The 144,179-nt window shown below is 41.9% G+C and overlaps 5 protein-coding genes across 8 annotated transcripts in view; 1 reads left to right on the top strand and 4 right to left on the bottom strand.

Annotated features, from left to right (window-relative positions):
• Window positions 1-11,240, bottom strand: part of LOC308283737 (cytoplasmic phosphatidylinositol transfer protein 1-like) — a 230,222-nt gene extending 218,982 nt beyond the window's left edge. For 2 of the 4 annotated variants that reach the window (XM_080724209.1, XM_080724208.1), the window contains exons 1-3: window positions 11,173-11,240; window positions 9,468-9,763; window positions 8,505-8,810 (exon numbers count right to left, since the gene is read on the bottom strand). In XM_080724209.1, the coding sequence (XP_080580335.1) occupies window positions 8,505-8,622 (118 nt within the window). In that variant the 5' untranslated portion in view covers window positions 8,623-8,810; window positions 9,468-9,763; window positions 11,173-11,240. Of the gene's footprint in view, window positions 1-2,544; window positions 3,127-7,455; window positions 7,839-8,111; window positions 8,418-8,504; window positions 8,811-9,467; window positions 9,764-11,172 lie in introns of those variants that run through there. The other 2 variants (XR_013961960.1, XM_080724210.1) reach the window with 2 other exon arrangements.
• A 22,892-nt stretch (window positions 11,241-34,132) lies between these two features.
• On the top strand, window positions 34,133-39,253 carry LOC308282650 (N-acetylmuramoyl-L-alanine amidase-like; the record flags this gene model as incomplete). The annotated part of the gene is given in 6 exon segments (XM_080723039.1): window positions 34,133-34,137; window positions 34,385-34,480; window positions 35,243-35,396; window positions 37,651-37,677; window positions 37,679-37,753; window positions 39,224-39,253. Coding segments are annotated over 6 exon segments (387 nt in total).
• Window positions 39,254-44,664: 5,411 nt separating this feature from the next.
• On the bottom strand, window positions 44,665-50,273 carry LOC308282649 (GTPase IMAP family member 2-like; the record flags this gene model as incomplete). Its single annotated transcript, XM_080723038.1, has 3 exons — window positions 44,665-44,736; window positions 49,192-49,703; window positions 50,258-50,273. 3 exons carry the CDS (start codon window positions 50,271-50,273, stop codon window positions 44,665-44,667), a joined length of 600 nt encoding a protein of 199 aa, XP_080579164.1.
• A 9-nt stretch (window positions 50,274-50,282) lies between these two features.
• LOC308283736 (uncharacterized protein) lies at window positions 50,283-63,145 on the bottom strand. The gene is made up of 4 exons (XM_080724207.1): window positions 63,017-63,145; window positions 61,257-61,556; window positions 60,209-60,514; window positions 50,283-52,357 (listed from the first exon to the last, which is right to left on the bottom strand). The coding sequence occupies exons 1-4, from the start codon at window positions 63,081-63,083 to the stop codon at window positions 51,174-51,176; spliced, it is 1,857 nt and encodes a 618-aa protein (XP_080580333.1). The 5' UTR covers window positions 63,084-63,145; the 3' UTR covers window positions 50,283-51,173.
• A 3,925-nt stretch (window positions 63,146-67,070) lies between these two features.
• Window positions 67,071-116,731, bottom strand: LOC308282648 (uncharacterized protein; the record flags this gene model as incomplete). The annotated part of the gene is made up of 8 exons (XM_080723037.1): window positions 116,682-116,731; window positions 109,927-111,078; window positions 107,793-108,567; window positions 96,825-96,895; window positions 80,773-81,597; window positions 79,251-79,430; window positions 70,253-70,764; window positions 67,071-67,124 (listed from the first exon to the last, which is right to left on the bottom strand). Exons 1-8 carry the CDS (start codon window positions 116,704-116,706, stop codon window positions 67,071-67,073), a joined length of 3,594 nt encoding a protein of 1,197 aa, XP_080579163.1. The 5' UTR covers window positions 116,707-116,731.
• Between the last annotated feature and the right edge of the window lie 27,448 nt (window positions 116,732-144,179).

Below are 144,179 nucleotides of genomic sequence, written 5' to 3'. Positions count from 1 at the left end.
GAAACTGTACACACTATAGGATGCCAGGTCTACAAATGAACCTGGCATCTGTCTACTTCAGTGGTTCCTAAACTTTTTTTTTAGCAGATGTACAAGCTCACAACATGTGAGCCTGTAGATCAGCTATTTTCATTAACTGTTTGGATCAGTGGTCTACAGTACATATGCTTTCTGAGTTACATTTTAACCTAGTTGCATAAGCCTGCAGGTCATCGAGGCTGGGTCGAGTGCTACTGTATGTACCGTACAAAGGTGGAGTCTGAAGAGTCTTCAGACTGCGTTCAGTGACGCATGGAACCTTTATGGCACCTTGAATAGAGCAGCATCTGTTGTTCAGCCTTGGGGACAATGGAATACAGCAGCGTCTGCAAACCGCCTGCCATGTTCGCAGCAGAAAGAGCAGTACAAACACAGACACAGTTCTTCTAACTTCATAACAACTCAAGAACATCATTATAAGACAGACAGAGTTTCCATTGTCGAACATGTTGCACAGAAGAATCAGAATCGCTGTGCTTTTCATCCACTCTGTCTGCTCGTTTGTTCTCAGTGTGACGGCGAGAGCCTGAAACATCACAGCAGCACTCAGGTGCAATAACATAAATCCTGGGTCCCACAGTGCGCAAGCGTTCTCTTTTAGTTTAGCAGTCCAGAGTGACACACTCTATTATCCTGTAAGTTAAACATAGCTATATAGCTCCCACAGGTGAATGTGGAATGCCCTTGCTTCCAACAGACATCTAAAAGTGTAACTCCTTAGGGCCGATGTATTGTCCACTTTTAGAGACAAATGTATTTCGGTTTCGGCTCTGTCTAACAATATGGCGTCATTCAGAGGTTTGGTGGGGCGGGTACCGCCATTAATTTGTCTGTTTGGTGCTGCTGAGATTTTGTGACTCCCCCAACCAAAATAAATGTGTCTCTAAAAGGGGAGTACGCATCGGCGCATAACCTCCTTCAAAACAGACATAAAAGAGCACCTGTCTGCAATGTGTAAAATGGTCCTAGAAAAGCACTCTAAGCTAAACGCCAGAAGGTACCCCACACTCCACAAATGTTTACTCAGTGTACATATATGTTCATTACTCTACTACTGTTGCTTATGTCTTGTTTATTATTGCATATTAGTGTATGTATTGTAATGGCTTACTGATTTGAACACACAGGACCACAATGGAAACCAGCCCCTAGTGCTTTTCGTGATATCCTTTAAACAACCATATTTAAACGTAAACCGCACCTCTGTACAAATTGCAAACTTTCAATCAATCAATCAATCAATCAATCAATCAATCAATCAATCAATCAACACAGTGTGAAGCACAGTAATGATTGTTAAAAGAAATTCAGGAAGTTTCAGAAATAGACACTCTACAAGCTCACAGCTTGTATCAGTTGTTTGTGCTATTAATCATAGTAGAATTACAATATTAGATAGACAAACAGACAGACGTCAGGCGTCAGTTCAGAAAAAGCTAAGGTATGGCAACATGAGGTATGGCGCGCGCGTGCAAGACACCAGTCATGTTGCCATACCTTAGCAACAGGCACGCGAGCACATTGTATTATTTTCCTCCTGTAGCCAAGGTATGGCAGCTGCCATGGCTTGCCATACCCAATTGACGCCTCTGAGACAGAGACTGCCACATTGTTGTAAATGTTTCACAGATGCAAACGTGATCTTAATGGCAAGAATGGATCGCATGACCCCGTGTTGTTGCACGATTAATATATATGATTATGAATGTAAAACAGGTTCGTTGGAATAAAACATGAGCATAGCGTGAGTAAGAGAGAGAGAGAGAGAGAGAGAGAGAGAGAGAGAGAGAGAGAGAGAGAGAGAGAGAGAGAGAGGGTCAATTGGCAGTGACCCAAAATGTTCCTCTATTCTCAAGCCATACGTTCACTAAACAACAACAACAACAACAACCAAATTGCTTCAAATATGCAGGCAAACGATGAAACAAAACCAGACCATAATTAGGTAATTCAATCTCAATCTATTAGTGGACACTTGATGATTATGCATGGCCAACTACTGCATTTCTGACAATAAATGCGCCGCTTCAACTGCAGCAGAGAGAAGTCAATGTCGCCACCATGTGGCGACTGTCGGGATTACACTTCGAGTAGCCTACAATAAGAGTTGACAATCAAACATGTTTGTTTGGCGCAGAAGGGACAGACAGCGCTTCCCAGTTCCACCCACACCCACACCCACATCCACACGACACGCACACGCACACCCACACGCACACACCAGGGAATTAACCAGACTGTTTATCCTAAAGGGTGCTGAATCCGAAACCCCTGATTTGTTATCGGGAAGTTTTTGAGTCTTTGCCATTCCAATTTGCATAACAACAATGGCTGCCAAATTGACAATTTCGAAACCCTTCTTCAACTATTTCTGTAAACCAGCCAGGCAAGCAAACAAAAATGCCTCAGTCAGTCTCATCATTCACACCCAGAAACTCACAACTCTCAACTAGACTATAAAAACCAGCAGCAGAAAAGCGGAATAAATTAACTGCATGGTCCTACCTCTTCCACGGTGAGCGGCATGCAGATGCGGTACTCCTTCATCAACATTGTGGCTCCAGTAGTAGTAGCAGTCTATCAGTCAGAGTCTGAAGAAGAGCAGATGTTCTGGAGATGGAGATAGTTCACTGTCTGGCAGTGCAGCTGGCAGTCCGGATAGAGGCTCACTCATGTGCTGTGCTCCTATGTTAGCTCCTTTAGTAATTGATGATTATGATGGTGGTGATCGTCTGGGAATATGATGGATTCTTCACTTATTATGTTCCTCCAGTAGGCTTATACTCTCCTCTTCTCTCCTCAGCATCAGTCGGCAGGTCTACTCAGCATCAAGCCGATAGAGGCTCACTCTAGACGGCGTCGGCGATGATGAGAGAAGATGATGGATTTGTCACTTAATGTCCCTCCAGTATAGGCTACTCTCCTCTTCTCTCATCTACTCTCCTCTTCTCTCCTCAGCACCAGTCAGTTCTCGCTGGCTGCAGGCAGGCTGCTGGCTGCCGTTGTACTACGTGAGAGCCAGCACGCTGCATGCACGCCACCACCAAGCACCACCACTACACTACACCGCTGCTGCTGCTGCTGCTGCTGCAAGAAGACAAACAGACGGAGAGGAGAGCAGCAGTTATCATTAACCGATCCACATGCAACTGTTCATGTTTGCACAGTGGCTAATCAAACAACCGCTCGCTATAATAACTGTTTGCAATACTAAAGCCAGCGCAAATAAGTCACCATACTGTAGGGAAAGAACAAAACATAACACTATGGCTATACGCTCCGAAATGCAACATCCCCAGTTCCAGTTGTTGTTATTATATCTCGTGTCTTCGGTGTTTCGCTCGTCGCTATTATTTTACTACAAGCCTGCGTCCCGTGCACGGATATGCTGAGTCCGTTTCAGTCCAATATTAATTATATGCAGGGCAGTTCAACCCGAAACAGTTCCTTAATGTGCGTTATGATGTTACAGTTATAGGCCAACTGTCATTCCGTAGCCTACGTTTGTAAACAGAAGAGCTCGTATAGAAACGCTGCCTGGCTGGCTTGGCTTGGCAGGCATGTGTGCGTTCCGTGCGTGAGGCTCTCTAGAGATGCGCAGAACGGAGGGGATGAGCGTTGCTCAGCGCGCAGTGGAAGAAAGCGCTCGGCTAAAAGGGGGGTTTCTATTCATAGTCATCATCATAGTGGCACAATAGAGTTCACATGGAACCCGAGAATAGCTGCACGGATATAATGCTTCTAAACAGGGAGACGTATAGCTACTGCAGGCCGTACTGTAGGCTACATTATGCAGGGCATAATGCTTGTCCTGTTGTCAGGGACTAATACTAACTAATAACAACTAATATGTTACACAATATGTAGTGAGGGGTCCCTCCCTGCTTCATCTCTCTATCAGCTAAGGGGTCATTGGCCTGAGAAACGTTTCTGACATATAAATGCAGTGGAGTCCTAATGTTTTATTATCTTGTCTCAGACGACAGAGTTTGTGTTAGATCTGCGATGTTGCTGTCCATGGTGCTGAAGTTGACCTGATAGTAGTGATTTTGTGATTGTGAATTACTATGCATTTAGCAGAAGACCTCGGCTCCATCTGAACATATTTGCTTGTGTTTGTTAAATGGTTCTCAAGATGTTTTTTTTTAAACAGCCAATGAAAGTCTGACATGTGACATCAACTATTGTTGTTGGTTGTTTGTGTGCGTGCGTGCGTGCGCGCTTGTTTATTTGTTTAGCTGCTAGAAAGAAATACTAAAAACAGCACGAAAAATACATTTTTACAAAAGGGGTAGGCCTACAACAGATTTAAAAAGTAGTCTATAGCACTATCAACCTAGAATGTAAGACAATATGTTATTGTATGTTTTGAGTGTAGGCTATATGAAGTCGAAGTTTCCTTTTAAAACAGCTTTTTCAACAACTTTTTCTCTGGTGTTACGAATCTCAATGGAAGATTCGAAGTGTGTGTGTGTGTGTGTGTGTGTGTGTGTGTGTGTGTGTGTGTGTGTGTGTGTGTGTGTGTGTGTGTGTGTGTGTGTGTGTGTGTGTGTGTGTCTCAGCTCTCTGTCAACGATAGAATGTGACTGCAGTGCTGCTTTACAACACTAGACGTCAGCAGAGGTCTTCCATTGAGTGGTGGAAAGGAGAGGGTCTGGTCTTATCATTGTGTGATACTACACCAGGGACAGCGAGAAAGGTGACAGAAATGCACTTCTTCAGAATGTTCCCCATCTTGACGACCACCTGTGTGTACTGTAGGTCTATATCCTCATTATCCTGTCATTAACATGACAAGATGGGCTGGTTCAGTATCTGAACCAGACTGTGTATCCTACTGAAAATACTAGGCAACATGTACAGTATGTTTTGTACAAAGTAACTTAGTTTAATGCTGTAAATGTATTATGTTCTTATGAGACACACATGTACTGTAAGAAAATAACAGCAGACCTACCTCAGAATTCTACTTAAGGACAGTATTATCTGTTTCTACTCGGGGTGCTCCTCAATGCTGTATACTGACAGACAGACTGACAGATATATGCTGTTAAGTTCATTTTATTGGCTTCCCCCCAGACACACTATTCAACAACATAATACTGTCAGTGCTGCCTTAGTTCTCAGCCCACAGCCAATGCTGGGTCTGTTGTTGCCTGCCTGTGCCTCATGTTTTTGGCTCCCTATCTCTTGCACTGTATTCTGTGTGTGGGAATTCTGGGAAAGCCTCAAACCTGCTGGTCCAGCACTCTCCTAAATAGAGAGACTCTTCATCAGGGACGTGCTGGCCATTGGGAAAAGCGGGACAACTCCCGAACGGCCGGTTCATTCCCGGCCGGTCCAGGCCGGCCATTAGGAAAAAATTAAACTGTTTGCACAAAAGTTAAAATTAAACTGTTTGCACAAAAGTAGTGAACACAGCCTACAAGCACACAACGCCGAGGCGTTGTGTGCTTGTAGATCTGCTGTTTTCACTAGTTTAAATCATTTTTTAAATGATAAATACAAAACAAACGGTTTTGGACATACAAGGTTTCCACCCGACAACAACGAAATATAACTAATGTAATTGGCCCACTGGCTTGTCACTTGTCATGATCTGAAATGGCAAATCTTTGCGTAGCAGCAGCTACTATATCTCTCTATAGCGCGCAATGAGGGCCTCTCTAATTCTTTTTCCCGGGCTGAATCAGGGGCCCAGCACGTCCCTGCTCTTCATTATCTGTGAACAAAAACACCTGGCACTCAATTAACCCCGGCTGGCACTGCTCCCATGAGCCACTCCCTCCCTCCATCCCCACCCACAGCAGAGCCCCAATACCACCCCACTATACCACAAGTATTGCACATTACTTTAGTAAATTAACTTAGTTACTTTGCACCACTGACTGTCCCACTCTTGCACCGCCACAGCTTACAAGTACATGACTTGGGTAAATGTACTTTAGTTACTTTACATCACTGTCCCACCCAGCACTACCCCAAAAGTGCATTACTTGAGTAAATGCACTTAGTTACTTTACACCACTGACTGTCCCACCTCCACTATATCCACAAGTACATTACTTGAGTAAATATACTTAGTTGCTTTCCACCTCTGGTTCCCACATAAGGATAAAGGATCAAAGTGTGCACATCCACACACGAGAGAGCAGGTTGTGAGTAGATGAAAGGCCTATAGGAAATATAGAGTCCACACACACACACACACACACACACACACACACACACACACACACACACACACACACACACACACACACACACACACACACACACACACACACACACACACACACACACTGCTGTCTGACGCTCCCAGAGGTGTCTATTATCGCAGAGAGAAATCAAGAGAAAATCCTCAAAAATCCGTCTTCAACAAAGACCCTGTAGAGTTCAATAAGATGATAACAAACTGGGGAGTAACATAACAGTCTGTCAACTTTTTGGTTTGTCCTTGATTTACCCAAGGAACGCCCTGTGATATGCGGCAAAGGTTGCTGGGCTCGGGAATTGAACCCGCAACCTGCTGTCAGGCTGTACTAGAGCCTACTGTATGTGTAGTACTATGCGCCCAAACCTCGTATATGAAGACAGTCTGAACAGGGGTGAAGTGCTGCTATAAGTCGAACACAAAACAGTGAACATGAAACATACCTATTTCTTTTTTCTTTAAATTTAGAGTATAGGTCCATTTGTACACTCTCAGGGCAGATTCACGGTGCGTTCTCGAGACTGCTTGGCAGATGTTTTGACTGTGTGAAGCCTGCGGTTGTCCTCAGAAACGGAAGCCTCGAGACCACCTCCGGAGGTAGTCTCGAGTCCGCTTGATGCGTCCTCAAGAACGGTGCGCTGCAATGTGAAGCTACCGTTTGAGTAACACACCTTTAAGGGGTCATTTGGAACCCCCAAGGGACCTACTTTGAGACCCACTGGTGTAGCAGTGTTTCCAGTGAGCCATCATGCACAATATCAGCAGCCTGACTCTGTTTGACCATGAATGGAACAGAATTGAAACACACCTGCATGGAGGCTTTTTTGCAGTGTTTATCCTTTTAGTTGACCTTGTGCCAGAGAACTCTACTGTACATTTTCCTATGCAAACTTCCTTCCCAACATTCCCTGCTTGCAGATTCCGCCACAGGTGACAAATATCACCCTCCCCCGAACACGGGTCAATTGTGTTCACACAGATGCCCGGCAAAATGGTGAATTTAAACCCTCAACCTCCATGGTGGTGGGCAGGGACTTTAGCCCTGCCTCACGCGAGCACCTGAGACAATTTTACTACGATCACGTCAGTTTAATGCTCTACTTATGAAACATGTCTACTATGATCACTTGTAAGTTGAATCCTCTATCATGAAACATGAGTCTACAGGAGTCAGTGAAAAGAAAATACCAAATACAGTATGAGACTTTTTACATTTGTTTTTAATGTTGACTTATCAAATGTCTCCAACACAACAACTACGTAGCTAGCAGAAGAAGTAGATTCATTTCAGTTGTTCTCAAACCTTTTCATCTCAAGGACCGCAAAACTGAAAATACCGTACTTTGTGCCAGCGCTCGCTAGAGAGAGGGCTTAGTATAGCTCCCATGGTGGATGTGGTCTGCTACAGGAAACAGGAAGTGGCCAGAGTGATGGACAGCTGTCTGGGTGTGGTTGTGTGTTGTGTTGGATCAGGTGGGAGGAGCCTCCTGCGGCTGGATGGAGCAGCTGATGTTGGGACCCTCCAACACCTCAGCCCCTGCTACTGGCCCTCAGAAACCCTGTTAATGGGGGTGGTGTTCGGCTTCTGCAACAAGACAGAGGTGATTGGTGGAAGAAGTAACACAGTAGTAACAAACCACATTTTGACTGCTCTGTCAAGACCGACTTGGCTTGGGGAGATAATCCACCTACGAGCTTGAGGTGTTAGTACCCCGTGCTTTTCTAAAATGGTTATCAAATATGGCAACAAAACAATAATTACACAGACAGACAGCCAGACAGACAGCCAGCCAGACAGGCAGACAGACAGACAGACAGACAGAAAAGATACAAGACTGTCTAAGTCATCGTTTGTTACCTGAACATGTCACCGCCAATCTGAATGTGGACTCAGCAGACTCCTTTGGTCCACACTCCCTCAGTGAAGAATCGGATCCAGCACATGGAGATGTAATCTTCCATACAGGTTGCATTGGAGAATCAATACTTTGTTTAGATGAAACAGCAGAGCCACAGCCCAGCTGTCTACACACTACAGACAATTCCTCTGAATCACTAAAAAACCACCAATCAGACCACACTGGTCTCCACTCTCCCTGGTGTTTCATCTCCACGGAACCATTACAGTTACTGGTTCCTCCCACCAACCTGACAGGCTCAGGCTCTGTACAGAGACAATAGAATCTGCCGTAAGTATTACTTTGAATGTAAAATAATAATCAAAACCTATGAAGTGTAGACTGTCTTTTACCTGAACAGGTGAGTCCAACAGTCTTGTCGGGTGAGCAGGTGTTTCTAGTTGAGTCTGAGGTTCTACAGTCCAGGAGAACAGACTCATTGCCTTCACACTGGAACTCTTTGGACCACATTGTAGCCTTCACTTCTCCATAGAGCGCCCCCTGGAGGACTGAAGGAGCCCCACAGCCAAGCTGCCTACAGACCACCTCTGCATCCTGCTGGTCAAAGTCACTTTCACACACTGAGACCCACGACTGATCAGACTTCACCTCCACTCTGCCTGAACACAAACTAGTCCCATTCACCAACCTCACAGACTCTGGAGAGAGAGAGAGAGAGAGAGAGAGAGAGAGAGAGAGAGAGAGAGAGAGAGAGAGAGAGAGAGAGAGAGAGAGAGAGAGAGAGAGAGAGAGAGAGAGAGAGAGAGACAGACACACACACAGAGAGAGTCAGTCAAACTACCTAGATTTAATTTTTTTAAATACAATGATGCTATATATTTTACCTATTTTTCAAAGCACAAATCAAGACAGACAGACAGACAGACAGACAGACAGACAGACAGACAGACAGATAGATAGATGGATGAATTAAAGGTGATACACCATGCATTTAAAAAGTATTTATATCATATTGTTTATGTCCCAAAAACGTTTTTCAAAAGGTTTGAGGCTAAAGTACCACTCTTGAATAGAGAGCCCCTCTCATTTTTGAATGGCTCTCAGAGGATTTTCAGCTGCAGTATAAAATTGGCCTGAGGGGGGTGGCGCAGTTCTGCCCGTTGTGTGTGCAGAAGCACCCCAGCCTCCGAGATTCTGGACAGGGCTGAAATTCTTGCCGGAACTGTAATGGGACTTTGTGAGGATAGAAGGTTTTGGGACCCCAAAAAAAGGTTTTAAAATAGGAAAAGTGAAAATTCATGGTGTATCACGTTTAAGGGACTATAGATTACTGTCATTGTTGAAGTAATTATTACCTGAACAGGTAACCTCCACTCTGACAGTGTCATCTTTAGATTGAGTTGTTTTTACACACTCCCCTAACGAAGACTCAGATCCAACGCAGGAAGATTCAATCTTCCACAAAGGTGCAACCAAAGAAACATTGGTCTTTTCTGTAGAAACAGCAGAGCCGCAGTCCAGCTGTCTACACACTATGGATGATGACCTCAGGCGCCATTCAGGATCATAAGTTTCCACTCTTCCTGGTGTTTCATCTCCAGTACGCCAGCGCAATGGCTGGTTCCTCCCACCAACCTGACAACATCAGGCACTGTACAGAGAGGCAGTGTCAATAAACAACAACACGCACGCACGCACACACGCACGCAGGCACGCACGCACGCAGGCACGCAGGCACGCACGCACGCACGCACATTACTTTGATTAGAACAAAATCATTTAATCACAACCATTTGGCCACAGAGATAATATGATACCAATTTGTGTGAGTTTTGAACAATGTGAGTTTTGAACAATTTCTGTCAGAGTGTTTTGAAGAAAGACACAAAATGGAGGATACTTGTCAGGCAGAAGCAGAACTGAGTGAGTGAGTGAGTGAGTGAGTGAGTGAGCGAGCGAGCGAGCCAGTCAGTCAGTCAGTCAGTCAGTCAGTCAGTCAGTCAGTCAGTCAGTCAGTAAGACAGACAGACAGACAGACAGACAGACAGACAGACAGACAGACAGATAGGAGACACCTAGTATAAAGGTCCAGTCATCAGGTACACGATTAACCAATGATTAATCCAGGATCTGAACTAGATCAATAAAATGTCCTCGTCGCTTTCTGCCTTGCTTGCAATGTCTAGCATCTGCATCTGTAAACTCAGCCCAAAACAAACACTACTGAACAAACAGGCTATGGGGCAACACCACATCATGCAGTTAAAAGTTCAATACGCTGGCCCGGATCTGTGGCCTAGCGGTCCGGGCAGCTGGGCCCAATGTAGCCTGTACAGTGTGTTGCGGGTCTCTCTCTCTCTCTCTCTCTCTCTCTCTCTCTCTCTCTCTCTCTCTCTCTCTCTCTCTATCCTGTACATCCTCACTGAAAAACTACCAATAAACGCAGTAAAAGCCAAAAACAAATATGAATGTATATAAAAAAATCTCAATAATAGGGAGGTTAACAGTTCGCTATGTGACCCATAACCTGTTATGAGCTAATAGTCTCTGTAAAACAAGATAAAAGATTATGAGCAGAATGCAGACCCTGTTCCAAGCTGAGTATGTGCAGGTAATCCCTAGTTACACGCAGGTCTTGTGTCACTCTGGGTCTGGCATCCACAGAAAGAAAGCTATTTTTTTCTGTCCGCAAGCTCGAAACGAGTCGCTTGATCGCGCCACGCTGCAAGCTTGCAGACCTGCAAGCGAGGCGTTGTGAGCGTGTAGATCGGCTATTTTCACAAATCCTGCCTCTAATATTTGACAATATTGCCAATGTTTAATTTGTCATTTTAGATGTGTTTAAGAGTCCTTAAATTTTCACTTTAGAAATGTGCATAAACCCTCTACTCAGTCTACTGTATAAACGTAAACTTTATGTTGGTTTGTTTACTGTTGAGAGAGAAAACAATGTTTGTTGCACATTAAGTTATTCATCTGGGGAATCTGGGAAAATAATTTGGGGATCCCCCTGGGGGTCCCGACCCACAGGTTGAGAACCACAGGTTTATATCGACTTACAGTGCAGCTCCAAGGCTATGGAGGAAAGGAGCTGAGAGGCCACACTCAGCCACAGTACCGTCTTCATCATCCTGCTGCTGCTGCTGCTGCTGCTGCTGCTGCTGCTGCTGCTGCTGCTGCTGCTCCTGTGTCTGCTGAAGCTCCACAGATATAGCCTGGCATTGCCAGACTGATCACGTGGGTCAGGCCCGTGCACACATAGACATCGAAGGGGGCTTGAGCCCCTGCCCTTTTACCTGTCTTCTCCAGACCATGAATGCAGTTTTTACTGTGGTGACAGAAATGCAAATGCCCCCTTTACATGCCATACCTGAAGGCGGCATTCAAGAGAATTGCCTTGTCCAAACTCTCCTGAACTCGAATGCAGCTTCTTATGCTGAGAGAATTGCCCTCTCTGTGTAGAAATCCATGCCGTACACCCACATCTCCAGTATTCACTTGATTATGCTTAGTTTAGTGTGGTACCACCAAGTACCGAAAATAGCCGACCTCCAAGCTCAAAACCTGTCACAGCGCGACACGTGGTGAGCTTGGAGGTCGGCTATTTTCAATATTTTCACCAAAAGGCCCCTTTAGTAATTTCAGCCCCTACCTCTCTAACATTCTCTGCACGTCCTTGCGTGGGATCAAATAACAACCTGTAAGTGAATCCCACCACGTGATCATCAGTCTGGCAGCGCCAGGCTACCACAGATATACCTTCACCCACTGCACGCACGCTGGCACTGGCTCCACACATGACCTTCACCATCACCTGGTCCAAAACACACACACACACACACACACACACGCACGCGTATGCACACACACACGCACGCGCGCACGCGCGCGCGCACGCGCGCGCGCACACACACACACACACACACACACACACACACACACACACACACACACACACACACACACACACACACACACACACACACACATGCATGCATGCACTGTTTCATTGCAACAGATCAGAAACCGTTGCGTATAAGAACAATCATCAACGTATCAACATAATGGAGGATAAAACAATAGTTGTACATAATTATTATTGTCCTCAATATGTAACACTGGATCATTGTTATTCATAATATTTACGGTGTAGTATATATTTGAGTTATGAATCAGATTTACAGTGGTAGTACAGTATGGATGCGATAAGCAGTGGTGGACAGATTCCTTAACCCCCAGTGCTTGGTGCAAATATTACTCAACTACAAGCTAAAGATAGATAGAATTTGTACTTTAGTTAAAGTGCTATAATAGATATGTCTATTTGCTTTTGGAGGACCTTTGGGTTCACTTGTTGTTTGTGTTAGTTGTATTGTGTTTGTTTAGTTCTATTGACTGACTGACCCTCCCTCTCTCCCTGTCTTGCTCACAGATTGAGTGGTTTTTGAATGTTGACTTCCTACAGTATGTAGTTGTTTGTTTCCTCGCTGACTCTGCATGGGGGTGCAGATCAGATGCATCTTGTTCACATTACTCCAGGTGTGCCAATTAGGGGAGGTTTGGACAAAAAGGTCTGTTTAAAAAAACATTATAATCCTTGTCGGGTCTTGTGTAATTAATGATTCACGGAAACAGCTGTGGCCACGGACAGTGCTTCAGTCCATAGACCAGTGGTTCCCAAACTCGGGTTCGGGATGCCAAAATATGATTATTTTGGGGGGTATGGCCTGAAAGGTTTGGGAACCATTGCCATAGACACATGTCATGTAAACATTAAACAACATTACATTCCATCTATTAGGCCTGCTATTATTCTCTGGTCCATGGGTTTTCAACTATATAAAGAAAGTACCTTTTTTCAAATGTACTTTTATTTGCTGCCCTTTTTTCTTAATTGCATGTGAATAATAATTGCCCTTCGTCAGGATGGTGGTCCCTGGGTCAAAATGTGTTGAAAACCCCTGCTCTAGTCCAATGGTTCTCAACCTTTTTCAGGCAGCGACCCCCAAAATAATCATATTTGAACAGGGGACCCCTCACCCTGACGAGCACTTGGAGTTGGCATTACATTTATCTTGACTCCAGTTGTTCCACAGATACGAATTGTGAAGATAGCAGATCTACAAGATCACAACATGTGAGCTTGTAGATCGTCCATTTTCAAAATGTTTGCCTCTTTCTTATATTATTTGACAATTTGGTCAATGTTTGACCCGTTTTTATAATATATTTTGTGGATTACTTTTGATGCAATAATGGTCTTTTTCTTTCTCTCTCTTTTTAAGTTTTTAAGTTTTTAACTGTCATCTGGCACTCCCCAAAACCATGTGGGGTCCTGACCCCTAGTTTGGGAACAACAGTCAATATCACAGGAGCACTCCATATGAATACAATAATACAGCATTATTCTATTCCACATGTGGGCTAACAAGTAATCATCAAAGATATATATATATATATTTTTCAGTCACACAACAGTGTTCTACTAAACACAACAACAGCGCCCTAGATAGGGCAGGATGGCCGTGGTGAACAGTTAGGGAGCCTGCCTGGCTTCCCAGGCAGGCTCCCTCTGGCCCAGAGGTCCCAGGTTCCATTCCAGACCTCAGCAAAGTGTCCCTGAGCCAGATACTTTGAACCTGCCCCCATGTAGAACACATTTCACTGTATGTGTAAATAATATACAGTACAGTTACAAATACATGTGTAACAGGGGTCATCAATATATGTCCATATCTTAAGGACAAATGTGTCCGTGGCAAGATTTGGCCTTGTCCGTGAGCCGTGGCAAATGTATTTTTCTTTTTTTCTTTTCTTTCTCTCTCAGAGCTACAGACTTGTAAAGGTCATTTAAGGCTAGCTCTTTATGTGTTTCCGGTAATATTATAGTCCATTTATTTGTATGTTCATGGCAAAATAATAATTTTGGCAAAAATGTCCAACACAAGGTTGCAACAAGCCAGCATGGCGATGACCTTTGGTCGTCATCAGTCCAGTGCTTTTCTCTTCCCTACATGCCGTCTCATCAAACCTTCTCTGAAAACATGGCCTCTCAATACTACAGTCACAGTGTATAGGAGGACTCCTAGAATAATTATATGCCAATGGTATTATGATAAACTAAAGGAACATTATTGTATTATTTTAACAGCACATTTTTTTTAGCTTATCAATAGGCTGTGAAATGTGCCAATATCAACCCCAGTCTTCCTGGGGTCCACACAAAATTTATATAATATGTTAAAGCAATATGTATAAGAAAATACACTCATAAGAATATGATTTCTGCTGAAATTGTGTTTCAGCTTTGTTTAGAAGCTACAGAAAGGCATTTCTAAATTGCCTACCTTGATATTGCACTGTTAATAAACTTGTTGTAATGTGATGATGGGTGACTTGTGTTATGATTTGATTGTCCAAAGATTAGAGTATGACGGAGATGCAATCGGCCTTACAGTATTTTCATATTTTCTAACATGGCCCCCTTTGAAAAAACAATAATAGTTTGGGCATGAGAATGCAGCTACAAGCTTTTCATCCATCAGTTCAAGTGGTTTGTGTGACAGCAGTTCCCTCAAGCGTCCAGCAGAGGGTGATCACATTACACTGAGTTCCATCACAATACAAGTCTTCCCAAGTTGTAACAACACCCAGTAGTAGTCATATACTGTATAGTGCACACTGCACAGTCACACACATCAAGTATGTCAAATAAAACAACATTTATATAAAGTGAGGCAAGTTGGCACTGCAGCACTACACAATTTATTAGTTGATATATTATTTTCCAGATGTCCACTGTTGAAGGCCGGCTGACACTACTCACATCAATGTCAAATGTATTGTTCATAGGTACCTATATACATCATTACCAAGTAGCTACCGGCCCATCTCCAAGCTAACTTTTATGTCAAAAACTTTAGAAAAGATTGTTGCCAACCAGCTTGAATCTGTGTTAACTGAACACAAAATGTATGATAAATTCCAGTCTGGGTTCTGCAAAAACACTCCACAGAGACTGCTCTTCTAAGAGTCTCAAAAGGTAAATGCTCTATTTTGGTGTTACTGGACCTCAGTGTGGCTTTCGACACTGTGGATTACACCATTATGATAAACAGGCTAAGGGAATGGGTAGGTATCACAGGGAGTGCCCTTGACTGGATCAGATCATATCTTACAGGTAGATGTTTTTCTGTAGCAGAAGGCCCTCATGTGTCTAAGTCCGACCCCTACATGTGGGGTCCCGCAGGACTCGGTACGATTTTATTCGTGTTATATTTGCTCCCATTAGGATGCATTATAAATTCTTATAAAGGCATCTCCTACCACTTTTCAGCTATATTGCTCTTTTAACCCTGAATGCCCTTATGATTTTAACTCTAATTTACTCTTTTAAACGAGTGCCTGACTGCCATTAAGGCATGGCTATCAAGCAATTTCCTCCAACTGAACGAGGCAAAAACTGACTTATTGTGGCCTTTGAAGGCGTAGCAGCCAGGGTGGCTGGCTCTGTTGGGTCCCTCAAAAATAATTTAAGCAGCAACATCAGGAACCTTGGGGTCAATTTCGATCAGGCCATGAACCTCGACTCACACATAAAATCAGTAACACGCACCTGTTTTTTCCACCTCAGGAATATTGCGAAACTTAGGTCGATTGTCTCCCATTCGGACCTAGAAATGATTATCCATGCCTTTGTGTCCTCCCGCCTCGACTATTGCAATTCGGTTCTCACCTACCTCAATAAATCTCAATAAGATCAGCGGTGCAACGGGTAAGCGGCTCGGACCTCCCGTACACTGTTTCACAAACAGTGGGTCGGGACACTGTGTTTGGGTCGTGCACCAATTTTTATGCTTTGTGAGTAGATATCCATTTTATTTTTTGTGTCCTACATAATACATAAATACAAGATTGGTAAAAGTTTCAGCAAAATAAATCACGACTTTTTTTCAAAAGTATTTTATTCAAAAAATGTAATAACTTCCATAAATGCAATAAAATGTAAAGAATTTAAAGCGTATAGTGAAAATAACAGATCTGCAAGCTCACAATGTATAGTATACTATATTATAATAATATACTAGTAGCCTATACTACCATTATCAGATTTGTATATTTCCTTAAAAGGAAATAAGCTTAGTAAAGGCATGAAATAAGAGAACAAATTAATCATGAGTCAAATTGAGACTCCACCCCCCAACACACATACCGTACTTATACTGGACACATTTCCCACTGGCAATCAAACTTGCGATGGCTGTCTGTCAACTACTCTGTGTAGCAACTCTGATAACTCTACTGATGAGAGGTAAGTTGAATTTCCTCACACACAGCATCAGGGAGACACAATCTGTTTATTATACTAGGTTAATTATATTAATTATAATGTTTAGACTGATGCTATAGTTCTCGCGGTTTACCTGTGATCCTATATAGTTTACTGAGGCACAGCACTATGAATTGTATATCTAGCTTACTGTAAGTGGGATAAAGCGTCTGCTATTCTTGTTTGAATAGTTCCATCGCCCACAGCCCTTGATCACTGTTGCACTGTTGCTATGTCATGGGATGCATTTTATATAGTTTTAATGCATTGTATTGCATTGTATTTTATGTATGTTTTATTGTTGTATACTGACTGACTGCCTGTGTGCCTAAGACAAATTTCCATTTCATGCAAAATTTTATGGACTGTAATTGTAATTGTAATCAGTGTTAGACTCCTCCAACGCATACACATACAACTGGTGGCCCCCACCTTCACTAAATGCGGCCTTCGGGTCAATATATTACATCGGGTGTCGCACCAAATTCTGGGCCCTGGGTACAAGGATTCACTCACATTTTGTGCTTTATATTGAATATAGAAAATGATGATTGCTAATATCACTTTATTATTACATTATTATTACGGGCTATTTGAGTGATGGTGTGTGTATAACTTTAGTGGCCCTCCCTCATCAGTGTTAAATTTGTTAACTCGGACTAAAAGACTAAGATTTTGATATTCAGTCGACTAAGACTAGACTAAGACTAAAGAATTTCAGATGACTAAAATAGGACTAAAACTAAATGGTGTGTTATTCTTTGCTGTCAAAATTAACACTGCAATAAGACTAATACTAAGACTAACAAACGTAATATTTTGATATTAAGTCGACTAAGTCTAAAGAATTTCAGATGACTAAAATAGGACTAAAATGATTATTTTCAGAAGACTAAGACTAAATCTGAATTTGCTGTAAAAACTAACCAAGCCACACACACACACACACACTGTAATCTTCGCCATTGGAGAAATAATATATAATATACAACTCTACAACTAAGATGCATTGTGAATGATCTCAGACTTCATTAACAGTTTATTTCTATTCCTTTGTTCAGGTGCTCAGTCACAGTTAGATGGTAAGTAACCATTTTATTTTATGGTTATTTTTTTTTACCTTCCTAAATAATAATTCAAGGTACGGCGGAGCATAAAAAACTGCCAATCTACAAAACATGGCTGATCTACAAAATATAGCCATTCCACAAAATAGGAGACCTATACTGCAACATGTTATGAGCTTGTAGATGGCCTATTTTCAGTGCACAACGCTGTTGTAGGACGAAGCAAAAAGACAAGTAAGAATTACTTTGTTGGCTTTTCCACCTATCAATGACGGTTGTATTTCTTTCAGTGTGTGGCCGGGCTCCTATGAACACCAGGATAGTTGGAGGTGACGATGCTCCTACAGGGAGCTGGCCCTGGATGGCCAGTATACATGGTGATTACCTCTGTGGTGGATCTCTTATTAACAAGGAATGGGTGCTGACTGCTGCTCACTGTTTTGACAGGTCAGTGCATGGTGGACAAAGTAATCAACACCAGTTCTTGAATCAAAATATAAGCTAGTAGACAATTTTCTTACTAAAAATATCAGTACTGCAGTGTGGAAAAACTCTTCTACATTTTACTCAAGTAAATATACTAAAAGTGCCCAAAGTATTGGTATCTATTTTTAATTTTGCTCCCATTTCACAGGTTTTCTAATCAATAAAATGTGTTTTGAAAATAGCAGATCTAAGCTCAAAATGCAACGCATCATCAACTATTCATCAACTATTTTCAAATAGCCAAATTTAAATGTAATAATAATATAAATATACAAAGTAACTAGTAACTACGTACAGTATTTGAGTACATGTATGTAGTTAATTTCCATGACTGACAACAATAGATGCTCATGGTCAAACCACTTTGACTTTTAATATCAGTGAGTTGCTCTATTGTTTTCACAATGCATTTATAGAACCATAACTCTCTGAAAGCACAGGTAAGGAATGCACTTACATGTGTAGTTATAGTTTGTTGCAAGTTACTATGGAAAGCTCCTCCGGCTGTCCCTCTGTGTCTGTCCGTCACATCATGTCACACGTTTGGCCCTACTCTTATCTTTGCCACCTTTGGCCCTGCCTATCTGATGCCAAACTTTGCACACACACTCCTTGGAAAAAACGTACTTCACTACTGTCCATCACTACAATCAGCTACTTTCACAAGTCCATATTAATATCGTGCTCATTACGGATTGTTCTTTTTTCTTTAATTCCTAGTAACGAACCCTCTGATGTCATTGTTTATCTGGGTCGCCAGTATAAACATTTAGTCAACACTTACGAAGACGATCGGACGGTTATCCAGATCATCCGTCACCCCGACTTCAACAAAACCATACCACTTGATAATGATATCGCTCTTCTGAAACTTTCCTCACCGGTGAAATTTTCCAACTATATCCGACCAGTCTGCCTGGCAGCATGGGGGAGCTCCTTCCACGGTGGCACCGACAGCTGGCTCACTGGCTGGGGCAGAATTGAATATAACGGTGAGTGTAATAAGTGACCAAGTCCTTTTAATTTGTAGCATTTCAAGGTGTAAACTCAATGTAGTTCATATAAACAAAATAACAAACCATATAGCCTACTGTATAGAACGCACAGTGCACACACACACACACACACACACACACACACACACACACACACACACACACACACACACACACACACGCACACACACACACACACACGCACACACACACACACACAAGCGCGCATACACGCACGCACGCACGCACGCACGCACGCACGCACGCACGCACACACGCACGCACGCACACACACACACACACACACACACACACACACACACACACACACTACTAAACTACTACTACTAAACTATCAATTGAGTTGAAGTACAGATTGTAAAAAGAGGATGGGAGATGTGTTCAAATGAGGAAGGAAGTCAACCTTTATGCAGTTGTTTTTATATATTTATACTTGTGGTAAGTCTTTCTCATTAAACTAAATTTGTGTCTTCCTAGGGAGCTCTCCGCCATACCTCCAGGAGGTGATGGTTCCAGTGGTGGGGAAGAGAGAGTGTTACTGCTACTGGGTGGGCCACACCATCACTGACAATATGATCTGTGCTGGATTCAGGGATGGAGGGAAGGACTCGTGTCAGGTGATCATTTGAACGGTTATGTTCTCTTAGTTCAAGTATTTCTTCATGCAAAGCTTTCGTTGTTTTAAAATGCTGTACCTTTTCCCTGTAGGGAGATTCGGGAGGCCCAATGGTGATCAAACATGGTTCTCGCTGGATTCAGTCTGGAATAGTGAGCTTTGGTATGGGTTGTGGCCAGCCTCATTTCCCTGGAGTCAACACCAGAGTGTCTCAGTACCAGTCTTGGATCAACAGCCATATCACCAGCGACCAGCCGGGATTCATCAACTTCACCTCCTCTGGGACTGACAGTGACCTCAGCGTCAACTGTGATGGCCTGCCACCACTGCCAAATAAGAGTGGCAGTAAGGACCGGAATCTCCACACGAAAATAGCAATTACTGTAGTAGCAATTATTTTTCTTTCTTTTTAAGTTATATATTTGTTGTGCTTTTTCTGCCTTTATTGATAGAGTGATAGTGAAAAGTAGACTGGCAGAAAATGGGTTGGGAGAATATGGGGAGTGACACGCAGCAAAGGTCTTTGGGATTTGGGTGTCAAACCCACTGGCACCTATAGGTGCCTGGACCTGAGAATAAGTATACTGTAGCCTTGCATTATAGAGAGCTGTCAGAAGGAGTTGTTTCATGCTCGAGCATAACACATATGTATGAAACACATTATGCTTGTAAATCGTCTATTTTCACCATGGATCGCTGTTGTATGACAGGAAGTCAATGAATGACAAGCCTGTGCCAAAGAGCCTTGGAAAACACAAAAGTTTAAATAAAATAAATATGTGAAATAGTAGTGTCACTCACCTCTGTTTTCTAAATACTGTATGACTCACATTCAACATGACATTACTCTCACTGAAATGATTACATAGGACCCCTACTATACCTGTATAGTGCTTTCTCAGGTTTAGCAGGCTAGACCTTGTATCTGAACTATACTGTAATTGTATTGTTTTTAGCATTGTACGTAGGGCTACCTTGTTTTTAAAGGCGTCTCCAAATAAAATGCATTAGGCCTATTATTATTATTATTATTATTATTATTACCCTTATTATTATTGCGACTGTAGGTCGCAGTTTAGTGGTCACAGCGTGACCGTATCTCTGTCTGTCTGTCTGTCTCTAACGCCTGACACTGTGGTTCCCCTGACACATCACTGTGACATCACATGTGACATCAGTTTACTATCAGAACCATCACAGCTTGTCCGTTGACGTCCGTCCGTCCATCTGGACCAAGCCCCCAGAACCCAGGGGGCGCCCTGAAACCAAATGGACATGTTGGCCGTTTTGAGGTACTGTAGTTGGGTCTAGATGACATGAAACGCGCATTTTGGCTCCACCCCCTCCACAGCTGAATCCTCTGTTCCTCTCAGGAGCGGAGAGCAGCGCACCGCGGACCGCATTAAACCTTCTTCTTATTACTTCTTATTCTGTGTTTATTAAATATAGGTACCTTTCCGAATCTCTCAGTTACAATAACATTGTTCTTATAAAACGGTTGGTTTACTCATTAGTATTAGTTATTACGATTTTAACGTTTTGTCATGTTGACAGAGGCTGTCTGCCATTGACTTTGCATTGGGTTCTGAAAAGTCCGAATCAATTTTCTATCTTTTTTTTAAATGGAAGCTTTACGTGAAATGTGAATGAAGATTTGCTATCAAAATGGCATTTAAATGAGATACATACATGGTTTGATAACCTACAAGTAGGCGAAAGCCATTTCTGAGTAGGCCTATGTCTGTCTCATAGTTATAATAAGTGGGTCTGTCTCATGGTCATCATCCCAGTGCCACCCCATCCCTTGTTATGAAGAAAGGGGCCAAGTTTTACATCGTTCTCACATCATTTACAAGCTTTTTGAATGACCTAATGAAATATGCACTCATGTTTGTATAGAGCAGAGTGCAGGCCATATTTGATGGTTAAATAGTTCCATAACACTGTTAAAGCTACTGAAAATGATCAAACTCTGTCTGTGACACTTACAAATGTGTAATGAAATGTATTCAGTTTGGACAAAGTGCATCTAATGTGGATTTCAAAGAATATCTCTATATGTCAACAGTACTGGCATCTAATAAAAATACTCTATTTCAGACAGTATCTAGTATATGAATTGTATTTAAACGTGTTTCTGGAACAGAATACAACTCTAGGCTTGTCTAGAACAGACCAGTAACTTTAACTATGACACATTTCACCCAAGTAATCCTTGCAAAATGCTAAGATGACCACACTGAATGACAACACAGGATGATATTGTAAACAATGGGAGAGATTCCAAAATACCACTTTTATCCAAAGCAAGAACGTATACATGATAGTTAATAAACAAGTGAGCACGCAAAATTGGAACTGGAGCAAGATATCGATAACTTTAGATAAAGATTGTAGAACTATATATGTTATAGTTAAAGTTATAGTGCTCAGTGTATGGCCCTTAAGATGAACAAAAGTGGACATACTGGAGAACACATTTATTTCCCTTTGGGGTGAGCCTATAGGCCTACTAAAGATTAGAGAATGAGCTGTATTTACATTCATTTACCTGTTACAAATAAAGACATTTGTTTTGTCAATAACCTTATTCTGCCAGACTGAAACTCAAAAGAGATAGAGTTTTAGGCCTACTTTAGACATTTTCCATATTTTAAGAAGGGGTTCATAGTTTTACGTTGTTCATACCATGTTGAAAATACATTTCTGAAACAACACACATTGCCAGAACCCTTTTGAGAATACAGTCTAACTATATATCACCAGTACAAATAAACACTTACTTTATCGAAATGATTTGATCGGGTAAAACTGCATTAAGGAAAATACATCAGATCAGTATACATTTCATTAACCACTAGATACTGAACTTGGCTGTACTTTTGCTGTTGTTAAATGGCAAAAATGGAAAGCTTGTCACTCAGCAAGGGCTCCAAATATGCAATACCCCTGTGACACCACAATCAGCAGGCCAGTTGTTTATAGAAAATGTTTAAAAAACATTATTACAGTCTAAATGACAGACATAATTATCCAACCTCTGCAAACAGCATCTCATTCCCAGCCAATTCTTATTTGCTAGGTACTCCCAGCCAGCCACATCATATTTTTGATCATATTCCATCGCATTCTTTTAACACCTGTGCAGTCAAATATCTGTACCTATTGAATTAATCCTCTGCACAGGTGTTGCACAGGTGCAGAATGTGATAAAAGATGATGAAACTACAACTATACCTGTCACACTCACAATACTAAAACGGCAAGTATACTACAATACAATTACAATAGCATCTAAATAAACAGGAATAATAATAAAAATATAGCTGCAAGCAGCGATAAAGTGTCCAAGGCATAAAAAGCAGGAAAGCAAAAAGGCATCAAGGGAAAGCAAAGAAGAATATCAAAGAAAAACTAGAAGCAGTGTTCTTCCGAACAGGACTCTGGCAGGTCAGGTAGGTTTTTTTTTGGCCTACTATAATAAGCCAAAGTGAAAAGGGTGCCACGTGTTCTTGGGCCTTTCACAGCAATCGGACGCTGCATGCGGGATTTGAAGCATTTTGCTAGTATGTCGCAGGGAGTTACTCCCAATCCAACCCTTGATGCTGAGTTTCAAGCAGGGAGGCACTGGGTCCCATTTTTTAGAATCTTTGGTATGACGCGACCCAGGTTTGAACCCGGATCTCCCAGTCTTAGGGCTGACACTCAAACCACTAGGCCACTGAGCTGGTACATGATATCATTGCAATCCTTGGAAATCACAACATAGGTGTAGACATGACAGTTTGTATTATAATGCTTGTTTCAGGATTTATGATGCATAATACATTATTTAGTAATGGCGGATATTCAAATACGCATCAAGGGGGGTTGGGGGACATTTTTAGGAAGGCTCCATATCAGACATTGTTCAAGGAACCAAACTGTAAAGTCTACCAAATGTCATGGTTTTATGCTTTTATAAACCCCAGGCGAGATTCGATCCAACGACCTTCTGCATGAAAGGCATATGCCCTGACCACTACACTAGGCAGCCACAGTATCTATTAACCATGTTTGTTTAAAGAAAAAAGTCTATGTAGGCTGAGTGCCTTGATTTTATTGATTTCTTATTTATATTTTGGAGGCTTGGGGTGAAATCAATCTGAGTAAATGTAATCGGAGTATTTCTGACATTTTCGAGTGATCATATTTTCTTTTACTCAGAACAGAAAAAAACGGACGGTAGAGAAGGGCTCATTTTAAACATGAACGTGATCTGGAGTTAGATCAGACGTGTCAACATTAAAGAGTTTGACATATGCGGATACACACCAGTGTCTTGTTTTGTCTGTTTTCTTGTTTTTTTTTTTGTATTTGTTTGTTTGTCTTTTGCTTAATTGTATTGTAACTGTGTGGGAGGGGGGTGGAGGGAGGGGGGAGATGTGTCAGAGTGTAATGTATATGTTTTGTTCTTTAAATATCAAAAATGTACCAATAAAAATATTGTTAAAAAAAATAAAAGAGTTTGACATATGCACATGCCATGGGCATCCAGGATGTTAACATCAACTCAACCCGATGTGGGGTTTGAACTGACAACCATCCGTGTACCAGGCACAGGCACTGACCACTACACTACTGCAGTCACACTTAATGGACCTGTCATTTTTGAAAAAAAAGAAAAGAAAAAAGAAAAAGTTTCATGTAATGTACTTGACGCCTTCTTTCAAAATGATATAGCGCCCCCCTTTGGCCAATTGGGGTAAGATTGGTTTCAGTGATATTTGGACTAACCCTCTACAGTAGTTCATCATGAAAATTTTACTTTGCATGTATGTTTTAGAGGCAGAAGAATAATTTGCATAAAACTTGCAATATTCATTGAATTATTAAAAAAGCATGTTTAAATTTTTAAAAAATCCGATCTGACAGATCTTTAGATATTGGTCCAAAGTTCATGTAAAAAAAGTTCCGTGCACGTGACGCGAAAGTTCCGGAATAAAAGCGGGTTTAAGTGTTTTACAAACTGCTCAAAATGGCGGAAAATCTAAGGGCGGAGCTTACTTAACAAAGACACAGATGTCTTCAGCTTGAGTCAAGGCACGCGTGTAAGCAAGTTGCATGTCTTCAAACGAAACGAGGCATGACTTATGCCCCTTTAAAGTTTGAGTTTTCAAACGCTTCGTATAGCGCCCCCCTTTGGCCAATTCGAGTAAGATTGCTTTCAGTGATATTTGGACTAACCCTCGACATATTTGCCAAATGCCATGAACGTGTCACTTTGCATGTATGATTTAGAGGCAGACGAATAATTTGCATAAAACTGCAACATTGAGTGAATTATTAAAAAATAATGTTTCGCTTTAAAAGAAATCCGGCCGCTGTGCGATGACCGCATTGGTCCAAAGTTCATGTAAAAAAAGTTTCGCGCACGTTACGCGAAAATCCCAGGAGGAGATAGATTTTGACTGTTTTTCATATAATAAAAAATTGTGGGAGAAGTAAAGGTCAGAGGTCAAAAGTCAGAGCGTAAAGGTTGTTCGGCATGAGGAGACGCATAAGTGTATACAGGTTTCATTGCTGTACCTGAAACAGGGCATGAGCTACACCTGTTCAAAGTTGGCATTTTCAAAGGCTTCCTACAGCGCCACCCTTTGGCCGATTGTTGCGAGCTTCGCGTTTTAGCCGTTTGGCATAGTCCTCTGCCATACTGCCGAGTTTCGTAAAAAGCGACTGCACGGTCTAGCCGCTAGAGCAAAAGTGGCGGAAGAATAATAATAAAGATAGATTTTGACTTTTTTTTATATAATTCAAAATTGTGGGAGAAGTAAAGGTCAGAGGTCAAAAGTCAGAGCATAAAAGTTGTTCGGCATGAGGAGACGCATAAGTGTATACAGGTTTCATTGCTGTACCTGAAACAGGGCATGAGCTACACCTGTTCAAAGTTGGCATTTTCAAAGGCTTCCTACAGCGCCACCCTTTGGCCGATTGTTGCGAGCTTCGCATTTTAGCCGTTTGGCATAGTCCTCTGCCATACTGCCGAGTTTCGTAAAAAGCGACTGCACGGTCTAGCCGCTAGAGCAAAAGTGGCGGAAGAATAATAATAATAATAGTGATGAAGTCCAATAACAATGAGTGGCCATTTGCCACTTCGTGGCCTTGGCCACTAATAACAAAACCCATTCTAAATCCCCCAATCTTCTCAAGCTGGGAGAGGAGCCGTGTACTGGGCGGCGTTTCCCTTTTTTCCCCACTAGAGAGCGTCCTCAACCTTCTAAGCCAACAGAGCTCGTACTCGCGGCGCTCGTTCATGACTTGAGCTCCAGCGCGTTCACAGTGGCAGTGCTCGTTCATGACATTGAGCCTAAGCGCGTCCATGAACAAAATCGATGACGCAAAATGCGTCACAGTTGACCCACTACGTCACATTTTACTACCCGGATGGAGGGGTGAAAACGCCTCATGCGCTGGGTGAGCAACTCAATGCAAGTGGACGGGCGGGGATATCTGGTGTCCTCTCTATTAATATTATAACTCTATGATCTGGACGTGTGCAATCTTTTACGGTCTATGGGTTTGTCACTCTGACATCATGCTCTGACATCACTGTGATGTCAGGGGAACCACTCTTAACAGAATGGATTTACCGCTCTGACATCACGCTCTGGCTTCACTGTGATGTCACACTAACATAATCTCTTCTATGCCCATATATGGAGTACCCTGATGTCATCAATATTTAGCCCATATCTAACAGGACGTCATATGGGAATGCCCATATGGGGGCCACATAGGCCACATACCACACTAACAGAATCCATATATGGCCAAGACAGATGGACAAGACAGCCCGTATCTGTGTGGCTGGTTCTACAGACAGGGATCTTCCTATGGGCATAAAAGGGTATGATGTTTCACATAACGAATAACTGAGTAATGTTTGGGCTCCCACAGCATACCTCCATTATACAGTACATGGATCTCCATATTTGCGTACCAGGGGTCTCCATATAATGGTTAACTGGTCTGACCGGTACATCACTGGCCAGATGGCCAAGAATTGGTGCGACATCGCCTGTCGCCCTGAGGTGTCTTACTAGTTGTAGTACTGTCTTGTTCTTTTCCTATGCAAACAGCAAATAAAGTACCTATCATGTTGTGAAAGGTGTATCATTGGGAAGCACCAAGAGTAGAAACAATTTAATCTATCAGCCACTAGAGTGTGCCATGGGCATTCAATTGAGCAGTAGCCTAATCATGATGGATTTCCTATGTTGAGAAAATTGTGAATTGATTAAAAACAAATTAACTATTTCCACACCAAACACTAATCAGGGGTTTATTAGTGTAAAAAAGCTCAATGGATTGTTCACAACTATAATCATAACTCCTCCCCATGCCGGTCAGAGCATCAGGACCAGACTGGTAGTGGTGGTAAAATGGGTTTTATTGGCTCCATGCATTTTATTGGGGAACATGACATGATGGCAATGATGGTGGTGATGATGATGGTTTAACTGAACAGAACAATTATTATTATTATATAAATTTATACTTGTAAAATGTGTTTTCCTACCATCCCAGCACTGTCCACCTCGCTTCGCACAAGACACTACATCCCTCGGTTCTGTAATGCCAATAACCTCATCTACCCACTGCGCTTACCTAGTCATCAGATTAAGATCAACGGTGGCGTCTGGAACTGCCGCTCCGCAACAAAGGAATGCATGCCTGAATTTATTTCAGCCCAGGCCACACTAAAATGCCTTCAGTTTCTTGCTCTGACTGAAACCTGGATAGCCCCAGAAAACACGGCGACTCCTGCTGCCCTTTCGGTGGCTCATAAATTTACACACAGTCCCCGCCTAACGGGCTGTACGGGGGGTGGCACCGGTATCCTAATGGCTCCCAAATGGGATGCCCGTGTGTTAAACCTCACTCACCTTGCTCTGTCCACATTTGAATGTCATGCTATTTCAATAACACAACCTGTACCTCTCACCATCATTGTACTTTATCGCCCCCCAGGGACCCTTGGGGACTTTCTGGAAGAACTGGACTCTCTGATCAGCTCATTTCCTGAGGACGGAACACCGCTGATCCTACTGGGTGATTTCAACCTACCAACTGCAGAGAAGCGTCTTCCCGTTACATCCCTATTGTCGTCATTCGACCTGTCCCTCACCCTTTCCCCTCCCACCCATAAGGCAGGGAATGTATTGGACCTTGTGTTCTCCCGAGCCTGCTCACCATCTAACCTTACTGTTACCCCGATGAAATACTCAGACCACTGCTTCATAACCTTCTCCCTCTCCCTCTCTATCCACAGATCTAAACAGACCCACCCTCGGACTGTCACCACACGACGCAACCTGAAGACCCTGCATCCCTCAACTCTCTCCTCCTCCATTCTCTCCTCCCTCCCAACCCCAGATACCCTTCCCTCTCTCCCTCCTGACACTCTAACATCTTCCTTTCTCTCCTCTGTCTCCTCAGCGTTCGATCGGCACTGCCCTCTCTCGACCAGGCCAGCACGCTCAAATCCACCGGCTCCGTGGCTATCTGAAACCCTCAGAACTGAGCGAACACCTCTCAGGGCGGCAGAGAGGAAGTGGCACAAGTCGAAGCAACCAGAGGACCTAGCTCACTTTCATGGACTCCTGTCAGGTTTCTCACTCGCACTCTCCACTGCAAAATCATCATTCTACCACACAAAGATTCAATCATGTACCTCAAACCCTAGGAAACTGTTTAGCACCTTCTCAACCCTCCTCAAACCCCCTCCTCCCCCCCCTCCGTCATCCCTCTCAGCGGATTATTTTGTCACCTACTTTGAAAAGAAGGTTGATGATATCAGTAGTTCATTCTCCCATCTCCCCCAGAATACAGTGTCTAACACACGGAATTGTATCCCTAACATAACATGTCTGTCCTCCTTCTCCCCTCTCTCTGCAGATGACGTCATAAAACTAGTGACTTCCTCTAGACCTACCACCTGTGCCCTGGATCCAATCCCTTCTCCACTCTTCCAGACGATCGCACCTGACCTACTCCCCTTCATAACCGCCATCATCAACAGTTCTGTAACCTCAGGCTGTGTCCCAGCTGCCTTCAAGGCAGCCAGAGTATCACCACTCCTCAAAAAAACAACTCTTGACCCCTCGGACGTCAAGAACTACAGACCGGTATCCCTCCTCTCATTTCTTTCAAAAACCCTTGAACGTGTGGTCTCTAACCAGCTTTCTCTCCATCTCTCACAGAACAACCTGCTGGATCCCAACCAGTCAGGTTTTAAACCGGCCCATTCTACAGAAACGGCACTCCTAGCAGTCACAGAAGCACTCCATGTTGCCCAGGCTGCCTCCCACTCTGCAGTCCTGATTCTTCTGGATCTATCAGCAGCATTCGACACAGTGAATCACCAGCTGCTCCTGGACACCCTTGCTGACCTAGGCATCACCGGGACGGCACTAAAGTGGTTCGCCTCCTACCTGTCGGACCGGACCTACCAGGTCTCATGGAAAGGTTTGCTTTCATCCCCCCGAACCCTCCACACGGGAGTCCCCCAGGGATCCGTACTTGGCCCTCTGCTTTTCTCCCTGTACACCAAATCCCTTGGTGCTGTAATCTCTGCTCACAATCTATCCTATCACTGCTACGCTGATGACACTCAACTGTTTTTGTCCTTCCCCCCTTCTGCCACCCAGGTGGAAGAACGCATTGCTGCATGTCTGGCCGACATCTCACAGTGGATGTCAGCCCACCACCTTAAGCTGAACCCGGACAAGACGGAGCTACTCTTCTTCCCAGCTAAGTCTTGCCCCATCTCACTATTTCCATAGATAATGCATTGGTGACTTCAGTTCCTACTGCTAGAAACCTTGGTGTGGTCCTGGACAGCCAGCTATCATTCAAGGCACACATTGCATCAGTCACCCGGTCCTGTAGGTTCACACTCTATAACATCCGTAAAGTCAGACCCTTCCTCACCCAGGAGGCAGCCCAGCTCCTCATTCAGACATCTGTCATATCAAAGCTTGACTATTGTAACTCTCTCCTCACTGGTCTCCCGGCATGTGCACATAAACCTCTCCAACTGATCCAAAATGCCGCGGCACGACTGGTCTTCAACCAGCCTAAGTTCTCACATGTCTCTCCCCTTCTCCGCAGCCTCCACTGGCTCCCGGTTGCGGCCCGCACTGAATACAAAACACTGATGCTGACCTTCAAAGCAGCCAAGGGTATGGCTCCTCCATACCTCCAAAACCTGATCAACCCCTACACCCCCACCCGTTCACTTAGATCAGCCAACACAGGGATGCTGACAGAACCCTTGCTAAAAACTCCAGGGCAAAAATCCACTCGTCCGAGACAGTTTGCCCTCCTGGCCCCCAAGTTGTGGAATAAACTCCCTGTCGCACTTAGAACAACAGACTCACTCGCTAGCTTTCGCCGTGGACTGAAGACTCACCTTTTCAGACTCCACCTAAACCCTTAGCACTACAGAAAAATCAGTGACCATACATGAAGCTAGTTAGCATTAGTTTGTTTTGTCTTTAGGTTTTTAGAACTTTGATTATACTGTGTTTTTTCTAGATAGATATCCATTTGCATTTGTTATATTGTTGATGATGTTCTGACATATTATCTTGTTTATTATTGTGATGTTATCTGCTTATTGTAAGTCGCTTTGGATTAAAAGCGTCTGCTAAATGCCTAAACTGTAAACTGTAAACTGTAATGGACATACAAAATCAGCAACAAACACACTTAAGCATACAGTAAGTAACTAGGGCATACATTAACAACAAACTAGGGGATAACTAAGTGGCATAAACATTACAGGCACAAAATCACCCAAACCGCACTATAGGAACAAATCACCCAAACATATACAAATATAAACATTACAGGCTCTTCAACCCCCACCCATCAATTAAGTAACTCCACCCACTCCTGGCCAGAGTAGGGGATTTTGTACAATTAGCCTATCATGAATTAGGCTATATTATCAGAATGTATTTAATTGGATAATTAATTACACATTGATCTCTTAGTTATTAATATAGCCTATTCAGCTATATTACAGTGCAACTCTACAATGTATTCACAAAATAGGCTATCCCATTTCAGTGCAAATATCTAGGCAAAAGCAATGAGTATTACGAAATAAGAAATAAATCCTTCCATTAAACGCAGGCTACACTAGTACACTAAGAACTTTGCCGTTGACTTGTGTAGTCACCTTGCCCCGATGTTAATGACGTAACTAACAATATTGGCGAGATGTCTTTTCACAACTTGACAACTTAAACCAATAGGACGCGTGCTAAAAGAATGACTTTGAGAGCTGTTTCCGGTTGCAATTTCAGTCAATCAGCTTAAGAATGATCCATTTCTAAAAAATGGAGGAACAACTTTTGATATCTATACCACGGCTAGGTAATTACACAATAACCCAAACATACCAAAGTGTCCTTTGTTACTGTTTAAGCTTAGTCCATATTATGTTATACTTTGTTAACAGTATCGCACAAAATAGCTCATCATCAATGAACATCTCTTCCTGTGTGTGTGTGTGTGTCCCTCATCACAGACTGCCCAGCCATCATTCCACGGTAGCCATAAATCATAACTCTTGTAGAGTGCTTTTATTTTGAATACATTGTCTGTCTCTCTACAAGAGTTATAAAGGGGAGCGGGGACGCTCTTTCTGGGTGAGCCCTTCCGTCCATTTTCTGCTCCAAACATGTACAAATGCAATATATAAGGTGCTCACCGCATTGTCAAAACAGTTTTCTACTGAACCGTCCACTCGTCGGCATGTGTTAGTCCATGTGATTCCAATAAATGAATGTTTACTCAAACTTCTCACGTTTCCTCGTTGGAAAGGCTAAGTTCTGCCTACAAAACGTCTGAATACTTCCGCCTACAAAACGCCATGTCCTAGTATGAGCGAATAGCGAAGGGGACCAACGTCACGTGATATGTTCGGTCATTTTCACCCAACATTGTGGTAAACTTGGTTCTGCGCTGTGAGCTTGTTTATCTGCTGTTTTTCAATAGTTAAAGCACAAAATAATGCGTTCTAAATGGTTTAAACACCCTCCCCCTATGAAGAGCATTCATGGGGGGCCTGCAGTGAATCCTTGTACCCAGTAGTTCGCCAGTAGTTGCCGAGTCCCATTGACAAATAACTCAAACTCACTTCCGCTGTTAAAATGCACCAATAGTGTCAGGGGGCTTCCTCAGAGTACCATCTGTCTGTGTCTCTTTTATGCCCATACATGGAGATCACGGGCACCAAACATTCCATAGAATCCTTGCCGATGCGAATATGAAGTTGGTCGGTCCCATATGGGGGTCATCAATATGTCCGTATTTGGACAAATGTTTCTGGTGTGATCTGGTTTGTTTTATGTCTAAGTCATAGTAATGTGGCCGTAGGCCGCCAGCCGGTTCTCTCATTAGCCAATTTTAACATACCAGTTTAAAACCTTTGTTTTTTAATAGTAGCTGTTGTACTGTATTTGTGTTACATGAGTACAGTGGAATTACAGAATACAACAGAAGAGGACCAGCTCATTGACACGTCCACAGACTCTGACGAGACACATGTCCGGCACAATTCACTCAGCTTTACAGTGAAAGCAAAATGTGTCACTTAGGCCTATACTGGGAAGGGAAATCAGAATTCTTCAAAAAAGGTATCCACAAGTTTCCTGTGTGCAATGAGCCCTTGTGTGAACTGTGAAAGTTGGACATCACTTCCTGTTCCTGTTTCATTCTGACTGGTTGCTGTGAGCCTGGGACAGGTGAATCAACTGTGAGTATCCCCACCCAGCACATTGATGACTTTTTTCCACAGCAATCAGCAATTCTGAACAACCACATATCCGAACGACTCGGTCGCGGGCACCACAGTCAATCGAATCCTTGCCAATGCGAGTAAGAAGTGGATCGCTATATACATAAATAATAAATATTCTAATTGTGATTAATTGCATGATTTAGCTAGTTAATTGTGCGATTAATCGCAAATAAGCCATCCGTTTTTATCTGTTCCCAATGTATCTTAGAAGTCTTTCATACCCCTATTAAAATGGAGTGGAAGAATATGATGGTTTTATGCGAAAGTATGTTCATCTTTTATTGGAAATCAATTAAAAACCTCACAAATCATGGTACTGCATTCAACAGACTGCAGCAGATGGATATAAGGATCTGTTCATGTATTTAGCAACATGAGTATAATTTAGTGTCCACCTTTATGCTTTAATTATAGAGGTTCCTTAAAATATTGTTTTATTTTATTTTGTTACATTAACAGGTATGGACCTCATACAGGATTCTACAAAATAAAACTAAACTAAATTGAGCAGAGAATATTGTTGCCAATGTTTGACCATTTTAAAAGTATAGTTTGTTGATTACTTTTTGACATAATGAAAAAAAGGTATAGAGGTATTAATAGAGGTATTAATAAAATAATTTAAAGTAATTCAATTGTCACTTTAGAAATGTGCAGATACCCTGTATACACTTATACTGTAGGCCTATGTTGGTGAGTGTTGAGTGAGAAAACACTCAACGGCTGGGGGCCTCCCAAAATAATAATAATGATGATGTCCTGGCTAAAATAAAGAAATGTGCGATTAATTGCGAATCAAATAATCGATTAAACAAGTTAACTTAGACAGGCCTATACACACGCACGCGCGCGCACACACACACACACACACACACACACACACACACACACACACACACACACACACACACACACACACACACACACACACACACACACTGCTCTGCCTATACGGCAGAGCATTGTTACATACAGTATAGTTGACATACTTGTCAGACACAGGCGGACATAAATCATGGGTAAAGGTAACAGCTCCTCCTCCAAATTGTGTGGCTGTAACTGCCCTCCTTTTAGAGAGGCCTGCCATTTGTAAGCCCCTCACAACCAACTTGTTCACATGCCTAGGCTGCCAAAGATAAAAACTAAAAGTTTACTTCTGTAGCCTACTAGCCTTGTTCACTATATATGTGTGTGTGTGTGTGTGTGTGTGTGTGTGTGTGTGTGTGTGTGTGTGTGTGTGTGTGTGTGTGTGTGTGTGTGTGTGTGTGTGTTTCCACGGTAGCCATAAATCATAACTCTTGTAGAGTGCTTTTATTTTGAATACATTGTCTGTCTCTCTACAAGAGTTATAAAGGGGAGCGGGGACGCTCTTTCTGGGTGAGCCCTTCCGTCCATTTTCTGCTCCAAACATGTACAAATGCAATCTATAAGGTGCTCACCGCATTGTCAAAACATTTTTCTACTGAACCGTCTACTCGTCGGCATGTGTTAGTCCATATGATTCCAATAAATGAGTATGAGCGAATAGCGAAGGGGACCAACGTCACGTGATATGTTCGGTCATTTTCACTTTAATTTAATTTATTGGAAACATATGGACTAACACATGCCGACGAGTGGGTGGTTCTGGTTCAGTAGAAAACTCTTTCGACAATGCGGTGAGCACCTTATATATTGCATTTGTACATGTTTGGAGCAGAAAATGGACGGAAGGGCTCACCCAGCAAGAGCGTCCCTGCTCCCCTTCATAACTCTTGTAGAGATAAATGTTTTCAAAATAAAATCACTCTACAAGAGTTATGATTTATGGCTAATTCCACGGTGCATATGGTGTGCAAAGCCCTACAGAGGGACTCCGACACACCTGGCACTCCCTCTGGCCTTCCTTCACACCTCTACTCCCAGCCAGCCCTGTCTGACCTTGGAACAGTGTTCTGCTGACATGAGGGCCATGCAGCGATTCCATCAGGACGACAGAGGCTGGGACGACATTGGATACAGATAGGAACAGTGATTCTCAATGTCCAGGAGCTCCAAGGGGTCCTTGAGGAGGTTTCAAATGGGTCCCTTATGGGCCTGCAACTCTGAGTTCAATGAACAGTGAGTATTTTACGGTGTCGATTTTTGGTCCCAGAGATACACATTTAAAATGGGAGTCCATGGCCTATTGCTCACGGTCCTTGACTTGAAAAAGGTTGAGAATCACTGAGATCAACCTATTTCATTCTAATCTGATCCGTCCGTCGGATGCGTGAAGCCATTGAAAGCAGCACTGCTCTGCGTGCGCGTGCGTTGCCTGTGCCGTAGGTGTGGCTGTGGGAAATGACAGGGAAGTTATCCAAACAGCGTGACTGTCAAACAACGGCACTGCCCAAGACATACCTACTGTACGTACATACGTCTAGTGTCCGATTGTACGGAGCCAGTCTGCTCGCGCCTTTAGGGGAAATAGGATCAGGGCAAACAGCCGGGCACATACTGTAACAGCAGCACACTGTACACCAGGGGCGCTGATACTGCATATGCTGCGTCTCTCGAGTACTCAGTGGGAATGAGGAGCACCCAGCCACAAGCACCATCATGCTGGGCTAGATTTACGTTACTATACAGTACATTGGCTGCTCCATTCACACCTTTACCAAGATAGATTCACATTTTGCACCCAGTAGCACGAACATAATTCGGTGTCACTGCTGTACGTGGACTGAGGCCGTGATCCTGGAAAATTGTAATCCATATTAATCTTTGTCTCCTTTATATAAGTTTTGTTGCTGGTGTTGATGGGTATATATACGAGGGGAGAGGATGGGTTCGGCAAGGCGCCCACACCTATGGACACAACAGCAAAGGCTACAGGGTTTCGTTCATTGGCAACTACTCCTCCAGCCTCCTCCTACTTCTTCTCCACCTTGCTCCTGTAGGCGTCCTTGGCCCTCCTCATGACCAGCTTAAGTTTCTGCTGCGCACGTTTCATCTCCTCCTGGTCTTTGTTGATGAAAGCCCACTTCTTCCTGTTCAGGGCAGCCTTCACCTCACTGGTTACCCAGGGTTTATTATTGGCGAAGCAGCGCACTGTCCTGACCGGAACAACCACATCCAGACAAAAGTTCATATAGTCCGTTGTGCAGTCTGTCAGACCTTCGATGTCCTCACCGTGTTGGTCCTGCAAAACACTCCACTCAGTGGACTCAAAGCAGTCTCTGAGGGACTCCTCTGCTTCAGGGGTCCACTTCCTAAAAGACTGTGTTTTAACAGGCTGCCTTTGGACTAATGGAACATACTGGGGCTGTAGATGGACCATATTGTGGTCAGACTTTCCCAGTTGGGCCAGGGGGGTGGCCATGTATGCCTCCTTGAGGTTCGCATACAGCAGATCAATAGTCTTATTTTTTCTAGTTGGGCAGTCCACAAACTGATGAAAAGCCTTGAGTGTCCCATCAAGGGTTTTGATTGATTGATTGAAGAATTTATTAGAAGTTTGCAATAGAAAAAAGTACAGTTTCATGACAGTACAAATCACTGGTACAAGGTGAACTAAAAGGAGATCCTAGAAAGCCGAGGCTTATTTCCACAGGAACCACACTTTAAGTATCTCATATAACATTGAAAGACAGACGGATAGAACATAGTACTTTATCTAGGATAATATCAGTTTCAAAAGCATAACATCAAAAACAAAAAAGAGAAAGGGGGGGGGGGGGGGGGGGGGGGGGAGCATGGGGGCTTAGTCTATTTACAAGTCACGGGTAGCAGCTGTCTGAAGGTGACTTTTCATACCAATTTTGAAGGAGGCTAGGGATTTGCTCTCCTTTAGGGCTTGTGGAAGGGCGTTCCACATGTTGATGGTGTAGCAGGAGAACGAGTTAGAGCCTTGTTTAGTGTTAAATCTACGTTGATGATGATTAGTGGAGCTGCCTCTGGTGTTGTGATTGTGAACATCCTTGACCTTTAAGAAGTAGTTTGTCAGGTACATGGGAATCTTGGAGGTGTAGTGTATCTTGTACACCAGGCCCATTGCAAGATGCTGTACTCTGTCAGCTACTTTGAGCCATCCCACGCTTTCGTGGTGATGATCGGTAAGGTGGGTCTGAGGAGGGAGACCAAGCACAACCCTAATTAGTTTGTTTTGGGCTGTTTGGAGCTTTAACTTTAAGGCAGCTGGGGCGTCGCGATACCAGACAAGGACTCCGTAATCAATGAGGGGCCCAATAAGAGCACCTCCCAGTGTCTTTCGGGATTTAATATTGATCAGCGGGGCAACCCTTTGCAAGAAGCGAATTCGTTGGTTAAAATCTCCCGATATGGCTATAAAGGAGTCTGGATGCTGTGCTTGTAGCCTAGCTATGGTTGAGTATAGCGTCTCACACGCTGCCCCTGCGTCAGCCCTCGGCTGTATGTAAACACAGACGGCAATAACGTGTGATATTTCCCTAGGTATAATAGGGTCTTAGGCTGACAGCTAACAGTTCTATATCACGGGAGCAGATGATCTCTTTCACAGTCACATGGCCCGGGTTACACCATCTGCTATTAACGTACAGTAAAAGACCCCCACCTTTAGACTTGCGAGTCACTTTGAGGTCTCTGTCCGCCCTCACAAGACTGAATCCCGGTACCTCCGCACTGGAGTCAGGTTGGAGGCTAGTTAGCCATGTTTCCGTCAATATGATCAGGCTGCTTTCTCTGTATATTCTCTGCGTCTTGATTAATCCTCGTAGTTCATCCGCCTTCTTACTAGAGAGATTGTTCACATTTCCCATCAACACAGAGGGAATGGATGGTTTATACCGCCGCCGTTTGCTGTTTGTTATCCCAGTCTTTACTTTAGCGCCAGCTCTACAGCCCCGGTACCTCCGCTTCAGTTCCCCGGGGATTTGGTGACGCGACCCGGCGTGTCCCATTCTCCGTAGCGCGAGCAGATCCCCTCTCGAGTAAACGAAGGTATTGCCGCGACGATATACATTGTCCGTATCCATAGGATATATAACAGAGCAAAGGAAACAAAAGTCCCCTTATAGGAAGAAAACAAGCTCACAGAGAGACACTCACACAGAAAACACACAGAACAGTTGGAACGGCAGCCTGCACACAGGCGCTCACGCAGTGTACACTACTGGATAATGGGGCTGGTGAGAGACCGTCTGACGTCCTGCGCCGTCGGTGGCTGTCAGCTGGTGGCCAACTTCACCATCCAGGGTACACAGACAGGTTGTGGACACAGCATGTCCAGGGGACGCTCTCTACAGCGAGATCAAAGGCTGGGAGCACTTTGGGGTGAGTGAGTTTTTGGAGGTCATGCAACTATAGGCCTATCACAATTATAGGCCTATTATAGGCTATTCATATTCTATTCTGATTGGCTAAGATTGCCTTCCAAAGTTTGCGCACACATTCACACTAGGCAGAGGAAGACATGTCACTTAAAAAATGTAAAATCAGACTCATGGTGGCTATACAAGACTGTTTTATGTTTTTATCTATAACTTCACCGTTCGGTGTAAAACTTTTTATGCACACTCCCGAGAGGCTAAAGAAAAGCTTTTGCCCTTAATTTCTCAAATTTGCGTTATATAGCTCTACCAGGAGGCCGACTTATGTAAAACCCTTTTTTAATATGACTCCTTAAGATTGTATCCACACATCTTCCTACACATGATCTCTATAGTCATGTGATCAACACAGATATCTTTGCTTTTTCATATTTTTTGAATATCCAAGCAAAGTGCTATGTATACATAGCACATTGCTTGGCCTATAGCTATATACATGTCATCAAAGTGCACTTTGCAAGCCAAACCCCACAATCAATCCTCCAGGCTTTTTTCTTATTTCCACATAACTCATATATTAACGACATAGTTCAATGTTGAAAACTTGCAACACAAACACCACAACCACAAACAATAAGATACAGCACCAACTGTAATACAAACACAACACACCGCCATAAGAGTTTTAGTTCTGCCATTTTTGATAGAGATTTTAAACCATGGGAGCATTCAAATAGTAAAAAACAAAACAAATATATATTAATAGGGGCCAAGCCTGAAAGTCTTGAACCCTATTGAAACTCTGTTTTTGTTTTTGAATGGTGGCACATGCAGGCTCATACGACAACTCTCACTAAAAGGTTTTCTGAAAAATGTGGCAGCCCATACTGTACGTAACATTGTGACTCAGCCTTATTCACGGCCCGCCCACTCAGCATCCCCCGGTGCTGAAGTCACATTTTGAAGGGGAAAATCCTACTATAGCCTATAGAGTTAACACAGAAATCGCATATTTAATGCAATTTCCAAATAGTACAGTATAAAATATGGCTAGCATGATCAAGAACGCAAGATAGTAAAAGGCACAAAGCATTATAATTTATTTTACCGTTCGAAATAATGATTTGTTGGCTTTAAAGGCCCAGTTCAGGGAATTAAGCTATTTCTTTATAGACACATTTTACATGTAGAATTAGTCATTTCTGAACCCCTATAAAAAAATTGGAACTTTATATTAAAGCATTGTGGAATAAGACTGCTTTACGTTTTTTAATCATAACTGGGGTGTCATATTTTAATGCTTGTCACCGTGGTGCGCAAAACTGCGCATCACGGTGATAGTTATTAATTAATTACTTTTGATAGGCTACTGAATAGCCTATGAGATCAGTTACTAGGCAACTTCCCTTCTTCCTGCTAGCCTGGACACTAAACGCTAACGTCCACAGTCTCCACACTGTTGTTGTTGCTGCAGTGCTTCCCCCCCATGCCTTCTTCAGGGTGACAGTCACCCTGAAGAAGGCATTGTGCCGCAACGCGTAGGTGCTTTTTTATATTTCTTGCTATGCATTAGCCCTAAAATAAAGGCTTTTTAACTGTCCCTCAAGAGTGCCTTGGTCTAACTTTTTTTGCATCAATTTTGTCACCTGACTACCAAAGAGCACCTTGTGTGGGAGATTTTTACTCTACAGCCAAACAGATGCACTCCTTACCCTCTGTTTTCTAACCATTTATTTAGATTGTACTTGAAGGATGGAAATGACAAACAATCTCTTATTGTTAGAGGTAGGTCATTCCAGATTGAACAGCCCTGAACTGAAAGGTTTTTTTTCCAAAAGCGGTTAACCGGTACGGTACTTCGCAGGCCCCTCTAGTGATTGCCCTAGTATTGAGTCCTCTATCAGGCTTCCTTTTGATGAGTTCCTTTAGGGGAGGTGGCCATAGACCATTTAGGGTCTTACATATGATACTGACTTGTTTAAATACCTTAAAATTAGCAAAACTCAAGAAACCTCTTTTCTTATTTACTGTGTATGGAGTGTCATTCTGTCCGGAGGCTCAGTAAGGTGATTTAAGTTCATGCTAACATGAAAGGTCACAATACACTTATCATGGAATACTGTAATAAAGTCATTCATTTTATTGATTGTCTTACTTCTTCTTTCGGTTTTGCTTATCATCCTCCTTGATGATTGTTTGGCGACATTCTGTTACTATCAGTGGTCAAAGGACAGCAGTGAAGCATGACTTTTATTGAAGTCAATGACCTGAAGCTGGCAAGGAGATCATCTTTTAGCCACTATATTGCTGTCTGGCAGATGATTAAAGTACTGTGTTTCTCCATCTTGTGCTTGCATGCTTTTATAGTGGTTGTGCAGTATATGATTAATTCTGTATCTTCTCATGGTCTTCTTTATTGTGGTTTTGTCATAATTCACCAAACACTTTAAGGATACAGTTAAATCATTCAAACTCAAGTGGATGGCAAAGTCTGCGCTACAACTACAGTGTAAAGAAACGGTAGGCCGTTTTTCCACAACGCTGGGCCCCATCGGGCAGAATGTTCCTGGAAAACACTCTGTTCCTGAGTTGTGCGCACACGCTCACGTTAGAGCAGGGGTGGGCAGCATTTATTTCCAGAGGGCCATACTGACTTCGACAGAGTGAGTGAAGGGCCACATATTGTACAATTGAATTGAAACTTGAAACACACAGTGCTGAATTATGTTACAACTGCATGAATTTGGTTGACATACTTTACAATAAGTTAGGCTTTCACAACTTAAAATTGAAACTGAAATGTTTTCAGCTGTACTGTACTCTGGTGTAGGCCATATACAATTAAAGGGTGGGTTGCATAAAACAATCCACTTCAATGCCGTATCAACTATTATGAGCCTATAAATTTGAACTGTATCTTATCTGATATGCACCACTCCCTAGGTCACTGATAAAACACATTATCTTATAAGCATGGACTGTTTCACTTTCATTATGATACAAACGTAACACTTTGAGTACATACGAATGGAGGAATGCGGTATAGTACTCAAATGGTAAATAGGAATTACGGTACTATTAATTGGAGTCAAGTTAATTTAACATTTATCAACACCATTAACATACGGCAGCATGTACATTTTTGAGGGGGTCATTTTGTTTTTCTTTGAGGACTTGGCGGGCCGCATTGAGATGGCCAAAGGGGCGGGTCCGGCCCCCGGGCCTTGTGTTGCCCATGTGTGTGTTAGAGGGAACATTAGTTTTCAGTCAACCTCACATCGGCCTGGTTATATCCATACGTGGTGTGATTATGCCGTATAGGTTTGCAGGCCAACCGTTCTTGAGTTGCCATGCAATGTGACTGAGTGAAATGTAGTCTATGCTACTTGTTCTGTATTTTCATTAACGCCAACCTGCTCTGCACATGTCTGGCATGCACGCACGCACGCACGCACGCACGCACGCACGCATAAACAAAAAAGTAGAAATGTGAGTTCTTTGTCCATGTCCTTTTGAAGTTTTGGATGTGCTGCTTTTAGGGATTTGTTTCAATTCCTATTAATGTACAGCATGGTGGATTGTGGGTCTAGCATTCCACTGAGAAACCCATTGCTGATACAAAACCTCTTTTCTTATTTACTGTGTATGGAGTGTCATTCTGTCCAGATTTAAGTTCATGCTAACATGAAAGGTCACAATACACTTATCATGGAATACTGTAATGAAGTCATTCGTTTTATTGACTGTCTTACTTCTTCTTTCGGTTTTGCTTATCATCGTCCTTGATGATTGTTTGGCGACATTCTGTTACTATCAGTGGTCAAAGGACAGCAGTGAAGCATGCCTTTTATTGAAGTCAATGACCTGAAGTTGGCAAGGACATCATCTTTTGCCCACTTGGTGAGAACAGCAAGGTGGAACACTGATCGATTACAGGCTACAGCCCCTTAACAGTTAGGAAACCATGAAGCCATAAAAAACGGCTAAAATGATAGAGACGTGGTGGGCAGTGCCCCCCAGATCGTGGCTCCAGATTGGCCAACCCATCCGATTACCATAATATTGTAATATAGAGCTATTTAGCACAGATAATAAATAAAGACAATACATATAGACCTATGGATGGATGGATGGATGGATGGATGGATGATGCACTGTGCATGAATTGTCTGCCAATTAAAAACAAAAAGTGGAAATGTGAGTTATTTGTCCTCGTCGTTTTTTTGAATGCGCTGCTTTTAGGGATTTTTTAAATTCCTACTATTAATGTACAGCATGGTGGATTGTGGGTCCAGCATTCCACTGAGAAACCCTTTGCTGATACAAAACCTCTTTTCTTATTTACTGTGTATGGAGTGTCATTCTGTCCAGAGCCTCAGTGAGGTGATTTAAGTTCATGCTAACATGAAAGGTCACAATACACTTATCATGGAACACTGTAATAAAGTCATTCATTTTATTGACTGTGCAACTTCTTCTTTCGGTTTTGCTTATCATCGTCCTTGATGATTGGGTGGTGACATTCTGTTACTATCAGTGGTCATCTTTTAGCCACTATATTGCTGTCTGGCAGATGATTAAAGTACTGTGTTTCTCCATCTTGTGCTTGCATGCTTTTATAGTGATTGTGCAGTATATGATTAATTCTGCATCTTCTCATGGTCTTATTGTGGTTTTATCATAATTCACCAAACACTTTAAGGATACAGTTAAATCATTCAAACTCAAGTGGATGGCAAAGTCTGCACTACAACTACAGTGTAAAGAAATGGTGTAACGGTAGGCCGTTTTTCCACAACGCTGGGCCCCAACGGGCTGAATGTTCCTGTAAAACACTCTGTCCACTTGGTGAGAACAGCAAGGTGGAACACAGATCGATTACAGTAGGCCAGGGTCCAATTCTGATATCTTCACAAATTGGTACCACCAAAGGTGACCGTACATTTTTATTTTTTATTTTATTTTTGACTTCCTACATGTCTATAGTTTACATTTTGGTATGATAACCCTTTCTGAGACCCAGCTTCATTGATGTTATCAGCCGCTAGAGTCGATCTCCCATCGACTTTCTATACAGGAGGAAAATACCCAGATTTCTTTTTTCTGGGTATTTAAGTATGATGTGAGGGGTCTAACTAGTGGTTTGTCATGATGCTGAATCCATTGCAAGCATTTGTTTTGCACAAAAAACATTCCTTGGGCTACAAATGGCCCCAGAAAACGATGGTTTAGTGATGAAAAGTGATGAGTCATCACTTTTCATCAGTTTCATCAGTTTTGTGGGCGTTTTCAATTAAGCTGTTTCTCAGAAAGGGTTATCATACCAAAATGTAAACTAGAGACATGTAGGAAGTCAAAAATGAAAAAAAAAAAAAAAATTACGTCACCTTGGGTGGTACCAATTTGTGAAGATATCAGAATTGGCCCCTGGCCTACAGGCTACAGCCCCTTAATATTTAAGAAGTAGTTGGCCATAAAAAAACTCTACGCTCGCTCTACGTTGCCTGCCAGTGTTTCAGCCGATTCGAGGGAGAGCGAGTTGATCTCGTAGGACGGGGCCGGGGGAAGATCTTGGCCTTGCTGGCCGATTCAGCGCTGTTCGAGTTGCGTCCCAATAGAGACAGAATCTTAACTCACCGTCTCCCCTCCCCTAGATAAAAGATAAAAGTTAAATAACCATAGTACAATAAACATTTCATCATACCACAATCATGGAATAACCATAGTACAACCCACATGTTATCCTATCACAGTACATTCCATTACAACTGAAGCTAAATGCCACAGGGAGGAGGCCGGGGAGGTGGAGGATTTTTCTAACACTCATCACACAACCTGCTTTGACAGCTGAACATGTAGAATGAGCAGTAAGCAGAGGCTGCTTATAAGGACTTCACTGAGAAATGAGGGCATGTATGAAGTAGCTTGTAGCCAATGAGAATGAAGTAAGAATGAACGTGGGCGTATGAATTAATTAACTTGTTAGCGAATGAAAGAGGGGAATTACTAAAACTCTAACTTCAGTGTCTAAATTAACTGCACCGAGCTCGATGGCACGCACATCCCAAACTAAAATTGTTTCAGGTGCTGGACAGCTTTCCACCTCAAATTTGGGGTGGATAGCTCTTCACCGCAGACCCTGATCGAGGCTTTAGGGGTCTTCAAGACCCAGAGGGGGGTCGAAACGTTGTCTGTGCCTTATATTCAATGAAGAATTACTCCTGGGAGCAACAAATTAACTGGTAGAATAAATCTCATCAGTATTATGTTGTCATTACTGTACAATGTCTTATAGCTCTGTTCTGAGTGTACAGTATGTAAACTGTTACAAACCCTTTTAAGATTGAAAAACCTGAGCATGGAAGTTTAAATAAGGTACACCAACGCAGTTCAAGAGTGCAAAAGGTGCTGGTGTGCTTTTACTCTTGTATTGTTTACAGGTATTTGCAAGTGTTCTAAACCAGTATGCATAAAACAAACAAAACAAGCCACTACCAAGGGACACGGTTGTTGACAAAAGAAAAACATAAGAAGCAGCCAAGTGAAACAAAGACAACTGAATACCAAGAAACCTGCCCCCAACAAGTAACTAGTCTAGTAAAACAAAAGCCTGCCTACTTAACTACTCTAAGCAAAAACAAGTTAAAAATACATAAGTGGCAACCACCTTACCTAGTGTATTTAACAAGTTCAACCTATATAGAGGCCTCTGTCTTTCCCTGTCCAAAGGCAGTGGCATATAGTGAAATAACAAACTACCAAAAGTTTGCTCTGGGACTAACTACAAAAACAACACAGGGAAACAACACAGGGATGCTGAGATGGGGCCCAGCCTTTTATAGACAGCAGGTGGTGATGATTGGATGAAGGTGGGGTTAGGTAATGGTTTGATTGACAGCTGATGAGGTTGTGACTTCAGACCTGAGAGTATGATAGCGGGGAGTAGAGAGACAGGAGGAGAGGAAGACACAAACATCCCAGACAAACCTAAACACATAAACACATTTAAAACTATTTAACATGGAAAGATACATTTTACCAGTCAGTCTCAACTGTCGGTGTCTTTGTTGTTTGTTCTTCTTGACTGGTAAGTAAGCACTGATACAAGAGACTATACTAGTAAGACACCTCAGGGTGACATGCGCCAATTCTTGACTATCTGGCCAACCACAGTGTTTCTCTGACGATTCTAGTTGTTATCATTCTGGGGGGAGTTTGTTCATGTTTTTGTGAGGGTATCAACCCTAGGAGACACGGGGAAACATGCAAACTCCACACAGAAAGGCCCTATCGCCAACCCCATCGAGGGTGTGAGTGATGGGGCCTAAACATGGAAATGTGGAGAACACTATATATGGAGATAGTCCAGTCCATCATGTCATAATGGGACTACCGTCATAGACAGTAGCCATTGTTAGGCCGGAGTCAATGGCTGTGTCTATGACGGTAGTTCCATATGACATATTGGACTAGACTATCTCCATATTGTGTTATCCACATCTCCATGTTAGGACTCATATATGGGCATAAAAAGTATGTCATGTGACATCACTTCCTGTACAGACAGTCAGCCATTGACTCCGGATTAACAATGGCTACTGTCTATGACGGTAGTCCCATATGACATATTGGACTAGACTATCTCCATATATAGTGTTATCCACATCTCCATGTTTAGACAGCCAATGACTCCGGCCTAACAATGGCTACTTTCTATGACGGTAGTCCCATATGACATGATGGACTGGACTATCTCCATATATAGTGTTATCCACATTTCGTGTAGCCGCCCTGTACAGGAAGTGATGTCACAACTCGCTGACATCACACTGACATCACAGAGGATACGGAAGGACGGTCACGAGGATACGGAAGGAAGGAAGGAAGGAAGGAAGGAAGGACACTCAAGCGACACGATTCTTCAGAGTATATGCGACCTTTGGTCGCAATCATTTACAGTACAAAAACAAGATGCATTCTTAAAATATATTAAGAGAAACGTGGCAATATGGATGTATGTGGAATATTTTTTTATTCTAGTTAGCTAGTTAATTAGTAAAATCAACTAGTACTAACTAATTAAAATAAGTATTAAATATCTCTATAGCGCCATAGCATTCATGTGCTGATCACTCAGTAATATGCACCATATTTGCTTTGTCTTTAAATTCAGACAATACAATGGCCAATAGTGCCCTCTGCTGGTTGAACAGCAACACAGTTTTAAGAATAACAATATCCTTCCATGGCTACAATTGAAAAGGTTGAAAATCATATATATATATATATATATATATATATATATATATGTATATGTATATATATATATATATATATATATATATATATTCTTTTTAGTTTTTTTTAGTTTTTATCTACTTTTATATATATTTTCTTTACTCCATATGGATTAGTCGGGGAATAAACATTCAACAATGTTGTAGTGTATCTTGATATTGTGTAGTGTATCTTGATATTGCACAAAATACACTTGATATAATGTGATGCATTTGTAGATGACTTGTGTTATGATTGTCCAAAGACCCCCACTCAACACAATTTGAGAAATGTCAACCATCTGAAGTCACAGTTGTCCAGTTTGAAATTATCGCATGTATTGATGATTTGGCATGCTATGGCATCTGCTGCTTTTTTACATAATATTTTTTTTGTATTAACCAATGCTGTAGGCATGAGAATGCAGCTACAAGCATCCATCAGTTCAAGTGGTTTGCGTGACAGCAGTTCCCTCAAGCGTCCAGCAGAGGGTGATCACATTACACTGAGTTCCATCGCAATACAAGTCTTCCCAAGTTAACAACACCCAGTAGTCATATACTGTATATAGTGCACAATCACACACATCAAATATGTCAAATAAAACAAAATGAACATAAAGTGAGGCAAGTTGACACTGCAGCACTAGACGATTTATTATGATATATTATGTCAATGTCAAATGTATTGTTCATAGGTACCTATATTTACCTATATTTATTAATGATATGCATAGTCATTCATAATTCACTGGTGATATATTGTAAATAAAGGCGTACAAGTTAACTGACATCTTATCACCTCTTACACTGAACACCTACAAGGCACTGAACATTCTGGCTCCCCCGTACAATGTCCATCTCAAACGCCATGTCTCCTCCCGCGCTCCCTCATGTCTGGTGACGCCAACCTCCTTGAGGTCCCCAGGACCATGAAGCTGCAGGGTGACAGAGCCTTTGCTTGTTGTGCCCCAACCCTAGCTGTGGAATGCACTTCCCACTACTCTCAGAGAAACCCCCCACCCTCCAAACCTTCCAAACCGCTCTCAAACCCATCTCTTCAGCTAACTCCACCTTCCTTATCTTCATTCCACTGTTTTTATTAATTGTATTCCTTAGTCATAGCCTTCTCTTAGTGTCCCCCTCTCCCCTCCCACATAAAGCATTTTTTCTCTTTGTTGTTTTTGCCCCCCCCCCCCAAAAAAAAAAGTCCAGTAGGTTGTGATCACTTTTTACAAACAGGACAAGCATAAACAAACAATTAAACTGAAAAATATCCTTCATAGATACCACTGAGATGTTAAAGTAAAGCAGAGGATTACGCCGGAAAGATAATTCATTACATATTCACACAGATGTCAGTGTTTTTTAAATGAAACATTTAAAATACGGTTTGTTACAACAATTTCATGAAAGATTGGGACCGTATGTACAGTAGAGGCTGCAGTAAAATGCAGCTTAAAGTTAGGCAGGTTTATTATTCTAGCCTTTTTTCCTTCTCCCCATTCCTACAGTATGCTAAGCTTGATGCACTTTAAAATCAATCAATCAATCAATCAAAGTGTATGGAACCGGGCATGAATGCTGCCATGCACAGCAGACCTGATGAAGAACATTCTTACTACTTGTACTGTTTCCCCATGAAGCCTCTCCCACCTCCCTTTGTTCAGCCCTGATAAAGTTGCTCCAGCCACGGTGTTCCTCCTGAATTACAAACAGTACCTCACCCCACTGGCACCAACAATTATTATGAAAGTAATTCGTTATTTGGGAAAGTAAGAGTAAAAACGTGCATTTTACTAAAATATTGTTTAGTTTAGTGTTGTTGTGGCACAGTGTGAGACAAGACAATTCTCAATATTCATCTATCATTGTCTCTGCCGGGCCGAAGGCGTGGCAGAGACCAAGCGTGAAACATTGCACGCACACTCCCTAGAGGCCAAGGAAAAACCTCAGCATGCATTTTGCACAACTTCCTATTATACAGTAGCACTGAGACCGAATAATGAATGCATTATTTGAAATTGCTCATGCCGAATTTGTCCAAACATCACACAAATCGGTACACACACATCTCTATAATCTTGTGATCGTCAGATTTTCTTTTATTCCATCCTGATTGGCTAATATTGGCATCCAAAGTTTGCAGGAGTGGCTCATTTTGAACAAAATCCCTCAAAACATGAACGCAGCGTCCTATTGCCATGAAAAACACAGGAAGAAATGCACCCTTTTCACATTGGCCTATTACTGTATATCGCCAAATAATTACGCCAATCAATATATTGTGTCTGTGCAATAACTTCAGAAACATTAATCCCTCAACTTCTAAAGATTCCACTCACCTCTAAAATGACAGAATTATTTACATTGCTAGTCCATAAAACCTTCCTGACCTGGTGGAGACCTGTGTTCCGAGGAGCGCTTTTTCTATTTGTAGCTATGATGAAAAGTATTGCACACAACTCAATCATCGATATAGGAAGCATGTCTTCAACAACACACCATAATCTCAGTCTGTTTATTCACCATATATTATAGACAGATAGTGATAGAATTAGAGTTGGTTAATTATGCATCGGTGCGTGCGTGCATGATCAGAACCATTTTATGTGGACATTTTTGGTCACCCAACACTTGATGTATATTGCAATATATTGCAAAGTTGAAATAAAGCATCCATTGGTAGCCTGAATACAAATTAGAACATTTACAAGATTCTTGCTGAAATTGGGTCTTATGGCTCTTAATTATCAACTTAATTTAAAAGCTAAAAGAGTTTCTGTAGACATTTAAATGTTGCCAGTACCATAAAAATGAATTTCCAGGCTATGCTTTTCAAAAACAAATGAAACAGACTTAATGGAAAGCATACATTTACATTTGTTCAGTTGTCAGTGTGTGACCCGATCGCCACCTTCGCGCTTGGGATCACTTGGGGTACCGAACCATGGACATAATAATAACAACCATAAATGATTGCCGCACCTGTCAAACACAGCAGACCTTTTGTGCTGCAACAGAACCTTCGTACAGCGATCAGACACGTACACATGGCATTAAAGAAACTCTTCACACAGCCAGCCTTTGCAGGACGAGGTCTTACATAATATCTGTATCCTCTCTCACTGATCACTGAATCAACCTTTTCAAGGAGCTCTCTGACCTGCTCTCTGTCTCCTGTATCCCTGTTGTTGAACACATGATATTTTCCTCCACATTTGTCAACCAGTTTCTTTAGGTTCTCGTCCTCCCTGATGAACTGCTCTATGTTTGTGTCTTCCAGTCTGTCTCCATAAGTGAAGAGAACCATGGTGTAAGCGCTGACGTCAGGTGACAGGATTCTCTCCAGTGTCTTCAGGGCCTTGCGTTCCTGTTCTGTGAAGCGTCCCAGCTGGACTACATAGAGGAAGACGTGTGGACCTGGAGCGCTCAGCGATAAGGCTGCTTCCAACTCTGCTTCCTGCTGTTCTTCTGACAGTGTGCTGTTATAGAGTCCAGGGGTGTCCACCACTGTTACCCTCCTGTTGAACACATCTCCCACTGCCTTTTGACATTTCAGAGTGACCGTTGCAAAATCTAACCTACAGTCAAACACTTTCCTTCCCATGATGGTGTTTCCTGATGAACTCTTCCCCACTTTCTCCTGACCTACCAACACCACTCTCACTTCAGACCCTGAAAACAACAGAGGTCAAACATGGAAATTAGTCTGGATTCTAGCAACTTATTCATTAAGGAAGGAAAATAAAACTATTTACAAAATATCATTACAAGATGCATTTTGAACACGTTTTATAGTCTTTAACAAGAAGCACAGAACAACAATGGTCTTGAAAATTCACCTTTTGGGAGGCCAGAGGTGGAGGTAGTTATCACTTCTCCCATAGACAGGTGAGACGTGATCACCCCCCTTACCTTATACCTTACCCCCCGCACACACACACACACACACACACACACACACACACACACACACACACACACACACACACACACACACACACACACACACACACACACACACACACACACACACACACACACACACACACACACATACATACACTCTTTTTGTTTTTTTTTGCTTTTATATGAAGATGAATTTGATTACCAAGGACCAATGGAAACAAGACCGCTAAGGGCTTTTTTTTTGGGGGGGGGGGGTTTATTTTAGGCAGGGTGTTTGACTGTATACTTGTTGTACTACATTGGTTTTGTTTTGACTCTACTTGTACTGTTCTTCATTTCGTCTAATAAAATATTCAATCAATTCAATCTTTTTTTTTAATTGAGAAAATAGTTGTGAGAATATACAGAATTAGACACATTATCATGAATAATCAATGACATTCAGCTATACATAACATAAACCACATGGACAGTGTTTTCCACACACAAAATGATACATGGGTAAACATGTTGCTAAAGGTTGTATTAATAACTCAAACCATACATTTAAAAAATAAAATGAGAACCCTTCACCTATACAATAAAAGGGGCTAACATAATATAATCCTGGGTGGATGCCCCAAAATGTTCATGAACATACATGTTACATTTCCTTTATAATAAAAAAGCTAATACTTAATACAAAAAAAGAAAATACATTTTGGTGTTGAATCTTCCGCTTTCTTTAATGTGTTATTTGAGCCTGAATACTTGGAGTTTTCCTAATTTGATAGATAGGAAGCCCATCTTTTTTCAAATATATTTTCCTTTCTACTAATTTTATAGTTCACCTTCTCCATAAGGTCTTCCAACTTTTCCAGCCATCTGGGAGGTTCTATACTTTTACAACCTCTTTTATTTGTTTGAAAGCTGTGCCTCTCAAAATCCAGAAACTATTTTAAAGTTTTAAAAACAATAAGATTACAGATTATAACAATTGTACAAGCTCAAGATAAGATAGACAAACTGAGTTAATAATTTGATACAAGCATGGAAATAGAGTGTACAAGTGTACCATGATACAAAAGGATCAATGGAGATGATGATAGTACTAACCTAAATGTCTTCCATTCAAGATTTGACCTAGATTTTAAAATAATTAAGAAGCTTTGCTCACGAAAAGCTTGCACTATATAAGTCTGTTACAATTAATTATCATTTGACCATCACACACAGCAGCAAATGCATACTTGATAATTACTGTGATATGCATTGGTCTGAAACATAAGCTGCTTCTCTAGCACCTCCTAAAGCTCCTCTTATGGCACCTGTTGCTGCACCTCCTAGACCTGCGGCTGCACCCCCAACTGCACCTCTCAATGCACCAATAACACCACCTGCAACCACCAACCCAGATTTCCTAATATCTCTCTCAGCTCTCTGTCTTGCTTCTTCCACTGACAGTCCAGGTTCCTGTTGCCGGATCATTCTTATTTCCCCTTCTATGGCTTTCTCATACACATCGGTGTAGTTGCCTACTGGAACACTTCCTGTTGCTGCAGCACCTCCTGCAGCAGCACCTCCTGCTGCAACACCTAATGCTGCACCTGCTTTAGCACCTCCTGGACCTCCTGTTATTGCACCAATAGTGCCACCAATAGCACCACCAATAGCACTAGATACAAACACAAAGGCACATTTCCTAATGAAGCTATTATCCTTCTCAGCTCTTTTTCGTGCTTCTTCCAGTGACAATGCAGGGTTTTCTAGCAGGATCTTTCTCATTTCCTCTGTTATGGCTCTCTCGGCCTCTTGGAACATCTCGTTGGTGTAGTGGCTTCCACCATTCAGATCCACCATTTCACTGATCTTCCTCAGCAGCTCAGTGACCTGAGAGGGGCTTTTGTCTCTGTTGTTGAGCACGTGATATCTTCCGTTGCACTGTTTGACAAAGGTGTTGAGACCTTCTGTTCCACTGATGATGTCCTCTATCATCGTTCCTTCAGCCTCCAGATCATCCCCCCTGGTGAACAAGACCATTGTATAACATTGTGCCTGTTTTCCAAAGGTGATCTGGATCATGTTGACTGCGTTGCTTTCTTCTGGTGTAAATCGTCCAGCCTGGATCACAACCAGGAACACGTGGGGACCAGGAGACGAGAAAGAGATGCACCTCTTAATTTCATCCAGTGTTTCTTTCGTTCCCTCTTTGCCAAACAAACCTGGAGTATCAATAACAAACACAGTGCCCGACTGTCCGTCTTGTTTCAACTGTCCAGCTTGTTTTGAACACTCCTCTGTCACAGAAGAACTAGCTAACTTGGATACAAAAGCCCGTCTTCCCAAGTCCTGTCTTCCCAAGATTGTGTTTCCTACAGCACTCTTTCCAACTCCAGTCTTTCCAACTAGAACAATCCGTATCTCTTCTTTTTTTGATAGATCTGTTGAGAGTTTAACAAGCATGTTATTTATAATTCGATGTTCAGTTCTGCTTAATCCAGTATTGTCTAGCCAGGACTGCAAAAAGTTATACCGGTACACTCCATGTAATAGCTACACTTGTGAAAACCTCTTTTGCACCCAACTTTTGTCCAAAAGTGACATTCATGCTGCAATTGATTGCCATCCCATTGGTAAGGCTTTTCATACCTTCACAACCATCACTCTCCTGGATTGGTTGATTTAAAGAAGTCGTTCAGACCAAAACACATATAGGGTTAAATCTGCCTTTTATCATACCCCTTCATACCTGCTTTAGTCGACTTTTTTCATAGCTGCCCCTGTTGCTAGATTTCGGCTTCCCCTGTTGCTAGATTTCGCGGGCCCTCTCATAACTAACAGAGTAGATAGTCTTTATTCTAGTGCGGTTATTTCTTTAGCTTCAAAGTTAGTATTTTTTATTGGATTGTGTTTACACAATGTCCTGAGACCAACCAAACCGCTGTTTTGACCTCACAGGCACCTTTACTTGTCAAACAGACAAGAAGATCTTCTGCTCCTCCCCTCCCTTTCTAGGCTCTCCTCTCCCTGCTCTGGTGCAGAGCAGAAGCCGTTTGACAAGTAAGGGTGCCTGTGAGGTCAAAACAGCGGTTTGGTTGGTCTCAGGATGTTGTGTAAACACAATCCAATAAAAAAATACTAACTTTGAAGCTAAAGAAATAACCGCACTAGAATAAAGACTATCTACTCTGTTAGTTATGAGAGGGCCCGCGAAATCTAGCAACAGGGGCAGCCGAAATCTAGCAACAGGGGCAGCTATGAAAAAAATCGACTGATAAAAGGCATATTTAACCCTATATGTGTTTTGGTCTGAACGACTCCTTTAATATTCAGTTACTGGCATGGTTAGGTGTATGCATGGGTTTAATTAATTACATTTAACAAGACTAGGAACTGTTTAAGATTAGGCATGGTTTGGTGTGGTTAAAGTTGAGAAGGGTTCTAGTCGTGAAACAGAACCTTTTAACACACATAAAAGCTGAAGCTACTCATTTAATGGTGGGCATGTTTCAAACAATGTTTCTGTGTGCCATCAGGCAGTTACAGTAACTGTAGGCCTAAGGAGCTGTACATTTTGCAATGCAGTAAATCTGGAATATGGTCATTTATTGTCTATTTGGGTTGTCCGTATTGAAGCCCTTAGACTATAGCTAGCCTAAAATGACACAGGAGGACTTTGAAGGGCCCTATTTTGTCACAATTCCCCTAAATCCTCAATTGGGGGTTTAGTATTTAGTAAGGTGCGTTCCCGTATGAAAGTTGTTATTTTGGACACCTGCTTCATCCCTAAAAACACCTCCGCTCCGTGCGGTTAGGGCTTTACAATAATAACCAATCGCCGTGCCAGATGCCATTGCTTCTAAGAGAAGATTGCACACCGTTATCCACAGTGCAATCTTGAGCCCTCTCACTCTCTGCACATGAAAGAGCGATTGGCATGAAAGTTACATTGGAATACAATTATATTGATACAGAGAATGTTCACTTAAACTGCTGGTTATAGAGGGTTCTTTAAGTTTTGGAGAAATACACTTCCTCTGGGTTATGGCGCCTCCTAGCGAGCGATACAGAGCTACACATATACTCCCGGGATGCCTATTAGTCGGGAGGGTATGTCCATCAAAACCGCTCTATGTCCCAGCCCTACCGGGGTATATCAAGGCGGGATGGACCTACGCACTTCCTCTTAAACACGGTTTCTCTGCACACACTATGCGAGCGAAGGGCGTTTTAGGGAGTGTATTTCTCCTAAACTAAAAGAACCATGGTTACGTTGGTTCTTTTTCTTTTTCATTTACTCGAAATACACTCCCTCTGGGTCACATAAACCCCCGGAAGCACAAACCCTCACCACCCGCACACCCCCAATGCTGGGCCACCACGCCACCGGCACTAATAGGCAGACCAGGTCCACCTTACAAAAACCCTAACGGGCTAGAGCCCGCCTCATTCACTAATGGGCCAGCTAGCACCCCCCCCTCCTGAGAGCGAGCTACATGCTGGTCTCAGAAAACAAGGGAAACTTTCCAGGAGAGGGGGAAAAAGTGGCAACCAGTCCACTACAAACCCACATCCTAACTAGAGGAGGCGGCCACACCCAGGACCGAATGCGCCATTGAAGATGACGCCACGTCCAAAAAAAAAAAAAAAAAAAAACCCCCGCAAAAGTCAACGGAGACGACCAGTTAGTCGCTGAGCAAATCTCCTGGACCGAGACCCCTCTGGAGAGGGCCCAAGAAGTTGACACACCCCTAGTGGCATGAGCCCTCAAGTTATCTGGCACTGGGACATTACCACAAGTATAGGCCATCCTTATGGCCTCCACAATCCACCTGGAAAGCGTAGCCTTAGCCACTGATTCCCTGGACAGGACATATTTAATGCAGTGGACAACTAGAAAAGAAAATTTCGAAGAAATGTTAAGTGTGCCTGCAGCTCGCTAAGTGTGTGCAACCTTGTGTAGCGGTTGTTGTTAGCATTAACATTTTTAGCATTAACATTAACATCAGCATGAGTTACCATTAGCATTAGAATGTTTAACATTAGCATTTTTAGCATTATCGTTACAATTGTTTGCATTCGCATTAACATTTTTAGCATTGGCATTTCTAACATTAGCATCAGCATTTTTAACATTAGCATTAACATTTTTAGCTTAGCATTAGCGGAAGTAGCGGTTAGCATTAGCGGTTAGCCGTTGGGAATGTGGGACCACCCACCGTGTTTGAGACCAGTAACGTGTTGGGAAGTGGAGTTATGGATGTTTAAAGCCCAGCAAATAGGAAGGCAGAGGGGGCGGGGATTAAGCAATTACAGATCAACAGATCATTCCTATTGGCCGTGTAAGTACACACACCACATTCCACAGTGTATTGTTTCCCATATTTGTTTCCCCTTTTTTAGCTGGACAATTTCATGTAAAAACGTTACGAGCATAATTAATGTAGCTGTCAGATCTGGTTAAATTATAGCCTATCATTAATTATATTGTGTGGAGATGGTGTATGTTCCCCCCTTTCTTTTTTATGCCGGACAGTTTCATGTATGCTAAAAACGTTAAGAGCATAATTAATGCAGCAATAAGAAAGTAAATGCGTCATTATTACTCATATCATGTGTGTTGTTTATTATCTCTGCATCACTTTAAGAAGTAGCCTAGTGAAAGCCGATCTACAAGCGGCCAGGGGTCGCGAGTCCAAATGTGATCACTCATGGCATTTTCGAACACAATGTGATTATTTTGGGGGTCGCGGCCTGAAAAAGGTTGAGAACCCCTGCTCCTTGTCTTCTCACAGATCTGGAACCTTGGTCCTGGCATATCTAGACCTGAATGAGCTGTTCATCATGGCAACAGTGGCGTGGCCTGTGCACAGTGCTGTCTCAGGAGGAGAGTTAAGAAAGAGTTCACACATACTACAGCTGTTCCCTGAACCATACCAAGAGGAAGTTTAGGAACTTCTGACGAGAGCTGTTGGTGGTGGGCTGGGAAGCATTTCCACCCTTATGAACACAACGTCCTGTTCAACCACACGCGCGCGCGCACACACACACACACACACACACACACACACACACACACACACACACACACACACACACACACACACACACACACACACACACACACACACACACACACACACACACACACACACACACACACACACACACACACAAACACACAAATCACCCACATCTTTCAGTACAACTTCAAACGGCTCACTTCAACCTCTCAAATCAATCGCTACAGCAGCAAAAATCAGCTGTTTTTTTAAATCCCATTTCTTTCAATAAGTATAGTTTTGGAGAACGACTGTAGATCTGTTCCAAAGATAACTAGAGAGAGAAAGGTATATTTTTTTAAATATATATTTTTACTTTTACGTTGCGTGGACACTAGGAGACTGACCATGTGCAGCATAGCCTATGGTACTCATTTCAAGTGAAATCCAAAAATCATAACATTTGCAGATTGGAGGATTTGCGCTTTGGCCCTCTATTATGTATTGCCTGCATGTGTGCAAAACACTTGCAAGTATACATTACTGTACAATCACCCACCTATACACGTCCTGTCACTTGTTTATTTTATTTTATTTCATCTACCTTTAACCCTGGTTAAAACTAAACCTTTGGCAAGCTGCGTTTATGGCAATTTCCACTTAAACATAGATTAAATGAAAGTTTGTTGCACCATTCATTTTAAACATATTTTAAAACTGGATTAGCAGTTATATTTGAAACCACCCCAGGAGAAGGTTTATGTTAGTTTTATTTTGGTATTATTGTTGACAACATGGCTGTGTTCACTCGATGGGTTCATCGGTTCTCAAACTTTTTTAATTTCAAGGACCCCCATAACTCTCAGAGTTACAGAATGTAAGGGTCTATTTGGAATATGGAAATGAATTATATCAATAGTGCATGACAGCAGATAATATGGCCTAATTCAGTATTTTCAATGAGTGTACTGTATATTCTCACATAGAGTAATTCCAGGTTTTGAATATATCCGTTATGATGTTCTTATGAGACACACGTGTACTGTAAGAAAATAACAGCAGACCTACCTCAGAATTCTACTTAAGGACAGTATTATCTGTTTCTACTCGGGGTGCTCCTCAATGCTGTATACTGACAGACAGACTGACAGATATATGCTGTTAAGTTCATTTTATTGGCGTCCCCCCAGACACACTATTCAACAACATAATACTGTCAGTGCTGCCTTAGTTCTCAGCCCACAGCCAATGCTGGGTCTGTTGTTGCCTGCCTGTGCCTCATGTTTTTGGCTCCCTATCTCTTGCACTGTATTCTGTGTGTGGGAATTCTGGGAAAGCCTCAAACCTGCTGGTCCAGCACTCTCCTAAATAGAGAGACTCTTCATCAGGGACGTGCTGGCCATTGGGAAAAGCGGGACAACTCCCGAACGGCCGGTTCATTCCTGGCCGGTCCAGGCCGGCCATTAGGAAAAAATTAAACTGTTTGCACAAAAGTTAAAATTAAACTGTTTGCACAAAAGTAGTGAACACAGCCGATCTACAAGCACACAACGCCGAGGCGTTGTGTGCTTGTAGATCTGCTGTTTTCACTAGTTTAAATCATTTTTTAAATGATAAATACAAAACAAACGGTTTTGGACATACAAGGTTTCCACCCGACAACAACGAAATATAACTAATGTAATTGGCCCACTGGCTTGTCACTTGTCATGATCTGAAATGGCAAATCTTTGCGTAGCAGCAGCTACTATATCTCTCTATAGCGCGCAATGAGGGCCTCTCTAATTCTTTTTCCCGGGCTGAATCAGGGGCCCAGCACGTCCCTGCTCTTCATTATCTGTGAACAAAAACACCTGGCACTCAATTAACCCCGGCTGGCACTGCTCCCATGAGCCACTCCCTGCCTCCATCCCCACCCACAGCTGAGCCCCAATACCACCCCACTATACCACAAGTATTGCACATTACTTTAGTAAATTAACTTAGTTACTTTGCACCACTGACTGTCCCACTCTTGCACCGCCACAGCTTACAAGTACATGACTTGGGTAAATGTACTTTAGTTACTTTACATCACTGTCCCACCCAGCACTACCCCAAAAGTGCATTACTTGAGTAAATGCACTTAGTTACTTTACACCACTGACTGTCCCACCTCCACTATATCCACAAGTACATTACTTGAGTAAATATACTCAGTTGCTTTCCACCTCTGGTTCCCACATAACGGATAAGGATCAAAGTGTGTACATCCACACACGAGAGAGCAGGTTCTGAGTAGATGAAAGGCCTATAGGAAATATAGAGTCCACACACACACACACACACACACACACACACACACACACACACACACACACACACACACACACACACACACACACACACACACACACACACACACACACACACACACACACACTGCTATCTGACGCTCCCAGAGGTGTCTATTATCGCAGAGAGAAATCAAGAGAAAATCCTCAAAAAATCCGTCTTCAACAAAGACCCTGTGGAGTTCAATAAGGTGATAACAAACTGGGGAGTAACATAACAGTCTGTCAACTTTTTGGTTTGTCCTTGATTTACCCAAGGAACGCCCTGTGACATGCGTCAAAGGTTGCTGGGCTCGGGAATTGAACCCGCAACCTGCTGTCGTATGTGTAGTACTATGCACCCCAGTTTGAACATGGGTGAAGTGCTGCTTTAAGTCGAACAAAAAACAGTGAACATGAAACATACATATTTTCTTTTTTCTTTAAATTTAGAGTATAGACAATTATTTTTTAGCCCCTTTTTCTCCCCATATAGGCTATATGCACAGCAGCCATTTTGGACCAGAATGGAACAGAAGTGAAACAAGCCTGGAGGATTCTTTTGCAGTGTTTATCCTTTTAGTTGACCTTGTACCAGAGAATTCTATTGTACCTTTTCCTATGCAAACCTCCTTCCTAAAATTCCCTGCTGGCAGGTGCCGCCGCAGGCTGTAGGAATATATTCAGTGAAATACAAATATCACCCTCCCCCGAACACGGGTCAATTGTGTTCACACAGATGCCCGGCAAAATGGTGAATTTAAACCCTCAACTTCCATGGTGGTGGGCAGGGACTTTAGCCCTGCCTCACGCGAGCACCTGAGACACTTTTACTACGATCACGTCAGTTTAATCCTCTACTTATGAAACATGTCTACTATGATCACTTGTCAGTTTAATTCTCTATCATAAAACAGTAGTAAATCTACAGGAGTCAGTGAAAAGAAAATACCAAATACAGTATGAGACTTTTTACATTTGTTTTTAATGTTGACTTATCAAATGTCTCCAACACAACAACTAGAGAGGGCTTAGTATAGCTCCCATGGTGGATGTGGTCTGCTACAGGAAACAGGAAGTGGCCAGAGTGATGGACAGCTGTCTGGGTGTGGTTGTGTGTTGTGTTGGATCCAGTGATGGTCAGGTGGGAGGAGCCTCCTGCGGCTGGATGGAGCAGCTGATGTTGGGACCCTCCAACACCTCAGCCCCTGCTACTGGCCCTCAGAAACCCTGTTAATGGGGGTGGTGTTCGGCTTCTGCAACAAGACAGAGGTGATTGGTGGAAGAAGTAACACAGTAGTAACAAACCACATTTTGACTGCTCTGTCAAGACCGACTTGGCTTGGGGAGATAATCCACCTACGAGCTTGAGGTGTTAGTACCCCGTGCTTTTCTAAAATGGTTATCAAATATGGCAACAAAACAATAATTACACAGACAGACAGCCAGACAGACAGACAGACAGACAGACAGACAGACAGACAGACAGACAGACAGACAGACAGACAGACAGACAGACAGACAGCCAGCCAGACAGGCAGACAGACAGAAAAGATACAAGACTGTCTAAGTCATCGTTTGTTACCTGAACATGTCACCGCCAATCTGAATGTGGACTCAGCAGACTCCTTTGGTCCACACTCCCTCAGTGAAGAATCGGATCCAGCACATGGAGATGTAATCTTCCATACAGGTTGCATTGGAGAATCAATACTTTGTTTAGATGAAACAGCAGAGCCACAGCCCAGCTGTCTACACACTACAGACAATTCCTCTGAATCACTAAAAAACCACCAATCAGACCACACTGGTCTCCACTCTCCCTGGTGTTTCATCTCCACGGAACCATTACAGTTACTGGTTCCTCCCACCAACCTGACAGGCTCAGGCTCTGTACAGAGACAATAGAATCTGCCGTAAGTATTACTTTGAATGTAAAATAATAATCAAAACCTATGAAGTGTAGACTGTCTTTTACCTGAACAGGTGAGTCCAACAGTCTTGTCGGGTGAGCAGGTGTTTCTAGTTGAGTCTGAGGTTCTACAGTCCAGGAGAACAGACTCATTGCCTTCACACTGGAACTCTTTGGACCACATTGTAGCCTTCACTTCTCCATAGAGCGCCCCCTGGAGGACTGAAGGAGCCCCACAGCCAAGCTGCCTACAGACCACCTCTGCATCCTGCTGGTCAAAGTCACTTTCACACACTGAGACCCACGACTGATCAGACTTCACCTCCACTCTGCCTGAACACAAACTAGTCCCATTCACCAACCTCACAGACTCTGGAGAGAGAGAGAGAGAGAGAGAGAGAGAGAGAGAGAGAGAGAGAGAGAGAGAGAGAGAGAGAGAGAGAGAGAGAGAGAGAGAGAGAGAGAGAGAGAGAGAGAGAGAGAGAGAGAGAGAAAGAGAGAGAGAGAGAGAGAGAGAGAGAGACACACACACACACACACACACACACAGAGTCAAACTACCTAGATTTAATTTTTTTAAATACAATGATGCTATATATTTTACCTATTTTTCAAAGCACAAATCAAGACAGACAGACAGACAGACAGACAGACAGACAGACAGACAGACAGACAGACAGACAGACAGACAGACAGACAGACAGACAGATAGATAGATGGATGAATTAAAGGTGATACACCATGCATTTAAAAAAAAGTATTTATATCATATTGTTTATGTCCCAAAAACGTTTTTCAAAAGGTTTGAGGCTAAAGTACCACTCTTGAATAGAGAGCCCCTCTCATTTTTGAATGGCTCTCAGAGGATTTTCAGCTGCAGTATAAAATTGGCCTGAGGGGGGTGGCGCAGTTCTGCCCGTTGTGTGTGCAGAAGCACCCCAGCCTCCGAGATCCTGGACAGGGCTGAAATTCTTGCCGGAACTGTAATGGGACTTTGTGAGGATAGAAGGTTTTGGGACCCCAAAAAAAGGTTTTAAAATAGGAAAAGTGAAAATTCATGGTGTATCACGTTTAAGGGACTATAGATTACTGTCATTGTTGAAGTAATTATTACCTGAACAGGTAACCTCCACTCTGACAGTGTCATCTTTAGATTGAGTTGTTTTTACACACTCCCCTAACGAAGACTCAGATCCAACGCAGGAAGATTCAATCTTCCACAAAGGTGCAACCAAAGAAACATTGGTCTTTTCTGTAGAAACAGCAGAGCCGCAGTCCAGCTGTCTACACACTATGGATGATGACCTCAGGCGCCATTCAGGATCATAAGTTGGTTTCCACTCTTCCTGGTGTTTCATCTCCAGTACGCCAGCGCAATGGCTGGTTCCTCCCACCAACCTGACAACATCAGGCACTGTACAGAGAGGCAGTGTCAATAAACAACAACACGCACGCACGCACACACGCAGGCACGCACGCACGCACGCAGGCACGCACGCACTCACGCACGCACGCACACACGCACGCACGCACGCACGCACGCACGCACGCACGCACGCACGCACATTACTTTGATTAGAACAAAATCATTTAATCACAACCATTTGGCCACAGAGATAATATGATACCGATTTGTGTGAGTTTTGAACAATGTGAGTTTTGAACAATTTCTGTCAGAGTGTTTTGAAGAAAGACACAAAATGGAGGATACTTGTCAGGCAGAAGCAGAACTGAGTGAGTGAGCGAGCGAGCCAGTCAGTCAGTCAGTCAGTCAGTCAGTCAGTCAGTCAGTCAGTCAGTAAGACAGACAGACAGACAGACAGACAGACAGACAGACAGACAGACAGACAGACAGACAGACAGACAGATAGGAGACACCTAGTATAAAGGTCCAGTCATCAGGTACACGATTAACCAATGATTAATCCAGGATCTGAACTAGATCAATAAAATGTCCTCGTCGCTTTCTGCCTTGCTTGCAATGTCTAGCATCTGCATCTGTAAACTCAGCCCAAAACAAACACTACTGAACAAACAGGCTATGGGGCAACACCACATCATGCAGTTAAAAGTTCAATACGCTGGCCCGGATCGGTGGCCTAGCGGTCCGGGCAGCTGGGCCCAATGTAGCCTGTACAGTGTGTTGCGGGTCTCTCCCCGTCTCTCTCTCTCTCTCTCTCTCTCTCTCTCTCTCTCTCTCTCTCTCTCTCTCTCTCTCTCTATCCTGTACATCTTCACTGAAAAACTACCAATAAACGCAGTAAAAGCCAAAAACAAATATGAATGTATATAAAAAATCTCAATAATAGGGAGGTTAACAGTTCGCTATGTGACCCATAACCTGTTATGAGCTAATAGTCTCTGTAAAACAAGATAAAAGATTATGAGCAGAATGCAGACCCTGTTCCAAGCTGAGTATGTGCAGGTAATCCCTAGTTACACGCAGGTCTTGTGTCACTCTGGGTCTGGCATCCACAGAAAGAAAGCTATTTTTTTCTGTCTGCAAGCTCGAAACGAGTCGCTTGATCGCGCCACGCTGCAAGCTTGCAGACCTGCAAGCGAGGCGTTGTGAGCGTGTAGATCGGCTATTTTCACAAATCCTGCCTCTAATATTTGACAACTTGGCCAATGTTTAATTTGTCATTTTAGAGGTGTTTAAGAGTCCTTAAATTTTCACTTTAGAAATGTGCATAAACCCTCTACTCAGTCTACTGTATAAACGTAAACTTTATGTTGGTTTGTTTACTGTTGAGAGAGAAAACAATGTTTGTTGCACATTAAGTTAATCATCTGGGGAATCTGGGAAAATAATTTGGGGATCCCCCTGGGGGTCCCGACCCACAGGTTGAGAACCACAGGTTTATATCTACTTACAGTGCAGCTCCATGGCTATGGAGGAAAGGAGCAGAGAGGCCACACTCAGCCACAGTACCGTCTTCATCCTGCTGCTGCTGCTGCTGCTGCTGCTGCTGTGTCTGCTGAAGCTCCACAGATATAGCCTGGCATTGCCAGACTGATCACGTGGGTCAGGCCCGTGCACACATAGACATCGAAGGGGGCTTGAGCCCCTGCCCTTTTACCTGTCTTCTCCAGACCATGAATGCAGTTTTTACTGTGGTGACAGAAATGCAAATGCCCCCTTTACATGCCATACCTGAAGGCGGCATTCAAGAGAATTGCCTTGTCCAAACTCTCCTGAACTCGAATGCAGCTTCTTATGCTGAGAGAATTGCCCTCTCTGTGTAGAAATCCATGCCGTACACCCACATCTCCAGTATTCACTTGATTATGCTTAGTTTAGTGTGGTACCACCAAGTACCGAAAATAGCCGACCTCCAAGCTCAAAACCTGTCACAGCGCGACACGTGGTGAGCTTGGAGGTCGGCTATTTTCAATATTTTCACCAAAAGGCCCCTTTAGTAATTTCAGCCCCTACCTCTCTAACATTCTCTGCACGTCCTTGCGTGGGATCAAATAACAACCTGTGAGTGAATCCCACCACGTGATCATCAGTCTGGCAGCGCCAGGCTACCACAGATATACCTTCACCCACCGCACGCGCACACACACACACACACACACACACATGCATGCATGCACTGTTTCATTGCAACAGATCAGAAACCGTTGCGTATAAGAACAATCATCAACGTATCAACATAATGGAGGATAAAACAATAGTTGTACATAATTATTATTGTCCTCAATATGTAACACTGGATCATTGTTATTCATACTATTTACGGTGTAGTATATATTTGAGTTATGAATCAGATTTACAGTGGTAGTACAGTATGGATGCGATAAGCAGTGGTGGACAGAGCCCTTAACCCCCAGTGCTTGGTGCAAATATTACTCAACTACAAGCTAAAGATAGATAGAATTTGTACTTTAGTTAAAGTGCTATAATAGATATGTCTATTTGCTTTTGGAGGACCTTTGGGTTCACTTGTTGTTTGTGTTAGTTGTATTGTGTTTGTTTAGTTCTATTGACTGACTGACCCTCCCTCTCTCCCTGTCTTGCTCACAGATTGAGTGGTTTTTGAATGTTGACTTCCTACAGTATGTAGTTGTTTGTTTCCTCGCTGACTCTGCATGGGGGTGCAGATCAGATGCATCTTGTTCACATTACTCCAGGTGTGCCAATTAGGGGAGGTTTGGACAAAAAGGTCTGTTTAAAAAAACATTATAATCCTTGTCGGGTCTTGTGTAATGAATGATTCACGGAAACAGCTGTGGCCACGGACAGTGCTTCAGTCCATAGACCAGTGGTTTCCAAACTCGGGTTCGGGATGCCAAAATATGATTATTTTGGGGGGTATGGCCTGAAAGGTTTGGGAACCATTGCCATAGACACATGTCATGTAAACATTAAACAACATTACATTCCATCTATTAGGCCTGCTATTATTCTCTGGTCCATGGGTTTTCAACTATATAAAGAAAGTACCTTTTTTCAAATGTACTTTTATTTGCTGCCCTTTTTTCTTAATTGCATGTGAATAATAATTGCCCTTCGTCAGGATGGTGGTCCCTGGGTCAAAATGTGTTGAAAACCCCTGCTCTAGTCCAATGGTTCTCAACCTTTTTCAGGCAGCGACCCCCAAAATAATCATATTTGAACAGGGGACCCCTCACCCTGACGAGCACTTGGAGTTGGCATTACATTTATCTTGACTCCAGTTGTTCCACAGATAAGAATTGTGAAGATAGCAGATCTACAAGATCACAACATGTGAGCTTGTAGATCGTCCATTTTCAAAATGTTTGCCTCTTTCTTATATTATTTGACAATTTGGTCAATGTTTGACCCGTTTTTGAGCGGTGGTTACACCGTCTCCTATACGTGGCCGTGTGTGTATGCGTGTGTGTGTGCGTGTGTGTGTGCGTGTGTGTCTGTATGTAGCCTGCAGGCCTGCAGTACCTTTTATGACCACACATGTTAAGGGAGGGGCGCTGTTGTTCAGGCCAGGCCAGACCAGGCACACACACACACACGCACACACACACACACACACACACACACACACACACACACACACACACACACACACACACACACACACACACACACAGGGGGGAAGGGGGGGGGGGGGGGGGTAAACCACCGCTCAGTTCACACGGGTGTGATTTTTATAATATATTTTGTGGATTACTTTTGATGCAGTAATGGTCTTTTTCTTTCTCTCTCTTTTTAAGTTTTTAACTGTCATCTGGCACTCCCCAAAACCATGTGGGGTCCTGACCCCTAGTTTGGGAACCACAGTCAATGTCACAGGAGCACTCCATATGAATACAATAATACAGCATTATTCTATTCCACATGTGGGCTAACAAGTAATCATCAAAGATATATATATATATATTTTTCAGTCACACAACAGTGTTCTACTAAACACAACAACAGCGCCCTAGATAGGGCAGGATGGCCGTGGTGAACAGTTAGGGAGCCTGCCTGGGAAGCCAGAGGTCCCAGGTTCCATTCCAGACCTCAGCAAAGTGTCCCTGAGCCAGATACTTTGAACCTGCCCCCATGTAGAACACATTTCACTGTATGTGTAAATAATATACAGTACAGTTACAAATACATGTGTAACAGGGGTCATCAATATATGTCCATATCTTAAGGACAAATGTGTCCGTGGCAAGATTTGGCCTTGTCCGTGAGCTGTGGCAAATTTGAGATTATTTTAGTTTTTTTCTTTTCTTTTTACAATACTGAATGACTCTTTTTAACCTTTTATTTACAAAGACTCAAATAATGGAAACAAATGGACAGGACCCGTATCCGTATTCCATTTGTGCACTCTCAGAGCTACAGACTTGTAAAGGTCATTTAAGGCTAGCCTTATGTCTTTCCGGTAATATTATAGTCCACTTATTTGTATGTTCATGGCAAAATAATAATTTTGGCAAAAATGTCCAACACAAGGTTGCTACAAGCCAGTGCTTTTCTCTTCCCTACATGCCGTCTCATCAAACCTTCTCTGAAAACATGGCCTCTCAATACTACAGTCAGAGTGTACAGGAGGACTCCTAGAATAATTCTATGCCAATGGTATTATGATAAACTAAAGGAACATTATTGTATTCTTTTGCCAGCGCATTTTCTTTAGCTTATCAATAGGCTGTGAAATGTGCCAATATCAACCCCAGTCTTCCTGGGGTCCACACAAAATTGATATAATATGTTAAAGCAATATGTATAAGAAAATACACTCATAAGAATATGATTTCTGCTGAAATTGTGTTTCAGCTTTGTTTAAAAGCTACGGAAAGGCGTTTCTAAATTGCCTACCTTGATATTGCACTGTTAATACACTTGTTGTAATGTGATGATGGGTGACTTGTGTTATGATTGTCCAAAGATTAGAGTATGACGGAGATGCAATCGGCCTTACAGTATTTTCATATTTTCTAACATGGCCCCCTTTGAAAAAACAATAATAGTTTGGGCATGAGAATGCAGCTACAAGCTTTTCATCCATCAGTTCAAGTGGTTTGTGTGACAGCAGTTCCCTGAAGCGTCCAGCAGAGGGTGATCACATTACACTGAGTTCCATCACAATACAAGTCTTCCCAAGTTGTGACAACACCCAGTAGTAGTCATATACTGTATAGTGCACAGTCACACACATCAAGTATGTGAAATAAAACAACATTTATATAAAGTGAGTCAAGTTGGCACTGCAGCACTACACAATTTATTAGTTGATATATTATTTTCCAGATGTCCACTGTTGAAGGCCGGCTGACACTGCTCACATCAATGTCAAATGTATTGTTCATAGGTACCTATATTGTAAATAAAGGTGTACAAGTTAACTGACATCTTATCACCTCTTACACTGAACACCTACAAGGCACTGAACAGTCTGGCTCCCCCCGTACATCTTCCATCTCAAACGCCATGTCCCCTCCCGCTCCCTCAGGTCTGGTGAGTGGTGACGCCAACCTCCTTGAGGTCCCCAGGACCATGAAGCTGCAGGGTGACAGAGCCTTTGCTTTTTGTGCCCCAACTCTAGCTAGCTGTGGAATGCACTCCCCACTACTCTCAGAGAAACCCCCCACCCTCCAAACCTTCCAAACCGCTCTCAAACCCATCTCTTCAGCTAACTCCACCCCCCCTCCCTTATCTTCATTCCACTGTTTTTATTAATTGTATTCCTTAGTCATAGCCTTCTCTTAGTGTCCACCTCCCCCCTCCCACATAAAGCATTTTTTCTCTTTGTTGTTTTTCTCATGCCCCCCTAGTAAAGAACATTTCCCTTAAAAATTGCTATATAAATTTGACATATTATCATCATCATTATTATTAATATTGTTGCTGCTACAACATCTGAACTTTTGACAGTTTGTTGTGACATGCTGTACCTCCAAAAGTCCAGCAGAGTGTGATCACTTTTTACAAACATGGGTTAGGGTTAGGGTTAGGGTTAGGGTTAGGGTTAGGGGTTAGGGGTTACCCTAACCCTAACCCTAAGCATAAACAAACAACTAAACTGAAAAATATCTTTATAGATACCACTGAGACGTTAAAGTAAAGCAGAGGATTACGCTGGAAAGATAATTCATTACATATTCACACAGATGTCAGTCACTTTTTTAAAATGAAACATTTAAAATACGGTTTGTCACAACAATTTCATAAAAGATTGGGACCATTGTACAGTAGAGGCTGCAGTAAAATGCAGCTCATGCAGGTTTATTATTCTAGTCTTTTTTTCCTTCTTCCCATTCCTACAGTATGCTAAGCTTGATGTACTTTAAAATCAATCAATCAATCAATCAATCAATCAATCAATCAATCAATCAAAGTGTATGGAACATGTGATCACAACATGTGAGCTTGTAGATCGTCCATTTTCAAAATGTCTGCCTCTTTCTTATATTATTTGACAATTTGGTCAATGTTTGACCCGTTTTTATAATATATTTTGTAGATTACTTTTGATGGAGTAATGGTCTTTTTCTTTCTCTTAAGTTTTTAAGTTTTTAACTGTCATCTGGGACTCCCCAAAACCATGTGGGGTCCTGACCCCTAGTTTGGCAACCACAGTCAATGTCACAGGAGCACTCCATATAAATCCAATAGTTACCGTATTATTCCATTCCATATGTGGGCTAACAAGTAATCATCAAAGATATATTTTTTCAGTCAAAACAGCGTTATACTAAACACAACAACAGCGCCCTAGATAGGGCAGGGTGGCCGTGGGGAACAGTTAAGGAGCCTGCCTGGGAAGCCAGAGATCCCAGGTTCCATTCCAGACCTCAGCAAAGTGTATGGAACCGGGCATGAATGCTGCCATGCACAGCAGACCTGATAAAGAAAATTCTTAAGGCCTGTCCATACATTGACCGAAACCGCCGTTTTCGGTCAAAAGGTCCTTTTCTACCATAAAATTATATCCCTCGGGACTTCTGAAAAGCATTGGACCGAACGAGAGGTCGGAAATTTGCACGTCGGAAAACACAACTCACCGAACATTTCGGTCGAAGTATGGAGTGGCCTTTACTGCTTGTACTGTTTCCCTATGAAACCTCTCCCACCTCCCTTTGTTCAGCCCTGATAAAGTTACTCCAGCCACGGTGTTCCACCTGAATAACAAACAGTACCTCACCCCACTGGCACCAACAATTATTATGAAAGTAATTCGTTATTTGGGAAAGTAAGAGTAAAAACATGCATTTTACTTAAATATTATTTAGTTTAGTTTAGTGTTGTTGTGGCACAGTGTGAGACAAGACAATGCTCAATATTCATCTATCATTGTCTCTGCCGGGCCGAAGGCGTGGCAGAGACCAATCGTGAAACTTTGCACGCACACTCCCTAGAGGCCAGGGAAAAATCTCAGCATGCATTTTGCACAACTTCCTATTATACAGTAGCACTGAGACCAAATAATGAATGCATTATTTGAAATTGCTCATGCAGAATTTGTCCAAACATCACACAAATCGGTGCACACATCTCTATAATCGTGTGATCGACACGTATCCGTCAGATTTGTAATATTCCATCCTGATTGGCTAAGATTGGCATCTTAGCCAATGCAGGACTGGCTCATTTTGAACAAAATGCCTCAAATAATGAACTCATCGTCCAATTGCCATGAAAGACAGGAAGAAATGCACCATTTTCACATTGGCCTATTACTGTATATCGCCTAATAATTGCATCTGTGAAAGACACAAATAATTGTGTCTGTGAAATAACTTCATCAACATTAATCCCTCAACTTCTACAGATTCCACTCACCTCTAAAATGACAGAATTCTGAACATTGCTAGTCCATAAAAACCTTCCTGACCTGGTGGAGTGCTCTGAGGAGCACGTTTTCAAGTTGTAGCTATCACTATGATGTAAAGTATCCCACACAACTCGATATAGGAAGCATGTCTTCAACAACACGCCTTAACATCAGTCTGTTTATTCACCATGTATTATAGACAGATAGTGATAGAAAATGCATTTGTGTTGGTTAATTATGCATCGGTGCGTGCATGCATGAGTACATGTGATATGAGAACCATTTTATGGGGACATTTTTGGTCACCCAACACTTGATGTATATTGCAATTTCAAAGTTGAAATAAAGCATCCATTGGTAGCCTGAATACAAATTAGAACATACATTTACAAGATTCTTGCTGAAATTGGGTCTTATGGCTCTTAATTATCAACTTAGTTTAAAAGCTAAAAGAGATTCTGTAGACATTTAAATGTTGCCAGAACTATAAAAATGAATTCCCAGGCTATGCTTTTCAAAAACAAATGAAACAGACTTAATGGAAAGCATACATTTACATTAATGTTGTTCAGTTGTCAGTGTGCGACCCAATCGCCACCTTCTGGCTTGGGATCACTTGGGGTCCCGAACCATAGTTTGAGACATAATAATAATAACAACCATAAATGATTGCAGCACCTGTCAAACACTTCAGACCTTTCGTGCTGCAACAGAACCTTCGTACAGCGATCAGATACGTACACATGGCACTAAACAAACTCTTCACACAGCCAGCCTTTGCAGGAAGAGGTCTTACATAATATCTGTATCCTCTCTCACTGATCACTGAATCAACCTTTTCAAGGAGCTCTCTGACCTGCTCTCTGTCTCCTGTATCCCTGTTGTTGAACACATGATATTTCCCTCCACATTTGTCAACCAGTTTCTTTAGGTTCTCGTCCTCCCTGATGAACTGCTCTATGTTTATGTCCTCCAGTCTGTCTCCATAAGTGAAGAGAACCATGGTGTAAGCGCTGACGCCAGGTGACAGGATTCTCTCCAGTGTCTTCATGGCCTTGCGTTCCTGTTCGGTGAAGCGTCCCAGCTGGACTACATAGAGGAAGACGTGTGGACCTGGAGCGCTCAGCGACAAGGCTGCTTCCAACTCTGCTTCCTGCTGTTCTTCTGACAGCGTGCTGTTATAGAGTCCAGGGGTGTCCACCACTGTTACCCTCCTGTCGAACACATCTCCCACTGCCTTTTCACTTTTCAGAGTGACCGGTGCAAAACCTAAACTACAGTCAAACTCTTTCCTTCCCAGGATGTTGTTTCCTGATGAACTCTTCCCCACTTTCTCCTGACCTACCAACACCACTCTCACTTCAGACCCTGAAAACGACAGAGGTCAAACATGGAAATTAGTCTGGATTCTAGCAACTTATTCTTGAAGGAAGGAAAATGAAACTATACGCTGTTATAGAATAACACTTTAATTCAGGGGTTCTCAACCTTTTCAGACCGGGACCCAATATTTCAACTGGGGACCCCCCACCCTGAAGGGGACTTGGAATTGTAGGAGTTGGCATTACATTTAGTTTGACTCTATCTGTTCTAATTGTGAAAATAGCAGATCTACATGCACACAACTCCTCACGTTGTGAGCATGTAGATCTGCTATATTCACATTTCTGCCTCTAATATTTGACAATTTGGCCAATGCCAGAGGTACTAAAAAGATCTTAAACGTCCTTAAAATGTCACTTTAGAAATGTGCAGACACCCTCATACACTTATACTGTATGTTGGTCTGTTTACTGTTGAGTGAGAAAACAAATTCATATATATAAGCTATAAACATCTGGGGACCCCCCTTAATAATCTGGGGACCCCCCTGGGGGTCCCGACCCACAGAACACCTGCTTTAATTGATGGACTGCATGTGACACGCATGCACGCATGCATAATTAAGTGCATCCTCTGCCCTTCTCCATGTCAGGTCCCTCCTTATATTGGGCATGTTTAAAGTTACTCTGAAAGTGCACAAAAACGCTTAAGGAATGCACTCTCCACACATATCAGAGACACTCCCTCCCTCCCTCCCTCCCTCAAAACAGCCCTGAAAACCCTCCAGTTCAGAATAGTGTTTCCGAGTTGACTTTGAGGGTGGTGTGCTCTATTGATTTGTGATTTTGACCTCACAGGCAAATGACCAAACCAAACACAAATTACATAACGAAAAATACTCTCAATCACAGCGTGGTAGAAAAGCAATATCACTCTCTATTGGACGTCAAACACTATGAGCCTACGGAGAAAGTGAAGTCGCTGTGGTGTGGATCTTGGTACACACATAAGCGAAGAACAAGAGAAACTAGGTGATCACAGGAGGTAGCAGCAAAGTTAAAAATGTGTGGTGGGTGATAACATGGACATCCCAGGATAGATTACTGTCTATTTGAATCAACGTGAGAAATATTATTAACATTGTGTATGAGTGATGGAGTGTGGTCCCTCACATAATAATAATAATAATAATAATAAAGCTTTATTTGTATAGCACCTTTCATGACATGAAATGCAGCTCAAAGTGCTTTACAGAGCAGAAAATGAAGCACAGTTACTTAACAGAAAAAATAAAATACACATGAATACAATAAAGCAGAACAATAAAAACATAAAACATTGAAGAACAATTTCAGAACAGTGTGGACGTCAATAGCATCAAAGAGATAAAAAAAATAATTCAGCTAAAAGCAAGAGTAAAGAAATAGGTCTTGAGCTGTGCTTTAAAGCTATCCACAGAGGCTGCCTGTCTTAGGTGTAGTGGGAGTTTATTCCAAACTGTCGGTCCGTAGAAGCAGAAAGCTGCTTCACCATATTTTTTATATTTCATTTTAGGCACATCGAGTAGGTCAGCACTAGAAGACCTGAGTGGGCGGTTTGGAACGTATCTATGCAGGCAGTCATAGAGGTACGAAGGTGCCAGACCATTTAGAGCTTTATAAACAAGTAAAATAATTTTAAAATCAATCCTAAAAACAACCGGGAGCCAGTGTAGCGACGCTAAGACTGGAGTAATATGTTCTCTCATCTTAGCTTTAGTTAAAACTCTGGCTGCCGCATTTTGAACAAGTTGCAAACTGTCAGTTGTTTTCTTTGGCAGACCAGAGAGAAGTGCGTTGCAGTAATCAAGCCGAGAGAAAACAAAAGCGTGGATCAGCGTTTTTGCATCGTCCAATGTTAGATAGGCTCTAATTCGCGCAATATTTCTAAGGTGAAAGAAGGCAATCTTGGTGACATGATTAATGTGTGTATTAAAATTCAATTCAGCGTCAATGATCACTCCCAGGTTCTTTACAGAAGTGTTACTTTCTTTAGACAGGTTACCAAGTCTACTTATTATTGATTCTCTCTGCGCAGTAGAACCAATTATGAGAACTTCTGTCTTGTCCTCATTTAGTTTGAGAAAGTTCTCACTCATCCAGCATTTTATGCTAGACACACACGTCAGCAATGGGTCTAGAGCACAGGGGTCGTCCGGAGCTACCGAAAGGTACAGCTGGGTGTCATCAGCATAGAAATGGAAATTCACACCGTGAGCGGAAATAAGTTCTCCCAGCGGCAGTATATAGAGGGAGAATAATAAAGGACCAAGAATTGAGCCCTGTGGAATACCAGAGCAGATGTTGTGTTTGTTTGACTCAAAGTCAGCTAGATTAACAAAGTAGCTTCTGCCTGTTAGGTAGGAGTAAAACCAGGACAAAGCTGTGCCTGACAGCCCTACCCAGTGTTCAAGACGTTGTATTAGAATTGTATGGTCAATTGTGTCAAAAGCCGCCGTTTGATCCAGCAGTAGGAGAACGGATACATTTTTGTTATCAGCAGACACCCTAAGATCATTAATTACTTTTAAAAGTGCAGTTTCTGTGCTGTGTCCTTTCCTGAAGCCGGATTGGAATTTGTTGTGCACCTTATTGTTCTGCAGAAATACATCCAATTGATGAAAGATAATTTTTTCTAGGACCTTGCCCAGAAAAGGCAAATTGGAAATGGGTCTATAATTACACAGCATGGACGGGTCGAGGTTGTGTTTCTTGAGTAAGGGCTTAACTACGGCCGTTTTCAGTGTTTCTGGAAAGACACCTGATTGTATAGAGTTATTTACTATTTTTAGGATATCTCCAATCACACAGTCTACAACCTCTTTGAGAAATGGCGTGGGTATTGCATCCAGCGAGCAAGAAGACGATGTCATTTGCGATATGGTTTTACGAAGTTCCTCTTCATCAATTTCACAAAATGATACTAGGCTGCCCCTAGATTTATCTACACTTTTACACATGGCACCATTAACTGCATTTGCATTTGTGACAGTATTATTCATAATACCAGCTCGAATGTTCACAATTTTGTTGTCAAAGAAGGATGCAAACTCATTACACTTTGCTTTAGAGGCAAGGAGTGACTGCTTGTAGGACTGGGGGGGGTTTAAGAGGCGTTCAATAGTGGAGAATAAGACCCTAGCATTGTTCTTGTTCTCATTAATAATTCCGGAAAAATAGGCCTGCCTAGCCAGACGCATGGTTTTATTGTACGTGGCTGTTAATGACTTAAAAATCTGTAGATGGATAGTTAGTTTATTTTTTCTCCAAGCTCGCTCTGCTTTGCGGCATTGTTTCTTGAGTGAGCGTATATGATCGTTTATCCAGGGTGTTTCTTTTACTTTATGTTTCTTTTTAGTTTTCATAGGAGCCACTATATCCAGAGCTGACTCTAATTTAAGATTAAAATGTTGAACCATATCATTTACTGAGGGAATATCAGGAAGGGGGGGTGCACATGCAAGATGGCGAGCAAACTCTTCTGCTGCCGATGCCCTGAAAAATCTCTTTTTTATAGTATATTCTCTATTGTATTTTTCTAGATCAGAGACAGTCATATTAAAACACAGTAAATAGTGGTCCGATAAGTCAGGCTTAGCGATGATCCTGTCCATAGAAATACTTAGCCCTTTAGAGATCACCAGGTCTAGGGTGTGGCCCTGATTGTGGGTTGGCCCGGTAACATGCTGAACAAAATCAAGGGAATGTAATAACTGTAAGAAACTCATAGCAGTAACATCTGTAACAATATCCACATGTAAATTTGCATCGCCAGCAATCAAGGTTCTCTCATAGTCAGTGGAACAGATAGATAAAAGTTCTGATATTTCTGTAAGAAATAAGGCTTTGCTACATTTTGGTGGGCGATATATGGTAATCATTAGAACAGAGGATTTACTCTCAAATAAGTTAGCTTGGTATTCAAAGGATGAAAAACTTCCAAAAGACAGGTTCTTGAATTTAAAGATGTCAGAGAAAATGTACGCCAAACCTCCACCTCTTTTTCCTTTGCGCACTGATTGAATAAAATTATAGTTTGGTGGGCAGGCGACGCCAAGTGCAACAGCTCCATCTGTGCCCAGCCAAGTCTCTGTTAAAAAGATTATATCTAGCTTCTCTTCACAGATTAGATCATTTACAGAGGAGGGCTTGTTTAAAAGTGACCTGATGTTAACAGTTTGGCTGCCACGGGAGGGATATACCGCCCGACACTTCCTGCGCAATCTTGCCAATTAAAAAGTTGGGAGGGATATACCGCCTGACCCTTTTTTTTCATATTACAGTAGTACAGTGTTGGATCTATGCGGTAACCAAGATACAGCCCTTTTGGACGATGGGACGGTCGTCATGCATGACAATTCAGTGGCGTCAGTTCAGAACAAGCTAAGGTATGGCAACATGACTGGTGTCTGGTGAAGACACCAGTCATGTTGCCATACCTTAGCAACAGGCACGATGAAAAGTACATTTTTATTATTTCCCCCTGTCAAGGTATGGCAGCTGCATACCCCTGCCATACCCAATTGACGCCCCTGCATGACATCACACGCTCATTTGACCAAATTCAAGCATGCTGGTTGGCCGGTTCCCCCCAGAAACAAGGGTCTCAAAGAGTTCAGTGACTTTTACCGTGGACACACAGCAATCAGAGGGAGAGAGAGATATATTGAGAGAAAGAGCGAGAATCAGAAGCAGCAGAGAATTTAGTTATAAAATCATTAGATTTAGTATTATTTAGAGAGATAGGCAGCCGAATCATGCCCCGCATCCCGTGGTCTCCCCGCGCCGGGTCAGCGGAGTGGCGACATGTCGGAATGGAGAGCGACACCCCCCCGCGCCATGCCCCGTGGACAGTCTGACTCTGGACACCAAGCCCGCAGTCAACGGCGGTGGCCGGCGCTCTTCCACGATCGGTTCATCAGCGACTAGCGAGGGCCTCTGCTGCTACATCCACTGCCTCGATTTTGGATCTGGCGGCGAGAAGAGCTCCTACGGGCGATCGGTTCATCGAAGGCCTCGGCTGGTAGGATCCACGGCCTCGATTTTGGATCTGGCGGCCAGAAGGCAGAGCACCGATTGCTGCCGTTTCACCCCGCGCCCTGTAGGATGCACTGCGAACCCGGTAAGCGTTACAAACTTTATGTTCTCTGTTTCACTTTGTTCTATACGTCTGTCTTTCAATGTTATATGAGATCAGTGCTGTGGTCTACCTGTAACGGTAACGCACGTATACGGGGTCTGCTGTCGGACTTGGCCGACTTGTGACACCCTCGCGGGCACAGGGCGCCGCCAGCCGCTGGCCTCTATACCTCCGTGATGGAGGAAAAATAAAATATGAATAGCGTCTGCCCTCTTGAACCTTTCAAAGTAGCGTATTTGATAGGGATTATGCACAATAGCGTCTGCCCTGGCCAAACGAATAGTGGGTGATCGTCTAGAACACACCACTGAGATGCATAAAGTGTGGTTCCTGTTGAAATAAGCCATGAATATGTAGCCTACTTCTTTCTAATGCAAGCTTGTAATACATTCTTCAATCAATCAATAAGCCTGACCTGCTATTGTTTTTTTTCACGTAGGGTGCATTTGGTTTCATTATACAATTCAATTCAATTCAAAGGAGCTTTATTGGCATGAGAAAACATACGTTTACATTGCCAAAGCAAGTATAACAAATACAATAAAAAAAACAGTTGAAAATGGGGAACATATATACAGTTGGAGGGGGTACAGCATTGTTCAACAGAGCTATGTCGCATTGTGACATTTTATATATATACAGGGTACAAATAGCAGCATTATTTTCCTACATAAAGGTATCAGCTCTGTTTCATACTGTATGTGCAGTAGGTCTAGATGTCAATCCATGGTTTGTAGTAGCTGTAAGTTCCACCAACTTCTTCCAGTAAGAATACATTTCTTTATAGTTTAGTTTTTTATCGTGTGTGTATACCTAGATAGATAGTTTAGTAATACAATCTGTGTGTGTGTGTGTGTGTGTGTGTGTGTGTGTGTGTGTGTGTGTGTGTGACATAATAACCTATCAAATCGATCTACAAATCTACAGTAGTTATGTCAGTCTATAGGCTCTGCCAGCAGAGCCAATAGACTGGCATAGCTGTAGATTTGTATCAAAGCAGAGCCCATAGAATTCAGTGGCCACGTATATATACATACATTTGAAATTATTTAGACTAGTGAAAACAGCCGATCTACAAGCACACAACGCCTCGCGGTGCGAGGCGTTGTGTGCTTGTAGATCTGCTGTTTTCAGACGTATACAGACGTATCATTTAGTATTTTTTTTTCTTCTATCATATACAGGGCCCGTGGAGTCTGACTGGATGGAGGAAGGATGGGATCCCACAGTCTACCCATTCCCTGCTACGCCATGAGCTGCTGGAGACGATCTGCAACCAGACCAATGACAACGCAGAGGACAGTATGATGGCGGAGATAGCAATAGCGGAGGAGTCAGGTCAGGTCACTGTAAGGTTCGCTTCCTGGACCAATGTCACTCTATGGGAGCTGAAGAACTTCTGGGACTTCTCTTCCTCGTTTCCCAGAACAATGAACACACACGAACACACACACACACGCACGCACGCACGCACGCACGCACGCACGCACGCGCGCACACACACACACACACACACACACACACACACACACACACACACACACACACACACACATACACATACACATACACACATACACATACACATACACATACACACACACACAGGGTGAACCGTACCATCTAGTGGCCAACTACAAATAGACATTGTTGTGCTGCCTGCCTTAGAATACAGTACTTTATTTTGACTTTTATATTCTTTTATTTATTCTTTACTTGCTGCACATTTATTTTATTTTACTTTTGTGAAGTCATATTTGTGATTTTTTTTTTTTTTTTTTTAAATATTTGTAAATATTGTTGAACATAAATATGTTCATGCTGGATGTGTGAGGTACTCACCAGGGTTAGGGTTCGATGTTGCCATAAAATAAAAGGTTGACATCGCTTTTCTGACTTTTTGTCTTCCTGACCTTCTAGACCAGGTAAAAACACAGTGAATTCACAGTGCATAGTTCTATCAAACTGTAAGACAACTTCCACCTTCTGAGTCATTCCATACTTTTTCACTTTGCCCCCTTGAAACTAGACGATGGTACAATATTTTTTAAACTTTTTTTGCAGAGAATGAAAGCTGGTTTCACATTCTTTCTGTCAAGGGTACTTGTGTTCCGTTACCATTTACCAATTTGTCGCTATGGCTTCCTAAAGTTTTTTTTCTTTGAACTCAAATATCTCAGAATCTAGATTTCTGAGGTTATTGACTGGTTTGCGCAGTGCGCACTCTCGAGCACCTATCTCCAAAACCGCTCACCGAAATCACTCCAAAAATTTTTGGGTAAAAAAAAAAATCCTCTTTTACCAAACCTCCCATTTTTGTTCCGATGTGAATATCGGATCATTTTCAATATATTCCCTGGAATCGGGGCAGAATGAATGGGACCTAATGGTGGCATTGGTCAGGGTGGGGGGCCGGGGGGGTCTGGCAGTCAAAGTGTTAAAGAGGCCCAGATTTATTTTTTGACATTCTACTGTACTATAGTCCCTACAGGGTATGTAAGTTAAATTTGCTAGATTAGCAGAGCCACTGCTTGTCCTGGACACTCTATTTGAAATTACAGTAGAAATATTGTGAGCCTGCTTAGTAAAAGCGCCTAGAGGAGCATCGGGTCCAGATACGGTTGTTGCTGGGTATAATATCGGACCCAACTGATATCAGTGGCTGAATGTATTGTTCAGCTGGGAGGCCATGTATTGGCCCAGTATTGTCCCAGCTCGTTGAGGTCGTGGAGCCATGTTCAGCTGGGAGGCCATGTTTTGGCCCAGTATTGTCCCAGCTCGTTGGGAGGCCAGGTTCTTCTTTCGTTTAGGTCGTGGAGGGATGGGTGGGGGCGAAAGAACCCAGGCCACAGATTTCTGGGGCATGGCAGGGTCAGTTTCGTCCGTTTTCAAAGATGGTGGTTGTGGAGCCGGGCATTTGGCCGGTGGCGGTTGTGGAGCCGGGCGTTTGTCCGGGCGTCTGGCCGGGGTCATTTTAATCCCTGTGTTAATTAATTAATTCATCCCATTCGTGAAATCTAGAAGGGGCATTGGCGATAGGGAGAAAGAGAAAGATTTGGAAGATGGGGCTTGTTCTTCCACGGTTGACTCTCCAGCCCCTTCCTCTTCCTCTGTCGACTCATCGGTTGACTCTCCAGCCCCTTCCTCTTCCTCTGTCGACTCTCCGTTGTCTGTTGACAGTTCACTCTCATGGTTCGAGCCAGCCACGGCTGAGGCAGGGAAACCATAGAACGTTTCTTCGTTACTCTCCTCTTCCTCTGTCGACTCTCTGTTGTCTGTTGACAGTTCACTCTGCTCATGGTTCGGGCCAGCCACGGCTGGGGTAGGGAAACCAGAGAACGTTTCTTTGTTACTCTCCTCTTCAAATATTTCCCTGATCAACCCAATCTCTGCATTGACGTCATCTGCTTCTTCTGTGGAGTCTTCCACATTCTCGTCTTTGGCAGAGAGGGCTTTGGCAGGGACAACGGTGTCTGTTGTTGTTTTGAAATCTCCTCCTGATCTGGATCGAACAGATATACTGTAGCACATGTCTGTGCACATCCAACACATATAATTACACATATGCAAGTGAATAGACTTAATTCTACATAATAAAGGCTGTGCTGTGTGGGACAAAATATTAACCTCACCCTGCTCTCCCTATTCATTGCACCGGTCACAGCAGTGCCACATTGAACCTGTGACTACTTTTTTATTACAATCCTGACTATATATACATTTCACCACACTTTTTTCCCCCCACAATTTTGTTTTTATTGAGAAAATGCTTGTGAGAATATACAGACTTAGACACATTATCATGAATAATCAATTATACGTTCAAATATAACATAAACTACGTGGACAGTGTTTTCCACACACAAAATGATACATGGGAAAACATGTTGCTAAAAGGTGTAATAATGACCATTTGCATTTGAAAACAGAGATGGATAGAATAAATCAAATACATGTTTAATATATTTAACGTTTAAAAGACATCAAGATTACAGATTATAAGTATTGTAATGAGCTCAAGATAAGATAGACAAACTGAGTTAATAATTTGAGTCAGGCGTGGAAGTACATTAGAGTGTACAATGATAGGAATGGAGGAATGGAGATGATGTTCTAGCGACCTAAATGTCTTCCATTCAATAGTTGACAGTGATTCTGTTCTGTATTTTAACATAATGAAGAAGATGCTTTGCTCATTAAAAGCTTGAATTGTAATAATAATATAAACTTATTTCGTCCCGCAAAGGAAATTAAGCATTTTCATCCCAACCCAACTGATCCGCTGCCCACAAGGAGCACATGAGCAATTATGGGTTAAGAGTCTTGCTCAGGGACACACATCAACATTGCTACTCTGGCCTGGAATCGAACCAGGGACAACCAGGAGTTCTGGTTCCCCAGGGGTGCTCCCTAACCATTCAGCTATGCTACCCATTGTAGACTTCCCTGTTACTATTAATTATGATGTTATCACTGATGAGTCCATTGAGGTTTTCATATCCTTATTGAAAACCCACCGATTCTCTTTAGCTTTTATTTGCGCTTGATCCTCCCATGTGTTTTTGATTAATGTACATTTGTTTGTGCACCGATGGGCACTGTTGATGCACTGTATTGTCTCAACCCTACAGTACTTTGGTCAGCTTCTGTTGTTTTAAATGTACTATATGAATAAAGTTTGATTTAATTTCATGTGATTAGCTGATACAAAGATGAACAGCAGATGCAAACCTTGAAATTACTGTGATATGCATTTGTCTGAAACTATTGCTTTTCCAATTGCGAGACCTGTAACAGCACCTCCTACAGTGCCTGCAGCTGCGCCTGTAAGAGCACCTGCTTTTGCACCTGCTGCTGCACCTACTGGACCTGTACCTGCACCCACAGCTGCACCTCCCGCTGTGCCCACAGCGCTACCAGTAACACCACCAATAACACCACCAACAGCACTGCATGCAGCCACAACCTTGTATTTACTAATGAAGCTGTTATCCATCTCAGCTTTCTTTCTCGCTTCTTCCACTGACAGCCAGGGTTCTTCTCGCATTATATTTCTTGTCTTCTCTGTTATGGCTTTCTCAGCCTCTTCGAACAACTTATCAGTGTAGTTGCCTCCTCCGTTCTCCGTCACCATTTGATTGATCTTCGTCAGCAGTTCAGTGACCTGAGAGGGGCAGTTTACTCTGTTGTTAAACACGTGATATCCTCCTTTGCATTGTTCGACAACGGTTTTGAGATTTCCACAGATTAACTCCTTCATCTCTTTTCCTTCAGCCTCCAGATCATCTCCCTTGGTGAACAAGACCATGGTATAGCATTCTGCCTGTTTTCCAAAGGTCATCTGGATCATGTTTACTGTGTTTTTTTCTTCTGCTGTAAATCGTCCAGCCTGGATCACAATCAGGAACACGTGGGGACCAGGAGACGACAAAGAGATGCATTTCGCAATCGCATCCAGTGACTCTTTCATTTTCATTTTGCCAAACAAACCCGGAGTATCAACAATGGACACCTTCTGTGTGCCCGACACTCCATCTTTTTTTAAACACTGCTCTGTCACAGAAGAAGAAGACATCATGGATACAAAAGGCCGTCCTCCCAAGATCGTGTTTCCTGAAGCACTCTTCCCCACTCCAGTCTTTCCAACAAGAACAATCCGTAGAACATGAAGAGACTGTCCATCTTCTTGTTGTGATTGCTCTGTTGAGAGTTTAACAAGCATTGTTATTTATAATTTGATAATTTGATGTTTCAGTTCTGCTTAATCCAGTCTTGTCTACACTTGTGAAAATCTCTTTCATGCCTGCCATTGATTCAGGGGCATAGTTGTGGTAAGGCAACTTTACTTTACTTTACTATATTTGTGTATTTGGTAGGGACAGTGCACTTTTTTTTTATACTTTATTGAGTCACAAACATGCAACATCCCTTCATTGACATCACATTTAACACTGCATGCCATGTCCCCATGCCGAGGACATTTTTTTATAATGTGCAGACCTTCACCCACACACAAAAAAAAAACTAAAGACAAAAACATTACAAAAGAAAAACGAAAAACTGAAAAATAAAAAGGGGAGGCTTTGTTATATAATTGTTGTCATTTCATTAAGAAAAGAAAAAACTGCTATTATTTAAATTAATATTTATATCTAGAATACTTTAGGTTTGAATAAAAAAAGGGAAAAACAAAAACAAAAGGAAAAACAACAGTAAAAATTAAATAGACATGTTTCCCTTATTTAAAACATAAGAGGCCCACCTTTTTTTTTCGAAAACATTTTCTTTGCCATTAATTTTATAGGTCACCTTCTCCATAAGGTACATGTCCTCTGTTTTTTCCCACCATTTCTCTACCTTGGGAGGTTCCAAACTTTTCCAACTCCTTGATATTTGTTTGAGCGCTTTTTATCTTTTGATCCGACAACAAAAGGCGCTATATCAATCCTATATGACACCATCTCTAATCTGAGATCCGCGCCGTTGGATAGGATAAGAGCTGACTGGGAGCGGGATCTAGGGCTCACATTATCAGAGGAAAAGTGGGACTCAATTTTTTCTTCTATACACAAATCTTCCCTCTGTGCCCGTCACTGTTTAATACAGTTCAAGATAGTTCATAGGGCCCACATTTCTAAAGCCAGACTTGCAAGCATATATCCCGACGTAAGCTCTAGCTGTGATAAATGTAACAATGAGGCCACTCTTATACATCAATACTGGACGTGCCCACGGCTACAGCCGTTCTGGGAGGGTGTATTCAGCACGCTATCCAACATTTTACATCGTGACATAGACCCAGACCCCTTATTAGCTCTGTTTGGTACAGTTGGAAGCGAGGGCCTTCCTCTAACACGGACGGAAAGTCGTATGGTCGACTTTGCTTTATTGATCGCTAGGCGCGCCATTCTGCTTAAGTGGAAGGATGCTGCCCCGCCTGTGCTCGACCTGTGGCTTCGCGCTATAATGTCCTGTATGGAATTGGAAATGTTGAGGTTCTCAATTGCCGGCTCTGAAAAGAAATTTTATAAAACCTGGAGCCCTTTTATGATGTTCTACCATAATACTCAAACGGTGTAGTGTGGCGCTTACCTGTTTGACCAACCCAGTGCGCAGCAAGCTTTGATTATTTATTCTGCTTTACTGTTTTTACTTTGTTTTGACAGTTCAACCGTCCTGGGGATTGAGGGTGGGGGGAGGGGGGATAGGGGATGGGTTTTATTCACTCTCATAATGTACTCTGTTTTTCTACATGTGATGTATCCATCTTTTTGAGATTGTTTACCCACCTCTGGGCTTTGCTCATTTGAAAATTGAATAAAAAAGATTTGAAAAGATATTTGTTTGAGCGCTGTAATTCTCAAGATCCAAAAAAGATATAAGTCTCGACTTTGCAGACTTTGGGGACGTGTTCCAAGGAGTATATTGTGATTTTGTAAGTTTAAAGCTCTCCCAAATATTTGTTCTATTGTTTGTGTGACTCTTGACCAGAAAGTTTGTATTTTGGGGCATGTGAGGAATATATGGCATTACTCTCCCCGCATTCCCTCCAGCAGCCAGAGTTTAAATTATACTTAGATATTGACAGAGGTGTTTGAAAGTACCTTATATTTATTTTCCAGGCGTATTCCTGCCAGAATGGTGATCTTAAAAAAAGAAAAATGTCTTTGAAACTCTGATTCCACTCGTTTCCATTTATAGTAATTCTCAGTTCTTTATCCCACTTGTCCTTAATGTAAACTAAATCTTCAGGTTTATTTTCCTGAAATATTTTATAAAGTTGTCCAATTGTATTTCTGTATTCATTTCTTTGATGCGATTTTATTATATATCTCAAGAGAGGGTGAAGGTTTCCAAGAGAAGAATTTTAAGCTGATCTTTGAGGTAGCTCCTCACTTGCAAATATCGATGAAATTGATTTCTAGCAATTCCATATTGATCTACTAGATATTCAAAAGAGACCACCTCGTCTTCCTTGTACATTTGATAGAATCTTGTGAGACCTTTCCCTTCCCATATCTTAAAAACTTGATCCATAGTATTTGGAGTGAAATCTGAGTCCTGTGACATTTCTCTCATAAGAGTCATTTCTTGTTCTTTGACTTTACTTATTTTAGATATTGTTTTCCAAATTTTGAAAGTATTGTGTATGGAGTGGTTGAGTGTTTTAATCTGTGCTTTATTAAAAGCTGTGAAAATCAGAGTACTGAGTGACTCAACCAGTTTAGACTCCATAAGCTTCCATTTAGGATTCATTTTATTGTTTGTCCAGATCAGGATAGATTTAATCTGTGCTGCATAATAGTAATAAATTAGATTAGGTAATGCCAAACCACCTCTGTCTTTGTTTTGTTGCAATGTTTTAAGTTTAACTCTTGGCTTCTTTGCGTCCCATATAAACCTTCTCAACAGCCCCTCCCAAACATTGGTAAACAATGGCAGGTTTTGAAACAAAAATAAGAATCGTGGAAGAACGTTCATTTTAATAATCTTAATTCTTTCCAAAAGGGATGAGGGTATTATTCTCCATCTACTGACTGCCACCCCTCGTTTAGCTGATGTAAAGGAGGAGGAAAAAACTTGGGACGACGCTAATTTCTCCAATTTTGCATGTTCCACTTCCACCTTACTCAGATGTGTTTCTTGCAGAAAAATAATTTCTCCTCCTTCTTTTGTAAGTTTTTGGATTACTCGCTTTCCTTTTGTTAGATTATTCAAACCATTTGTATTCAAGGTAATTAACTTAAGTTTTCCCATGTTTCCCTTTAGGTTCAATTACCTCATATTCAAAGCCTCTTGACATACAATTCAAAAAACTAAAACAAAACAAAACACCCCTCTGTGAGCTTCCCGCATCAGCAACCTCTCTATGGTTGCAAAGAATATTCCACATAATTGTATTTATGTGAAAAAAAAAAAAAAAAAAGCTTTCAGAGAAAGACTCCAGCCACAGGATGGTCCATGTGGCTAAAATGGGATAAAAATAAATCCCATATTTGCATGGTTGGCTGCATACAAGCGTTAAAAAATAAAACATTAAATAAATAGAACCCAAGTAACTCCCTGTCTAAACCCAATTTTGTATTTAATATTTAAAATTTAAATTCAAAATGAAACAGAAAACTTGCTCCTCAACCTTGCATATATTTAATTTCGATTACCCCAGTATGAACCACTAGCGCACGTCATTATTTTACATCATTGCCCACTAATAGACAGAAAAAGAAAGAAAAAGAGCTGTCACCATAGCTACATTTTTAGTTGTCCCCCCCCCTCCCCCTCCCCCGCCCCTCTCCCCATTCCTCGATTCCTATAGCAGACTACTAGAAAAGAAAAGAAAAACGAAGTAAACTATATATAAAAAATAAATCAAAACAAATAATAATATGGAATACTAGTTAACAATCATTCTCTCCCTTTTGCTCAGTCCACGAAAACATTATATTCTTACTTGCGTGTATTTTATGTATTTTTACCTCTCCAGGCCTCCGTATCAGTGCACTTTAATGCCTGGGTTTAATTAATTACATTTAGTTAAGACTATAGGCACTGTCTCTGTTTAGGCATGCTTTGGTGTGGTGAAGGTTAGGGTAAGGTTATGAAAAGGGTCCAAACCTTGGAACAGACCCTTTTAACAACTCATTTTGTGCTCCAGACATGAACGGGGTAAATGTCCAGCGTGCCTCTCGCAGGCTCCGTCCGCGGCCATTCTCTTATTTTGAAGGCCAGAAGTCGATTGCGTAAACATTTCCTGTTTGACGTCATGACGTCATTCACCTGAAGCGATCGTCATCCCACACCGTTGCTGTAATGGCCGATCGTTGCCTTTCAACTTGTGTTTTTTTTGCAAGAATCTAATGCCATCCTTGGCTTCAAAAGTGTTTTTTGGAGATAATGGACATTAAAGATGAGATCGGCCGTCGGCCTCCATGTTAAGGGATTACTATTTTGTGCATGTGGATCCGCGATGATGATGAATCAGCGAGGCCGATCGTGCCAGGACTTTCCAACGGACCGTAGGGTAAGATTGCCAGCGTTGCCTACTCTATATACAGTATTTTACGTGAGTATACTCGGGATCGGCACTCCGAGTACTCGAGTATTTTTCACGAGTATTCTCGGGATCGGCTATTAACATAAACAAGAAATGCCAGTCATATTGTAACAGCTTATGAGTCCTAATAAAATAAAAATGTGTTTTCCCATTCAGTTTGGCAACATGCCTTCATGGTTTTCAAGGCAAAATGTCACTCTCTGCCTTTCAAGTAGGCCTACAGTACAGTACATTGAAAATGTTACGCTTACATCAACATCGAAGTGTTGTCCTATTATATGCCAGTAAGACACATAGGTTTGTGCACATGGGCGCGTGCACATAGGTGCTTTGGCATGTACATGTATACCCTTCTGCTGAGCTGGTCGAGTCATCACTGTGATGCCAGAATAGGTCAGCTATATCCATACATGGAGTCCGTGAGGTCAGATGTAGAGGTATTGACCAGCTCCATATATGGAGATCTAGGTGATGATTCAGTCGTCTCCATGGATATCCAGGGTTTGATGAGGTCAGTGTCGTGATCTTTATATATGGAGATCCAGGTGATGATAGTCAATGTCTTGATTTGCAAATTAATTCTGTCTTGGCCATATATGGAGCGTCCATATTGCCAAATATGGGCATTCCCAGATATGGGCTTAATATTGATGGGATTCTATTAGTGTGGATGCCCTAACAGGGAATCATTTGGCAATCAGATGTTAAAGGACAACCCCTAAAAAGGACAACCCCTAAATCACTTCTAGGCTCATTTTCCTACTTATATTGATCCCAAAAGACTGTCCATGGGGTCTATTAGGCAGAAATGCCCCTGTTGTCCAGTTTCCCCGGCAGAACCCAACAGCTCTCATAGCATAGAGTGGAGCCTATAAGCCTATCGCTTTTACACTATTTGTTGAGATCAAAACAGTTTTTATTTTTCATGAATGTGGTACTAGTTGTCATTACAAACACATCCATGCCATCATTGTCCCACACAAGCCATCACACTCTGTTAAACAGATGTTATGCTTTTATGTGTTCTGCCAAGTCCCGGAAAAGATGCCCTGTGATTGGCCAGTACAGCCACTTTGATTGGCACTTGTGCCGAATGTTTACCCCAAAACATGATTTATGAGATTGTGATGGCTTGTGTGGGACAACGATGGCATGGATGTGTTTGTAATGACAACTAGTAAAATATTAATGAAAAAGAAAATCACTTTTGATCACAACAAATAGTGTAAAAGCAATAGGCTTATAGGCTCCACTCTATGCTATGAGAGCTGCTGGGTTCTGCTGGGGAAACTGGACAACAGGGACATGTCTGCCTAATAGACCCCATGGACAGTCTTTTTGGATCAATATAAGTAGGGAAATGAGCCTAGAAGTGATTTAGGGCGGAGTTGTCCTTTAAGTCAGCTCCAAACATGGAGATATAGGTGATGAGCCAGGGTTTGATGAGGTCAGTGTTGTGATCTTCATATAGAGATATCCAGGTGATGATAGTCAGCAGTCTTGAGGTGCAAATGAATGCTGTCTTGGCCATATGGAGTGTCGTGTCCATATATGGGCATTGCCAAATATGGGCATTGGCAAATATGGGCTTAATATTGATGACATCAGGGATCTCCATATATGATTGCAAGAACAGGCTGCCTTGGTCATATACTGTATGGAGTGTGACAGTCAACAACGTGATGTCCCAACATGTCAGCTATAGACATTGAGGCGTTATTGACTGACGGACAGGATCTGCCGGGTTTCATAGTAAAATGCGACCTACGGTCGCAGTAAATGATATAAAAGTGGTTCCTTCACAATTCATCTTAAATCAGAATGTTCCATTCTATTCCCCATATATTAAAACATTAAGAAGGTAATTTCAGCCAATTTCTCAGCACATTTTCTGGGGCAAAGGGACAAAGGGCAGAGAGTCAGAAGGAAATATTCCTTCCAGAGTTAAATAAACAAGGGTTTCATACAAAACCTACTGTTTATTGTCACTCTTCCACTCATATTTCCTTCCTATGGGACACATAGACTCCTGGAAGCGACGACGGCCAACAACTGATCACCCACACACCCACCGGGCGAAGACCACGCCCCCCTGGACGTGGCTTCAGCCACACAGGATCGTGGGCCCACCGGACCCAGGGATAGGGATCAGGAAGATAGAGACCCTGACAGGCCGAGGCCTGCCTCATTCACTAATGACAGGCCAGCCTGCCGTATAAGGACCTAATAGACTAAGTGTGCTGCATAACCAATGAGCAGAATAAGTCTGCCTTATAAGGTATTGAGTCCCCCTTCACCAGACCATCCATACCTTCTGGTCATAGAAGGGAAACGTGAAAATACTGTACCCACCCAGTCCCATTGACACATAAGAGGAGGAAGCAGACACCTGTAAGACCGAATGCGCCAACAACGCGGGCGCCACGTCCAAGTGATAATAAGCTGCAAACGTGGATGGCGACGACCAATTCTCCGGCATACAAACCTCTTGGATGGAGACCCCCCTAGAGAGGGCCCACGAGGTCGACACTCCTCAAGTGGAATGTGCCTTAAGGGCCTCCGGCAGAGGGCCCCGGGCACTGGCATAGGCTTCTTCAATAGCCTGCACAATCCACCTAGAAATAGAGGGGCGCCAGGCACCTGCTGGCCTACTGGTCCAGGCGCATAACACATAGGCTTTGTGTAGCCTGCAGCGGGTCACTGGTTTGATTCCTGAGCCCGATCAGGTTTGCTGCATGTCACCCTCCATCTCTCTCCCTGTTTCCTGTCAGTCTACTGTCCTGTCAATAAAGGCATAACGTCCAACAGAGGCCTTAAACACCTCTTTTCTGTCAGGAGAGTTGCCGAAGGAGACAAACAAACATGTTGACTGTCTACCATTCTTAGTCCTCAGCCAGTATGCCTTCAGGGCTCTCAATGGACAGAGGCAATGTAGACGCCTGTTCTCCTCCAAAGCAAATGGTGGAGGGTGAAAGGCGACCAACTCGATGGGTCCTTGCGCACAATGCACAATCCCGTTCTTTGGTACAAACTGTAGATTGGGCTTGAGCTGAACCTTACGGTCATCGTTAGCAAATCTCATGCAGTCCTGGGACAAAGTGGCCCCCCCACCCCGAGAGCCTGTATCACAGGGACTTTCGTCATAGACGGCATGTCACATGAACGTAGAACAAGGACGCCAGCACTCACTTTAGAATTAATTCTTCTTGTTTATTATAAGGTATTACCCCCAGCAGCCGTCAGAACATGCGGACGTTTCGGCCAGCAGGCCTTCCTCAGCGTGTAAACAGGCCTACACCCACCCAGACAATGTTTACAGGGCCCTCCAAAGGTTTAAAGCTGCCCGAAGGTTTACAGGCCGAAGGTTTACAGGGCCGCCCAAAGGTTTAAAGCTGCCCGAAGGTTTACAGGGCCATCTACGTAGGCAAAGCCGCCCAAAGGTTTACAGACTCGTTGGAAAAAGCTATGTTGTGTCAACTAGATTCAGGGACCGGACCGAACCATTTGGGGATTAAAGAAAACAACTCGTACAAATGTCCACAGCCTTGTCACCAGAGAACAAATGATGAAAAAAGCTCCAAAGTTGTTTATGAAGAGAATATACGAGAATAGACCCTGGAGGCTTTTGTTTTTCAATCTCTCTCTTTTCTTCCCAACCTTCCACAGTTGATAATAATACTCATGATAAATAATATGTTATTTAAATTAGCAAGAATAACCTATTTTATCACAAACAAGGGTGTATTTCTGCATGTGAGATGAATGTGGCACAAACATTATTCATTCATTCACCAATGAATGAATACAATTAAAAAAAGAAAGAAAATAATATATATATATATATATATATATATATATATATATATTAACATTATTTTATTGAATTGTGATAAATAAAAATAATTATATCATACTCATAATAACACCGCAACATGTTGGTATGTTATTTACAATCCACAAGCATTGGGGAGTTGATGTACAACGCGTCGCTTCGCCCCTTGTTGAGAGCTTGTAGATCGGCTATTATTTATTGCTCCAAAAGCCAGGGCTCTGAGCGTTTTAACTGATTTAAGGTTAGGGAGTAGGGAACGTGTTCCGCATTTCGGACACAGCCATAGTGTTTTTATAACTGCAATATTATTGAATGTTTCCTTTACTTGCTAATTATTATGTCCATGAATTAAATACAGAGGGCTTTCAACGTAAAAAAAAAACACTGCAAAAGGTCTTATTTGAGATGTTCCTTTTAGGCAGGGTGGTTAACTGTACTTGTACTGTACTACTTATATTGTATTAACTATACTTTTACTGTTCTCCATTTTTGTCCAATAAAATAATCAATCAATCAATCAAACTGTCTGTCCTTGTGACCTCCTGGGGAACACACATTGATTTTTTGTGTTATAATGTATATTGTCACTAGTAATGCATGTCTAGTTGAAACTAAATTTGTGTTACTGCTGAAGTTAAAATAACGGGTAAGATGTTCCTACCGATATTTGTAATAGTAAACAACAGATAAGTCAGATCTGAATGTATAATCTATAACATCCATAAAATAAGACCCTTCCTCACCCAGGAGTCAGCCCAGCTTTTTTAGGTTTTACATAAAATCTGTGCTTGGTCTACCTACGTTGTGATATTGATATGCATTTGATGTACTGATGTTGATGTATTGATGTATTACCTTGCCTATTATTGATTTATTATGTGCGTATTGTAAGATAATAACGCTCTGGATTAAGAGCGTCTGCTAAATGCCTAAATTGTAAATTGTATGGTGGTGTGGGGGCAAGGTGAGCACAGTGCCCTATGAAGGGCAGTCAATAAGTCAGTAAAGTCAGTAGGCCTACAGTATGTCTAATGTACTGTATGTATGTCATTATGTCTAATGAAATATCACAATCTGAAGAACCTGTTCGAGACCTGTGGATCCAGTCTGTGTTTTCTGCTTGAAAATCAGTACAATTTGCCATGCTACCTTTTACAGTTCAATAGGAAGTTGACTTTTTTCTTATTTTTTTTTACATTATACTGAGAATGATGATGTATATTGTCAGAATCAGATTAGTTTGTATTTGTTTGCAGGAGTGCCTCCAGAGCCTCTTCACTGTACATTGGATTGTCCCATCCTTTTTTACAGTACACTTTAAGACATAATAAGACTAGAGCTAATATAGAGCTAATATATTTTATTAGACAGAAACAAAGACAGAATAGTAGAAAGAGCGAATACATTCTCTGGCACCGTCACCTGCTGCGGAACTGCAGCGGCAGACACTGCCGCACGACCGCTAGTTCGACCAGCAGTCGCACTGCATCGCCGGCGATAGGACCAGCAGTCCCGCCAGTAGGACCGACGGCCGCCGCACGGACCGGCAGGTCCCGTAGCGGTAAACTGCCCGTCCGTGCGGTGGTGGCTGAGACAGAATAGCAGAAAGCGAATACATTATCTGGCACCGGCATCGCTGTTTGAAAAAGTGTCTTCATACATGATTCTAGGTCATCTGGATCAAAAGTGTATTTTTAGAGATGCCGGGTGCCATTTTGAATTTGACCCTTTAGAAAAAATGCCGGGATCTTTGTGAGGGACCTGGGGGCTAAATCTTTTATAAAGAGTCCATAGAGGTCAAATCAATCATCAAAACATCCTTTCCAGAGGATGGTCACAGAACCTCAGTTTGAGACTCTATACTACTATACTATAGGTTGCAAGTTTAGTGAACGTTGCCTGGCGTTGCCAGCCTCTATCACACACTTCGTTTTGGGAAGAGAGTCTGGGATTTCAGGAAGAGCTTTCATTTCTACGTCATTGCCCCAAACCACGTTCCCCAAGCCTACAGAAACCACGTGCCCCAAGCATACAACCCTGATTGGCCAACCCTTGAAGCTGGTTGAGGAAATAGAATCTCAATCAATCGGTTCCAGACCGTACTACAACACCACTACCGCCAGGGGGTGGTGTTGTGTTCGGTCTGGTTTATTAACCAGGTTAATGTGAAAGGTCACAGCTTGTCCATATGTATGTATGTATCTCTGTCACACTGTGGTTCTATGGGTTTGTTGCTCTGACATCATGCTCTGATGTCACTGTGATGTCAGGGGAACAACTTTAACAGAATGGGTTTGCCGCTCTGACATCACGCTCGTCGCTCTGGCTTCACTGTGATGTCACACTAACAGAATCCCTTTCATTCATACATTGAGATGTCTTGGCCATATATGGATTCTGTGTGGTATGTGGCCGATGTGGTCTCCATATATGGGTATTCCCATATGAAGACCTGTTAGATATGGGCTTAAGATTGATGACATCAGGGAACTCCATGTATGGGCATAAAACAGAGCGTGATGTCAGAGCGGCAATAATTACAGCTTTTACAGCATGTCCCTATTGGCCGGAAAAAGTGCCAAGTCGTGTGAGCGTTTTAAAGTTGAAATCACGTTGCTACGCAAAAGCATGCCAGAGTTACATGTGAGAGCAAAGTGTGACAGCAAAGTGTGACAGCTGCTGCACGCGTTTAGTAGACAGAGGGGGCGGGGCTTCAAAAATTACAGCTCTTCCCTATTGGCGGAAAAAAGGCCCAAGTCGTGTGAGTGTTTTAAAGTTGAAATCCCGTTGCTAGGCAAAAGTATGGCAGAGTTATGTGTGAGAGCAAAGTAGTTTATTGCAAAAACGCATTGATTTTAATTGGGGTCATTTTTGACCCCACTCATGGAAGAGTGGGGTAGTGATACAAAACCTGTAATTTCTTAAAATTAATGAAAGAATAAATAAAAATGCAAATGGCCTCATGTCACAAACATGTTTTATAATATGAAAATATTAACACATTTACTTTTAAAGATTTTGAAGAATAACAACCCCTGGGGTAATTTTTGACCCCACTTATGCATCTAAGGGTTAAACCTCGCGTCTCAGATGTCAGGAGGAAAGTACCTCACATCATGTGACATTTTTACAACTACTCAAACCATCCAGGCCGAGACTTTGTGTGGAAGGTGGAGCCTTTTTTAGGTAAGGTGTTTATTTCCCCCTGGGAACTATTTAGGACAGGTGGAATGAGATCGAGAAGGGGTAATCCACCCTGAGCCTGAGCAGCAAAATCTCAGCATTCCTCAATTGAACTTTCTTGTGTTTTACAGTAGGTGGGTTTGTGCGAATCAATTTGAAAATAGCCTTATTACAAATAATAATGGTATACATATTCTGAAAAAGAATGTCTCGGTTAGGTAAATGCAACAAAATATATATTAGAGGGAGAATGCTTAACTTTCCTTCAAGAGTATATTTAGCTTCTATGATATATGCTTAGTTTCACACTATGTACTATTTGCATGTGTGAATGCACCACAGTCTGTTAAATGTTACTCCCCTTTTCTGTATGGGTTCCCTCATGGATCCTGCAGGTTTCCGTCTCATTCCATTTTACCACACTGTGACAGAATTGGAAAAATCCACTAACCGAAACTATCCTAAGATTTCTGCATCTTTTGTAAAGATGACAAAATGAAAAGGGCGGGTACCTTGAGGCGGCTGCCAATGTTGCAGTAATGATGGTGACATTGAAAGCACGCAACATTGGCACGGTGGTATTGGGTTATTGGGGCCATGCAAGTGATTTCTGAGCAGATACCACCCGAGGAGATGGAGAAACAACTAGAAAGAAACAGCCCACACAACAAAGAACTGGGATTCGGTCAATAACATATCAGGTTCCTTGTGGCTCATTGAGTGTGGATCATTCCCTTCATAAATACAAATATTAGCCACACCCTGCAGGATTCTGAATTGCTTTAACCACTTACTGTAAACCCTACTTTGCTGTATGTCAAATATGCTGTGAGCTTGTCGATCTGATCTAGTTTTTGCCAAATGTTTACCTATTTTATATGGCCAGAGAAACAAATTGAACAATGCATGATGCAAGTAAAAAGGTTTATATCAGCAAAATGGTTCAGAAATGCTTGCTGCTTTAGCTCTATCTCTATCTGGTTCATGACTAATTGCTTTTAAGACCCATTTACTTGTAAACTTGTAGATATATGTTTTCACTTGTTTTATCAGGATACCAGGGTTGAAGTGCCATCATGCACCTTTCTTAGTTCCCACATCCCATATGGGTGTAAAGGACAGCAGATAAAATAGATACTGCATGTACAGTTCTAGGCTACACATACAGTATTGTCACTGTGTATTGTTTATTGGCCTTTCACTTTCAGCATTATCACAGGTTATACAATTATTATGTGCCTGGGTAGCTCAGTCGGTAGAGCTCTCGCCTTTGGCCCACAAGGTCATGGGTTCGATTCCGGGCACCGCCAACTCAGCGTATGAGTAGCATGGCTTGGCAAGTCGTGCGGCAAGTACTGGGAGCTGATGGTAGGTGTGGCACTCCACCTCAGCAGTCCATCTCCCAGGGGTCTAGCGCATTGTAACGGGGACAGACTCCCGCGTGTTACCGGCTGATACCGACAATAAGCCACTCCCGACCTACTTTATACAATTATTATTAAAACACTGCATTATTTGGCCGTTACACTTACTGTTACTACCTACCTATAGAGTAGCATTTACTGCATATTGAGCAATGAAATGCACATTTCTAAAATATAATATAACCCAAGTGTGTCCACTTTTCAGATCAATATACTTATTTCCCATTCATTAGCTAACAAGCCAAATTTCTTATTGCATGCACATTTTGACATGCAGTCATGTTCATACTCCCCTTGTTGGTGAGAACTGTACGCTAACTTATACAATTTATGGATTGTGTAGTTGCCTGTGGGTTGTGTAGTTATCATTTATGTTGTTCTGTAAAAGTTGTGGTATTAAGAGCTTGTGTATTTGTATATGCCTCGACCGGATGAGTCGGTAGAGTATCTGCGCGCGTGCGCTGGTTGTGGGGGCTGGTCTGGGCTAAGATGCCAGGGCTGAATTTTAGTCCCAGTCCGTCCCTGCGCGCAAACACACACACACACACACACACACACAAATCACTCACATCTTTCAGTACAACTTCAAACGGCTCACTTCAATCTCTCAAATCAATCGCTACAGCAGCAAAAATATGCTGTTTTTTACATCCCATTTCTTTCAATAAGTATAGTTTTGGAGAACAACTGTAGATCTGTTCCAAAGATAACTAGAGGGAGAAAGGTTGAAATATATATTTTTTAAATATATATTTTTACTTTTACGTTGTGTGGACAATAGGACATACTTATGTATTGCCTGCATGTGTGCAGAACACTTGCATGTATACATTACTGTACAATCACCCACCTATACCCGTCCTGTCACTTATTTATTTTATTTTATTTCATCTACCTTTAACCCTGGTTAAAACTAAACCTTTGGCAAGCTGCGTTTATGGCAATTTCCACTTAAACATAGATTAAATGAAAGTTTGTTGCACCATTCATTTTAAACATATTTTAAAACTGGATTAGCAGTTATATTTGAAACCACCCCAGGAGAAGGTTTATGTTAGATTTATTTTGGTATTATTGACAACATGGCTATGTTCACTCGATGGGTTCATCGGTTCTCAAACTTTTTAATTTCAAGGACCCCCATAACTCTCAGAGTTACAGACTGTAAGGGTCTATTTGGAATATCGAGGGCTTGGAGCGCAAAGGGCCTAAGTGACATTTTCATTTTTTTCACAGGACAGTTTTTCATTGATTGTAATAATTAAACTACAAACAGCATTAAAAAAGTATAATTTAAAATACATTCATTGAAGCCTAATCTGTATTAAAGTATAGATTGATTAAACATATTTCTTTTTATTAAATAATTACAATCAATGGAAAGCTGTCCTGTGAAACGAAAATGTCACTTAGGCCCTTTAAGCTCCAAGCCCTCGATATGGTAATGAATTATATCAATAGTGCATGACAGCAGTATTCAGTATTTTCAATGAGTGTACTGTATATTCTCACATTGAGTAATTCCAGGTTTTGAATATATCCGTTATGAATCTCTACTGCATTGATTAACCACACCATAACCATTGAGGTTAGAAGTCTGTTAAGAAGACAGATCTTCTCTCCCTCTAGCACGTGTCAACCTCTGTAAATTCAGTAGGCCTACAGCATCAACTTACCCATTTTCCTTGCAAGCATTAAAATGTGGAATCATTTGTTTTGTATACTTTTTTGTCAATCAATCAATCAATCAATCAATCAATCAATCAATCAATCAATTGGAAACACGGTGGCTTATATTTAGCTCCATTCCTATGCAGTAAACAATAACATAATAATAGAAGTACTGTGTACAAAAGATAATCAGATATAGTTCATATATCATTGTTGTCGGGTGGAAACCTTGTAAGTCCAAAACCTTTTTTGTTATTAATTTACTACCTACAGTAGTATAGAGGTTTTGGGGAACCCGGTCAACTATGAGTCAATGGTTCTCAAACTTTTCAGGCCGCAAACGCCCAAAACAATTATATTTTAACTGGGGACCCCCCACCATGACAAGCACAGATAAATATTGTGAAAAAAGGTATACAAGCTCACAATGCCTCCCAGTGTGAGGTGTGAGATTTCAAATCTTTAAAAAAATTTACCAGTTTTTAATTGTAGTAATTCTTTTTTCTTTTCTTTTTTGAGGTATTAAAAAGGTCTTAATTGTGTCACTTCACTGTCATCTGGGGTCGGGGACCTCCCCCAAATCATCATGGATTTCTACACAGAGAGGGCAATGTCTTTCTACATAAAATGTTGCATTCAAGTTCAGGAGAGTTTGGACAAGGCAATTCTAAACAAAAAATGTAAACATGGAGATACAAGGTTTCTGCATGACAGCAAAGAGATGATGTTGGTTCTTGACCTGAGCAGTAGATAATGTACTTACCAGAAAGAGAATGTTTGCTGGCCATGGTTATGTTGGTAGTTGGTGGTGTCTTGTCACAAGTTGTCAGTTGTCTTGTATTGCAGCGAAAGACATTCACGTCTCCTTCCACACTGTTTTATAGCATCCCTCCAGTCGCCTCCCCTCAACACATCATCTGCAACAGGGGCGTCAATTGGGTATGGCAGGGGTATGCAGCTGCCATAGGCGATTCTAGCCTCTTCCAGCAGGGGGTGCACGACCTCTATTACCTCATGCACGCGCGGGTGCACGACGCTCGCGTGCGCGCAAAAAAAATGCGGATATTAGCGGTTTTGTAATGTTGTTTTAGCGGATTTCTGCAGTTAATTTTGTACCCAAATGTAACACAATATAAACAAAAAAAAGTGTAAAACAGGTGCTTCTTTTTCTAGACACCATATGTCTATCTATAGGATTTATTTACTTATTTTGCAGACAGAGGCAGCACAGCCAGGACATATAAAGCCAAACATCAAGTTAATCATCATTCATCAAGCAATCAAGCAGTCATTTACAGTGTCAAATAAGCATTTCACAAAAACAAATAGTAGACACATCCTTATTACACAATGAACTGCAGCCTCCGGGTTTTGGCACTTGCAAACCTTTCAATTATTTTCTGCACTTTAATTTCGTGTATTTTCTCAATCTGTAAAATGCCTATATCTGACACTCTTTTATCAGTCATGGTTGTCCGTAAATACGTTTTTAGTTGTCTCAAAGTAGAGAAACTGCGCTCATAACATAATAGACTATGCACTTGGAGGGAGTACAACAGCATTGTGTAAACAGAGATGTGTCTTTATGTACCTGTCCTCCTGAAAGCTTGCTCGGCGTTCTCAGAACCAAAGGCCCGACATGGAAGGCAGAACGCCCGGTCATGGCGCACGCTATACTCCAGCCAGGCAAAATCTTTAAACCACTCCTTTCTGAATTTGCGTTGTTTTTCGCCAGCGGCCTTTAATGGACATTCTACATCTTCTGGCTGATATGGACCCATCCGGGCCATGGCAAGGGTCTCTTTCATGAACAAAGTTGGCTTCATTTGGCTCCTCTGGGTCTGGGCCTGGGGTAACAACAGTTGAGTCTGGAGTGGGGCTTGCTTGCTGTGGAGGAACCGGGGCCTCGGTCTCCGGCAACGGCGAGCCTTCCACAGTGATGTCGGTGGCTGGATCACTGCTGCTGCAAGCTCCGTCCACCTCCTCTGGTTCACGTTCATTAGCATTACTGTCAGTGTCGAGTGAACCCGTGTTCACATTTCCTGATGATGAATTATCGGTTGTGGCACTGGGTTTGCTCTTTTTTATAAAGAATTGGTCAATTGTCTTTGTATTTATAGTTCGTTTCGCCATTATTGCTGCTCTGCTGCTGTATCCATATTGTTTTAGGCGGGCGGAAACAGATAAGGAAATCACGGAATTGTGGGTCATCATATCAGAGAGTCACACAGCCGGCCAGCACAGGTGTCAATCTCACAGCCCACCCACAGTGCCTGCCAAGTCTGCCAACAGCGCCGTCGCCAAGCAAGCTGATAGGTCTTACATTGCAAGCAAGCAAGCTGAAATACTTGCCCCTCCACCTCTCTTTTTGCGCACATTTTACAAATCACGATCACTGTTTTATTTAATAATTATAAAATAAAGTTACATTACAAAAAAATAATAATAATCAAAATGGCCGCCTGGCGGCCAGGGGGTGCACGTGCACCCTAGGACACCCCTTAAAATCGCCTATGGCAGCTGCCATACCCTGGGTGGGGGGGAAAATAAAAGTTACTTTTAAATATAAATCCATGAATGTCTCTTTGTCTATCTGCACTGGTTATTATATTGTTAAATTACAGTAAAATAACTACAAATGCAAAATTTAACAAAATGGTCACTTTAACAAGGTATTATAATTATATTCTCCACACTTGTATTCTCCCCATCTTGACAAAATGGTATATTCCCAGGTTCCGCAGGTCGGCTGCACAGGTGCAATGCATTATTGTTAATTGTGGCACGTTTACTAACATACTAAGTTTAGCTGCACTTGAACAACCATTCCAGGCCGCCATATCCAGCCCAAGAAACCGTAGAAACCTGTGTAAAAAACTGTCAAAACATTTTTTTTTCACAATAGAACCGTGTTATACAAAACGTAATGCCTCTTTTCCATGAGGACTCCCATCTTTGCCATACCCTAGCTTTTGCTGAACTGACGCCACTGAATGCAACCAATGGTAACTTGACACCATGATGAAATGATCACAAGAGGCTTCATGGTGCTTTAATGCTTTGCAACATATGAAAACATATTTTGGATACCGTTCCAGCCAGTGGGTATGTGGCCAACGTTCAATTGTCTGTTTTTGTTATTTTTCTCAAATTAATACGTATGCTTGCTTTGGAAAATGGTTGGACATAATGGAAACTAAAGTAAACATGATTTTAACATGGACGGTACATGATTATCAGAATTTGTAGCATGGGTGTAATTAAAAATATAATTGTATGAATTTGGCCCCACATGTAAATATGGAGATTTGTGGCATTTTGTGCAGAACAGGCCCCTCCTGCAAACTTTGAAAGCCAATCGTAGCCATATAGGCCTATGCATGCATGCACGCACATGCACGCAGAATAATCCCACACAAATGCGAGGTGAAGCTTTCTATCACTATCTGCTCCAGTCTATAAGGTAGAACTAAACAGACCAATATCAAGGTATATTGTTGAAGATATGCTTTCTATATTGTATACCTACCATTCATCATATAGTGGCAATAACTACAATGATGAACGTTGAGAATTGTCTTGTGCACAGCAACACTAAAATATAGGTGTGTAATATATAAATATTGAAGCAAAAGCAAGAATTACAAAGGCTATATTCCCTAGTAACTCATTACTTTTACAATGCAGTAATTCAGTAATTGTTATTGCCATGTGGGTTGGGGTGCTGTTTGTTATTCACTGTGGCTGGAGAGTGGAGATACTGTATCAGGGCTGAACAAAGGCAGGATGAGACTGGGAGAGGTTTTAAGTACGAGCAGTAGGAATGTTCTTTATCAGCAGGAAAGGTTGTCTGTGTTGCAGTAGCTGCAGCTCAGTTCCATACCCTCCATAGCAAGATGGAGGGCAACATTATAACCCATTTAGTAGGGCTGCACGATATGAACAAAAGTTTGGTATTTATGTAAAATATTTCAATCTATTTTTAAATGTTGCAACTTGCAACAGTGAAAACTAAGCATTATTCTTTAAAGCATAATACCTAAGGCAATATCACTCTTGAGTTTAAAGGAGTAGTTCACCCCCAAAATGTATATATATATATATATATTAGGGCTGGGACTTTAACTGATTAATTGCGATTAATTAATTACAGAAAATTAACGCGATTAAAAAAATGTACGCATTTTAATCGCACTTAGTTTTTGCACCACAGAACCTTCAGTTTTGGGCATACTGATCATAGCGATGCACCAAACAAGAAGAGACAACAAACGCGAAGGGAGAAGTAGCCGATCAGAGCGCTTTGCTTGGCCCAGTAGATGCGAAATTTAGATTTAAAAAACTCACTGGTTGATTCACTCGTACAACAAAATGTGTTTTACTTGAAAAAAAATGCTTCTCAGGTCAAATATCTATGTGCGATTAAAATGCGATTAATTGCGATTAATTAATCACAGAGCCTGTAATTAATTAGATTAAAATTTTTAATCGCATCCCAGCCCTAATATATATATATATATATATTTTCCTATTAATTAGCCTACTCATGCCATGGAGACTTAAGAGTTCAATAATATTCTCTTGCCCATTCCAGGACCATCGCTAAAAAAAAAAAAACAGCAACAACAGACAAACAGAGGGCTCCGATGACACACCCTCATCCTTCCTCATCTCACTGCAGCGTTGAAACAGAACAATCAGATGAACACAGCAGGAAGTGGAATACCTCGCGTAGGAAATGTTATTGCCAGCTCTTGCATGCAAACGGGAGGGGTGAGAAACATATAAGTGAGGCAATCTGAACAAGGAAACACCTGCTTCTGGTTTAGTTCAAAAGGTCAAGGAGGCAGTGGTGGGAAAAAGTAGACCTACTCAAATTTTTTACTATTAAAAGCAGGGACGTGCTGGGCCCCTGATTCAGCCCGGGAAAAAGAGTTGTAGAGGCCCTCATTGCGCGCTATAGAGAGAGATCTCTCTCTATAGCGCTGCTGCTGCTACTCAAAGATTTGCCATTTCAGATCATGACAAGTGACAAGCCAGTGGGCCAATTACATGAGTTATATTTCGTCATTGTCGGGTGGAAACCTTGTATGTCCAAAAGGATTTTAAAAATGATTTAAACTAGTGAAAACAGCCGATCGATCGGCTGTTTTCACTACTTTTGTGCAACGGCCTTGTATGATGAAGCAGGGCTTTGCTTTGCGAAAAAAATTACAAATTTGAAACTTGGAGATACGAGGTTTCTGCCCGACATTTTTTTATTGCGACCGTAAGGTCGCAGTTTAGTATGAAAACCTCCACCGGCCGTCCGTCCGTCCGTCCGTCCGTCACACACGTCACACCTTTGCCCTGCTCAATGTATACGTGTAACGCCTGATACTGAGGTGATGTGTCACTGTGACATCACAGATACTGAGGTGATGTGTCACTGTGACATCACAGGTGAGATCGCAGTGATGTCAGATACTCAGAGCAGGGATCTCCATATTTAGGCATAAACAGGTGACATCACAGTGATGTCAGATACTCAGAGCAGGTATCTCCATATATGGGCATAAAATGGATTCTGTTAGGGATCTCCATACTGTATATGGGCATAAAAGGGATTAGTGATGTCAGATACTCAGAGCAGGGATCTCCATATATGGGCATAAAAGGGATTAGTGATGTCAGATACTCAGAGCAGGGATCTCCATATATGGGCATAAAAGGGATTCAGATGGAGATTCAACTTCAATGAGTAACAATGGCAAACTGCCCGTATTCTTGATAATTGGTAAAACAAACTTTTGGCCTATTTGTGGCTTATCATCACATCCAACCATCTTAAGATACTCAGCTAGTGGGGAATGCTCTCTTCCCTGGTGAGAATTGCCCCTTTATATAGGGCTTGTTTGTGTATTGTATGACATCACGCCACATCATCAGCTGTGGACTCTGTGATGTCATCGTATCTCCATATATGGCCATCTCCGTATATGGAGATATAAGTCGTCCATGCCCAGGTATGGGCTGGTGAGGTCAGACTTTGTGTGATGGGTAGGTTATCTCCATATATGGAGATTCAACATTCCAGGTGTAACTATGGCTGCCCGTATGACGTGAGAGGTGGAGGCTGTGATATTAGGGAGTCTTACTGGTTTATAATATTTTTTTCCCTAATGGCCGGCCTGGACCGGCCGGGAATGAATCGGCCGTTCGGGAGTTGTCCCGCTTTCCCCAATGGCCAGCACGTCCCTGATTAAAAGTAACAATTCTGCAATGTAGAAACATTACTCTGTTACAAAATTCAAGATTGATTTGAGTGAAAGTACAAAAGTATTGGTATCAAAATGTACAAAAGTAGAAAGTACTCATTATGCAGAATGTCCCATTTCACACATTTCAATGTATAAAATGCACAAAAAAATTACATTTTGAAAATAGTCGGAATGTAGAATACATAGGGCTGAAATTGTTAATGTATGTTTTGTAATAATAATCCCAATCTACAAAGTAACTAGTAACTCAGGTTTTCAAACAATTGTAGTGGAGGCTACAACATGCCTCTGAGATGTAGGCTATACTGAAAATTGGAAACGTACCTAAAATGTTTACTTAAGTAAATGTATACAGCTATGTATACAAACGGACCTGGAGTGCCTGAAAGTCTCATGGCATGACAACAAGAGCAAAGCCAAACAAGTTGCTAAATATTGCTCTGTTTCAGCTGTTAATAGGCAGTTTGTCTGTGTGGGAATGGGCTGTTATGTAACCTCAGGTGCCCTGCGTGCGTGCGTGTGTGTCTGCGTGCGTGCATGCATACGTTTGTGCGCGTGTGTGTGTGTGTGTGAGAGTGAGAGAAAAAAAGAAAGAGAGAGAGTGTGTGCATGAGTGCTTACATGTGTCTGCACTTTTATTACCAGACGTTTCACTTGAAACAGAGCATTTCTAAATTGCGGCATAAAAAATAAAAAAATAAGGTGAGTAGGCTACTTTTGCCACCGCTGTAATGCAGCACTATGTGCTACAAACTGATAGGCCATTTATAATTATAATCTCAAAAGAGCCTTTTCACCTCAGCCATATTGACAAATAGGCCTGCATGGATTAAAGTTCCCAGTAAACCAGCACCTAGGGTTGCCACCCGTTCCGTAAAATACGGATTCGTCCCGTGTTTGAGAATGAAATGTTGCATTCCGTATTGAACCAATACTGAACAGAGTTTGTTATTTCCCAAATGCCCCATTGGTCTGTCACACAAACACTGAATTTAACAATAATGAACAGCGAAAATGCTCTGGCGGGAATCGTGGGAGGCAAGCAGGGGCCTGTTTCACGAAACCTAGGTTAGGGATAAAGCCTGGCTTTATCAGATATCCTGGCTTTAGTAAGCCTGAGTCAAAGCTCAATCAGTTTCATGAAAGCTGAATTATCTTAATGTTATTCCCAAAACGGAGGGGTGAACAGAAAATGGGGGATTTTTGATCATGACATTTCCTTTGTTTGATTATCTTTCAATTGTGTCTACAAAACATTGTTCATGCGTCTGTTAAACCCCCCCCCCCCCCCCCCCCAAAAAAAAAAAAAAAAAAAAAAAAATATATATATATATATATATATATATATATATATATATATATATATATAGTGAGCGAGAGAGGGAGAGAGAGGCAACCTGCGCAGAGGAGCAGACAGCGATAATAATACATATAATTTTGCCTTTTTGTTATAGAGTCCAGATGGCATCTTCGAAAACAAGAATGACAGGTATGCCTTAAAGGGGAAGACCACCCATTTTCAAAGTTGGAAGTTGAATGGAGAACAGGGTAAGATGAGCCACAGATGAGCCACTTTTCACTTGTCCTGGAAGCAAGAATAGAGGCAGTAAAATCAAAACATCTAGATATATTTCAGGATGTCTTCTATCATTTGAAATTATGAGTAGGGCCTAAGCATCTATGGCAAAGGGCCATACAAATATGAGTTATTAAAAAATAAATTGATCAAGTCAAGTGGCTCAAATTGCCCCAGGTTAGGGGTAAATTGATCCAATCCACTGTCAGTTTATTGCTACTAATTAAAAAAATGCAAACATAGATTACGTTGATAATTTAGTTAACAGAAAACTAACAAAAAGTGTCAGGCCTTTATTATTGTCAATAATAAAGTGCACTTGATCAAGTTGCACATTTCAGTTCCTTTTTTTCCTTTTCTCAGTTCACTTTTTTTCAGGTAACTTTCAGTCAGATGATTTGTGGGTTGTCTGGGTGTATTTGCAAGTTCCTTGTCTTTAACAAAGAAAAGTGCAGTTTTTGCTAAATGGACAAATACACAGTTGAAATATTGCTGACAACACTTGGTCAGATGATTTGTGGTTTGTCTGAACGCGTATTTGCAAGTTCAAACATAAGGAAGGGAAACCACGTGACCGCCGGGACCGGCCATGACGCTCCCTGACGCTCTCCATGGGTGCCAGAACTCGCACCGAAAGTGCAATGAAATACGTGTGAAATACATGCCGTATGATTTCAGTTCCTTTTTTCCCATTTTCTCAGTTCACTTTTTTTCTCGAAACTTTCGGGTCAGATGATTGGTGGTTGTCTGGGTGGTTGTCTGGGTGGCCTTTTGTCTAGGCCACCCAGACAACCACAAAGCATTGTTTTTGCTAAAGGGACAGATACATAGTTAAAATATTACTGACGGCGGTTTCAATTCCTTCTTTCTTTGTTTCGGCAGGATAAATTCTTCATTGTAGCCTACTTGTAGCCTATTTGGGGAATTCCACCTCAAATAACCAATCACCATTTTGCTTCTCATATAACTGTTAAAAATTAATATCAGATATCTAAATATAGGGATGGGTATCGTTCACCTTTGAATCGATACGATCCCTTTTTATACAAGGAATAATATGTGTCCTCCTTTTATGTGCATAAAAGGGATTAGTAGTGTGGTTGCTCTAACAGGGCATCAACTGGGAATCAGATGATCTTTGATGAGGTGATGTCACGTGATGTCACAATGTCAACATAATTGAGGCGTTGCGCACACAGAACAGCCGAGAACAGCAGACCTCAAAGTCCCATCCTCACAACAACAAAAAATGTGTCTCACTTGACCAGAAAAATAGTGCCACTGACTGCTTATTTCATGAGCTATCTGCCAGTAATTAACTGCTTATTTCATGAACTATCCCCCAGTAATTGCATTTTATCAGTGGATGGAAACATGCAAAATGCGCTTTTCTTTTTTCGACTTTCTGATGATTCGCTTCCTATTTTTGAAAAGGCTTTATGGAAACGCAGTTACTGTTAACTGCGACCTACAGTTGCAATAGTAAAATACAATGTTTAAGTCTGCTAGTGCAGCCATTACCAATGTGGGTGGCAGACAAACAATATCAGACAACATTACAGAGCATAATACAAAGCTGTTTGAAAAGCAGAATGATGCCACCTTTGTTTATTTTATATAAAGTATAAGTGTCATTTCGGTACTGTATGCTCACCATCATGGCACACAGCTAGAGCTATTGTAGGTGGCAGTGCCCACCCAAACTAATAAAACCGTCACCAGTTGATGCAAAGCCCTGACAGGCTATGTAGTGCAGACTCCCCACCACAGCCATTTTCCTTCACAACCTTTGAATTGTTTGAATACTTTATTAACAGTTTGCAGAGACACAGGGGAAGTACAGCACAGTACTACAAGGTCTGCTAAAGGGATTTTTGCAAGAAAGCCTTTGGCTTCAAGGTTCAAGGTAGACTTTATTGTTACATCTTGTGTACAGGTATACGGGAGCGTGTCGACATTGCGACATAGCATCTGTTCAACGGTTCATTCTTTCGACACGGGTGAATGTTAACCTGTTGAAAAGCTAACCTGCCGACACGGGTGAATGTTAACCTGGTGAAAAGCTAACCTGCCGAGGGCGGGTGAATGTTAAACTCTATGCCTAAACCTAACTCAAACCTTAACCTCAGTAACCCTGACGCGGGTGAGTAGCTAACCTGCCGACTCCCTTAGTCAAAATGATTGGATGTAGAAATAGCGAGATTTCCTCCATATACTGTACAATAGTTTTGTTTTGGATTCCTTGAGACAATGCAGCAGTATAGATAATAAGTATAACAACAATAACAACATAAATAATAAGAATAGCGTAGAAACATTTGAAAGAAAAAAAAAACTAAAGAGCAAAGAGGGAAAAATGAATAGCATCATCAAATGTACATGTCTTAAAAGTTTGATATATTGTATACACCAACAGCATGACTGTTTCCATTGGGATCCTACATCAAGCAGGTTTACAGTTTTTCACTATTGTTAACACACGTTTCTCAGTAGAATAACGGCTCTCTCAAAGCTGCAAACTCAAAACTGAAAATCATACACACAAAATGCTAAACCTGACACACCCTTTGCAACATGGCTCTTTACCGTCAAATCTCTTAACTGTGTTCACAAAATGGAACTTGTGTTTTCATTTGATACACACAGCCATATTTTCAAATAACACATACCATTCATTGAGTACACACAACTAAGCATTTGCTGCACACTACCAAGCATTTACAGCACAAGTGCAAAATTGAAAACAGAATCGTCGAAATATGAATGACAATGGCTCTGGAAAATGAGCTTTTGTAAAATGACTCAGTGTAGGTCTACTTTTTTCATAGTCAAACATGAAACAGCACATAAACGTTAATTAAAAATATAGTTTATTACAACTACTTAATTAAAGATATAGTCTACAATAAAATGCAGCAAGGATCTCAATGTAAATAAGCTTCGGCTTTATCCTTTTATTTGACCTTGTAACAGTCATGAAACTGTACCCTTTTCTATGCAAATTTCTAATAAATACTTCAATCAATCAATCAATCAATCAATCAACCAATCAATCAATCAATCAATCAATCAATCAATCAATCAATCAATCAATCAATCAATCATTCAGCAATAACCTACCTGACCTCTGCTCCTTTTTCTAGTTGTAGCTATCACTATGCCGAAAAGTAGCACACACAAATCAATCGATATGCAGAAGTGCCATTTCAAAACTTCACACGTCCTGCCATTGGCAAGAGTGGATTTTCAGGGGATTTGCAGAAAATGTAGATTGTAGATCAGCTATTTTTGCTATAGTTTCTGCAAAAATAAGCTCTGTTCTCCATTAAATTGAGAAGAGCAAAGCAGGGAAAGAAACCAGTGGAGAAAAAAAAGCTTTTCCAGGAAAAGAACATTACATATTGAAGGGTTGAAACGGCACAGCTGTAGGAAGCATGTTTTCAACAACATTCCTTAATATCAGTATTTTCTACCGTAAATTATAGACTGATAGTGATAGAAATAGTGATAAAAAAGCTTGGCCTTGCTTTTGTGTTGTTTAATTACAGTATGTGCGATTGTGCGTGCACCAGTACATGAGTGTGTATATTATGTTTTATACAAGGACCATACTTTGATTGACGCTGGATTTATTTTGATAGTTGAAATAAGGCATCCATTGGTAGCCTGAATACAAATATTTATTAGAACATACTTTTACAACAATGAGATTCTCGCTGAATTTGGGTCTGATCAACTTTCTTTAAAAGCTAAAAGCGTTTCTGATACACATTTTTGTAAATGTTGCCAGAACCATAAAAATGTATTCCCAGGCTATGCTTTTCAAAAACAAAAGAACCAGACTTAATGGAAAGCATACTGTACATTTACATTTGTTCAGTTGTCAGTGTGCGACCCGATCGCCACCTTCTCGCTTGGGATCACTTGGGGTCCCGAACCATAGTTTGAGACATAATAACAACCATAAATGATTGCCGCACCTGTCAAACACAGCAGACCTTTCGTGCTGCAACAGAACCTTCGTACAGCGATCAGATACGTACACATGGCACTAAACAAACTCTTCACACAGCCAGCCTTTGCAGGAAGAGGTCTTACATAACATCGGTATCCTCTCTCACTGATCACTGAATCAACCTTTTCAAGGAGCTCTCTGACCTGCTCTTTGTCTCCTGTATCCCTGTTGTTGAACACATGATATTTCCCTCCACATTTGTCAACCAGTTTCTTTAGGTTCTCGTCCTCCCTGATGAACTGCTCTATGTTTGTGTCTTCCAGTCTGTCTCCGTAAGTGAAGAGAACCATGGTGTAAGTGCTGACGTCAGGTGACAGGATTCTCTCCAGTGTCTTCATGGCCTTGCGTTCCTGTTCGGTGAAGCGTCCCAGCTGGACTACATAGAGGAAGACGTGTGGACCTGGAGCGCTCAGCGACAAGGCTGCTTCCAACTCTGCTTCCTGCTGTTCTTCGGACAGCGTGCTGTTGTACAGTCCAGGGGTGTCCACCACTGTTACCCTCCTGTTGAACACAACTCCCTCTGCCTTTTGACATTTCAGAGTGACCGTTGCAAAATCTAACCTACAGTCAAACACTTTCCTTCCCATGATGGTGTTTCCTGATGAACTCTTCCCCACTTTCTCCTGACCTACCAACACCACTCTCACTTCAGAGCCTGAAAACAACAGAGGTCAAACATGGAAATTAGTCTGGATTCTAGAAACTTATTCATGAAGGAAGGAAAATAAAACTATTTACAAAATATCATTACAAGATGCATTTTGAACACATTTTATAGTATTTAACAAGAAGCACAGAACAACAATGGTCTTGAAAATTCACCTTTCGGGAGGCCAGAGGTGGAGGTAGTTATCACTTCTCCCATAGACAGGTGAGAAGTGATCACCCCCCTTACCTTATACCTTACCCCCCCCCCCCCCCCCTATTCTTTTTGGTTGCTATGCGATGATATTAAATCTTTTTTTTTTTTTTTTTTTTTTGCTATTTTATATGAAGATGAATTTGATCCAAGGAACTCCAATGGAAGGGGGTTTCTTTTAGGCAGGGTGTTTGACTGTATACTTGTTGTACTACTTTGGTTTTGTTTTGACTCTACTTGTACTGTTCTTCATTTTGTCTAATAAAATATTCAATCAATTCAATTAATCATTTTTTTTCCTTTTTTTTAATTGAGAAAATAGTTGTGAGAATATACATAATTAGACACATTATCATGAATAATCAATGACATTCAGCTGTAACATAAACCACGTGGACAGTGTTTTCCACACACAAAATGATATATGGGTAAACATGTTGCTAAAGGTTGTATTAATTACTCAAACCATACATTTAAAAAATAAAATAAGAACCCTTCACCTATACAATAGGATAATACACTCCTGGGTGCATGCCCCAAAATGTTCATGAACATTGTTACATTTCCTTAAAAAAGCATATACTTAATACAACAAAGAAAATAAATAAAAATGCTGTTGTGTAATTTTGGTGTTGAATCTTCCGCTTTCTTTAATTTGTTATTTGTGTCTGAATACTTGGAGTTTTTTTATCCTAATTTGAAAGATAGGAAGGCTCGTTTTTTTCAAATATATTGTCCTTTCTACTAACTTTATAGTTCATCTTCTCCATAAGGTACATGTCTTCCAATTTTTCCAGCCATCTGGGAGGTTCTATACTTTTACAACCTCTTTTATTTGTTTGAAAGCTGTGCCTCTCAAAATCCAGAAACTATTTTAACGTTTTAAAAACAATAGGATTGCAGATTATAACAATTGTACAAGCTCAAGATAAGATAGACAAACTGAGTTAATAATTTGAGACAAGCATGGAAATAGTGTGTACAAGTGTACCATGATACGAAAGGAGCAATGGAGATGATGATAGTATTTTAAAATAATTAAGATGCTTTGCTCATGAAAAGCTTGAACTATATAAGTCTGTTACAATTAATTATCATTTGACCATCTTAAACTGATGAACAGCAGATGCATACTTGATAATTACTGTGATACGCATTGGTCTGAAACGTAAGCTGCTTCTCTAGCACCTCCTAAAGCTCCTCTTATGGCACCCGTTGCTGCACCTCCTGGACCTGCTGCTGCACCCCCAGCTGCACCTCTCAATGCACCAATAACACCACCCACAACCACCAACCCAGATTTCCAAATATCTCTCTCAGCTCTCTTTCTGGCTTCTTCCCCTGACAGTCCAGGTTCTTTTTGCCGGATCATTCTTATTTCCCCTTCTATGGCTTTCTCATACTCGTCGGTGTAGCTGCCTACTGCAACACTTCCTGTTGCAGCAGCACCTCCTGCTGCAGCACCTCCTGCTGCAACACCTAATGCTGCACCTGCTGGACCTGCTTTTATTGCACCAATAGCACCACCAATAGCACTAGCTACAACCACAAAGGCGCATTTCCTAATGAAGCTATTATCCTTCTCAGCTCTTTTTCGTGCTTCTTCCAATGACAGTGCAGGGTTTTCTAGCAGGATCTTTCTCATTTCCTCTGTTATGGCTCTCTCAGCCTCTTGGAACATCTCGTTGGTGTAGTGGCTTCCACCATTCAGATCCACCATTTCACTGATCTTCCTCAGCAGCTCAGTGACCTGAGAGGGGCTTTTGTCTCTGTTGTTGAACACGTGATATCTTCCGTTGCACTGTTTGACAAAGGTGTTGAGACCTTCTGTTCCACTGATGATGTCCTCTATCATCGTTCCTTCAGCCTCCAGATCATCTCCCCTGGTGAACAGGACCATTGTATAACATTGTGCCTGTTTTCCAAAGGTGATCTGGATCATGTTGACTGCGTTGCTTTCTTCTGGTGTAAATCGTCCAGCCTGGATCACAACCAGGAACACGTGGGGACCAGGAGACGAGAAAGAGATGCACCTCTTAATTTCATCCAGTGTTTCTTTCATTCCCTCTTTGCCAAACAAACCTGGAGTATCAATAACAAACACAGACTGAGTGCCCGACTGTCCGTCTTGTTTCAACTGTCCAGCTTGTTTTGAACACTTCTCTGTCACAGAAGAACTAGCTAACTTGGATACAAAAGCCCGTCTTCCCAAGTCCTGTCTTCCCAAGATTGTGTTTCCTACAGCACTCTTTCCAACTCCAGTCTTTCCAACTAGAACAATCCGTATCTCTTCTTTTTTTGATAGATCTGTTGAGAGTTTAACAAGCATGTTATTTATAATTTGATGTTCAGTTCTGCTTAATCCAGTATTGTCTAGCCAGGACTGCAAAAAGTTATACCGGTACACTCCATGTAATAGCTACACTTGTGAAAACCTCTTTTGCACCCAACTTTTGTCCAAAAGTGACATTCATGCTGCAATTGATTGCCATCCCATTGGTAAGGCTTTTCATACCATCACAACCATCACTCTCCTGGATTGGTTGATTTAAAGAAGTCGTTCAGACCAAAACACATATAGGGTTAAATCTGCCTTTTATCATACCCCTTCATACCTGCTTTAGTCGACTTTTTTCATAGCTGCCCCTGTTGCTAGATTTCGGCTTCCCCTGTTGCTAGATTTCGCGGGCCCTCTCATAACTAACAGAGTAGATAGTCTTTATTCTAGTGCGGTTATTTCTTTAGCTTCAAAGTTAGTATTTTTTATTGGATTGTGTTTACACAATGTCCTGAGACCAACCAAACCGCTGTTTTGACCTCACAGGCACCTTTACTTGTCAAACAGACAAGAAGATCTTCTGCTCCTCCCCTCCCTTTCTAGGCTCTCCTCTCCCTGCTCTGGTGCAGAGCAGAAGCCGTTTGACAAGTAAGGGTGCCTGTGAGGTCAAAACAGCGGTTTGGTTGGTCTCAGGACGTTGTGTAAACACAATCCAATAAAAAATACTAACTTTGAAGCTAAAGAAATAACCGCACTAGAATAAAGACTATCTACTCTGTTAGTTATGAGAGGGCCCGCGAAATCTAGCAACAGGGGCAGCCGAAATCTAGCAACAGGGGCAGCTATGAAAAAAATTGACTGATAAAAGGCATATTTAACCCTATATGTGTTTTGTCTGAACGACTCCTTTAATATTCAGTTACTGGCATGGTTAGGTGTATGCATGGGTTTAATTAATTACATTTAACAAGACTAGGAACTGTTTAAGATTAGGCATGGTTTGGTGTGGTTAAAGTTGAGAAGGGTTCTAGTCGTGAAACAGAACCTTTTAACACACATAAAAGCTGAAGCTACTCATTTAATGGTGGGCATGTTTCAAACAATGTTTCTGTGTGCCATCAGGCAGTTACAGTAACTGTAGGCCTAAGGAGCTGTACATTTTGCAATACCAGTAAATCTGGAATATGGTCATTTATTGTCTATTTGGGTTGTCCGTATTGAAGCCCTTAGACTATAGCTAGCCTAAAATGACACAGGAGGACTTCGAAGGGCCCTATTTTGTCACAATTCCCCTAAATCCTCAATTGGGGGGGTTTAGTATTTAGTAAGGTGCGTTCCTGTATGAAAGTTGCTATTTTGGACACCTGCTTCATCCCTAAAAACACCTCCGCTCCGTGCGGTTAGGGCTTTACAATAATAACCAATCGCCGTGCCAGATGCCATTGCTTCTAAGAGAAGATTGCACACCGTTATCCACAGTGCAATCTTGAGCCCTCTCACTCTCTGCACATGAAAGAGCGATTGGCATGAAAGTTGCCTTGGAATACAATTATATTGATACAGAGAATTTTCACTTACACTGCTGGTTATAGAGGGTTCTTTTAGTTTTGGAGAAATACACTTCCTCTGGGTTATGGCGCCTCCTAGCGAGCGATACAGAGCTACACATATACTCCCGGGATGCCTATTAGTCGGGAGGGTATGTCCATCAAAACCGCTCTATGTCCCAGCCCTACCGGGGTATATCAAGGCGGGATGGACCTACACACTTCCTCTTAAACACCGTTTCTCTGCACACACTATGCGAGCGAAGGGCGTTTTAGGGAGTGTATTTCTCCTAAACTAAAAGAACCATGGTTACGTTGGTTCTTTTTCTTTTTCATTTACTCGAAATACACTCCCTCTGGGTCACATAAACCCCCGGAAGCACAAACCCTCACCACCCGCACGCCCCCAATGCTGGGCCACCACGCCACCGGCACTAATAGGCAGACCAGGTCCACCTTACAAAAACCCTAACGGGCTAGAGCCCGCCTCATTCACTAATGGGCCAGCTAGCACCCGTCTTATAATGAAACAGCCCCCCCCCCCCCCCCCCCCCCCTCCTGAGAGCGAGCTACATGCTGGTCTCAGAAAACAAGGGAAACTTTCCAGGAGAGGGGGAAAAAGTGGCAACCAGTCCACTACAAACCCACATCCTAACTAGAGGAGGCGGCCACACCCAGGACCGAATGCGCCATTGAAGATGACGCCACGTCCACAAAAAAAAAAAAAAAAAACCCCCGCAAAAGTCAACAGAGGCGACCAGTTAGTCGCTGAGCAAATCTCCTAGACCGAGACCCCTCTGGAGAGGGCCCAAGTCGACACACCCCTAGTGGCATGAGCCCTCAAGTTATCTGGCACTGGGACATTAGCACAAGTATAGGCCATCCTTATGGCCTCCACAATCCACCTGGAAAGCGTAGCCTTAGCCACTGATTCCCTGGACAGGACATATTTAATGCAGTGGACAACTAGAAAAGAAAATTTTAAGTGTGCCTGCAGCTCGCTAAGTGTGTGCAACCTTGTGTAGCGGTTGGTGTTAGCATTAACATTTTTAGCATTAACATCAGCATGAGTTACCATTAGCATTAGAATGTTTAACATTAGCATTTTTAGCATTATCGTTACAATTGTTTGCATTCGCATTAGCATTTTTAGCATTGGCATTTCTAACATTAGCATCAGCATTTTTAACATTAGCATTAGCATTAACATTTTTAGCTTAGCATTAGCGGAAGTAGCGGTTAGCATTAGCGGTTAGCCGTTGGGACTGTGGGACCACCCACCGTGTTTGAGACCAGTAACGTGTTGGGAAGTGGAGTTATGGATGTTTAAAGCCCAGCCAATAGGAAGGCAGAGGGGGCGGGGATTAAGCAATTACAGATCAACAGATCATTCCTATTGGCCGTGTAAGTACACACACCACATTCCACAGTGTATTGTTTCCCATATTTGTTTCCCCTTTTTTAGCTGGACAATTTCATGTAAAAACGTTATGAGCATAATTAATGTAGCTGTCAGATCTGGTTAAATTATAGCCTATCACCAGTAAGACTCCCTAATCGGGAGATAAGCGACCGTTGGTCGCTTATCTCCTGTCACACTGCTGACATCAGTATGACATCACACCGTACACAAATGACCCTTATACAAGACCGGCATTATCTACCGACAGATTAGTAACAAGATGTCAAAATCGTTGAAGGTTGAATCTCCAGATATGGAGATAACCAACACATCCCTCCATATATGGAGATAACCGACGAATCTCACTAAGTCTGACCTCACAAGCCCCATATTTGGAGTATGACATCACACTGCTGACATCAGTATGACATCACACCGTACACAATTGACCCTTATATAAGACCGGCATTATGCCCCATATTTGGACACCTTCTCACAGATCTGGAACCTTGGTCCTGGCATATCTTGACCTGAATAAGCTGTTCATCATGGCAACAGTGGCGTGGCCTGTGCACAGTGCTGTCTCAGGAGGAGAGTTAAGAAAGAGTTCACACATACTACAGCTGTTCCCTGAACCATACCAAGAGGAAGTTTAGGAACTTCTGACGAGAGCTGTTGATGGTGGGCTGGGAAGCATTTCCACCCTTATGAACACAACGTCCTGTTCAACCACACGCACACACACATAGGCCTACACACACACAAATCACCCACATCTTTCAGTACAACTTCAAACGGCTCACTTCAACCTCTCAAATCAATCGCTACAGCAGCAAAAATCTTTTTTTTACATCCCATTTCTTTCAATAAGTATAGTTTTGGAGAACGACTGTAGATCTGTTCCAAAGATAACTAGAGGGAGAAAGGTTGAAATATATATTTTTTAAATATATATTTTTACTTTTACGTTGTGTGGACAATAGGACATACATAATTATGTATTGCCTGCATGTGTGCAGAACACTTGCATGTATACAACTCCTGTACAATCACCCACCTCTACACGTCCTGTCACTTATTTATTTTATTTTATTTCATCTACCTCTAACCCTGGTTAAAACTAAACCTTTGGCAAGCTGCGTTTATGGCAATTTCCACTTAAACATAGATTAAATGAAAGTTTGTTGCACCAGTCATTTTAAACACATTTTAAAACCGGATTAGCAGTTATATTTGAAACCACCCCAGGAGAAGGTTTATGTTAGATTTATTTTTGGTATTATTGACAACATGGCTATGTTCACTCGATGGGTTCATCGGTTCTCAAACGTTTTAATTTCAAGGACCCCCATAACTCTCTGTAAGGGTCTATTTGGAATATCGAGGGCTTGGAGCGCAAAGGGCCTAAGTGACATTTTCATTTTTTTAACAGGACAGTTTTTCATTGATTGTGATAATTAAACTACAAACAACATTAAAAAAGTATAATTTAAAATACATTCATTGAAGCCTAATCTGTATTAAAGTATAGATTGATTAAACATATTTCTTTTTATTAAATAATTACAATCAATGGAAAGCTGTCCTGTGAAAAAAACGAAAATGCCCTTTAAGCTCCAAGCCCTCGATATGGTAATGAATTATATCAATAGTGCATGACAGCAGATAAGATAGCCTAATTCAGTATTTTCAATGAGTACTGTATATTCTCACATTGAGTAATTCCAGGTTTTGAATATATCCGTTATGAATCTCTACTGCACTGATTAACCACACCATAACCATTACGGTTAGAAGTATGTTAAGAAGACAGATCTTCTCTCCCTCTAGCCAGTGTCAACCTCTGTAATTTCAGTAGGCCTATACCCTATAGCATCAACTTACCCATTTTCCTTGCAAGCATTAAAATGTGGAATCATTTGTTTTGTATGCTTTGTTGTCAATCAATCAATCAATCAATCAATCAATCAATCAATCAATCAATCAATCAATCATTTCACTTTCTTTACTTGTTTGGGTGGTTCTGTGGTAATTTGTAGTTTGGAAACATGGTGGCTTATATTTAGCTCCATTCCTATGAACAATAACATAATGATAGAAGTACTGTGTACAAAAGATAATCAGATATAGTTCATATATCATTGTTGTCGGGTGGAAACCTTGTAAGTCCAAAACCTTTTTTGTTATTAATTTACTACCTACAGTAGTATAGAGGTTTGGGGGAACCCGGTCAACTATAAGTCAATGGTTCTCAAACTTTTCAGGCCGCAAACGCCCAAAACAATTATATTTTAACTGGGGACCCCCCACCATGACAAGCACAGATAAATATTGTGAAAAAAGGTATACAAGCTCACAATGCCTCCCAGTGTGAGGTGTGAGATTTCAAATCTTTAAAAAATGTACCAGTTTTTAATTGCAGTAATTCCTTTTTCTTTTCTTTTTTGAGGTATTAAAAAAGGTCTTAATTGTGTCACTTCACTGTCATCTGGGGTCGGGGACCTCCCCCAAATCATCATGGATTTCTACACAGAGAGGGCAATTTCTTTCTACATAAAATGTTGCATTCAAGTTCAGGAGAGTTTGGACAAGAAAAAAATGTAAACATGGAGATACAAGGTTTCTGCATGACAGCAAAGAGATGATGTTGGTTCTTGACCTGAGCAGTAGATAATGTACTTACCAGAAAGAGAATGTTTGCTGGCCATGGTTATGTTGGTAGTTGGTGGTGTCTTGTCACAAGTTGTCAGTTGTCTTGTATTGCAGCGAAAGACATTCACGTCTCCTTCCACACTGTTTTATAGCATCCCTCCAGTCGCCTCCCCTCAACACATCATCTGCAACAGGGGCGTCAATTGGGTATGGCAGGGGTATGCAGCTGCCATACCCTGGGTGGGGGGGAAAATAAAAGTTACTTTTAAATATAAATCCATGAATGTCTCTTTGTCTATCTGCACTGGTTATTATATTGTTAAATTACAGTAAAATAACTACAAATGCAAAATCTAACAAAATGGTCACTTTAACAAGGTATTATAATTATATTCGCCACACTTGTATTCTCCCCATCTTGAAAAAATGGTATATTCCCAGGTTCCGCAGGTTGGCTGCACAGGTGCAATGCATTATTGTTAATTGTGGCACGTTACATGCTAAGTTTAGCTGCACTTGAACAACCATTCCAGGCCGCCATATCCAGCCCAAGAAACCGTAGAAACCTGTGTAAAAAACTGACAAAACAATTTTTTTTCACAATAGAACCGTGTTATACAAAACGTAATGCCTCTTTTCCATGAGGACTCCCATCTTTGCCATACCCTAGCTTTTGCTGAACTGATGCCACTGAATGCAACCAATGGTAACTTGACACCATGATGAAATGACCACAAGAGGCTTCATGGTGCTTTAATGCTTTGAAACATATGAAAACATATTTTGGATACAGGTCCAGCCAGTGGGTACCTAAACCCTGTGGCCAACTTTCAATTGGCTGTTTTGGTTATTTTTCTCAAATTAATACATGCATGCTTTGAAAAATGGTTGGACATAATGGAAAGTAAAAATGATTTTAACATGGATGGTACATCATTATCAGACCCTATACTTTGTAGCATAGGTGTAATTAAAAATATAATTGTATGAATTTGGCCCCACATGTAATCGTATAGCCATATGGCTACGATTGGCCCCAGCCAATTGTAGCCATATAGGCCTATGCATAAAATACGCAGAATAATCCCACACAAATGCGAGGTCATGTGTTCTATCACTATCTGCTCCAGTCTATAAGGTAGAACTAGACAGACTAATATCAATGTATTGTTGAAGACATGCTTTCTATATCGTTCCTATACCTACTATTCATCATATAGTGGTAATAGATGATAGATGAACGTTGAGAATTGTCTTGTGCTACACAGCAACACTAAAATAATAATAGGTGTGTAATATATAAATAAATAAAAAAAACTAAGAATAACAAAGGCTATATTCCCTAGTAACTCATTACTTTTACAATGCAGTAATTCAGTAATTGTTATTGCCATGTGGGTTGGGGTGCTGTTTGTTATTCACTGTGGCTGGAGATACTGTATCAGGGCTGAACTAGAAGCAGGGCTCTTCCGAGCACAGGTCTCCACCAGGCCAGGCGTCCTGGTGGTGCTACTTAGGCCAGTGTAAAAAGGGTGGCATATGTTCTTCACCTTAGACCTTTCATGGCAATCGGACGCTGCATGCATGATTTGAAGCATTGTGTTCAAAAAATGTGTTTTGCTAAAGTCTACCTGCTGGTGGTGCTATAACAGGCCAATGTGAAAAGGGTAGCATTTGTTCCTTCACATAGTGGGAATATGTGTGGCAAATTTCACGGTAATTGCAAGCTGCGTTGATGATTTCAGGCATTTTGTTCAAAAACTGAGCAATCCTGCAAACTTTGGAAGCTAATATTAGCCAATCAGGATGGAATATGAAATATCAGACGGATCAGACTTGATCATATGACTATAAAGATACTGTGTACTGATTTGTGTTATTTTTGAAAATCTGAAGGCGTAATATCCTAAAATGTGTTTTACACGAGTCGGCCCAAAGGTGGCGCTATAAAAGGCTGATGTGAAAAATGCAGAGAAAGGGTTTTTCCTTGGCCTCTAGGGAGTGCGCTTACAAAGTTTGAAACTGATCGGTGGAGTTATAGGTAAAACCACAAATCGGCCTGATATAACGCTACCATGAGGCTGATTTCAAAAAATTGAAGTGGCATTTCTTCCTCGACCTAGTGGGAACGTGTGTGCACGATTTCATGATGATTGCACTTTGCGTTTGTGATTTGAGGCATTTTGTTCAAAACGGCTCAATCCCAACAAACTTTGGAAGCCAATCTTAGCCAATCAGGATGGAATATGCAAAATCGGACAGATCTGTGTCGATCACATGACTGTCGAGATACAGCCTAGCGATTTGTAGGATTTTTGGACAAAATCTGTAAGAGTAGTGCACAGAAATGTGTTTTGCGAACATCGGCCACTATTTGGCGCTAGAAAAGGCCCATTTGAAAAGATTAGGGCAGAGGTTCTAGATTGGCATCCAGGGAATGTGTGTGCTCACTTTGGCAGCGACCGGGCCAACGGCGACTGAGATTAGGTGCACACAAACTGTGAGGACACACGGACGCACGGACGCACGGACGGACGGACGGACGGACGGACGGACGGACGGACGGACGGACGGACGCACGGACGGACGGACGGACGGAGGGGAAAACATACTCTCCCCCATGCCTTCGGCTGGTGGAGACAACAAAGGCAGGATGAGACTGGGAGAGGTTTTAAGTACGAGCAGTAGGAATGTCAGCAGGAAAGGTCTTCTGTGTTACAGTCGCTGCAGCTCTGTTCCATACACTTCATAGCAAGATGGAGGGCAACATTATAACCCATTTAGTAGGGCTGCACGATATGAACAAAAGTTTGGTATTTATGTAAAATATTTCAATCAACAGTGAAAACTAAGCATTATTCTTTAAAGCATAATACCTAAGGCAATATCATTCTTGAGTTTAAAGGAGTAGTTCACCCCCAAAATGTATATATATATATATATATATATATATATATTTATTTATTTTTTTCCTATTGATTAGCCTACTCATGCCATGGAGACTTGAGAGTTCAATAATATTCTCTTGCCCATTCCAGGACCATCGCTAAAAAAAATTAAAAACAGCAACAACAGACAAACAGAAGGCTCCGATGACACACCCTCATCCTTCCTCATCTCACTACAGCGTTGAAACAGAACAATCAGATGAACACAGCAGGAAGTGGAATACCTTGCGTAGGAAATGTTATTGCCAGCTCTCGCATGCAAACGGTAGGGGTGAGAAACATATAAGTGAGGCAATCTGAACAAGGAAACACCTGCTTCTGGTTTAGTTCAAAAGGTCACAAGGACAAGGACAAGGAGGCAGCGGTGGGAAAAAGTAGACCTACTTACATTTTTTACTATTGAAAGTAACAATTCTGCAATGTAGAAACACTCTGTTACAAATAGAAATTCAAGATTGATTATTGAAAGTATTTGTATCAAAATGTACAAAAGTATACTCATTATGCAGAATGTCCCATTTCACACATTTCAAATGTATAAAATGCACAAAAAAAATTACATTTTGAAAATAGTCGAAATGTAGAGTATATATATAGGGCTGAAATTGTTAATGTATGTTTTGTAATAATAATCCCAATCTACAAAGTAACTAGTAACTCAGGTTTTCAAACAATTGTAGTGGAGGCTACAACATGCCTCTGAGATGTAGTGGAGTATTTAAAGGGGAAGACCACCCATTTTCAATATTGAACTGTGTCATTAATATACCTTAGAGGAGTTGTGTGGAAATAGAAAAAAAAAAGGTTCCCCCCCCTTCTGTGTTGCCTAGAACTGGAGGATTGATTTTGGGGTTTGTATTGTAAAGTACAACTTTTTTCTATTTCCACACAACTCCTCTAAGGTATATTAATGACATATTTCAATATTGAAAATGGGTGGTCTTCCCCTTTAAGTAAAAGTAGGCTATACTGAAAATTGGAAAAGTACCTAAAATGTTTACTTAAGTATACGTATACAGCTATTGTACACAAACGGACCCGAGTGCCTGAAAGTCTCATGGCATGACAACAACAGCAAGCCAAACAAGTTGCTAAATATTGCTCTGTTTCAACTGAGTTTGCCTGTGTGGAGGAGAATGGGCTGTTATGTAACCTCAGGTGCCCTGCGTGTGTGTCTGCGTTTGTGCGTGTGTGTGTGTGTGTGTGTGTGTGTGTGTGTGTGTGTGTGTGTGTGTGTGTGTGTGTGTGTGTGTGTGTGTGTGTGTGTGTGTGTGTGAGAGAGAGAGAGAGTGAGAGAAAAAGAGAGAGAGAGAGAGTGTGTGCATGAGTGCTTACTGTACATGTCTGTACTTTTATTATCAGACGTTTCACTTGAAACAGAGCATTTCTAAATTGCAATAAAAATAAGGTGAGTAGGCTACTTTTGCCACCACTGTAATGCAGCACTATGTGCTACAAACTGATAGGCCATTTATAATTATAATCTCAATAGAGCCTTTTCACCTCAGCCATATTGACAAATAGGCCTGCATGGATTAAAGTTCCCAGTAAACCAGCACCTAGGGTTGCCACCCGTTCCGTAAAATACGGATTCGACCCGTATTTGAGAATGAAATGTTGCATTCCGTATTGAACCAATACGGAACAGAGTTTGTTATTTCCCAAATGCCCCATTGGTCTGTCACACAAACACTGAATTTAACAATAATGAACAGCGAAAATGCTCTGGCGGGAATCGTGGGAGGCAAGCAGGGGCCTGTTTCATGAAACCTAGGTTAGGGATAAAGCCTGGCTTTATCAGATATCCTGGCTTTAGTAAGCCTGAGTCAAAGCTCAATCAGTTTCATGAAAGCTGAATTATCTTGGCAGATTAGCCTCGCCATTTAAACTATTATGTTAATGTTTCATGAAAGTTATCCCACTTTAGTTTCCATGGAGATTAAGCTGTGAAGCTAGGCTGCTCCGGACCAGGCTAACAGCCAAGATTTGTTAATCCAGTGCCATTTTGTTCAAGTTTTGTGAAATAGCTGTTAGTCCAATGACTACAGTTGTAAACGAATTACCTTTTCCACAGTTAATTCAACACATATGTTAGTATATAGACTAATTGTAATTACCCTGCATTAAAAAATTGATATAGATTATCAATTTAATTATAGGCATACTGAAATAGTGAATCATATGACTTGTATGATTATGTCATTGTCAGTCACTCTGTTATAGGCACACTACAGTTCATATTGTTGTTAGGTGTCTGATAATATATTACTGAAGTTATTATATTATAAAAAATGGCTGACAGCAAGGGTGTTTTCAATACGTTAGTGATAAGAGTAATATAACAGTATTGTACAGTATTGTAAGTATACATTTAAGGTATTTGTACTTTACTTGAGTATTTCCAATTTCCAATACTTTATTTACTTCTACTCCACTATAAATCTCAGATCCAAATATTGTAATTTTACTCCACTACATTTATTTGAAAACTTTAGTTACTTTGTACGGTAGATTTACAAGCTCACAATGCGAAGCATTCTGAGCTTCTAGATCTGCTATTTTCAAAAGATTTTCCTACATTTGAAAACTTGAAATGGGACAATGGGATGCATAATGAGTACTTTTAGTTTTTGTATTTTACATACAATTTGATACTAGCCTACTAATGTTTGGTACACCTTTTAATCAGGTTTTCACAGCTTTCTCCCTGTCTATCATGTTGGGATAATATGAATTAGTGTCTCACTTTACCCCGAAGCAATTGTCTCTTTACCCCTTTACCCCACAGCGACATTTTGGGAAAAGGGATATATTTTATCAATTCAGGGTAATCTCCAGCTAGCATCTATCACATGGATTTATAAGTTGGTAGTTCATCAACATGTATGATTCTCCCTGCATCTATTTGCTTTGACACAACAGCTGATTATGTTGACAGCAAGAAAATTTACTTTTACATGCTAAACACAATCATATTTTGTGAAAAAATCATGTTTTCTACAGCACTATCAGGTCTCTCTCTTCATGGCAAGTGGGAAATTCAAGGGGCTTGAAAATATAATGGTCACGCGACCACAAATGTGTTCCATTGCCTAGATACAGGGGGTGTCTCAGTTTAGCCGGTGTCTCAGTTTACCACACTTTCCCTATATAAACTAGAAAAAGTGCTCCTCGGAGCACAGGTCTCCGCCAGGTCAGGTAGGATTTTCATACAATTAAAATGTTCGTATTTTGGAAACAATTGCCGATTTCAAACTGCAAAACATAGGCTACATACATAGCTAACACAATATTGTGTGTTAGTTATAACTATTCTATGTGTTTCAGGGGTTCGGGTCTAAAAAGCTTTTTTTCCCCGGAACGCATGCCATCCCGCAGCCGGAAGACGTGTCCATTATTTCAGTTTCTGAAAGGTGGCAACCCTACCAGAACCTAACTTGTACCTGGGACTTTTCCTTAGCGGGCTACTACCCAAAAAATAATGTAAGACTTTGTGCTTTCAGATTGAGATGACCTGTTCTCAGTGGTGGGCAGTAACAAGGTACCTTTACTTGAGTACCAAAATGCAGCAGTGTAGTCTGAAAGCACAAAATAAACAACAGAGGAAATACTAGGAAAACGTTTCTGATGAGGCAAGCTACTCGGAGCATATGTCATGACCTGTGTAGCCTACTTTTAGTTTCCTGTCTGGTAGTTGTCGTTCTGTCTTGTCTCACCTACCCTGATTCATGGACGGATTAACCCCCGCGAGGGCCCCTGGCCGCTAATTTTTTTTTGGTAAATTGTCAATGACCACGCGGCCCAGTTCCCCCAAGGGCCCCTGAGAGCCAAGGGCCCCTGGCAACGGCCCCACTGGCCCAATGGTTATTCCAGCCCTGCCCTGATTCCTAACTTGAGAGTCCTCCTGTTTGTTCCAGCCAATGTTGATAGTTCGACAAAGACTGAGTTAGTCTTTTTCTATATATACGCTATTTACACCCAGGGTAACTTGTAAAGTCTCAGGTTACATTTCAAAATGTGTAATCTGGATTACAGTAACGGATCTGAATGATGGGGGTTACATGCTGGATTACATTCTCCCCTTTCTGCCCTGTTACTATGGTGGGACATTTGACCCTGGGCAGATTGTTTTTATAGTGGCAGTGAATGGGGGGAGAGGGTATTTTCATTGCCTCATTATTGCAATTTAAAGTACCAAAGGAAAAACATCTAGGTGATATTAATAAAAAGGGAAGACAAAGGTACAGTAGTTACATTGCAAAACAGGGGGTTTCCCCGAAAATATATGTTTTAATTTGTTTAATCCCAGTGGGACAGAATCACCTTTGCAGATTCTTTTATAGTGGAAGTGGGTGGGATTTTTCTTTTCATAGCCTCATTACAGCTATATAAAGTACCAAAAAAAACACATCTACGTGATATTAATAAAAAGGGAAGAAAAAGGTACAGTAATTACATAGCAAAACAGTAGTTTTCCCCCGAAAATATATGTTTTAATTAGTTTAATCCTCTGGATCAGAGAGAGAATAAAGAGAAAGAGAAAGCGCAGTGCATCTTGGGTAGGAAGATGACAGCCAGATTATAGTTCTCCTCACATAATAGGCTGGCTTTTCGTAATTCTGCCCATTTAAAATATATGTACCCAATCGTAACTCTTAGATACATTGATAAGGTCCATGTGAACTAGTTTGTTGAAGCTTATTCATTATGATGAGCGAGATCGCTATCACCTCCCGCGGCCGTACTGGACGAACGCCGTGTCGCGCAGAGCGGACAGTTGTTGAAAGCCTGAAGCAACATTCTCCACTGCACAAACTCCACCCCCGATAGCAAAAAGTGAATGTTTTTTTCTGGTTGGCCAGTCAGGGTGTCTCAGGGACCAATCAGAAGGCTGACAAACGGTGAATTGAGTGTCAAATCAAGTGGCAAAGTTTGTGGCAAAGTGAGTTTAACGTCATTTAACGTTATTTAATGTAATCAGATAGGACTTTCCTGTTTGGATGTGTGGGCTGTCATGGCCAGAAAGTAGCTTCCGGGTATGATGATGATGTCACTCATGCGCATACCCTCTATATAACAGTGAACATGAGCAACACTGGCAACACTGCTGGTGTCTCTTGCTTGGGGAGCCTACTCTAGTCTCTACTCCACTGCATCATTTATGCTGTTTCTACAAGAAGGATTTGTCATTATACGGTCCAACCTGAGATACTTGTTTGCACTAACTAGCATTGACTGCTATGGTCTCTTTTGTAAGACACTTTATGTATATATACTTATATATTATTACTGTACTGCTCTTGTTTTTTTTTTTTTTTCTCCTTTTTTTTCTCTTATCTATCTTTTTTCTTACGTCTCTGTAACTTTGTAAATAACAGTATACTGCTGTGCTACAACTGGACAACTGAATTTCCCCCTTGGGATAATAAAGGTATCTATCTATCTATCTATCTATCTATCTATCTATCAACCTGTTCGTTTGGACCGTCCAAATTGGACGGTCCGTTCACCTGAGCCGTTTAATACTACCAGGCAGGTAGCAAACAATGAATCAACAACGACAGTAATCTATACTAGTCTCTTATTTCATCTGTGCGGTGTGTGTGTGTGTGTGTGTGTGTGTGTGTGTGTGTGTGTGTGTGTGTGTGTGTGTGTGTGTGTGTGTGTGTGTGTGTGTGTGTGTGTGTGTGTGTGTGTGTGTGTGCGCGTGCGTGCGTGTGTGCGAAAGTGTTTAAAATGCAATGGCCTGTATCGTTTGATCCATCTATGATCAATATGAAAGGATTGGTCCTCAATTTCATGACCAGTTCCTTTCTAAAAATGAGGGCCACTTTGTTGTTGTTCTGGTTGTTGTGTTCTGTTATTATGCTCCATGTTTTTTGTGCAGGAACACTTGTGGTTCTGCACAGTAGGGGAATCTTTGAAGAATTCCTTTAGCAATGGGCTGAAATTATCTGATACTGCAAATTGCATATACAGTAGTGTTCCACAATTGACACTGACAACTTTACCCCAGCTCCCTGTTCGGGGGCTCTCTCCATTCCGACATGTCGCCACTCCGACAGTGACTTCTTATTGTCGGAGTGGCAACTCTTCCATAGAGGTTAAGGTTATGGTAAGGGTAAGAGATAGGGTTAGTGTCAATCGGAAAGGAGACATGTCGGAATGGAGAGATGCACCCCTCCCGGTTGTCTGAAACACTATGGGTATAATACAGGTCCATTTGTACAATCTCAGAGTTACAGACTCGTAAGGGTCCATTTGGTTCCATTTGTACACTTTCAGAGTTACAGACCCAAAGACCCATAAGGGTCCATTTGTACACTCTCAGAGTTACAGACCCATAAGGGTCCATTTGGTTCCATTTGTACACTCTCAGTTACAGACCAATAAGGGTCCATTTGGTTCCTAACATTTGTGTGGGGACCCTTTGGAACCCCATGTGTCATTGTTGACAGTTCCACCTATTAAATCAATATTCATGTGTAAACCTGCTTCAGCAATTAAATAGATGTGCATGATGAATGTTTACTGCTAGAATGACAACTTTACAGACTTCCTTGTTATTTTATCACTACAAATACTGAGAGAAAGTAGGCCTACAGTCTAATGTAGGCTAGTGGAAGTTTACTTTTAAACCTACCTTATACACCTATAGTCCTGTCTTCAAGGGGTGAAAGCCTAACTCTATGGGGAAAACGCTAGAATGAAATCAATATTAAATCTCGAAAGACCCTAGTAGGAGGTGCTATTATTGGGCCCCTCATTGATTACGGAATCCTCGTTTGGTATTGCGATGCCCCAGTTGCCTTAAAGTTAATGCTCCAAACAGCCCAGAACAAACTAATTAGGGTCGTGCTTGGTCTTCCTCCTCTGGCCCACCTTACCGATCATCACCACGAAAGTGTGGGGTGGCTCAAAGTAGCTGACAGAGCATCTTGCACTTACACTACACCTCCAAGATACCCATGTACCTGACAAACTACTTCCTAAAGGTCAAGGATGTTCACGATCACAACACCAGAGGCAGCTCCACTAATGATGTTCAACCTAAACAAGGCTCTAATTCGTTCTCCTGCTATGCCACCTTTGTGTGGAACGCCCTTCCGCAAGCCTTAAAGGAGAGCAAATCCCTAGCCTCCTTCAAAATTGGTATGAAAAGTCACGTTCAGGCGGCTGCTACTCGAGACTTGTAAATAGACTAAGCCCCCATGCTCCCACCCCCCCCCCCCCCCTTTCCCCCACCCTTTTCTGCTTTTGTAATTGATGTTATCCTTTTTCTGCTTTTGTAATTGATGTTACCTACTAGGCAAAGTACTATGTTCTATCCGTCTGTCTTTCAATGTTATATGAGATACATAAATTGGTTCCTGTGTAAATAAGCCAAGGCTTTCTAGGATCTCCTTTTAGTTGACCTTGTATCAGTGATTTGTGCTGTCATGAAACTGTACTTTTTGCCAGACCCATGAAATGGGTAGGCCTACATAAGCAAATGTCGGTCTGTCCGGTTTTTCTCCATAGATGGTCATGATGATGACATGATGATGACATGAGGGAGGGATAGACCGACAGACAAAGCCTTCATGTCATCACAATGACATGAGGGAGGGACAGACCGACAGACAAAGCAAAAGGCTTTGTCTGTCGGTCTGTCCCTCCCTCTTTTCTCCATATTTGGTCACAATGATGTCACAAATGATGATGACATGAGGGAGGGACAGACAGCCTATAAAGGGACAGACAGCCTATAAATGTACCATTAAATTTATAGGCCCAGAGGGTTGGCAGAACCGGGGTCTGGCACAACCAGGTTGACCTGGTCTAGTTTCTATTGCAAACTGCTAATAAACTCTTCAATCAATCAATCAATCAATCAATCTATCAATCAATCAAGCTCTATTAGCACCAATTTTAACTAAACTAACAATCAATTCGCTTTTGTTTGTTGTGGAATTCAAACTTCTGGTCAAATGGCGCCATCAAATGGTCAACGTGGGCTGTTGCACAGTAGCCTATGCCTACTTAAATCGCTTAGTTCATAGATAATTATGAAATATTGTAGTTTTGAATAGGCCTACTGACAGACACACAGTTGATGCACAGGTTTAGGCCAGGTTTAACTTGGTTAAAATCCAATGTAAGGCAACATGATAGAAGGCTATCATAATTTATGATAGTCTTGTAATGCTTTTGTAAATGATGTTATCCTATGCAAAGTACTATGTTCTGTCTGTCTTTCAATGTTACATGAGATACATGAAGTGGTTCCTGTGTAAATAAGCCGTAAAGCTTACTAGGATCTCCTTTTAGTTGACCTTGTACCAGTGGTTTGTGCTGTCACGAAACTGTACTTTTTCCTATTGCAAACTTGAATAAATTCTTCAATCAATCAATCAATCAATCAATCAATCAATCAGTCAGTCAGTCAGTCAGTCAGTCAGTCAGTCAGTCAGTCAGTCAGTCAGTCAGTCAGTCAGTCAGTCAGTCAGTCAGTCAATCAATGATAGCCTTTCTTCATCCAAGTCTATTAGTTAAATAAGTTATCACGTAAACTGTGATATTCATGCTAGGCCTACTACATTATAATTCATTGGGAGTTTGTTTTTGTTTTGTTGTAAATAATGTTTCCTGTTTGTTTATGATCTAACGCAGCATTTCTGCTAGGTCTACTTCTGCTGGGAACTCCGGGGTAGTGCACTGTGTTTCAACCCGGACAAGATAGAGGGGAGGACGGGAACCGTTTCCGTCCCTCTCTCTCGTCCGGGTTGAAACACACCGTAAACAACAGAGCAGAGAGCGAACGAACAGCATACAGAGAAAGTCTTTGTTATAATATAAATACATTAATAGAGGTTTTCACTCATAATCACAAACCTTTGTGTCGGAGAGAGTGTTGTTGGACAACAGCTGTGTAAAGAGTGAAAGCGTGTTTTCTACCAGGAGACATTCTTGGAGAAGGTATGTTGTTTTTTGTTGTTGTTTTTTCCCTTTTTGTTGTTGTCGGTATCGGCACTGAAAAGCCACTTCGAGGAGGCTGCTAATCGAAACTGGTAAATGAAAACAAAGCCTATTCTTACCTCTACAGACCTTTCTAGGCGAGTTAAGGGAAAGGATTTCAATTGAAACAAGCCATAGGCTTTAATGTGTATCCTTTTTGTTGACCCTGTACCAGGTCGACCTAAAACAAAGTCGACCAAACTCGTTTCCCAACGGGTCTGTGGCCTCAAGCTAGATGCAGAATAGACCAAAATCAAATCTTTGCTTCTGGGGGTCCCTGGAACAAAATATTTTGCAATGGGGGTCCTTGGCCAAATACATATCATTCTGGGGGTCCTTGACATGACAAAGTTTGAGAAACAATAATAGCAACATATGTTTTTTCAGGAAAACTGTTAGGATTTAGAAGACATTTTTAGAATGTGCCTAAATGTGTTTTTGTCCGCGGACCCCCATCTAAAAATATTTTGTTCCACGGATGGACCCCTATCGCAAAATATTTTGTTCCAGGGACTCAGAAGCAAAGATTAGATTTCGGTCTATTCTGCATCTAGCTTAAGGCCACAGACCCGTTGGGAAAGGAGTTTGGGTTGACTTTGTTTTAGGTCGACCTTTCCTGTATTCTGTACCAGGGGCGGCATAGCTCAGGGGTAGAGAAACCGTTATTAGAGCACAAAGGGTTCCCGAAGGGTTCCCAGTTCGAATCCGGGCTCCCCCTGAGTTAATGTCGAAGGGTCCTGACTCCTTGGGCAAGACTCTGAACCCCTAGTTGCTCCCTAACCGCAAATTGCAACACTAGATTTTTTTATACTCTGATGAATCTAGGGTTGCAATACCTCCCATAGGCAGCCAATGCATCAAAACAGTTTTTTGCTATCTGATAGTATTAAACGGCGTCAAACTCAACAATATTGGGGCTGTATGGAAAGCTTGGAATTTACTCTTGCTATCTGCAAAGTGTTTGTTTCTGAAAAATCCATCGTATAATTGTTATGATTTATTGTCTGTCAAGAAATCCGAGCAGACATGGTTTATTTTCTAAGTGTTGAACTTCGGAAGCGCTCGTCTTCTATTACGCAGCGTCCCGCTGCCTCCTGCATTGTTGTGACATTTAACCAGCTGGTACACAGGACCGCTGAGTGACTTCCCACAAGCGCTTCCAAACTCCAGCACTCACCTGAAGCCAATTTCTTGATAGAAAGTAGCTCCTAACATGTCTACGGTGGATTTTTATGAAACAAACACTTTGCAGATAGAAAGAGGATACTCCAAGCTTTCCATACAGCCCGAATATTGGTGAGTTTGACGTCGTTTAATACAATCAGATAGCTAAAAACTGTTTTGATGCATTGGCTGCCTATGGGAGGTATTGCAACCCTAGATTCATCGGAGTATAAAAAAATCTAGTGTTGCAATTTGTGGCTAGTTGCTCCCGGTGAGTAGGTTGGTGCCTTGCATGGTTTCCTCCGCCACCGGTGTATGAATGTGTACGTGAATGGGTGAATGTAATGCACAATCTCTGTAAAGCGCTTTGGATAAAAGCGCTATATAAATGCACCATTTACCAGTGTACTGTACTCATGAAACTGTACCTTTTCTTATGCAACATCTAATGAACCACATCTTAACTCTTGTAGATCGGCTATTTTCACTAGTTTGGGTCCCGGCTGTGCAGGGCAAACTTCTAATTTCTCTTTTGGGTCTTGAGCTGAAAGGTTTGGAAACAACTGCTGAAAGTTATATGTTTTGGTTAAAAGGACAGCAACCACACTAACAGAGTGTAGTCACTGTCCCAGGTCCCAGGCGACACCAACCCAAAACCCAGGCAAAGTCTGGGGATTCTCCCGTCCTTAAAAACAACCCCACTTACACTTACTAGTAAGATGCCTCAGGGCCATGTCTTCTTGGCCATCTGGCCAGTGATGTATATCGTACCATTTAACCATATATAGAGACCCCTGGTACCCATATAGGCCTATGTACTTGTAGCCCCCACTGTTAGTACCAGCCATGAACCAGTGACAACAGCCCTGCTAATCGGGCTCTGCCCTATTAGCACGACTGGTTGTGCGTTGGACTGGCGAGTGGGAGTCCCGGGTTCAATCCCTGCTTCTGCGCATCACTACAATCTGGCGTTGTCGGCAGGTTGAGGAGCGTGATATCCCCGCGTGAGGGACAGGTCCACGTCGTGTACTGCGGTCCGTGGCGTGAATTGTGAAGCGCGAGGGCGCACTCCAGAGATCAGGGGGGTTATTATTATTAGATCAGGGGGGTGATTTTGTAGCCCCCACAGTTAGTACCAGCCATGAACCAGCGACAACTGCTCTGCTAATCGGTCTCAGCCCGATTAGTACAACTGGTTGTGCGTTGGACTGGCGAGTGGGAGTCCTGGGTTCAATCCCCGCTTCTGTGCATCACTACAATCCCAAACATGAGCCCAAATCCCAAACATGCTTACTCAGTTATTCATTATGTGAAAATCCTATGATGTCTATGACATCTGACATCATACTCTGTTATGCCCATACATGGAGATCCCTGTCACACAGATATGGGCTGTCTTGGCCATATATGGATTCTGTTAGTGTGGTATGTGGCTGATGTGACCTCCATGTCATAATCTGAGCAATATTATGGGCATTTCCATATGAAGTCCTGTTAGATATGGGCTTAATATTGATGACATCATCAACTCCATATATGGGTATAACAGGGATTCTGTTAGTGTAACATCACAGTGATGTCAGAGCATGATGTCAGAGCGGCAAACCCATTCTGTTAAGAGTGGTTCCCCTGACATCACAGACGTGATGTCAGACTCCCGGCATGATGTCCGAGCGACAAACCCATAGACCATAAAAAAGCTACATGTCCAGACATCCAGACAGAGTCAGCACGTGCCATTTCACATACTAAACCTTCGGTCGCAACTAACTGGGAACTAACTCCACATGGACACAAAATGTGTCAAAATGTAATGGACAGATTCTCATGAAACTTGATCATTGCATTCATGCTTCCTGGAAAGATTAACCCTAGGTAATCCAATGACCTTGATCTTCTGGCGCCACCATCAGGTCAAAATAACAAAGTTTCACACAAGGTTGGGGCTCCTCGATTATTATTTTTGGTCAATATGATTATTTACTCCTTGAAACCAAATGTTGACAAAGACATGGACTGGTTTTATATCTTGTCAGTTTGGGGATATATTTTGGATCACAGCCCAGTTTTTGAACTACAATTACTTGTATCCTATGCTTCCTCTGTTTAAGTGTGTGCCAGCGGCTACGTCATTGTAGTCCTTAGCGGCCATTTCTTGGGTCAAAACACAGGTGTTTCAATTGTTTGATTGCATAGAACTAATGCTATAGTCTAATCAGAACACCTGTGTAAGGCTGTGTTTACCCAAGAAATGGCCGCTCTTAGAACTACATTTGGCACACCCTATAACGCATGACACATCAAAGTCTGTATGGCATCGCATTGATGGGTGGGGCGTATAATTGTTGGTGAGGTGGGTTAGGCATATAAGGAAGATGTTCTACTTTCACCTTGTAGTGTTTTGTTCTGTTTGCTATATGTATTATGTATTGTGTATTGTGCAGAGCTCCTTGAAAACGAGATGGTTCATCTCAAGGGGTTTTTCCCGATATATACCTCATTAAACCATTATTTGCATGTTCTTGACACCACTAGGTCTGAAGTCATTAAAGTCCTTGTTGAATTGCTTTATTTCAGACCAGTGTGTGGAGTCCAGACTGCAGGTGAAGATGAACTCTCCAGACTCAACCAGGGCCGTTTCTATTAAACAGGAGGAACCTGAAGATCACTCACACTTCAGTAAGTTTAACCACTTGAATCCTAGCATCACTATGCAGGGGCAACATGTCCTGAAAGTAGTCGATCTAAGAGCTCACAACTTGTCGAGTATTATGTTTCAATATTGTTTCATAATTTCAGGATTTAAATTAAATATTTGCTGTAACACATGTTTTTGTAAAACAAAAACAAAACAAAATAATTATGTTGTGGCGTTGATTCGAGAGGTGCCAACTAAGCCTTATGTTGCTTCTGTACTATTCACCATGGGCTGTTGAATATAGCATGTCTGTCCAAAATGGAAGAGGAGAGAAGATACAGGGCCCTATTTTCATTGTCCCTAAATCTCTATTTTACTATCACTCACAGCCATTTACAATATGCTTGTGCGCCTATACTGCCAGGAATATTATTAATTTTTCAGAGTCACAGTAGATCTCCCTCATATGCATGAGATTTTAGTAGGCTGTAGTCTATATAATGTACACTAGATGTCGCCAACGATTAAAGTCTCTGGCGATTGCTAGAAGGCCTCAAGTTAGCAGCCTGTGCATCCACTTAGCATTAGCGTTAGCACGCCATACGCGCGCTTGATGGTCTAAAAAAACTTAGCGACTATGGCCTTAGATGCGCAATAGACGCACAGACACTTCAAACCGGATCAACATCCGACGTTTTGATGCTGAGATTTAGCGGTGATGCTGTAATGGCTTCCAATGTAAAAGAATATGGTTGTTTACATGGGAGAAACACTCGATTTCCGGTTTCCGGCGATGACGTCATTTCCATCGCAAAATCATTGCTTAAACTTATATGAACCTAGAAAGGTCAGTTTTTGCTCTAAAAATGTAAAAAAATACCCCAAAAAATCAGAAAATGGTCAGAAAGGCGACATTTGGCGATTTGGCTGTGAATCAGTTAAAGTTTTTTTATCAAATAATCAGAAGATTTTGTTGTTCATAGTTTAGGATGAAGTAGGATTCTGCCAACTGGTCATGCAAAATGGCGGTGTCCGTGGTTAAGGATAAAGGGTATGACATGGACGAAAATATATGGTCACAGGCTTTTCTCCAAATGAAATAAACAGGAAGTAAACTTGGAGGAAATCTTGTGACCATGTGTTCTCCTGGTTCTCTGTGTGTTGAAATGGAGACTCATATTTTAGCCAAGAGTACCATCTAGTGTAAAAACTGAAGAAAAAAAAACACACTTGAAAATACATGATTGTCATTTTGTACATGGAGGATGTAAATGTTTATTTACACTTAAGGAATCAATCCAGTGTTAGCTATCATGTTGTTTTTCTGCTCCTAGACATCCTGCACATGGTTATGTGTAAAGAGGAGGTTTCTCCTGAACAGGAGAGGAGCTCCAGTATGCTCCAGGAGGAACCAGAGCCTCCACACATTAAGCAGGAACAGGAGGAACGAGAGCCTCCACACATTAAGGAGGAACAGGAGGAACCAGAGCCTCCACACATTAAAGAGGGACAGGAGGAACCAGAGCCTCCACACATTAAGGAGGAACAGGAGGAGCTACTTCAAAGACCAGAGGAGCCTGATGGGTCAACGTCGACATTACCAGCAGTGAAAAGTAAAGACCACGATGAAGACACCTCTTTGCACCGTTCTGAAGTTGAAGTCGAGCTTGAATCTGACTCTGAAGTCACTGAAGACAGTGACGATTGGGAGGAGACCAGTGGAGGTCAGTCAGTATTAAAGGACTTACAGGTGTGGGGGAAAGAAACTGAGTTGGAATAAAAGAGGTCGATGAAAAATACAATTAAATCAGAAATATTAACAGGGAAGCCGTAATTACTCCTCATTGTATACTCAGCAGTTTTGACCTGCCTCTCCCCTTCTCTCCTCCTCTGTCCCTACTCCCCCCTTCTCTCTCAGGAGTCACTGGAGAAAAACCTTTTCACTGTGAAAATTGTGACAAGAGTTTCAATCACTCATCTCAACTGAAGAGCCACCAGCGTGTCCACACTGGAAAATCTTTTCACTGTAAACATTGTGACAAGAGTTTCAGTAAGTCATCTAACCTGAAGACACATCAGCATGTTCACACTGGAGAAAAACCTTTTCACTGTAAACATTGTGACAAGAGTTTCAATCAGTCATCTAACCTGAAGACACATCAGCATGTTCACACTGGAGAAAAACCTTTTCACTGTAAACAGTGTGACAAGAGTTTCAATCTGTCATCTAACCTGAAGACACATCAGCATGTTCACACTGGAGAAAAACCTTTTCACTGTAAACATTGTAACACAAGTTTTAGTGATCCATCTACCCTGAAGAGACACCAGCGTATCCATACTGGAGAAAAACCTTTTCACTGTAAACATTGTGACAAGAGTTTCAATCAGTCATCTAGCCTCAAGAAACACCAGCTTGTCCACCCTGGAGAAAAACCTTATTGATGTCACAGTGTAACCAGTGTTTCAGTGTGTCAAGTACACACCAGCGTATCCACATTCCACACTGGGGAAAATAAAAACACATTGTTACAAGAGTTTCAGTTGTTGTAGTAATTTAAAAAGAGCCTGGTTTATTCAAAACAAGGTAAACAAACGTTCTACTTTAAAATAGCTCACTGGGAGGATCAAATGAAACACCTTTATGTTGGTAGGAAGGTGGATAGAAAAGCAGAAATAGTATTGCGACCGAAGGTCACAGCTTGTCTGTCTGTCTGTCAGTCAGTCAGTCAGGATTCGCCTCACCGTGGATTTGTGGGGCTTCTTCCTCACGGAAGACACCGGCTGGGGCGCTAACCCAACCTGCTCCCGGGTGCTGTCTTCATTCCGGCCCGTCAACCGACTCTCCGGTGGTCACCAAACTATTCCTGGTTGTCACACAGTCTATTCCTATGGGTCACTATAAATAGAACTAATAATGAGGGGGGAAAAAAACATCACAAGGATGCAACTGGGACGTATCAACAGTGATGTAGCCTGTGGTCGACGGGTGTTTCGGGTCTCTAATTCCTATTATTATGTTATTATGCTCCATGTTTTTGTGCAGGCACACTTGTATAGTTCTGCACAGTACGGGAATCTTTGAATAATTCCTTTAGCAATGGGCTGAACTTATCTGATACAGTAAATGGCATATAGTGTTCCACAATTGACACTGACAACTTTACCCCATCTCCCCATTGTCTGAAACACAATGGGGATAATAATACGGGTCCATTTGGTTCCATTTGTACAATCTCAGAGTTACAGACCCATAAGGGTCCATTTGGTTCCATTTGTACACTCTCAGAGTTACAGACCCATAAGGGTCCATTTGGTTCCATGTGTACACTCTCAGAGTCAGAGTTATAGACTCATAAGGGTCCATTTGGTTCCTAACTATCATTTGTCTGGGTACCCTCTGGAACCCCGTGTGTAGTTGTAGACAGTTCCACCTAATCAATATTCATGTGTAAACCTGCTTCAGCAATTAAATAGATGTGCATGATGAATGTTTACTGCTAGAATGACAACTTTACAGACTTCATTGTTATTTTATCACTACAAATACTGAGAGAAAGTAGGCCTACAGTCTAATGTAGCCTAGTGGAAGTTTACTTTTAAACCTACCCTTTGATAGACTCGGACTGAAACACCAGAGGAAAACACCATCCCGTACAAGGTACACTACACCTCCAAGATACCCATGTACCTGACAAACTATGACAAACTACTTCCTAAAGGTCAAGGATGTCCACGATCACAACACCAGAGGCAGCTCCAATAATCATGTTCAACGTAGATTTAACTCTAATTCGTTCTCCTGCTATACCACCAACATGTGGAACGCCCTTCCGCAAGCCTTAAAGGAGAGCAAATTCCTGGCCTCCTTCAAAATTGGTATGAAAAGTCACCTTCAGGCGGCTGCTATACTCAAGACTTAGACTAAGCCCCCATGCCCCCCCATTTTCTGCCCACCCTTTTCTCATTTTGTAACTGATGTTATCCTTTTTCTGCATTTTTAAATTAATGTTATCCAAAGTAAAGTAGGCCTACTATGTTCTATCCGTCTGTCTTTCAATGTTATTTGAGATACACAAAGTGGTTCCTGTGTAAATAAGCCGGAAGGCTTTCAGGATCTCCTTTTAGTTGACCTTGTACCAGTGATTTGTGCTGTCATGAAACTGTACTTTTTTCTCGATCGATCAATCGATAGCTGTTAGCACCAAGTTGAACTAAACTAACAATCGATGAGCTTTTGTTTGTTCACCATAGATTCATCAGTGGAATTCTAACTTCTGGTCAAATGGCGCCATCAAGTGGTCAACTTGGGCCGTTGCGCAGTATGGCTACTTAACCCTCTAAGGCCCGCATTAAGAAATACTTGAAATAAAAAATTGATAAAAATCAGATGGTGTTGTAGGAGTCCTATTAAGAGGAAAATGTAATGTTTTTTTCAAAAAAATGTTTTTGTAAGATTTTATAGACATAAATCAAAAATCATAAATCATGCTCTAATTTACATATGGGGGATATTTTTCAAAATAATAACATGTACATGTTCTAGACATTCTAATGATCACCAAAAAGAATAGTACAGGCATTTTACTTATGTTTTTTTGAGGTATAGCTTCCATGAAAAAGTGAGATGTTGTTCGTCAAAACTCTGGAATTTCAGCGGGTGTGGCGGGTGTGAATGTCAGCCCCTGTGGGGGGTATTTATATGCAAATATTGTGGCCAATGGCATTGTAATACTAAACAATAGAATCCAATGGTGGTGTTTAGGTGGTAGGGGGATCTAAAATAAAATGATTTAAACCTTTTTTTGGATAAAATACAAACGTTGTAATATTACAACCGTGGGCCTTAGAGGGTTAAATCGCTTAGTTCATGGATATTATGAATTATTGTAGTTTTGAATAATGACAGACACACACAGTTGTTGCACAAGTTTAACTTAGTTAAAATACAATGTAGATAATAGGCTACATGATAGATTATGTTATCCTATGCAAAGTACTATGTTCTATCTGTGTGTAACTGTGTATATATAATAAGCTGTAAAGCTTACTAGGATCTCCTTTTAATTGAGCTTGTACCAGTGGTTTGTGCTGTCATGAAACTGTACTTTTTCCTATTGTAAACTGCTAATAAAGTCTTCAATCAATCAATCAATTAATCAATGATAGCCTTTCTTCTTCCAAGGCTATAGTTTACGTAAACTGTGATATTCATGGCAGGCCTACTACATTATAATTCATTGGGAGTTTGTTTTTGTTCCGTTGAAAATAATGTTTCCTGTTTGTTTATGATCTAAAGCAGCATTTCTGCTAGGTCTACTTCTGCTGGGAACTCCGGGGTAGTGCACTGTGTTTCAACCCGGACAAGATAGAGGGGAGGACGGGAACCGTTTCCGTCCCTCTCTCTCGTCCGGGTTGAAACACACCGTAAACAGAGCAGAGAGCGAACGAACAGCATACAGAGAAAGTCTTTGTTATAATATAAATACATTAATAGAGGTTTTCACTAATAATCACAAACCTTTGTGTCAGAGAGAGTGTTGTTGGACAACAGCTGTGTAAAGACTGAAAGCGTGTTTTCTACCAGGAGACATTCTTGAAGAAGGTATGTTGTTTTTTGTTGTTGTTTTTTCCCTTTTTGTTGTTGTCGGTATCGGCACTGAAAAGCCACTTCGAGGAGTCTTCTAATCGAAACTGGTAAATGAAAACAAAGCCTATCCTTACCTCTACAGACCTTTCTAGGCGAGTTAAAGAAAAGGATTTCAATTGAAACAAGACATAGGCTTTAAGGTGTATCCTTTGATTGATTGAAGACTTTATTAGAAGTTTGCATAGGAAAAGGTACAGTTTCATGACGGTACAGTTCACTGGTACAAGGTCTACTAAAAGGAGATCCATGAAAAGACTAAGCTTATTTCCACAGGAAACCATTAAAGTATCTCATGTAACATTGAATGACAGATGAATAGAACACAGTACTATGCAGTAGATATGTAAAGAAAAGAAAATAAGAGAACAAAAAACAAAAAAAAACAGCAAGTCTAAACAAACAAGTATATACAAAGAAGGGGCAGGGGAGGGGAGGGTTGGGCTAGGTTAGTTTTTTTTTACCAGTTGCGAACGGCTGCTGCCTGTAAGTGGTTTTTCAGGGCAAATTTAAAGGCTGCTAGTGATCCACACTCCTTTATGGCCTTCGGTAAGGCTTTCCACATTTTGGTGGTATAGCAGAAAAAAGAGTTTGTTGGTTTTGACTATGGGTTGAAAGTGATCTGTGGCGCTGCCTCTGGTGTTGTAATTAGACAGGTACTTGGGTATCATAGTGGTGTAGTTTGGACCGTCAGGTCGCATTTACTACCAAAACCTCCACCGGCTGTCTGTCAGTCAGTCAGTCAGTCTGTCAGTCAGTCAGTCTGTCCGTCATGTCACACTTTTCCCCAACTCATATCTCCGCCACCGTTACCCCAATCCATGCCAAACTTTGCACACACACTCCTTGCCTGCCAATCCACAACCTCCACCCCACCAGGGACCCCCGGAGCTCCAGGGACCCCCTTCCACCGCCGCCAAAAAGTGCAAAAATTACCAAATGACCACCCAAACGGGGCTGTTCACGGGGAATTCCTGGGGACCACCGACTCCTAGTGCTCCAGAATGGATGCCCCTAGTGGAGGACCCCCGCCACTGCAGCACACATAAAATGACGGGCTAGGAGCGACCGGGAGAGCCGGGGCCGGTACCCACGCATCCGCCTCGGCGGCGCCAAGAGAGACGTCAACATGAATCTGTCCCATATAGCGCCACCATCAGTCCCATTTTTTCAAACACATTTTTGGACACTGCTCCTACAGATTTTACCCTGAAATCACGCAAATCGGTACACAGTATGTCTACACTCATGTCATCAACATGGATCTGTCCCATATAGCGCCACCATCAGGCCGTTTTTTTCAAAAACATTTTTGGACACTGCTCCTACAGATTTTGCCCTAAAATCACGCAAATTGGTACACAGTATGTCTACACTCATGTCATCAACATGGATCTGTCCCATATAGCGCCACCATCTGGCCGATTTTTTCAAACACATTTTTGGACACTGCTCATACACATTTTGCCCTAAAATTACGCTGCGACCTGGCGGTCGCTTATCTCCCGATTAGGGAGTCTTACTGGTGTATCTTGTACGCGTCATTGGAAATCACACCCTGGCGCTAGGGAGCGCTCCTTTTTGTTCGCTTGGACCGCACGGAGGTGCGATCACTTAAACCTAACCCTAACTCTAACCCTAACCCTAACCTTAACCTCAGTAAAACTATGCCTAACCCTAACCTTAACCTCAGTCTCAGTAAAACTATGCCTAACCCTAACCCTAACCTTAACCTCAGTGAAACTAACGCTCTGAGTAACTAACCTGCCGACGGATTTGTAAACAAACGGCTCCGCCCAGAACTTCGGTGTGATTTCCAATAACGCATCTTGTACACCAGGCCCATTGCAAGTTGCTGTACTCTGTCATCTACTCTGAGTCACCCCACTCTTAAATGGTGAGTAGCGGTGAGGATGGACTCAGTTTTTCCCAGGTGAAGTGATAATTTGTTGTCGTTAAGCCATGTGCAGATCTTACTTAGTTCAGAGTTAAGTGTCTTTTCAACCTGCAAGTGGTCCTTGCCCGAGACTAGGAGAGCCGAGTCATCCGCGAACAGGAACAGGTTGCAGTCACAAGCAGATGCCATGTCGTTCACGTATATTAGGAACAACAGAGGTCCCAGTATGCTACCTTGAGGAACACCACAGTTTACTGGGAGGGGGGGGACAGGGTACCGTTAATCTCCACCACCTGTTCCCTCCCCACCAGGTAAGATTGCATCCAACTCACTGCTGCGCTGTCAAGACCGATGGCTTTTAGTTTCTCAATCAGAATAGAATGATTTACGGTGTCAAATGCCTTCTGGAGGTCCATCATGACCATGCCGCTATATTTGCCGTCATCCGCTTCGCGTTTGATTTGGTCAGTCAAATAGAGAAGGCATGTGTCAGTGGAATGAGATTTTCTGAATCCAGATTGGAACTCGTAAATCAGATTATTCTCATCGAGATATCTTGCAATCTGTTCGTAGACTATTTTCTCCATGACTTTGGATATGGAGCTAAGAATGGAAACAGGGCGGTAGTTTTCAGGGTCTAGTTTGCTACCTTTTTTATGCAGGGGGGTTACTTTTGCTAGTTTGAAGTCCTGTGGGACATGACCCTGTTCGATGGAAAGGTTAATTATGTGGGTAATGATTGGAGCAATGGTGGCGGCTGAATCTCTGAGAAATCTAGCTGGAATTTTATCAAGGCCAGTGGCCTTGTGTTGAGGTAGGGCGCTCAATTTTTTAAACACTTCATCAGTTGTCACTGTGGCAAGTTGACCTAGTTGACCTTGTACAAGTGTTACTGTGCTGTCATGAAACTGTACATTTTCTTATGCAACCTCTAATGAAACACATCTTAAAAATATATAATTAAGAAGTAGTAAAAATGGCAGATCTACAAGCTCACAAGGTGATATTTGTTACACGCTACTTTGTGAGCTTGTAGATTGGCTATTTTCACTAGTTTGGGTCCTGGCTGCGCCGGGCAAACGTCTAATTTCTCTTTTGGGTCTTGCAGTTATATGTTTTGGTTAAAAGGACAGCAACTACACTAACAGAGTGTGGTCCCAGGTCCCAGGCGACACCAGCCCAAAACCCAGACAAAGTCTGGGGACTCTCCCGTCCTTAAAAACAACCACACTTAACACTAACTAGCAAGACGCCTCAGGGCCATGTCTTCTTGGCCATCTGGCCAGTGATGTATATCGGACCAGTTAACCATATATAGAGACCCCTGGTACCCATATAGGCCTGTATGTACTGTATATGTAGATATGCTGTGAGAGCCCAAACATGCTTACTCAGTTATTCATTATGTGAAAATCCTATGATGTCTATGACATCTGACATCATACTCTGTTATGCCCATACATGGAGATCCCTGTCTGTAGAACCAGCCACACAGATATGGGCTGTCTTGACCATATATCAGTGTTAATTTTTTCAGCAAATTTTGATTTAGTCTTAGTCTTAGTCTTTTGAATAACACACCATTTAGTCTTAGTCCTGTCTTAGTCTTCTGAAATTGTTTTTTGTCGACTAAATATCAAAACATTTTAGTCTTAGTCTTAGTCTTTTGGGAGTAGTCTTAGACTTTTAGTCTTCGTCTTTTAGGATAGGTTTTTTTAGCCTAATATAACCACACAATTATGAACAAGTCATTGTCTTCTACTGCCTGTTACTTGGTCAAAATTAACCATACATAAAACATGTATTTGGCTTTAATTTCATTGCAGTTACATACCAGTGTTAATTTGTGTAGCCACTAGTCTTAGACTTAGATTTAGTCTTAGTCTTAGTCTTTTGAATAACACAAATAATAGTCTTAGTCTTAGTCTTAGTCTTTTGGAACTGTTTTAGTCTAGTTTTAGTCTATCGACAAAATATCAAAATATTGTAGTCTTTTAGTCTTTTAGTCTTAGTCTAGTCTGACAAAATTAACACTGCCATATATGGATTCTGTTAGTGTGGTATGTGGCCGATGTGACCTCCATGTCATGGGCATTCCCATATGAAGTCCTGTTAGATATGGGCTTAATATTGATGACATCAGGGAACTCCATATATGGGTATAATAGGGATTCCGTTAGTGTGACATCACAGTGATGTCAGAGCATGATGTCAGACCAGCAAACCCATTCTGTTAGTGGTTCCCTTGACATCACAGTGATGTCAGAGCATGATGTCAAAGTGGCAAACCCACAGACCGTAAATAAGTGTACACGTCCAGACAGACAGAGTCAGCATGTGCTGTTTCACATACTGAACTGCGACCTTTGGTCGCAACTAACTGGGAACTAACTCCACTTGGACACAAGATGTGTCAAAATGTAATGGACAGATACTATCATGAAACTTGATCATTGCATTCATGCTTCCTGGAAAGATTAACCCTAAGTGATCCAATGACCTTGATCTTCTGGCGCCACCATCAGGTCAAAATAACAAAGTTTCACACAAGGTTGGGGCTCCTCGATTAATATTTTTGGTCAATAGGATTATTTACTCCTTGAAACCAAATGTTGACAAACATGTACTGGTTTTATATCTTGTCGGTTTGAGGATATATTTTGGATCACAGCCCAGTTTTTGAACTACAATTACTTGTATCCTTTGCTTCCTCTGTTTTACATTAAACCATTTCTATAACGCATGACACATCAAAGTCTGTATGGCTTTGATGGGTGGGGCGTATAATTGTTGGTGAGGTAGGCATATAAGGAAGATGTTCTACTTTCACCTTGTAGTGTTTTGTTCTGTTTGCTATGTATATATATGTCACCGGATGATAGAGAAACAGGACGGTCGAGAAACGTAGCACTCGTCATGCAGCACGGGGCGGAGCGGAGCCGCTCGATTGTCCACGTCATTGCAAGCGGCGCGCAGGCCAGCGGACCTTGGTCCTGCTCTTCGCCCCCGAGCACCGCAGGTGCGAGTGGCCGCGAAGAGCGGGCCAGGGCCGCGCGGCCGGCGGAGCGCCGCGCGAGTTACGAAGCCGTGGTGAATGCAATCGTTATATTTATGCCCAGGCCGTAAGGCCTGGGCAAGCCCACGATAAACGCCCTGTCCAAGTGACTACAATGGAGCTAATGGCTAAGCTAGGCTAGGCTAGGCTAGGCTAGTAAATAAAGTCGCAAATAGAGTCGCACACGAGTGACGTCAGCGCCTTCACTAGTGAATGGCTGTTGTCGCCACCTGGTGGTGATTGGTGTGTGGTGAACGACAAAACAAGCGCTCTTACATAGAACGTCCTGCGTTACCCAAACATCCGGTAACATATATATATATGTATTATGTATTCTGTAATGTGCAGAGCTCTTGAAAACGAGATGGTTCATCTCAAGGGTTTTTTCCCAATAAAGACATTTCAATATACCTTATTCACTTTAGACCATTATTTGCATGTTCTAGACACCACTAGGTCTGAAGTCATTAAAGTCCTTGTTGAATTGCTTCATTTCAGACCAGTGTGTGGAGTCCAGACTGCAGGTGAAGATGAACTCTCCAGACTCAACCAGGGCCGTTTCTATTAAACAGGAGGAACCTGAAGATCCCTCACACTTCAGTAAGTTTAACCACTTGAACCCTAGCATCGCTATGCAGGGGGAACATACTATTGTTTTAATATTGGTGAGGCATTATAGCTGAATGGTTAGGGAGCCCGCCTTGGGAACCTGAGCCCCTGGTTGTCCCAGGTTTGATTCCAGCCCAGGGTAGCAATGTCGATGTGTGTCCCTGAGCAAGACTCTTAACCCCTAATTGCTCACGTGCTCCTTGTGGGCAGCGAATCACCTTGGTTGAGCTGAAAATACAGAATGTCCCTTACGGGAGGAAATAGGTATTGCATCATCATTCATGCAGAAATACTAAAATATCTCAAAACACAGATTGAACACAAAAACTAACTAACGGGATTGTGTTGATTGTGTCCCAAACAACAATAAAATAAGATCTGGTTGTCCCAGAGGTGAACTGGCCCTTTAATGTAATGCGTCCCGGGAACAAAGGGTGTTTTTTTAGATGAGTCCCAGGATAATTCAGTTTTCCCTGGGAAATCTTTATCAAAGTGCAGCGTGTTTGATCTTTTATGGTTATTAATGTAGAAATCTGAAACAAAGAACATTCTAAATCTGACAACTTTAATATTT

This window comes from Nannobrachium achirus (assembly GCF_963921795.1).
Source record: "Nannobrachium achirus genome assembly, chromosome: 4".
NCBI classification, from domain to species: domain Eukaryota; kingdom Metazoa; phylum Chordata; class Actinopteri; order Myctophiformes; family Myctophidae; genus Nannobrachium; species Nannobrachium achirus.
This window is presented reverse-complemented; position numbering and strand designations above follow the sequence as displayed.

Excerpts from the sequence above, each read along its gene's own strand:
- LOC308283736 (XM_080724207.1), bottom strand. The coding sequence starts at position 63,083 with ATGAAGACGGTACTGTGGCTGAGTGTGGCCTCTCTGCTCCTTTCCTCC. Across the intron at positions 61,557-63,016 it reads CATAGCCATGGAGCTGCACT|TGCCTGATGTTGTCAGGTTG; the intron begins GTAAGTAGATAT and ends CTCTCTGTACAG. Across the intron at positions 60,515-61,256 it reads AGTGGAGGTTACCTGTTCAG|AGTCTGTGAGGTTGGTGAAT; the intron begins GTAATAATTACT and ends CTCTCTCTCCAG.